Genomic DNA, 130,313 nt, shown 5'->3' with positions numbered 1-130,313 from the left:
ATGAAGGAGCCCAGATGTGGGGACACCTCCCCATCCAGATGTGCATGTAAGACATTCACATCATACTACACACATCTCAGCTTCGGTTTCTCCTTTCTGTATGTGGCTTGCTGGATGTTAAGCTCTGAACTGTAGCTCTCGTTTGACACCATCTGCACGTCCCGCGGCAGTCTTACCTCTCTCAGGTATCCAGTGATTCTAACGAAGCCCTGGGTTGTTCATGGCTCTCCTCGGCACATTCCATCAGCACCTTGCCCTTGTTGTCAGAGGTGAATGATTCCTTTTGTCCTCCTTTCCCCCAGACCTCATATCCACAGCCACCCCAGACCAGGCCTCAGCATTCCCCCCAGAAAGATCTCGGCTTGTCCTGGGAGGGATTCTGAGTTCTTGTTTTCAGAGACCATTTTTCTGCTGTCTCAATGCCTTCTGGAGGTTGTTCCTGAAAATCCTGACCTCCTTGGTATTCAGAGAACAGAGCACCATCGTAAGCATCATCGGCCCCAGGAGTTGTTGGTACAGGTCCTTACAAGTAGTGCTTTCTGTAGTTACGAGGGAATGAAGCATCTTGGGTAGCCATCAGCTCTCACAGCCGTTCCATGGCCAAGACATTGTCTCTCACATTAACTTGTCATACAACCCTTTTCATTCTAAAATTTTTTTGGCATATTTCGAGATTTGTTGAGAAATTGAGAAGTGTCTACTCTCTGTAGTTATACTGTGTACCCAGACTGAAGATGCTTTCAGACTGTTCAGTAGCTGTGCTTCCCTGTGTGGCAGCCCAAATGCAGAGCACCCAAGCTGGGGGCCCACTCCAAGCCTGCTTTGTTCCTCCTGCTGTGTCCCACAGGCCTGTCCTTGAGTGCCACACCCCCACATGCTTCTGCTGTTTTGATCCCAAGCTGTACCTCAATTCCTGAAATGTCAGGACGTCAGTGCTGGGGCTGAGAAGCAGGACCAGACTTCTCTGTACGTGCCTCACTGGTACCATGTTACTTTGTGTTGTCTTACCTGGAGTCTTGGGTCCCAGCCTCTTGCTGACTGACAGCTCAAAAATGTGTTTGTTTCTCATAGTCTGCTGATTCCTGGTTAGAATTCCATTCTGTGCATCCCTGCCTGCTGGCTAAGGACTGCTGGACCGGGACCATGGCATGTCTAGGGCTATCCGGGAGTCTGTTCATGGTGTGTGGTATGTTCTGTTCTCATCCGCATCTAAACTTCACACACTAGATAGCTCAAGTGCTTGGGATGTTTAAATACACCCAACTTTCAAACTGTGTAGGAATTAAGTAGAGGTGGCTACTACCTTCCCTTGTTTTTTTCTGTAAGTATTCAAAAACAAAATTCCTGAAAATGCTTTCAGAATTCAATCTTGCCAGCAAGGGCAGGCTCATTCCCTCCATTGGGTTCATCCTTGTGCTCAGCACTTTATCATGTGCTGTGGAATTGTGCATGGAGGCCCCAACATGCATCTGGTTTATGTGAGGTGACATCACAGCTCCCTTGTCCTCCAGCAGTGCATAATCTAGCACAAAGCAAGCCCAGGAGCATGTAAAAGCTCTACAGCCTGCTCACCAGCCAAGACCGAGAGCATTGGATACAGATGAAAATAACTAGGGAATTAGGGTTCTCTGAATTCTCCTCTGGCCTCAGAATGGCAATGATTTCTTTCCCGCGGTGCATAGAAGCCCATGGTGGCACCTACTGGATCATTTCATTACTGTAGGAAGTGGCTTTTTCCTTCCCCGTTATAGAGAAAAGAGATGTCTGTTTATGAGCCCCCTAGCAGCTTGTCTTAGGATTACTATTGCTGAGATGAAACACCATGACCAAAAGCAAGTTTGGGAGGAAAGGGTTTATTTGCTTACAGTCCTATATGTCAATTCATCAAAAGCAGTGAGGGAAGGCACTCAAGCACATGGACTATTTATGAACACCTGGGTAGAAGGCTCTAGAAAGAAAGGAAAAGAAAATGGAAGAGAAAAAGATGTGGTAGAGCCAGGTGGTGGTGGAATACACCTTTAATCCCAGCACTCAGGTGGCAGAAGCAGGCGGATCTCTGTGAGTTCGAGACCAGCCTATTCTACAAAGTGAGATCCAGGACAACCAGGGCTATACAGAGAAACACTATCTTGAAAAACCAAACCAAACAACAACAGCAAAAAACCGTGGTGGAAATGTGACAGGTATATTTTTTTTTAATTTCTAAATTTAAATATATTTTTGACCATACTCTTCCCTTCCCCCAAGTCCTTCCAGATCCATTCTCCTTCCTCCCTCCCTCCCAACTTTAAGTTTTTTTTTTCTCAATAAACAAAAACCCAATACATGGGCTGGAGAGATGGCTCAGTGGTTAAGAGCACTGGCTGTTCTTACAGAGGTCCTAAGTTCAATTCCCAGCAACCACATGGTGGCTCACAGCCATCTGTAATGAGAGCTGGCACCCTCTTCTGGCATGTAGGCAGAACACTATATACAAAATAAATAAATCTTTAAAAAAAAAAACCAAAACAATGCAACAACAACCCCCACCAACCAAGAAAACAAATAAAAAACACTCAAACAGAAAACAAAACATCAAACTGTAACCACATAAAAGCACACAAAATAACCGTGGAGACCATCATATGTTGTTCAACCACTCTTGAACATGAAGCCTCTCCTGGAGTGGTTGATATAACTACCCAGTCTCGCTCCATTGAAGAAAACTAATTTTCCATCTCCCAGTAGTATAAATGACAGTTCAGTTGTTAAACCTTTGCCCTAGTGGCTAGGTTTTAATTCATTTATTCATTTCATTCATTCGCTCATTTTTTAGATGCAACAAAATAAAAGATAAAACAAAAACTATCACATTGAAGTTAGCAACAGAAGGAAAGAGCCCAAGAGAAGGCACAAGAATCAGAGACCCACTTGTTTACACACTCAAGGAATCCCAAAACCCTCCACAAAACTGGAAGCCATAATATATATGCTGAGGACCTGGTACAGACTCATGAAAGCTCTACCATGCTCAGTCTCTGAGTTCATATGAACTTTGCTCATGTCTACGTAGAAGGCCTGGTTTTCTCAGTGTCCTCTGTCCCCTTTGACTCTTACACTCTTTCTGCCTCCTTTTCAGCAGGGCTCCCTGAGCTCCGAGGGGAGGGATTTAATGGAGACATCCCATCTAGGGCTGAGTACTCCAAAGTATCTCACTCTCTGAATAATGTCTGGCTGTGGGTCTCTGTATTTGTTCATCTGATGCAGGAGGAAGCTTTTCTGACGATGGCAGAGCAAGGCACTGATCTATAAGTATAGCAGAATATCATTAGGAGTCATTTTATTACTACATTGTTTTTTCCTTTTTTTTTTTTAAGGCCAATATTATTTGATTTTACACATGTTCCCTGGGCTGTCTAGTCTCAGGTTCTTGATCACCCGAGCAGAGTCGGGTCTGGGTTCCATCTTGTGGAGTGGGCCTCAAGTCAAATTAGTTATTGGTTGTTTCCTCTCACAGACTTTGTGCCACAATTGCCCTAGTTATCTTGCAGACAGGACACCATTGTAGATAAAGAGTTTGTGGCTGGCTTGGTGTTTGCATTTATCTTCTGTAGCACTGAGTTCCTTTTCTATACCAAAGATGCTAGAGCATTGGAGTGGAGACGCTATGCAGGCGCCAGCTGGACATCTCCATGCTCAGTGAGTTGTGCAGGTGTCTTCAGCAATGGGACCTTGCTCTCTGTTTGTGGAGAGCAACCTATAGTCTTGGCAACAGTATGGGTTGTTTGGGGAATTTCAGTGGAGCCTCTTTGGCCAACAACTCAATTAGTTGTAACCTAGTTCTGGTACTGGAAGTTTTGTTTGGTGACAAGAGATGGCCAGTTGGGACTGTCTTCCTCCATTGTTTGGTGATCTCATTTAGATGGTCTTCATATGTGTATATTTTAGGAAGCTTCTATTGTATTAGGTTTCCATACTACTCCTCAAATGCCCCCTAATTTTAGTTGTATCTCCCCATATTCCCTCCCACAGTTCCATCTCCCCCACACCACTTGATCTTCATATTGCACCTCTGCCTCATCCATATTATCTATTCCATTTTTCTTTCCTAACTGTTCCCTTTAGTCTTGTACTCTATACCTATCCTCTGTGGTACTATGAACTATAGCTTGGTTATCATTGACTTAACAGCTAATATCTGCATACAAGTGAATACTTACCAGATTTGTACTTCTGGGTCTGGGTTATCTCACTCAGGATGCTTTTTTCTAGTTCCATTCATTCGCCTGCAAATTTCTTGATGACAGTTTTTAAATGGCAGAGTAATAATCCATTGTTATAAATACTCCATTGGCATAAATGTACCACATTTTCTTTACCCAATCTTCTGTTGTTCCCAACATCTGATTATTATGAATAGAGCATCAAAGAAATGGTTGAGCAAGTGTCATTGTAGTAGGGTGAAGCATCCTTTGGGTATATGCCCAAGAGTGGAGTACTGGGTCTTGAGTTATATCAGTTCTCATCTTCCTGAGGAACTGCCACCACTGATTTCCTTCGTGGCTGTACAAGTTTGCACTCCCACCAGCAACAGGGGAGTGTTCCACTTATTCCACATTGTCAACAGCATGAGCTGTCACTTGTGTTGTTGATCTTAGCCATTCTGGCAGGTGTAAGATGAAATCTCAAAGTAGTTTATGTTTCATTTCCCTGTTGGCTAAGGATGCTGAACTTTTCTGTAAGTGTTTCTTAGCCATTTGAGTTTCCTCTCTTGAGAATTCTCTCTTTAGATCTGTATCCCAGTTTTTAACTGGGCTATTTGATTTCTTGATATGGACTTTGTTGAGTTCTTTATATATTTTGGATATTAGTTCTCTATCAGATGTGTAGTTGGTAAAAATCTTTTCCTATTCTGTAGCCTGTCACTTTGTCCAAAGGACAGTGTCCTTTTCCATGCAGAAGCGTCTCAGTTTCATGAGGTCCCACTTATTAATTGTTGGTCTTAGTGCTTATGCTAATGGTGATTTGTTCAGAAAGTTTTCTCCTGTGCTGATGAGTTCAAGGCTTTTCTTCTATCGGGTTCAGTGTATCTGGTTTTATGTTAAGGTCTTTGATCCATTTGGAATTGAATTTTGTGCAGGGGTAAATATGGATCAATTTGGATTATTATACACGCAGCCATCCAGTTTGTCTAGCACCATTTGTTGAAGATGCTGTCTTTTCTTTTTCCAGTGTGTATTTCTGGCTTCCTTGTCAAAAATCAGATGTCCATAGGTGTGTGGATTTATGTCTTGCTGTGTGATGGTCTTTCTGTATGCTATGAAAATGTATTGCTACTATTGGTTAATAAAGAAACTGTTTTGGACTATGGCAACACAGGATACAGCCAGGAGGGAAATCCAAGAGAGATACAGGGAGAAGAAAGGCAGAGTTGGGAGATACTGTGAGCTGCAAGGGGAGCAAGATGTAATAGAACACAGGTAAAGTCACAAGACATGTGGCAATACATAGATTAATAGAAATGGGTTAATTTAAGATGTAATAGCTAGCTAGCAATAAGCCTGAGCAATAGACCAAACAATTTATAATTAATATTAAGCCTCTGAGTTATTATTTTATAAAAATGGCTGCTGCTCAGGCAGGACTGGGTGTGACCAAGTGGGACCAAGAAACTTTAGTCTACAATGTCTGAGTGTTCAATTGAATTATATTGGTCAGTTTTGTGGAACATTAGTTTGAGATGTGTTACATTTGTTTATGCTATGGAATATTTGTTTAATGATGCAAAGATATGTTGCATTCTTTTATGTTGCATTTGTTTAACTCTGTGAAGCTGTATTTGCCTGCCTAAAATACCTGCTTGGTCTAATAAAGAGCTGAATGGCCAATAACTAGGCATGGGCTGCTAGGCAGAGAGAATAAATAGAAGGTGAAGAAAGAGAAGAAGGAGGAGCAAGAAAAGGAGAAAGAGAGGAGGATGCCAGAGGCCAGCCACCAGCCACACAGCTAGACATGAAGTAAGAAGGAAAGAGAGGTATATAGAATAGAGAAAGGTAAAAGCCCAGAGGCAAAAGGTAGATGGGATAATTTAATTTAAGAAAAGCTGGATAGAAATAAGCCAAGCTAAGGCCAGGAATTCATAAGTAAGAACAAGTCTCCATGTATTTATTTGGGTGTTGGGCCCCCAAAGAGTAAAAAACAACAACTACATATTTTGGTGTTTCAATGTTGGTTCAGATTTCCACATAGGGCCCGAGACAGCTTAAAAAAAAAAAAAAAAAAAAAAGACACGGCTCCTTTAAGAAATCCTGCTATACAGCAGAGCACTTAAACAGCCTTTTTCATGCTAAGTAGAAATAAAAAATTAAGTAAAAAATGCGTCCCACAGTGCAGGGTACTAGCATTTCAGAGCTGGGGGGCTGAGGGCAGTTTCTGGTCAAACACACCTCTGACGGGCCTGCAAGTGGCTTGGCTTTTGCAGATCTGAAAAGTGGGCCACCAAAGCCACAGCAGAGGTCCTAGCTTCCTAGCTGTGCTGCTTAGCAGTTTAAAGGCTCATGCAGTCAAGAAAGACTAGAGATGCACAGTATAGAGGTCCAGATGGAAAAAACCTCTAAAAAGGTTCCAGTGTGTTTAAAAATGCTTGAGGATTAAGAAAGAAAAGAAAAGGGGTATAGATAGTCATAGAAAGAAATAGATAGTTTAAAAATAATAAAGTCTTTAAAGAGAGAGTAAAAGTAATATAAAAGAAAAAACTGCATAACAATAGAAAATATACAAGGAGTCTGGATCATATGTAGTATTGTGTTGATTTTGAAGATTTTGATTGCTGGTAAGCAAATGACAGCTGCTAAGAGACATGGGATTGAAAGAGGGACTGATGAAATAAACCAGCCTAGATATTTTAAGAATGCCTTAACTTTAAAATGGAACTAAAATTGCATTGCTTTGGAGAAGAGGTTTTGCTTTTATTCCCTCAGGAAACAAGAGCCTATGGGTTCCTTCAGGGTTGCTATGGATCAGATTTGATCAGGGAGACTTCCTGAATCTTAATAGGTGATATATATATATATCAACAAAGGTTATAGCTGATCTTCACAGGACTTGGCCATTACCTCAATTTTCTCAGGGACCCCTAAGATGCCTTTGCCCATAGACAACTGGAAGCATATAGAGAAGATGATGCCCACATTCCCAAGAGATGGGGTGAGTAGTTGTTGGTTATTTGGTGGGTTATGGATATTTGTTATTGTTTAGGGAAATATTAGGATAAAAAGTTACCTATTAATCTCAGATATTTGGCATTGGCATGGATTTTTGTATATTGATACAAATTTAAAGTGATTTTTGTTACACTGTATATATGTTTCTACTCTTGTTTGGGGTATTGTGCTTATAGAGCTCATTTAAAAATGCAATATATAATTATGAAATGTGGTTAGCAGTTAATCTATAGTAATCAAACTTCCAGTCCCACTATGTTTTCAAGGCTAAAGACCGACAGAATATGGCTTTCAAGATGTCTAATAACATAAGGTTTTTCAAGACAATGAGACACATCTGCTTCTAGCAGCACCAATTTACTTCAGAGAAGATGATGAGCATTGAAGAAACTCCATATGGAGTTTGCTTTCATTGTGGCAAAAGCTAGCCATTTGGGCAAGAAACTGCCCTTGCCTTGACTGCTGACTGTGCCGTGCAGACAGTGGGCACGGAAGAAAGACTGTGGAATTTTGTCAAGGCAGGACAGTCCTTCCAGATTCTTGCTTCACAGAAGAGTCTGCCAGATATTCTATAGTACACAGAGGAAAGTGATTGATGAACTGTACCAATACAAGATGGGGCAGTCCTTCAAATTTCCCATTTTACTGAAAAGTCTGCCAGATAGTCTAGGCCTGTAGGCTGAAGATGGATGCCCAATGTTGCAGAGGAACTTTGGGTGACCGTCCAGGCAGCCAGATCTCTCTGTTGTAATATTATATCCTTCTGGGGTCTTTGATGGAGTTAGACTAAATAGTTAAGAGTTATAGTTTTCTTTAGTTATGATAGAAAGTAAATTACATATAAACCTTTGGAATCATTAAGATAAGATATATATTGGAATTTTTTCCTGAACTTTCCAAATACAAATGGACTGAATATTGTAAATGTAATTCTTATTTAATAACTATTTTTGTTGTATGTAATTTTATTATGTTAAAGTTAAAACCTTTCATTTTTATTTAGATAGAAAAGGGGAAATGCTGTGGAATATTTAATGATGCAAAGATGTGTTGCATTTGTTTAACTCTGTGAAACTGTGTTACTTTGCCTGTCTAAAACACCTGATGGTCTAATAAAGAGCTGAACAGCCAATAGCAAGTCAGGGGAGGGATAGATGGGGCTGCCAGGCAGAGAAAATAAATAGAAGGAGAAAAACATGAAGAGGGAGGAACAAGAAAGGGAGAAGGAGAGGAGGATGCTAGAGGCCAGCCACCAGCCACACAACCAGAAGGGAAGGGAGGTATATTGAATAGAGAAAGGTAAAGGCCCAGAGGCAAAAGGTAGATGGGATAATTTAAGAAAAGCTGGATAGAAATAAGCCAAGCTAAGGCCAGGTGTTCATAGTAAGAACAAGTTTCTGTGTGTTTATTTGGGAGCTGGGTGGTGGGTCCCTGAAGAGTAAAAAAACCAATAAACAATTACAGGTCAACACGTCTGTTTTTGTGCCAATACCATGCTGTTTTTATTACTTTTTAGTTCAGCTTGAATTCAAGGATGGTTCTATCTCTAGCAGTTCCTTTATTATTCGGGATTGTTTTAGCTGTCCTGGTTTTTGTTTGTTTCTATGTGAAGCTGAAAATTGTCTTTTCAAGACCAGGGAATAATTGTGTTGAAATTTTGATGGAGATTGTATTGAATCTGTATATTACTTTTGGTAGGGCGGCCATTTTTACTATGTTAATCCTACCAATCCGTAAGCATGGGAGATATTTCCATCTTCTGATATCGTCTTCAAAGACTTGATGTTTTTATCATACAAGACTTGTACTTGCTGGATTAGAGTTACCCCAAGATATATTTTATATTATTTGAGGCTATTGTGAAAGATACCATTTCCCTAATTTCTTTCTTAGTCCCTTTGTCATTTGTATATAGGAGGGCTACTGAATTTTGTGAGTTAATTTTGTATCCAGCTACTTTGTTGAAAGTGTTTATCAGCTGTAAGAGTTTCCTAGTGGAATTGTTAGGGTAAATGATGTATACTATCATATCATCTTCAAATAAACATACTTTGACTTCTTTTTCTTTTTCTAATTTCTATCTCTTTGATCTCATTCAGTTGTCTTATTACTCTAGCTAGAACTTCAAGTACTATATTGAATAGGTTTGGAGAGAGTGAACAATCTTGTCTTGTTCTGGATTTTATTGGAATTTCTTTGAGTTTCTCTGCATTTCAGTTGATAGTGGCTATGGACTTGCTGTAAATTTCCTTTAGTATGTTTGTGTATGTCCCTTGAACAGTGGTTCTCAACCTGTGGTCATGAACCCTTGAGGGGTCTCATATCAGATATCCTGCATATGGGATATTTGCATTACGATTACTAACAGTAGCAAAACTACAGTTATGAAATAGGAACGAAATTATTTTATGATTGTGGGTCAGTACAATATGAGGAAGTGTATTAAAGGGTTGCAACATTAGGAATGTTGAGAAACTACTACCCTAGAGAGATTATGTATCCCTAATATTTCCAGGACTTTTATCATGAAGGAGTGTTGACTTTTGTCAAAGGCCCTTTCAACATCTAATGAGATTATCCTGTGTTTTTTTCTTTCAGTTTGTTTATGTGGAAGATTACACTGATAGACTGGGATGATGCCTACTTGACCATGGTGGATGATCTTTTTGATGTGTTCTTGGATTTGGTTTGCAAGTATTTTATTGAGTATTTTTGCATCTGTGTTCATAAGGAAAATTAGTTTGTAATTCTCTTTCTTTTTTTGAGTCTTTATGTGGTTTGGTTATGTGGGAAACTGTGGCCTCATAAAATGAATTGAGCAATGTTCCTTCTGTTTCTATTTTGTGGAATAGTTTGAGGAGTATTGGCATTAACTCTTCTTTGAAATTCTGTGCTAAAACCATCTGTCCCTGGACTTTTTTTTGCTTGTGAGACTTTTAATGACTGCTTCTGTTTCACTAGGGATTATAGGTCTGTTTAAATTGCTTATATGATCTTGATTTAACTTTGGTATGTGGTATGTATAGAGAAAATTATCCCTTTCTTTTAGATCTTCCAATTTTGTGGAGTGCAGGTTTTGAAGTCCTTATGATTCTCTGGATTTCCTGTGTCTGTTGTTACATCCCACTTTTCATTTCTAATTTGGTCATTCTCTCTTCACCTTTTAGTTAACTTAGATAGGGTTTGTCAATTTTATTTTCTCCAAGAACCAACTCAGTGTTTCATTGATCCTTTGTATTTCTTGTTTGTTTATATTTTATTGATTTCAGCCTGAGTTTGATTATTTCTTGCTGTCTGTTCCTTTTGTGTGTGATTTCTTATGTTTGTTGTGGAACTTTTAGGTGTGCAGTCAAGTTGCTAGTATGAGATCTCTCCAGTTATTTAAAGTAGACACTTAGTGCTGTGAACTTGCTTCTCAGAACAGCCTTTACTGTGTCCCATAAGTTTGGGTATGTTGTATATTAATTTTCATTCAATTCTAGAAAGTCTTTAATTTCTGTCTTGACCCATTTTTCCATTCAGTAGAGTGTTAGTTGTTCAGGTTCCATGAGTTTGTAAGCTTTCTGTTGTTATTAGTATCCAGCTTTAATCTGTGGTGATCAGATAGGATGCAGGTGTTATTTTGATTTTCTTGTATCTGTTGAGACTTGCTTTGTGTCTGAGTATGTGGCCATTTTTGGAGAAAGTCCCATGAGGTGCTGAGGAGAAGGTGTATTGTAGCTAGAGTTTTCCTGCCTTGCCCACAGTCAGGACAAATCTTTGTCTCCCGCCAGTCCCACAGCTGCTCAGACCCAACCACGTAAACATAGAAACTTATTTTGCTTACAAACTGTATGGCCATGGCAGGCTTCTTGCTAACTGTTCTTATATCTTAAATTAATCCATTCCCACAAATCTATACCCTGCCACGCAGCTCGTGGCTTACCGGTACTTTACATCTTCCTTGTCCTGGCGGCAGCTCCAGGCAGTGACTCCTTCTGCCTTCCTGTTCTTTTATTTCTCCTCTCTGTTAGTCCCGCCTATACTTCCTGCCTAGCCACAGCCAATCAGGTTTTATTTATTGACCAATCAGAACAACTTGACATACAGACCATCCACCAGCACAGCCAAGTGCAGACCATCTCAGACACCTGCACTCAGGCCTGTGGTCCTAATCATCCTCTATGTGGACCTGCTGGGTAAAGCCACGAGGAACCCAAGAACAGGCTCCCACAGGACATACAGAACATCCCACAGCAGTATATTCTTTTGTGTTTGGGTGAAATGTTCTGTAAATATCTGTTAAGTCCATTTGGTTGATGATGTCAGTTAGCTACAGCATTTCCCTGTTTTTGTATGGATGACCTGTCTATTGGTGAGAGTAGGGTATTAAAGTGTTCCACTATCAGTGTGTGAGGGTCAACATGTCATTTAAGTTATAGTAGTGTTTCTTTTGTAAATGTGGGTGCCCTTGTGTTTGGGGCACAGACATTTAGAATTGCAATGTCCTCTTGGTGAATTTTTCCTTTGAGTATGTGGTGTCCTCTATTTCTTCTGATTAGTTTTGGTTTGATGTCTATTTGGTCAGATATTAATACAGCTACACCAGCTTGTTTCTTAGGTCCATTTGTTTGGAATATCTCTTCCCAACCCTTTACACATTGGTGATGGCTATCCTTGATGTTGAGGTGTGTTTCTTGGATGTAGCAGAATTCTGTGTTCATATTCATTCCGTTAGTCGTTTTATTAGGGAATTGAAACCTTTGATGTTGAGAGATATCAATGACCAATGTTTGTTGACTCCTGTTATTTTGTTATTGTTGTTTCTCTCTCTTGCTTTCTCACTCTCTGGTTCTCTCTCTCTCTCTCTCTCTCTCTCTCTCTCTCTCTCTCTCTCTCTGCTTTCCTTCTTTTGACTTTGCTGGTCTGGGATTATTTATTCCTTGTGTTTTCTTGGATGTCATTAACCTATTAGGTTTGGAGTTTACCTTCTAGCACCATCTGTAGGGCTGGATTTTATATAGACACTGCTTAAATTTGTTTTTTATCATTGAGTGTCTTGTTTTCTCCATCAATAGAGATTGAAAGTTTTTCTGGGTATAGTAGTCTGGGCTGGTCTCTTAGAGTCTGTGGTACATCTGTCCAGGCCCTTCTGGATCTTAGAGTCTCCACTGAGAAGTCTGGTGTAATTCTCATAGGTCCACCTTTATATGTTACTTGGTCTTTCCCCCTCAAAGCTTTTAATATTCTTTTTTTTTTTTTGTGGATTTATTGTTTTGATCATTATGTGCTGAGGGGACTTTATTTTCTGGCTTAGTCTATTTGGTATTCTGTAAGTTTCTTATATCTTGATAGGCATCTCCTTTAGGCAAGGAAATTTTCTTCTATGATTTTGTTGAAAATATTTTTTTGTGCATCTGACCTGTGTTTCTTCTCCTTCCTCTATTCCTATTATTCTTAGGTTTGGTCTTTTAATATTGTCCCAGATTTTCTAAGGACCTCTATCATATTCATAAAGGCTGATTTAAGGTCTTTTTCTTTCGCTTCAGCTATGTTGGAATATTCAGGGCCTTCTGTGGTAGGGTTGTTAGACTCTAGTGGAGACATATTGTCCTGGCTGTTATTGATTATGTTTTTATGCTGGTGCCCAGGCATCTGGGATTGAGAAGATTGTAATTCTAGGAGCTGGTATCTGGTCTTTGTTAGGTGGGTTTTTTGTTCCTTGGTTTCTGTTTCCTTTCTGGTTCTTAGGAGAGTGTGGTGGCTGTGTTGCCTGGTAGGAAAATCTTCTGTGGTCCTGATAAGTGTGCACATTGGGGATTTTAGGTAAACTGTGTTTCTGGGTATTGGGACTTGACACTTAGGACTGGAGATGTGCTGGGGTGGTGGAGTGGCTTCATAAGAGGCGGGGAATTCAGGATGTTCCACCAGGATCTGCTTAATTAGTCCCTGGGCATGGGTGCAGAGAGTGAGGAGGGGCCACCCTAGAAAGTCTGCTACAGAGCTAGGCATGAGACTGGGGGATTGGACTTGGAGGAGTGGAAGGAGAGTGTAGCATGAATCTTTTTTTTTTTTTTTGGTTTTTCGAGACAGGGTTTCTCTGTGTAGCTTTGCGCCTTTCCTGGAACTCACTTGGTAGCCCAGGCTGGCCTCGAACTCACAGAGATCCACCTGGCTCTGCCTCCCGAGTGCTGGGATTAAAGGCGTGCGCCACCACCGCCAGGCATAGCATGAATCTTAAAAGTTCTTATTAATAAAGTCAAACCTGAGGCCAGTCATTGGGGTGAACACTGGAAGATCAGAGAGACAGAACAAGCCACAGCTACCTCACCTCACCTGGTCAACTTCTCAGCTGGTCTTGTTTCCTCAGACTGGAAACTTCTGTGTCCTCATCCCAATGGCTCTCAGCTGAACTGCTGCTAGAAGCCTGAAAGCTTAACCAGCCAAATGCTTAACCAGCCAAATGCTTCTAGTTCTTGGTTCTCACGCCTTATATATCTTTCTGCTTTCTACCACCACTCCCTGGGATTAAAGGCTCACTTTCTGGGATTAAAGGCATGAGTCACCATGCCTGGCTGTTTCCAATGTGGCCTTGAACTCACAGAGATCCAGAGGGATTTCTACCTCTGGAATGCTAGGATTAAAGGTGTGTGCTATCACTGCCTAACTAGTGGCTTTTCTGTTCTCTGACCCCAGATAAGTTTATTAAGGTACACAATATTTTGGGGAACACAATACCACCACAGGAGAGGCGAAGACCTGCAGTTAGCCCACCTGCTTCCCTGGTCAGAGCGCCCTGTGGATTTCCAGAGAGTGCCTCCTGCTGGAGTTGGGTACTGGGACAAAGCAATGGGTAGGTGGAAGGAAGTTTGGAAAGGGAAGATCTGTGTGACCCCCTGGAGATGGGTGTGGGGAAGGAAGGGAGGTTGCCGCCGGTGTTCTGTTGCAGAGCTGGGCCTGAGACTGGGGGATTTGATTCGGAGGGGCAAAAGGAGAGCTTAAGGTCTAAAGTTAGTGTTCTTGCCTCCCTGCCAGGAGTGGCCTGTGTGAAGGGAGTGCCTTGACCAGTGTATGCTTTAAAAACTGTTCCTCTACCATCATAGCAGACTGAATCCCTTGTATTTATCGTGATTCTCACTCATATGTAAAGTGGCTACCGTTGAGTTGATTGTGATCTTAATTCTTCACAAGCTCTGCAAGACTGATTAATAATGGTGGTTGTTAAAACTTAAGAGGGAGTAGTAAGGAGAGAACTGAGGTGGAGCCCTGTTGCCACCACTTGCAGAGACACTGGTAACAGAATCTGATAGTAGTTTGTATCTCTAGTGACTTTCATCCATTTTTCTGGTTAACCAGTATGCACCTGGCTGTGTGAGTGGATGTAATGTAAACTTCCTTCAGCTGGGATTTCAGGGATTTTAGTGTTGAAGAAATATCTTCAACACTAAAATGGGGCTTATCTCTGACAGCCGCATTTCATCAGGCTGTGTGAGGAGTGAAATATTCACCAGCTCTCCGGGGAATTCCCAGTTGGGAAATGCCTATGGGAGGTGGAGAAGGGGCCTCAGTGAGAGAAGAGGGAGTTTGGACGTAAGCTGCAGGATGGTGGTAGGCAGAGGACTGGGCAGCTCCCTGCCCAAAATCCTCTTTTCTTTGTTTTCTTGGGGCCACTGAGTTTCCATACTTCCCATTGGCTCTTGCTTTTCCAGGATGAGTTGCAGGTCTGTTTGCCATGGGTGAGCACAAGCTCTTGTGTTTCCTCAGCTTCTGCTTATGAACTCATGTGCAATAACAGCCTGAAAACACACAGACTGGAAAAGGACAGGGAATAAAGGTAGTGAGTCCCAAGAGGCGTCAGCAGGCCTGAGGATCTTCTGAGTCTTCTCTCCCTACTGGTCCTGAGTTCCCAGGCCCTGTTTCCGTTTGTCCTAAACAACTTCTGTTGTGCCCAGATCGTGACAACCCCCCCCCCCCCCAGAGAGACCACCAAAGACGAGCATGCCGGAATGCAAAAGCAAGGTTTAATTCTGGATATCCAAAAGCAATACAAGCCTAGGCAGGGACTTCGTCCAATACATCCAATGCAGTGGAGGCTGGAGGAAGCGCCCACCTGTCTGCAAGCTCAGTTTTTAAAGGGAAAAGTCACAAGGTTACATCATTTAGGGGTGCTAGTACAGGTACAATTCTGATTGGCTCGCTTCTAGGGACTTCTAGAAATTACTTCTAAGGGAGTGGTTGCCCGCCACCATTTCTCATTGGCTGCCCTCAGGTGGGGGCATTTTTATGGTCAGTTACCCTGGAAACCAGGGAGAGGACATTCCATAGTCTGGCAGGTATTACCTCGTGACTATCTTGTGACTCTGTACTTTTACACTTCCTGGTTTCTGGAATCTGAACTGACTGGTTTTAGTAACTAATGGCCTATTCCCAAAAGGAGAAATCTTAGGCCTTAGTTTTTGGGTGAAAGCATTTTGGTCTTATTTCTAAGATGGCTCATTTTGGTCTCACACTTCCTAATGCTGTCCCCAGACTTCGGTGACCCTTGATAGCTGCTGTGGTGGTTAGGGGGGTCAATTGGCTTGCTGCTGCTCCGAATTTCATTTCCTGCCAGTACCAACTTGCCCATTGACCATACCCCTCAGAAGAAATAAGTTTCCTTCTTTGGCTTGGCTGTTCCTCTCGGTGGGCGGGTGGCCTCTGGAGACCGCCCTGTTGTGGCGCAGATATGGAGTCAGGCTTGCTTTTTTCTTGCACTTCCCCTCCGTTGTTCACTGTGTTCACGTTTGATGTCACCTGAGCCCGTCAGTGTCGCCTCGACAGGGCAGGCAGTGCCAAGGTCGTAGCCAAACTCTGACTGCTGGAGGGTAACAGAAAATAAACCAGAACCTGCAAGCCAAAACTATCAGCGGAAAATGGTGAGCCGCAATGTGTAGGAGACCACAAAGCACCTGAGAGACAGACGGAGGGACAGAAATGGCCGGATCCCTTCTCAGCCCCACCCCCACCCGCCGGGGCTGGGCACTCTCTGCTTCTCTGGAGAAAACCACCAGGAAAGCTAAAGGGCAATCTTTTTAAGACATTTCCCTATTTCCGGGCCAGTGTTTGTTGTTTTGTTGGAAACAGCAAACCCTGGCTTTTTTTTTTTAAACTAGTAAGTAGATTTCTCCTGTGTGACCGTGACCCAAACGCACTAGTGGATTTGTTTTTTTTTTTTGTTTTTTTTTTTATTAAGTTAAATAGCCACATGTAACCACAAACTTAACTGTCCTTCAGGGTACGTGGGGTAAAGATTCCATTATCTAGTTCTCACCAGTGCCGGGAATGTTGTCAGTGTTTAAACTACCCGAAAGTGCTGAAGGACCCCGGCACAGTGGAAAACATCCCAGCGAAGAAGTTAGAGCTGCTAACGAAGGCCAGGGTGGAGGTCAGATTCCCACTGTGTCTTACTCATCCCTGAACCCTTAAATACCCTTAACCCATCATCTTTAGAATAATGGGATTTGGAACAAGATACAAAAAAAGCCAGAATGGGTAATCTCATTGACTCTTGGGTTCTTTTCAGATTCCAACAGAGAGGAAAGTCAGTTTTGTCTTTGAGGAAGGAAAACTAGACCAGTTGTTCACCTTCAATTGAACACTAGAAAGAAAGAACCAAGAAATTAAGCATCAAAGTCCTGGATTTAGCTAAAAGTGAAGGAAAGCTTGTCATAATGAACTCAAGATCCAGCCTTTTCTGACACAAAGTACTTAACACACACATGCGTGTGCACATCCATCCACATGCGAAAGTCTGTGTAAGAGGAATAAGTGCAATTACCACTGAGCAGGAAGTAAGGTGCTCATATAAGAAGATGGCTGTTCGCTGTCACAGGAAGTCACTTTCCATCAATGCTGCCTTCAGGGAGGAGCCAGGAAGCGGGCTGGGGTAACTGAGGACATTCTCATTCCTAAGAACTAAACGGGGCTGGGTTGACTCAGTCAGTAAAGCGTTGCTACACAACCACCCACATAACAAGCCGAGCGAGGAGGCAGGCAGTGCAAGTGTGGAGTTTGAGAGCCCGGTGGCAAGGGTGTCAGAGTTCCAGTGCTGGGAAGATTCCTGGAGTTTTCTGGCCAGCCGGCCTAGCCAAATCAGCGACTTAGAGGTTCAGTGAGAGACCCTGTCCCAGAAAACGAGATGGAGAGTAATTACGGAATAGGCTAACCACTCTTAGAGGTCAACACACCTGATGTTGACCTCCGGCTGCCAAGCACATGTGTACTTATGTGGAACCAAAATAAGACCAAAATGCTCTCACCCCAAAACTAAAGGCCTAAGACTGCTCCTTTTAGCTACAGGCCATAAGTTACTGGAACAGGCCAGAAGTTACTGAGACCAGTCAGTTCAGATTCCAGAAACCAGGAAGTGTAAAAGTACAGAGCCACAAGATAGTCACGAGGTAATGCCTGCCAGACTATGGAATGTCCTCTCCCTGGTTTCCAGGGTAACTGACCATAAAAATGCCCCCACCTGAGGGCAGCCAATGAGAAATGGTGGCGGGCAACCACTCCCTTAGAAGTAATTTCTAGAAGTCCCTAGAAGCGAGCCAATCAGAATTGTACCTGTACTAGCCACCCCTAAATGATGTAACCTTGTGACTTTTCCCTTTAAAAACTGAGCTTGCAGACAGGTGGGCGCTTCCTCCAGCCTCCACTGCGTTGGATGCACTGGACGAAGTCCCTGCCTAGGCTTGTATTGCTTTTGGATATCCAGAATTAAACCTTGCTTTTGCATTCCGGCATGCTCGTCTTTGGTGGTCTCTCTGGGGGTCACGATCTGGGTGCAACACTTACACATAATTGCACGTGATTGCACACTCATTAATACTATTGTAGCAAAAATGTCAAATATTTATTGAAACTTTTTCTTAATTCCAAATATCAACCAACAGTCCAAGCAGAATCATATTCATAATGAGGAATGGGTGATTTACCCAGTCAGAGAAAATATTGCAGTGCAAATTGTGGGTAAGCATGGGCAGGAGCCTTAAGAGCCTGGTGTCAGAGACAATTTGATCAGTACATTGCAGCCAACAACTCGTTGTAATATGCCATTTCTGCCTCTCAACACTGGTCACTGCCAGGGCCCTGGACTCTGCAGACCAGCTGTGAACATGGAAACAGTGCTACACCTCCCCAGCCTGAGGAGTCATTCCCAATTGTTCCCACAGAAGCTCTCAGCTGGCGGAACCAAGTCATATGATGGTCCCCTCACCAGAGGATGAATAAAAGGATGGCCTAGCTCTCCTCTCACCCTGGTTCTGGGGAAACAGACTACAAAGCATTATCCTTACACCCTGGGATGATGGCATGACTGTGCTGTTGTGTTGGGTGTGAAGGACTCTGCTCTGGGTGATGTTTCCTTGACCACTTGGGGGGCTGTGTTTGCAGGGAAGGTGCATGTCCAGACGTGACACCTGGACAGAGGGCAGTCCCAGGTATGCTCACAAGGCTCTCCCAGCTCAAGCCTCTGCAGGTGTGGTGTCCACTTATTCCTCCTGCTGCTTTGGCCTACCGGGGGTGACCCAGCCCTCCTTTGCTGACCCAGGACTCTCCAAGGAAAGTAAATGGCTGGGAGTTAGCTTGCAGTGAGTGGGAGAAGAGGCCTGAGCATCCTCACTGGCAGACTGACAATACCTGCAGCACTCCAAACACCCACCAGTCCCCTGTGTCTATAAGACTGTGGGCTTGTTCTTCTAGGGTTGTCTGAACTAAGAACATGGCATGTTAAACAGCATTCATGAAATAAAGCTAGGGTCACACCTGGGAAGAGAATAGTGGGAATCTGCAAACTTCTCCTTCAGCAGCTCTGCCATCCTTCTGCCTTTAAATTTGTTGTTAACAGACATGCTGTTAGTAGAACAGAGCTGGGAAACACCAGTGAGCCATAGCTTTCTTCTTTTGTTCTGTTTGGGCTCTGAGAGCAAGGTGTGAACTGTTGTGAGCTCACCCATGGAGAAAGCCTCACCAGAGCCAGCCAGGGCTCACTCACCCCACAGGAGAAACATCTCTGACCAGCTGTCCCCTCAAGCTGTGTCTGTCAACAGCTGTGAGAATGGTCTGGCTGGAGACCACAGGGGCCACCGGCTGAGTCCAACCCAGACGGACCACAGAATTATGAGCGATAAAGCAATTGTTTTGTTTGCTTGTTTTTGCACAGTGTGTTTTGCATCAGCGTGTAACTGACACACACAGGGCTTACACATTTCAATAGGCTGAGATGAGCATTTGAGCATCTTTTTTCTTTTCTGGTCATGACAGGCCTGAGGATCCCAAGGCTTACCATAGTTTAGTTAGCTATGATTTGTTCTATTTCGAGGCACACAAAACAGACATTCTTTTCAATAAATGGTGTCCTAGGTTGAACAGACTCCTTCAGGAGTCTCCAAAGCATTTTTTTTCCCCCAGCAAGATCCTACTTCATGTTACTATTTTAAAAGTTTCCTAATGGCTCAGAAGGTAAAGGTGCTTACCACAAAGTCTATGCCCTGAATTGGATCCCCAAAATCCACTTGATTGAAGGAAAGAACCTACTCTGTGCTGTCCTCTGACCCCCCCACATGTCCCAGGACACATGAACATCCCCACACATACACCACCCCAAACATAAATAAATAAATGTAAAAGTTAAAAATCCTCATAAAGACTTTAAATGGGGATTTGAATTGTAACAAAATTTATTTTCTGTGAATGCCAAGGACATTTACATTTAAAGTGTACTGTATTTAAAATATGTATTTCTGGAATACACATGTCCTTCATGCTCAAGGACAGTACTATCTTTAGTTGTTTGCTTTGCTAGTGTTCAGACACTGTCTGTGGTAGTTAACACCCATTGTCAGCTTGATAGGCTCTAGGTTCACCTAGAAGACAAGGCTCTGGGTGTGTCTGAGGGATTCCCCAGACTGGGTTAATCGACACGCCCCCAACTACTAAACCAATAAGAAGAAGGGGAGCTGAGCAGATGGCTCATCCCTCTCTGCTTCCTGACTGGGTACAAAGTAACCAGCTGTAGAGCTGTAGCTCCTGCTCCTAGACTGCTGCAGGACCAAGCTCCTCAAACTGTGAGCCAAAATAAACCCTTCTTCCTCAAGTCTCTTTACTCACTGTGTAAGAACACGAGAAAAGTAACTAATATACCCGGTGTTGGCAGCCACGGCTCTTCCCAGGTGAAGTGGCCCCCAGCCTTTCTGCCTGACTTGGGACTGTTCTGAGGCATCTCACATTCTGCCCTGTCTGAGCTACCTTTTCTCAATTTCTGATTCTTCCCAGGAAATAATAAAAGAGGCTTGGAATACCGCCAGTGCCTTAGCCCCAGGAAATGCCAGGGAAGAATACGCAGACTGGTTAGAAGAAAAAATATTTTACACAATTAAGTAGTTGGCTGGAATTTCCGGTATCATGGATAAAACTGGTAAAGTGGGGGTCACTAGACAGACACAGTGTTTCAGGGACAACTTTTACAAGAAACAGATTTACCAGGACAGAATGAATGGTGTTCATTAGCAACTATTTAATCAGAGTTGTTACAAAAGAGCCAGACCTTCTGCTAATGCCTTGCTAGGCCTCGGGGCCCAGGGATATGTGTGTGTGTGTGTGTGTGTGTGTGTGTGTGTGTGTGTGTGTGTGTGTGTGTGTGTGTGAATGTGGGCCTCAACTGCACATAAAACACAGCAAACATTGTTATTCCTTTGGTGGATTAATGAGGTAAGATACCTGGGTCACCAGGAAGGAGCTGAGTTCTGCTGGGTGACACAGATTTCTCTTGACCACAGATTTGTCTTGACCTCATTGTTGGGATTTGTCTGTCATAGCTGACATGTGGATGGACACTAGCTAGGGTTCCATACTGGGCTGGGGCAGAATGGCACACCCAGAGCCATAGCTGTGGCTCCATGAGTCTCTTGGCTGGTTGTGGTTTGTGAGACCCAGCTCCAGAGGAGTGCCCCACGAGGATGTACAGGACCCACTGTCTGCTTCTCTGCTCCCAGTACCTGCTCATTCCCTCGGATATTACCACACACCCACGAAGAGGAGAACGGATCTGGTGGGAGGTGCCATCCCCTAGCTTATAGATTTCTGCCCCTGCAACCAATGCTAGGAGTCCTTTTGTCCCCCATCTCTGTGCTTCCTTTCTGGTATTTTTCTCTCAGATGCCAGACCTGCATTCTGAGGCCCGCAGAACAGTTTCCCTAGATATTCTGAAGACGTTTCCTAACTCAGCTTCCCCCAGAGTAACCCGCGGTCTTCTCCAGGACATGATAGGTGAACTACTGTCTACTCATGAGCCTACCCGAAAGGGAAGAGCCTCCAGACTTCTCTCATCCTTCTTCCAGTTCTGATGAAGCCCCTTCTCCACACCCACATCCATCTTCACAGACATGTCTGTGGCGGCAACAGTTTATTATTATTCACTTTTCTTAAAATCTCATAAAAGTCCAGATTCTTAGGCATGTTCATCAGGCTGCATGAGCTGATCCTGACATTATGTCTGTGGCTTCCATCTTCACAGTTTGCCTTGTATTTGTGATCCATGCACTCAACATGGAGTGTTTTTTGCACTTTTTTTTTTTTGATGAGTCTTTAGCTTCACAGACATAACCTACCCTCAAAAGGCCACAGTTCAGGTGGAACAACTGGAATTTTCTGTCACTCTCATGGGTGTTCTGCATGTGGCCAACCTGGAACGGATTCCCATGCAAGCTCTCTTTGCAGTAGCTCAGAATGTCTTTCCTGTCTCTATCATATCTCCTTCCTGCATATGGGATTGGCAATTACCATGGGCATCTGTAAAGTCTATCAGATTGTCCCATTCTGAGTTTACATTTATCATTTCCATTTGGTGCAAAGCTTCTCCTGGGAGGCTTGCCGGCCCCTGAGCTTTAAGAGGAAACCTGTTTGGATCAGAGCAAAGAAGCCCAAGAGGCAGAATGCCCTCTGGTGGAGATTTGGCTGTAACTAGATTAACTACGTGAAGCACCTGTCCTAGGGGAAGGTCAGAGCCTAGCAGTGGAGGCCCAAAGAAGTCTGCAGTGCTTTGCACTGTCTCCCTGCCTTGCACAGCCTGGTCCCTGGGGCTCGGAACCAGCAGATCCTTCAGGAGGGTTTAGCAGGCCACTGTTGCCAGTGGCCCCAGACGTCAAGCGTCGAGCACTCCCTGGCTAGTGACTCCATCTGGGTTTCAGATCTGTCAGCTACTTTTCTCATTACTTTGGCAAAATACCTGGCAAAACAAACAAACAAACAAACAAACAAACAGAGAAAAACTGAGATGATTTCTTCTGGCTCTCATTTTGAGGAAATGTGTAAGTGATGTGAGGTCGGGAGGGTGAAGAGGTCACGGCAGCAGGGTCATGAGGCAGCTGGTCACACTGTGTGCATAGTCAGGAAACAAGAGAGACAAACACTGGTCATTTTTCTTTTTATTCAGTCCAGGACCCCAGCCCACAGAGTGGTGATGCCCGCGTTTAAGGACAGGTTTCTTACTTCAGTCAACCCAATCTAGCGGCTCCCTCACAGAGATGGCCAGAGGTTTGTCTCCTAGTTGATTTGGGGTGAATCTTGTTCATTACCTACTTTGCATCAGAGGGTGAGCTGTGTGAGGGAGCATGCTGCCTGCTGTCAGCTAAAGAATCAGTGCAGTGAGTGATCAGTGTTTGGAGCTTTGATTCCCAACTTTGCTCGGAGGAGGGCACAGCCAGCTGGCAAGAGCTTTGGTATGCAGATTCCAGTTTGAAGCCCTTGGTTTGGAAGCTGGCTGAATGGTGTGTGCCCCTGTGCTTCCCTTCTGCGTCCCCTCAGGGATGTGCTGCCGGCTCGGGAACCGCTTTCAGAATTATGCCTCTTCTCAAGCCCTGGTTCTCCTGAGGCTCATACCAACATTTGCCATGTTTCCTGGGCTCCTGCATCTTTTCCTACTCCTGCTTCTAGGTCATCTACAATGCAGCAGATGCCTCTCTACCTCCGGGGTCAATTACTATCCACCAGGACTCTCTGCTGAGCCCCACTTATGAAATACTCTCAAGACCTTACTCTATAGGCAATATTCAGTATTTCCCTGACTCCCAGAAGATATTTATTACTCCTCATATTTCATAAATATTCATTAAAAATTTAAGACTTAAAACTTGCTTTCTGTTGATGGCTAAAAGAACAAATTCCCTGGATATCTTAAGAGAGAGACAAAGTTGCTTGCTTGTTAGCTTGAAATATTTTCAAAACACATACATGAAAAGAAAAATGTTTGTTGACCTAGATTCGAGGCCCTAGAATCTCCGTGCAGTTAAGCTAGCTGGCATCTTGATTGCCAGTGGAGCATGAGATGTCTGCATCTGCCCCCCTCTGTCTCATGATTTGCATTATTTATGAGCTCTCTTCCATGCTTCTTTCATGGCATTGTGTGCCTGGAAAGTCTGGAGGCCTTAATGGAGCAGTATGTTTTTGGGAAGTCTATAACCTGTTTCCACTCATTGCTGGGGAAAAGAAGGAGCTGAAAATCCCAAGAATGAAGTCTTTGGAACCACACCATCCAGATATGAGACCCAAGTGACCTCAGGAGCCAGGCTGGTACCCACACCAGCCTGCCTGTGTCATCACTATGGCGGGGGGGGGGGGGGGATGTGTCTGTGAGATCACACGGTCAAATTTCTAGCCAGTTACCCCAAACCAGCTTTCATTTTTAAAATTTTATTTATGTTACTAGTGTTTTGTCTACATATGGGCGCATAGGAACATGCCTGATGCCTGCAGAAGCCAGAAGAGGGTGTCAGATACCCTGCGATTGGAGTTCCAAATGGTTGCAAGCCACTGTGTTGGTGCTGGGAAGTAAAACTAGGTCTCTTTCTCTTTAATTGTTAGTGTTACATTCATGTATGAATGCACAAATATAGAAACACAATCTACTGAGTTCATTTAGTGTTATTGATATATGGTTTCAGGGCTAACTACGTGGAATTGGATAACCATGTAGGGGTTCATACCTGGAGATGACTAATTCTCCCTGTCTCAGAAGTCCTTAGCTGCCAATAGTTCTTTGTGTAGGGGTGGAGTTCGGTGAAATTCCTTCCTTCCATATCAGCTTGTCTGGTGGTGGTGTTATTGCTCCAGTCTTGTTAGCCATATTGCTGAGGTATCATGGGTGTGGTTTCCCTGTCATTTATAGAAGAAACAGCGTCACAGTCCGACATCTTAGTCCTCCGGCTCTCACAACCCTCCCACCACTCCTGCCTGAGATTTCTCCAGAGCCTTAGTATACATTGCTCTGTGTATTCACCCCATTTATCATGGGGTGCTGGTCATGTACCCCATCGTCAGTTGTCCTCTGCATTTTGACCAGTTGTGTTTTCTGTGTGGTCTCTGTCTGCTGCCAAGAGAAGCTCTGATGAGGCATGAGAGCTATATTTACCTGTGGATAGAAGGATACCTATTTAGAATGCAGCCAGGAATTATGTTGATTTGGTAATGTGGTGGCAGCAGGTTCTTCTTTAAGATCCATGCACTCACTATCCCTGGGTGTTTGGGTTGGCTTCCAGCACCAGGTATGATTTCCTCCCCTCCTAAGTGATCCTTAAGTCCAATTAGGGAGCTGTTGGTTACCAGGAAGATATGAGTGCCTCCTTTAGGGATATCTTGTCATGCTGGCTATGAACTGGGTTTTCTTAAATGATGCCAGAATGCCAAGAGTTGCATATACCCCCAGAATATATCATTACCACCAAAACTTCCATTGTTCAGATTCAGACCCAAGGTGGACTTCTTGTTGCAGATTTCCCTTTACCTCATGTTCTGATGATATTTTACAAACCTCCTTTCCTTGATTGACAACTTCAGAAATCACATTTTCAAATGGACTCCCACGAATGTTTCATCCTGGTCTCAGATGTCATGCCTGCATTCTTGCCGCTTAGGCTTCAGACTATGGCGGTAATAGCTTCTGTATTTCCCCTTTATAGGGTCCATTCCTTTATGTCACACATACTTGTCAAGCAGTTGTTTAAAGGTAGACACAGAGCTCAAAAGCAGGGAAGTGAAACTGACCTGAAAGTGTCTACAGGGGTGAAAGAACAGAAGTCTTGTGACCACCATGGATCTAGGCTTGGGCTTTTTAAAATGGGTCCCAGGCTGGTGAGATGGTTCAGTAGGTAAAAGCACTTGCTATGCGAGCCTGACAACCCAAATGGATCTCTGGGGTCCACATAAAGGGGCAGGGAGAGAGCTGACTCCACAAAGTTGTCCTCTGGCCTCCACATGGCATGTGTGTGCTGCTTGCATATAACACACACACACATGCACACACACACACACATGCACACACACACACACACACACACACACACACACACACACACACACGGCACAACCCCTCCTCCTCACCACCAGTAAATAATTACATTAAAAAAGAAAAGCGTCCTGGAAAAACTGACTCTTGAGCAATGTAGACTAAGTGCCCAGCTGCTGGAGGGTGGAGGGTTTCCACTTCCTTCCCCTGAGACTGAGACAATGCTATCCACAGTGTAGATGTACCCAGGGCCCAGAATCTGCCTGTCTGGTGCAGGCTTTCTCTACCTGTCTTTGACCCTTCATCATAGGTTGAGGCCTAGTGATTTCAGATCTGTTATGAGCTAGTCCTGCAGAGGTAAGATCACTGCCTGGAGACAGTCGAGACTGGGAAAGCTCCCTGCTGGCTTTCATATTGCAATAAGACTGGATTCAGAATCAATCTAGTAGAAAGCCACTAAAATACTTTTATCTTTCCTTTGAAAAGTTTCCAAGTAAACTGATAAGAAAGGATGGAGCCATGAAGCTGATGACCCAAACAAGCCCCTGACTTGTTCAGAGTACTAGAGGGGACCATCTTCTTACAAGTCATGAAAGCTGAAGCTCATCAAAGCTTTTCTATTAGTCTTCCATACAACAGAGCAAGAAAAGCTTTGGTCCTCCTGCAGCATGGACTCTTTCCAGGCTGGTCAGGCAGTGGGTCTGGGAAGCCTGGCTCTGCTGCCTGCTGGCTGTGGTTGTAAGAAAGTCCGTGAAACACTCAGGTTACTTTCTGGTGTGTGGAGTGGAAAGTGTGTGCTGGGTTCTGTCCTGAGAGGTGAGGATGTCTGCTTTTGGACATCCTGACCAGGTTCAGCACTCAACAAACACAGCTCCCTTTTTGGCACAGACTTCTTGGCATGCTCCTGATGAGACTGTATATCTTATCATAGCCAAATAAGATATGTTTCCATTCTTTCCACACCACCTGCTTCATTTCTGAAATTGCTGTGTTTCTGTTTTGGAACAGATATGTTTTCAGTGGGGAAAATGAGCACTTTTATGATGTGCTGTGTGTGTGTGTGTGGGGGGGGGGAGGGTTGGCCTACCCATGATGGTGAGAGATGCCTCGCTGGAGTGCTGCTACATCCAGACAACAGTTTTCAGGAGCAGGCCTGCCGATGACTGCGCACTCTCATTCCACTGGTGTCTCTGTGCCTCATCAAGCTTTCTGGCTTCCAAGTGGGTGTTGTTACAACTGTTTTACCCAGGAAGTGCCCTGTTCTCAGCACCGGCTTGTGGACGTGACTGTCCAGTAGCAAATGGTTTGTGGGGCTTAGACTGTTGCATGTGTGAGTCCCAGGACCCCTTATTCCTCTAGGTACATGTGGTTGTGTGATCTCACTCCTGACTTCCCTGGGTAGCCATGGCCAGGCCTTGGCCTCAGAGCTTCTTTTTCACCATGTAGGGCATGTTTGACTTTCAGAAAGATATGAGCTTGCTCCCGGTTCAGACCTCCAGAGTGCAAGAAAACCTGCTGGCAGGGAAGCCTGCTCCTGGGAGCTTGTCATTTCCTTTACCCCATCATACTTGGGGGGAAATGAACCAAGGATTGATAATTATGTTGTGTTTAGTCAGAATTTTCCAAGCTACAAGGCCCGTGATAACAAGGATGCTGTCTGAATTTCTATCTAAGCACACACCGCTGGGTGGGCAGGCACCGGTGGGTAGCAGGAAGGTTGGAAAGTGTGTTAATTAGGGTTTCTACTGCCGTGAAGAGACACCATGACCACAGCAACTCTTATGAAAGAAAACATTTAATTGGGTGGCCTACAGTTCAGAGGTTCAGTCCGTTATCATTGTGGTGGGACATGGCAGTGTGCAGGCAGACATGGTGCTGGAGAAGGAGCCAAGAACTCTACATTTGGATCAGCAGCCAGAAGGAAGAGAGAGACACTGGGGCCTGCTCGAGCACTTAAAACCTCAAAGCCCACCCCCAGTGACACAGTTCCTCCAAAAAGGCCACACCTAATTCTTGTCAAGTAGGGCCACTCCCTAATGACAAAGCATTCAAATATATGAGCTATGGGGCCATTCCTGTTCAAACCACCATGGAAATCTATTTCATAAACCATGCATGGAGAGAGTTCCTGGGACAACTGCTCCTCTGGGCTGACTACACTCAGTTTCAGAGCCTGTGCTGTCTGGCTTTGATGATCTCTTCCATGAGGGAGACTTTCTGAGTGAGGTGGCCCACAGTGAAGAGAAGCACCCCACCGACTCTGCTGGACCTTTATCTGCAGGCCCTGACTGATGGCCTTTGCCTAGCAACTTCTCTGTGTTTTTTGTTTATTTCTATTCTTTCTAAAGAGACCCTTTGTTTCCTTGCCAAGCTTTCTGATTCACCAGTGACCACAGGTGTTGATGCCTGTCCTACTAAGGTCTTGGCTGTCTCTGGATGGTCTGCTTTGATAGTGTAAATGGTGTATTGTATAAAGTGACATACTCAGAGAAGGCAACTTCTGGTTTACTTCTTACAGAAAAACTTTGTCTCGTCAACCTTGTTAAGTAATAAAGCTTCCTCTCAGGGTCAGAAAAGAGAAGCATGGAGATGGAATTCAGGTGAAGTATTCTCTTTACTTCCTGATCCTCACGAGATGCCCTCCTTTCTCCAGTAAACTGCTTGCTACACAGCACCCTTTCCTCTGCTGTACATCTTGAGCCTTAGGCGTTGGGGAGTGAGACATATATCTGATTATTTTCTTCCATTCATGGCTAAGCATAGGGCCACCATGCCTCAGCACCAATCATGTAGCCTTAGGAGCTTAACACATTGAGACTCTGCAGTACAACTCTCATTGCAAAAAGAGATTTCCTTCCACAATGCTGACACCGGCAGTAATCTATGTGCAGAAGCACCGTGTTCAGAAGGCAATTTGACAAACACATCGTGTCTATCTAACAAAACAACAGTTGTGGACTTTCCAGTGGATCCTGTGATCTCACCAGCTGTGGGCTCTTACCCTGACTTATAGTGCCAGATGTGAGTTTGTAGCTAGAGCTTTCTTTGGTCCTGCCTGGCCCACAGTTACGACAAATCTCTCTCACCCACCAGTCCCTGCAGCTGCTCAGACCCAACCAACTAAACATGCAGAGACTTATATTGCTTACAAACTGTATGGCCGTAGCAGGCTTCTTGTGATCTAGTTCTTTTATCTTAAATGAACCCATTCCTATAAAGCCACGTGGTTTGTGGCTTACCAGTACCTTACATCTCGCTTGTCATGGTGGTGGCTGGCAGTGTCTCTCTCTCAGCCTTTCACTTCCCAGAATTTTTTTTTGTTTGTCCCACCTATACTTTCTGTCCAGCTACTAGCCAATCAGTGTTTTATTAATAACCAATCAGAGCAACAAATTTGACATACAGAACATCCCACAGCACGAGTTCCTTCGTCTTGAGCCAGCCCTAAATTCGATTGGAAAGCAATTGGTTGTAGCGATTACATTCATGCCACTGTTATTCCAGTGGGCACATACCATATTAGTACTCTAGCCTTTAGGGTTCATGTCTAGCAGGACTTCCAGCAGCCCACATTGTGCCTCCCAGCACCGAAAGCCAGGAGGATACCAGGGAAAGGTCTAACAGCTGTCAACTGGGAAATAAACATGAACAACGGTATTTACAGTGAAGAAATCAACATTGTGATTTAAGATGATTTAACCATGCTCTAACGATCCTTAAATTCTCCCTCAGTGCCTCAGGAGGAAATAAGTGCTAAAATGTCACATCAGTGGGAGCTCCTGGGAGTGTTATTGAATTTGGAGAGTCACAGCCTGTGCCCCAAGCCAGGTTTCACCACTGGTCCTCAATAAAGCCAATTTTATAGTTAAGTTAATAGTGGAAAGTGGAAAAGATTTATTCAGTGTGGTCACAATGGGGAGAGGGACAAAGAGACACAATGAACCCCTCAAATCTATCTTCAGGATCTGAAGTGAGATTAAAGTTTCAATAGAGGGCCTAGAGACATGCACATCTAAGCAGTCCCAGTCAAGGTGTGGTCCCCTCCCACCACTGACCCATCATCGTCTGGGCTTCAGTCTCATCCTGCAGGTGGTCTGACAGGTTGTTAGAATTGTGTGAAATATCTTTCTGGGAGATGAGTTCATGAGGGCTTCTCTTGTCAGTGAGCTAGAGGCATCTGGAATGAGTTTGTTCACTTCCGTGCGTGTGCATCATGAAACAGGTGTCCCTGCTACCTCCCCACCATGAGCTGTGAGTGGCAGAGTCTCTGCTGTTGGTCTCCTGCTGAAACTAGCCAATCAGTTTATTTCTGGATACTGTGTGTGTGTGTGTGTGTGTGTGTGTGTGTGTGTGTTTGTGTAGACAGAATATTACTTTGTAGTCCAGGCAGGCTTGAACTCATCACAACCCTCCTGCCACAGCCTCTTGGGAGTATTCTTGCACCACACATATAAAACACATACATACACCATACATACCAAAGGCCAACCAACCAATAACAACAACCAAAAAGTGAAGACAGAAAGGGAGTTCAGCAAAGTGGGCCTCACAGAACCTTGACTAGTTCTCTGTGTTAGCAATGCAAGCAGGAATAGTGAGAAGCAGGGAAGGCTTCTGCTGGGCCATTTTCTGTTGTCGTGGTACTGGAGCGTCTGCAGAGACCCACAGCATTATGTAGTTTCCTCGAACTGCAGAGTCTGTGACTTCACTCTTGTGACATTTTAAATCTTTATCATTTCTTAAAGGTGGCATGAGGCTGGCAGAGATCTGGCACCTCACCAGTTCTCTGGCTGCTGGGGAGTCACATTAAGCAGCCTGTCCTAGACCTTCCTTGCCTCTTTCTGCCAGGCACACCAGCTGTAACCTCCTTGTCTTCCATGAATAGCAGCTTGTGCTTCTCTTCCAGATTGCATGTTTGGTATGTCTGGGAGTGAGTTCTCAGAGATCCGCCCTCCTTACTCTCAGTCCTTGGTCAATAATGGCCTTGTGGAAAGGAGACATGAATAACAGACCAGGGTCAGTGAAGCTGGCTGGCTGAATATGCTTGATTGGTGGTGGTGGTGGTGGTGGTGGTGGTGGTGGTGGTGGTGGTGTCCCTGTGTGTCTATTTCTTATCTCAAGAGGCTACAATTTATAGGGAGAGCCATAGTATCCTGAAGACTAGTACCCACTACCCTATCTGGGTACAGGTAGTCAGGACTGATACATTTACCCTCTCCCATTTTTCTTGTTTGGCCCATGACACAGCTAAAATATTATGAAGATATTTTTAAAATTTTATTTTAAATGATTTTGCATTTTTTTAAATTTTGGCACAGAGTTTCTAGTTTTCAGTCACTTCTGGTGAATGAAGAATTGACTTTCTGATTATAGATGCCTTCCATCTTTGAAGGCATTATAGATGCCTTCCATCTTTGAAAATCATGAGAACAATTTTGGCTCTATAGTGTCTGAGATGGTGCCTGGCTGCTGCCATGAGGAGAACCATGGGAACCAGGGCGAGCTGCTATGGCACCATCCTGACAGGGAGTGGGGAGACACCGGGGCTTGGGAGAGAGGAGCACATTTTACATATTTCCTTTCTCCTGAGAAGTTTCAGAAATAACTTCTTCCAGTTACTGCCTGTTAGGCTTGGGCGTCCGTCTGCAGACTGGATGATGGTGCTGGGAATCAGCAGAGACTGAACGAAGCAGGGGAACAGGTACTGTGATAAGAAGCACAGGTACGTCTTAGGCACACGTACTTCAGAGGGTGTTCGGACACCAGCCTGGAATACATCAGCATCTAAAGTGGGGAAGCCTCTGGCTTCAGAGGGATTCTCAAGTCTGCTGTGGCTTGGGTGACTACAGTGCCAGCTCAGGTACAGAGTGTCACCATCCACTCTCCCTCTCCGAATTCCTGACAACCAGCATTCTGTGAGTCTCACGGCTGCTCGATGATGAGACCTTATCATCACCCTTCCTAGAGTCAAGCTCTTTGGGACAAAGACCAGATTTCTCTAGAGCCCTGGCTATAGTGTTCTCTGAGTGTATGTTGTTGGTGAAAAGGTCATGGAAGATGTATCCCTGGGTCTCAGGGGTTACATGTGGGAAGTTACCTGCTTGGGAAGGGTTGTTGATCCTAATGCCAGGACCAGAGAGACCTATGTTTACCTAGCATGCAGCTATCAAGGGAAATTAAGACACCATGACAAATCATAGGCCACAAAGCAGATAGCTTCTGAACTTACTGATTATTCAATAAATTCTGACGTTGTCAAAAGACACACAAGTGTTCATATGTTACTGACATAAAATGCTCAGGACAACAGGGGTTCATCGACCTTCTCTTCTTACAGTCAAACCCTCCAGCTGGATCGCACACTGAACCATTTTGGTCTGGGGGTGAACTGTGATGTGCTGAAGACAAGAAGGGCTGTGGCTTCAATGGGAAAATGGCACATTTAAACTCCTTCCAGATGTGTGTGGTTGGATTTTATTACCTACTTACATTCCTTCCTGCTGTTCCCTCATGAGTTCCAAAACCCTCACGAGTCTCTATCACACAGGAAAGGTCACACACTGCTGCTCCCCACTCACTCCTCTGTGGCCAGCTGAGTGCTAGAGTGTAGGAAAACAGGACATACAACGGGGGGAAGAGTTTGGGTGGTGATGGAGTAGGTGAGAGGTCCTGGAAAGAACCAGGGTTTATATCCAAGTATGAGAAGCCAATATTTTGAAGGAGAAAAATCTAGACCAATTGCACAAAAGCAGTCTCCTCTGAGTACAGATGCCACCAGAGTATTAAAAAGATGTTTTTATAGAGACCACTTGGTCCTGCCCAACTCTGTAAGGCTACCGACTTCTCTGGGTTTGTAAGGAGCTCAAACTTCCTTCAGATAAAAATGCAAACTTGGTAGCATTGAAAATTGTCCCAACTCTTTTCTCCTTTCTCGTTTAAGAGGCTTGTTCTTTAGGAGTTGTTAACCACATAGGAACTCATTGCAATTTTGTGTAATAAGACTTTGGTGCCTATGCCTTTTGGTATAGAACACTTTGCTGCCAGGAGAGTGGGAGACTCTTTACATGGAAAGCAAAGTTTAGAGGGAGACATCTGTGTGATGGACATTGGTGCCAAATTATGTAGGTTTTTGTTGTTGCTGTTTTGTTTTGTTGAGACAGGGTCTCACTATGTAGCTTTGAAATTCAATATGTAGACCAGGATGGCCTTCAACTCATAGAGAGCCTCCTGCCTCTGCTGCCAGAGTACTGAGATTGAAGGCGTGCGCCACTGTGCTCAGCTTTTGGTAGCAAATGTGTAAAGAGAGCCCCTGACATGGGAAAGCCAAGCACACCAGTGCAGATGTGACACCAGGAGCAGAGGAAAGAGGAAGAGGGTTTGAGAGAATGGCACAGGCACAACATGAGCAAGTTCCCACAGAGGACCGGTGGGGACTGGAAAGGACTCTGGGGAAAAAACCCCATACCCTACAAAGTGAAAATTTCAGTGTTAAATTGGGAAATAACACCAGGAGACACCCTGAAGAGCAGAACTAAGGGACAAAGTTAAAAGAAATTCACAGTTCCAACACCTGGCTTTTGGGAATCATGGGAATCAAAAAGGGAAAATGGGGATGGGGAGAGTTACTGAAGAATTGTAAGAAAATTTCCAGAATTAAAGGACAGAAGTCTCCAGATTCATCATACTTACCAAATGCCCAGGAGATAAATGAAAAGGTCACAGGAAAGGGCACAGAACACCAAGGCAATGAGACAATCTTCAAGGTCTGGGGGGAGGTAAGAAGAAAATAAACAAATTATCAATTATCAAGGTTCAACTGTAGATTAAAGTTATTTTAGGGCTCAGGAGATGGCTCACTTGGTAAAGTGTTTGCCATGCAACTGTGAGGACATGAGTTGGATTCCCTGTCTCAACAAAACAAAATGGATGGTTCCTAAGGAATGAAACTCAAGGTTGACCTCTGCCTCCACATATTTATTATGTACAAAACCCCACTGGGTACCCCTTCACATGAACATGCAAACACATACACACACACACACACATACACACACATACATCTATATACACACATACATACACACATATATATGTAAAATGTTCATATGCTCAAGTCATTTTATATATTTTTAATCTCAGGTAACATTTCCTCTGAGGTACCCTGATGCTGTAGAAAAGTTGCTTGAGGAAATAGCCAAGAAAAACAAGACTGTAAATCAAAAAGAGAGAAGCATGAGTTTGGGGAATAATGTCACCCATTATTATTTCTGGACAAAGACAAGGCAATGCTCTGAGTGAGTGGCAGAGCAAACTGAGAACCCAAGTGCTCCTGGGAATATAAAAAAAGGGGCCTGTAAGGTGTCTAAAGCACGGCCGTGATAGAGTTTAATGGAAGGGTTAATATCCATACGCAATCGTGTTTTAAGGCTATTGTGGGTATGTGACAAAGGCCTGTGCATGTGGGCTGAGTCAGCAAGGTTGGTCTCTTCTGTGTATGACCCTTCCCATTGGTTGGGTGTTTTAATAAGGGACACATTTCATGCTCTGTAATGAGCATGTTCCCTTCAAGAGCCATAGACCATTTAACAAAACCCCAACATCAGGCATAAGAATACTTCTTTGGAGTTGTTGGTTAGGGTTGTCCAGGAGACTCCCAAACATTATAAGCTGTTGCCATTGCCCTTGGTTGTCTTCCAGAGTTGGAAGGTAAGTCGCTTTTGCAGAAGAATGCCATGCACTTCAAATACATGGCCCACAGCTCCCTGAGCTAGAAGTGATGCGAAAACTTCTTCCCTGAGGACTAGCTTTATTGGACCAGGTGCCTTACAAAGTACTACCCGGCTATGATACCTATGAACCACAACAATGACCAGGATGGCATGATAACCCTAAGGGTGTAGCAGGGGCACACATACTTGGTTGGTAACCAACAGCTCTCTAATTGGACTTAAGACTCACTCAACAAGAGGAAAATCATGCCTGGTGCAGGAAACCCAGCCAACCACTCAGGACTAGTGAATTTATAGATATTGGGGGAGAATCTACACTGACCATTTTAGAACCAGCACACTCCGTATATCTCTACATTCTAAATAATTGTTCTTCTAAAGCCACAGGTAAGTGTAGTTTTTGCCCCTCATCAAAGAAACTTCTCTTTGAAACAGATGGAGACTTTTTATATAAAACCATAACCAATCAAAATGCAGAATTGTGGAGCCCAGTCCAAAAAGGCACACGTACAATACAACTCTTGATCTAAAGCGCAGAGATCAGCATGGGAGAGGGAGCAGAAAGATTGTAAGAGCCAGAGGAATAAGAAGTTTGCTGTGAGATTGTGTCTCCTTGGAAAGTCAGAAGCTATACCCATAAGGTCTTTTCAACATGACTGCCTAAACATTTGGTGAACAAGGGCTACATCAATATGTATGCTAAGTTAACAGGGGAGATCCTGAGGCCTGGACTCTTACCCAAAAAACTACAGGTAACTAGGGAATGCTGGAAGAAGGAGAATAGTCTTCCTCAGGGAGGAGCACACTGATTGGTTATCTAATACCAAATGCTCAGCCAGGAAAACATATAAGTAACATTATACAGATTGAGCAGGTTGTATTTAGGTATTTAGTACACACACACACACACACACACACACACACACACACACACACTTAATGAAAAAAAGAGGCCATAAATTTTAAAGGAGACTTATATGGGAGGGTTGAAAGGGAAGGGGAACTGATATAATTATATTATAATCTCAAAAAAATATTTTTTAAAAAAACAGTGCAGAAAAACCACAGTAAAAGGGTCTCATATAGCCAATAGACAGTGATGATTACCTGGCAGGGTTGAGGCAAGCTCCTTTCTACCAAGACCATGGCATCTTGCTGTGACCTAAGTAAGTTATGGGCTCTCATCAAAGGAGAAATTGGGTCTTAGCAATGCTGTGCTTCCCAGGTTTGATGGATTCCTTATAGTTTCTCTCGGGCTTAGGCTTTTCAAGCTGATTTCTGATTTGTATAGTGAGAAACACAAAGAAATCCAAACATGAACATAAGAAATCCAAATGGGAGTGCCTGGATGGATCAAGAATGAAGCTAAAATGCCGTAGCCAAACAGCTCTCATCACTAAGAGCAGGATGCCTTGCGGAAGCCCCAAAGCCTTCATGTGTTCCCACAGACTTTGCCCTTGTAGGAAAGAGCCTGCAGAAATGGGCCGTTGAGTTTTCTTGGGCTACAAACCATGAGCTGTGAGAGCAAAGATGCAGAAAGAGGTAATTTTTGTTCTGCATGTGTCACAGTGAGGGTAGGTTTGCTTTGAGGCCACGTGGCCCATGTATAGTCATGTACTTCAAAGCCACATCCAGATGATGCTATGAAGGCATTTGTGGATGTGACATGTTCTCCTGCAGGTTGACTTTGGTGAATTATATGGTCTCAGTAAACACAGGGCCTTGATCACCCCATGGAGAGAGCCCAAAAGAGCACACTGGGATTTCCATGAAGAAATTGTTGTTGTTTGGAACATAAAGACTCCACCTACTGGTCAGTCCTAATGGCCAGCCTCAGGATGGCAACTGCAGAAGCCAGTTCATCTGAAGCCAGTCCTGAATCACCGTCTCTGTAGTTGACTGATTCACAGTGGTTATGAAAATGAATTAATATGAAATTATCTTGTAGGTAGTGAGTGAGTAACTGGGAAGGATTATGTTTGTTGGTTTGAATTCTGTGGCTGATGCTGAAGGATTACATACATCTTGTTGCTTTGCCTTGCTCTATAGAGCTAAAACTCAGAGATCTCTGTACATTTTTGAGGCCAATGGCTATGGAACAGCCGCTTCTGGGGGACCCAAAACCTGTGTTTGGGGCTAGGTTGCTCTCTGCTCAGCATTGTACCACTGACTGCCATTGCTCCAACCTTGAGCACCAACCTCCTCTGACCTGGCCCCAGTCTGGAGGTATTCTGCAGATATACCTTAGATAAACGTGATCTGTGGGAATGAGCCAGCCCCATCATGTTGCCAAACGTGTGCTCTGTAGACACAAAGGAGGCAGTTGTGGGAAGGACCACACTGCTCATTAGCTGGGCCTCTGGCATTGGCTTTGTAGAGATGTCTGTGTTGAGTGATTTTCCAGCTGTTAATACAGGCTGAGTTCCACTTTAGTAAATTATTTTATAAACAGCTTATGTATGTTCAAAAGTGATTTACAATCCTCAAAATAGGACATACTAATCCAAAAATCCACACCACAAAACTCTGGGAAAGTAGTCAAATAATATTTGAACAGAATAGAAAACATTTGTTTCTAAGACCAAGATGCCATATGACGAAAAAAGTGAGTTTTGCTAGGATGATTTGGGGCCCCTTTCCCCCTAACCCCCTATTATTATTAGCCCCCATTACATGGTTCCCAGAACATTCACTCATGGTGGTGTTTGATGTCCTTGAGCTGTTTCTGTTTGAGGTGAGCACTCAGCAGGCTGAACTTCAGCTATGGCTCATGTGTGGCCACTGAGCTTTTTGATGCGGGTGACTCTGTGTCTCAGTTTCCCCCTTGGTAAAATGAGGGTTCAGTGGATGTGCCCGAGGACCCATCTTTAAAAAAGTCAAGACCAATTCCTTTGTATTCTCAGCTCCTAGGAGGTATTGCTGATGATGATATTACAGATATATCAGAGAAAGTTGACAAACTGTTCTTGGGCTGTGAGCCTAGTGATTGAAAGTGAAGAGCTAAGCTAAGAGATTGACTGTAGATAATGGAATTAGAAGAATGTTCTCTACAGGACCTGAGGAATACTAAACTAACATTCTGCTTAGGAAATCGTATAGTGTGCTATGTGAATGGTGAGTTTGGACCTGGCAGCTGGTCCTGTAGGCCATGGCACAGCAGTCTTTGAGACTCACCCCGAAAGGCTGCTGACTGGAGCCAGGTTAACCTTCCCCTGCCTTTTTGCCTTCCTTCTACCAGCCGCAAATCTCTCAGGAAACTGCAAGATGAGCTGGGCAAGGGCGCCAGGGCTGGGCATCTGTGGCAGATGCTGCACATAGGCTGCATGATGCCTAGTGCAGTTTCTTCAGGCAAGAAGCAGAAGTCTTGTCAGGGCCTCCGGATTTCTGCTTGGCTGCAGGCCCAGGGGATCAGGGACCCCTTGGTTCAGTGGATTGGTCCAGGGAATCAATAGTTTCCTTTAGGCCAAGTTCCCTGCATTCCACTTGTGGATTCTGTTCTGGAAACAGGGCACACAGGACTTGTCCAGTGGCAACACTCTTTAGTGTTGTGGAAAATGTCGTTACCTTGTACCTCAGAGAGATCACCCCCAAGCACAGAGTAAAGAGCTGGAGCCAGGGGAGGAGCCAGGGGGTTGTTGATTCCCAGCAGAACAGATGTATGGGGAGGTTCCCATTATCTTCCTCCATATCTAACACTTTCTTTCAAAGCAGGCCACAGTTGGTTGTTATTTTCACTCTGATGTTCAGATGCCTCTTTTCCCTTCTGGGCTTCAGATCTTTAAATATATAGTTAAACAAATACGGTGTGGGGGAGGGGGGATGTTTACCATTTGCCAGGCACTCATAAAACCAGGACAACCATAGTCTAGCTCTCACAGAACTCACACAGTGGTGGGCACAGGGAAACCTGTTTTGTGTGTCAGCCTCATGTAAGATCATGAGCAGAGCTGGTTTAAAGTAAACTGGACTGTTCCTTTCTCCCTTTTTGTTCTTCTTTTGTTGACTGGTGTAAACTCTATCAACTCAGCTTTGGAGAGACTCTTCTGTTAGTCCTGTGAAGGAATCTGCACATACCACCGAACTTTATTCTCCACCCATCTGTGGTGTTTGTACCCTTTGGGAGTTTTTTTCAGAGCCTCTCATGACCATGAGGGCACAGGCTTTCTGGTGTGTGGGGTCTTAGCCCTTAAAGAATGACTTACTGCAATTCTCGTTTCTGGAACCACCCCAAGGGAGCCACATTCTGAAGATGGGCTTGTTTTGTTTGAGGAATCTTTGGGGGGCACATGGAACACCCCAAGGAGGGGAACCTGTAGTGTAGTCACCCTACAGAGTCATTGGCCAGGACTAGATTAATCTCCCTGTGCTGGCTAGAGCAGTCACATGCTGCTGTTCACAATAACTCACCCACCAGACACTTGGATCAGGCCTGAATGTTGTTCCTTTATCCCGCCCCGCTCACCCTGCTGGCCTTTGCTGTGCTTCCTTCTGCCTCCTCAGAGACATTTGGAACTGTCCCATCCCCCTACCAATGACTGCTCACTTTTCAAAGTTCTCACTGCTCTCACCTTGAGACAAAGTCCTCGGTCCTTCAGCTGTAAGAGAAGTTGGAATTTATATATTTCCAATGAAGATTAATAATTCATTAGATGCTTAAGTGGAAAAGCAAAGTACCAATTAATCAGGCCTCCACTCAGACACACTTCCCAGCCACCAGTCTGTGGGGATTGGCCATGCTTTACACTGTCATCCCAGGAAGTAGGTCAGCACTGTGGAAAAACAGCCTCTTGTGCCTTAGCATCTGTTCTCTCTAATCCACACACAGCTCTGGGTCTCACTCTAGTCTTTATTGGTTGTCGCAGCTGGGATTTATGTTGCCAGGAATAAGGAGCAAGTATGGGAGGAGTTATCCATGAAGGATCCAGGTCACGTAGTACAGGGTAGGGGTTTGGCTGACTCAGCTTCCATGCCCATACAGCCTCAGGGTTCTAGCTGAAAGTTTTCTCCTGTGTCCCGCCCGGTCTGCAGCCGCTCAGGGCCAAGTAAACACACAGAGGCTTGTGTTAATTAAAACTGCATGGCCATTAGCTCAGGCGAATGATTGACTAACTCTTACACTTAAACTCAGCTCATTTCTGTTAATCTATATGTCACCATGTGTTCCGTGGCTTTACCTATGTGCCATTACATGCTGCTCCCTGGCTGGCAGGCTGGTCTCCCCCCCGCCTTCTTCCTGTCTCTCCCTTTGCATTTCCTGCCTGCTTCTAAGCTGCCTTGCCATAGGCCAAATGGTTTTATTTATCAATCAGTCAGAGAAACACATATTCTCAGTGTACAGAAAGACATTCCCCCATCACAGAGTGCCAGATCTTAGCACTCTAGGAAGGAGTCTCAGAGGGTGCCTGTCTTAGAACTCTCTCTAGGGCTTGGTGCCTAGGAACTATACCAGGTTCATGACTCCCCCAAGGCCAGGTATAGCTCAATACTAAGAACCTGTACCAGGGGATCTCAGAGCTCAGACCAGGTCCTATGTAAACTTTGTGTTTGAGTGAGGCAGGTTTAATTCTGGGGATGGAGGGGGAGTTGTGCCAGGCAGGACTTGCCCAGGACTTGTAAGGCAAGACTCTCCCACCCAGTCATGACTTTCAACAGGTACCATTGAATGCTCACCCATTTTCTCCAAAGAGAGATTTGGTTTTAATTAGACCCACTAGGTGAAGGTGGAAACTATGAGACCTACTAAGGACATCACATTGTGATGAGTAACCACTCAGGTTACCAGCCCAGCCACAGCATCCCAACTCCTATGGCTGTTTTGAACCTTGTACTCCTGAAGCCTAAAATGGTTATTATTGCCTAGTCACACGAGTTTGCTGACCCCTGGAAAGCTGGTGCCAGTTTGTACTGATGTATCATGTGACAATGGCAGCATGTGTCTGGGAGCATGTGTCTTGTCTCAGAGGTGCCACATTCCCAAGGTACTGCAGAACGTAAGGGATTTCCTGACTTATTTCTGTTTCTGGCAGGACCTGCTGGCCACACTCCCAATGTTCTTTTTGCATCTCTCACCTGTAGCTTGGCTGGGTCCTTCACTTGCTTGTTCACGTCACTCCACTTGACTGAGTGAGAGGTCACTTTGCTCTCTCACTCAGTCCTGGAGGCTTCACTCAGGGCCTGACTTGCCCAGTGAACTCTACATAGGGCAGGGAACCTGAGCACAGGAGTCTCAACAGGCTGAGGCAAGACTGGCTGGAAACAGCCAGTATAATTGGACATTTCCTGTCCTGACTGCCTGGTCCCAAATAACTAACTCAGAGGCTGAATTGAATTATACATGGTTGGCCAATAGCTCAGGCTTGTTACTAGCTAATTCTTACACTTAAATTAACCCATATTTATATTTATGCTTTTCCACATGGCTCATGGCTTGTTACCTCTTTTTTAAAACATGTCCTGCTTGCTTGGTGGCTAACTGGCATCTCTCCTGACTCCGCCCTTCCTTCTCCCATCATTCTCTGTCAGGATGTCTCACCCAATCTGTTCTTGTCCTATTATTGGCCAATCAGTTTTTTTTTTTATTAACAATGAGCATAACCCAAAGCAAACCAATGCTTCTGCTTTAGTGATTTCATATTATTACAGATTCTCCTTTGTAGCAGGAATCTTAACAGTTCTTATTAATAAAATCAAACTGGAGGCCAGGTATTGGGGTGAACTGGAAGATCAGAGAACCAGAATAAGCCACAGCTAACCTCACCTGGCCAACTTCTCAGCTGATCTTGTTTCCTCAGACTGGAAGCCTCTGTGTCCTCATATCCGAATGGGTCTCAGCTGAATTGTGCTGCTAGAAGCCTGAAAGCTTAACCAGCCAAATGCTTAACAAGGCCAAAATGCTTCTAGTTTCTGATCCTCATGCCTTATATACTTTTGTGCTTTCTACCATCACTCCCTGGGATTAAAGGCTCGTTTTCTGGGATTAAAGGCATGTGTCACCATGCCTGGCTGTTTCCAATGTGGCCTTGAACTCACAGAGATCCAGAGGGATTTCTACCTCTGGAATGCTAGGATTAAAGTTGTGAGTGCCACCGTTTTCTAGCCTTTGTATCTTGTGGCTGTTCTGTCTCTGACCCCAGATAAGTTTATTAGGGTGCACAATTTTTTTGGGAACACAATACCACCACACTCCTTGAAAGAGTTGCTTAAAGAAACTCTAAGAGGCCTGACCAACAGCCAGGTGAGCCCTGGGATTAAAGACAGAGGCAGGTGGATCTCTGTGAGTTCAAGGCCCGCCTGGTCTACAGAGGGAGTTCCAGGACAGCCAAGGCTACACAGAGAAAAAAAACCTATGATCCAGCTATGGACTCTTCATAGGATACTTGCTTTAGATCAAGAAACACAGATGGGTCCAGAAGGAAGAGGATAGAAAAGCTGTGCTATATTAATAGGAAGCAAAGGACAGTGTGAATGAAAGATGGTAGACATTAAGTTAGAAAAAGACACAGAGACAAAGTATAAACTCATTAAAGATTCAGTATAAAAACATACAAAACAATTGCATACATTTATGACACAATGGAAATCCTTACAGAATTGAAGACACAGACAGCCATACAATAATACCTGGAGATCTCAATGCCTCACTCATATTCATTCTAAAATTTATATGGAACACCAAGGGACGCTAGTGAGACAGAGAGATCTTGAAAAAGGAGGAAGCTGAGCTTCAAACACATCTCAAGATTCAACAGCCAGCAGCACAGTTCTGACGTATGGATAGACACATTGACCAGTGCCAGAACCAAACCCTGCAGACATGGCTAGTTGTGGTCATGTGCTCCTCAGACTGGATGCCAAGACCATCCAATGAGAAAGAACAGCCTCTTCAGCTTGGTGCAGGGAAAACTGGGTGTCCATATGCAAAAGAATGATGCTGGACCATACTGAGCTTATTGTGACTCAGTGTCTTCTGTGAAATCCGTCTCTAAACACAGCCTCACTCTGCATCCTGGGGCAAAGACTTATTGTAAAATGGGTTTCTCTGTGTAGCTTTGTGCCTTTCCTGGATCTCACTCTGTAGACCAGGCTGGCCTGGAACTCACAGAGATCTGCCTGCCTCTGCCTCCTGAGTGCTGGGAATAAAGGCATGAGCCACCACTGCCCGGCTCATTGAACAAGTTCTTGATGCACAAGATGGCCAAAGCAACTATTGGCTCTTAGTTTAAATGCAGGTTCATAAAGACCTAAAATGTTTAGATATTTGTTTTCAGAAGTAAACAAAGAGCATGCCCTTTCCTAACCATTGTTCCCTCTGGTATAGTTCCCTTGATGCTAAGGAAATTCATATGTTACAATGAGGAAAGTGAGAGGTAAGACAGACCACGACCCCGATCATGTATATGTAAGTTCTGTGCGCACACACTTAGTGTTGTGCTTCTTGATGAACTGGCTGTTCATCTCTCTGGGTGGGAGAAGATGCCAAACGCAGGAAGGGGTGCCCGTGCCGGGAAGGTGTCTATATTACAAAGAGACGCTATGCTGATTGGTGGTGTGGTCTACAGGCACAAAGATGACAACCCTGTGTGTAGAATAAGCCATGCTCTCCATTTCTGCAGTTCATCTGATTAAAAGTGTCTGTCCTTCATTGCATTACGTAATATCATCACTAGGTGAGTAAGTAGATCATGTAATTTGTGTCAATTATTCATGGTTTACTTGGCAGAGTTAATTACTATGAGGAATGCAGTGGTGGAAGTCTCAGGCTTCAGGCTGAGCAAGCAGTTTCCATGCTGGTAGATGCTCTCAGGTGACACAGGACAGCAAGCTGGTACTTCTGTGTATGGATGGCTCTTCCCATGGTCCTGACCTCATTTCTGAGGGTGCAGTGGTACACATGCTGAGGGCATGTGGTTGTCAGAGGTGGCACATAGGACACAGTCCTTGGAATCACCTTCTTCACATGGGCTCCAATGCCAGGCTCTTTATTCTGTATTCTCAGTAACTATTTATTCATTCTTTAATGATTGAATATTAGATTATTTTCAGTTTTTAAATATCACTTCAATGACTATGTTTAAATTGGAGTATTAAATTAGGGAAGGTTTCCAGAAATAAAAAATTACTGGGTTAAATGTAATGTACACTTTGAAGTTTATTTTAAAAATTTAGAGTAAATAAACTTGGGAACTAATATGTTGTGAGTTACAATGGGTATTACATTATATTATGATAATTCATTGCACTAAAACCACCAAGTAGATTTTCATCATACTATGCATAGCTTGAACTTAATGTTACTGCCACTGTGTACACATCATTTTTATAGGCCATCAGAGCATCTAGGTTTAATTTTCTTTACTTATCTGGAGTGTGCATCATTTTGCTTATTCTTCCTGCCTTTTCCAGTTTTTGGTAAAATGGTTATCAACAACTCCATTCTAGGATACATGGTGGCTCTAGTTCAGTGAGGCAGGTCTTCATGGTGACCAAGTGTAGGGTGCATTTCCAAGATGCCTGGGTGAAGGTTTCTCATCTGTTCTGGAACATAAGTCACCTTTGCCTCTGTACAGGAGTTATCAGAATGAGCTCCTGTAGGGAGTCTCTGTCACTGGAGCATCTTGTGGAGTCTGCATCATCCCTGATGACCTTCATTGGCTCCAGCGACTTGGTCTAGCTGCCATACAGTCCTGAAAGTGCAGCCCTGCCTGACCCACTGTGGGCTCCCCACAATCTAGCTGCTTCCACATTCTGGTGTGGCTGTTTTGCTCCAGGGTTGTTGGCAGCCACAAGGGTCGCGTGTTGAACCTGGATGGAGCCTCTGAGAAGCCAGGGCTTATTTGGGATTGAACTCCTGACCCACCCACCACCCCATGCTTGGTGCTGCACTGTAGAGGTCCTGTTTGCTGTTTGGGACTGTGTCTACTTTCTCTTTTGCCTTTGGGCCTTTAATCCCTTGACTGCCCATATCTTGGGCTATGCCTCGCTGTTGCTTGTCTGGCAATGACTCTTAACCTTTCGGGTCACTCTCCTTATTGCCTCTTCCTCACAGCCCCACATGGACCATCAGCTCTAACCACTCAGGGTCACCAGGACTGCTGCCCTCCAGCCCTGCCCATTTCTGCTGCTCCCTCCCTGTAGGGCGCTCACTTTCACAGCGCATGCATCTCCCTGACAAAGCAGAGCTATGGAGAGAGGGAAGAGGCAGATGCAGGGGGTGAGGGCCAGGGGATAATGAACTGAAGGCTCTAGGATGAGCAGGCCTCACCGGGAGTCAGGTACATGAGTTCAGAATCCACACGTGACAACTCTCACACACTGGACCTGGATGAACCTTCAGCTCCTGTAGATGTAAGAATACTTGCTATGGTGTCACAGAAGGGCCTACTCCTGCAACAGAAAAATCAGCACATAACAAGCCGCAGCACAGGGGCTTTATCGTGCTGTGTCTTTCAAGCTGAAAGGAGGGTAATGATTTTTTATGATTAAAAAATCCACAGTTTACATATTTTACTTATAACTACATTATTTGAACCACAATAGCTAGGATTTTGAAGGGGCATTGCATGTCTGTGCCTTTTTGAGATTTTACATAAAACTCCACATGTGAGGATTATGAAAACCTTGACTTTTAAATGAAGAGCTGTCTGGCCGCTGCTTTGTAATTATCCTCCAGTGTGTTATCTTCAGCCCCCGCTGTTCAATAGAAGCAGCCTTTGAAAAGGTCCTCAACAGCCTTGGGGGGCAAGTGTCCTCCCTGCAGGGTCCCCAAGAGAGATTGTCTTGGCAGCCAGGTGACCACCTGCTGACATGGCCACTTGCTCGGCTTCCTTGTTAATTCTCCAGAGAACACAAAGGAAGGGTGTGCCTCTTTTCATCTAAAAAGAACACATTTCTATATAAAAGATGTCCCAAATCCTTTGTGTGGTCCAGAGTCCCCCGGTAGCACACTGCTGGCAGTGAGGATGACAGTGTGAAGAGCAGTGACCTCCCCGGAGCTGCCTCTCCTGTCCTTGTCCCTGTTTCCCAATAATAGAAGAGTTCATTTGTCGTTTGTAAGTAGCTGGAGTAGAGGGAGGCTGCCCGCTCATCCAGGCTAAGGTTCTACTTTAAACCAGAGTTAGAGGAGAAATCTGTAGAGATAACACTCAGTGTCTCTCTCTATTAGAGACATGGATGTTCTAGTGAACATTGTCCAAGCGGCCCTAGGAAGAAATGAAAATACCAACAGGGCTGACTTTACCAAGTTCTTAGCACCTCAAAGTGTGGCCGGGGGCAGCCTTCTGCCAACTCAGGCCCCAGGCCCCAGGCTCCAGACCTCAGGTTCCAGACCCCAGGCCTCAGGCGCCAAGCTCCAGATCCCAGGCCACAGGCCCCAAGCCCCAGGTTCCAGACCCCAGATCTCAGGCCCCAGACCCCAGGCTCCAGGCCCCAGGCTCCAGACCCCAGACCTCAGGCCCCAGACTCCAGACCCCAGATCTCAGGCCCCAGACCCCAGACCTCAGGCCCCAGACCCCAGACCTCAGGCCCCAGACTCCAGGCTCCAGGCCCCAGGCTCCAGACCTCAGGCCCCAGGCCCCAGGCCCAAGCTTGCCCAGAGATGAGTGCCCTCAATTCTGTGTTCCACCTGTAGCTCATAGTGGGCAAATACTCAGGGAAACATAAATAGTTGTTGAAATACTGTAGCTCTGAGCTGGCAGTGGAGGACACATCTCTGATCTCAGATACTCTGGAGGCTGAGGCAGGAGAATGGAGACTTGAAAACCAGCCTGGACTACATAGTGAGATTTGGCCCTGAAAAAGAAAAAAATGAAGTTTCCTATGCTCGCAAGGGAAAGACCTCCACTCTGGCTTGCCTGAACAAAGCTGGCTAAGAACCTGTATGCAGCTTGACCTACTTTCAGTGAGGAAAAAGCGGGGAGGAGAGAGGAAAGGAATTGCCTGTGTGGCACTGAAAGGCCCAGGACCAGCATCCAGTTCACAGGGGCTACCCCTGGGGTTGGGGGCCCCTCTCAGAGCATTCCATTTTCTGCATAACAGTTGCCCACCGAGCTGGAGTTTCCTATCTCTTTTGTGAAGTTCCTATGATCTGAAGCAGCTGATTGAAGACGGCTGGTATTCGGTGAGAAAGGAAAGCTCATGTTTTCTCACAGACGGGGAAGCTGTGGTTCCCAGCTGTCCCAGCGGGCTGGCTCCCTTGGGCCTATCCACAGAGCTGCCCTGCTGTGGGCACCTCATTCCGAGCATCCCTAATCAGACAGGACAACCGTGATCCTAGAGGGCCCTGCAGAGCTCTCTTCTCTCTTCCTGCTGCTTTCTCTGAGGAAATTCCCCAGAAGCTCTCTGGATCACTTCTGTGTTCATGCTCTTGAGGATTTGATGGCAGTGGAGAATGCTTGTGACTACACACTCAGCAGCATGCTGAATGTGGAGCAGAAACATTTTATCTGCCTAGGGGCTAAGGGTCAGAATACACAAGTGCCCACAGACAAGCACACACGTGCACAGACCTATACCTGAGCACGTCCACATGCACACATATGTCAACCCCATATACATTCGTGAATACCCACCTACAAATGAGCATACACACTTGCATGTACAACATGTTCTTTAGGTACACTAAGCACATATATAAATAACTGTGTGCATAGCTAACACACACACACACACACACACACACACACACACACACACACACTTCAGCCTGCTCTGTTGACAAGGCTCAGGCTCTGTAGGACTGAGGGAGGGCATTAGGGCTGCAGGGTAGGAATAGCCAGGTATGCTGGGCACATCCTCATGGCTGCCACTTATACACACACCTTGTGTACTTCAGACCCACCTTCCTACATGAGGATGTAAGGCAGGATGGTCCGGAGTCAGGGTACTCAAGAGGTGTAGCAGCACACAGCTAGGTTCTGGAGCCTCACCATCGTTCATAGCAAACTCACACGGAATGAAATTATGTTTATTGCAGTCTATATACAGCTGAGTTCCACTCTGTGGCGCAGTTTGTAGATACTCCACATACAACACGTAAGATCACATGCTGACCCTGTGGTTCGTACACATCTGCTGCGGATCAGTTCCAGCAGTGGCGAGTTTGTGACCAGCACATCTCTTCACCAGGGAGAAGACCTAGGCCCGGCTCTGTCTAGTGTTAGCACATGCTGGGCCGAGGTGATGGTGTCCCTGCACATTGGAATGCTCCATGTGTGACCAGTGACTGCCTATCGGATGATGGCTGCTTGTGTTCACGGGTCCTACGTGTCTTTTTGGGGTCATGCCAGGGTGACCATGCCTGGTTGTTGATAGGACACTTTCAGATATGAAAGAACTTTGTTTCTCCAGAACTGCTGTACTAAGCAGTGATAACTCTGGGTGAAGAAAGGCAAGGCTCGTACCAGGGCTTGTAGCACCCACCTACTGCTATGCCAGAACCTCTTTTTGGGGTGCCTGGCCTAAGCCGTTTGCTCCCCATGACCTGCTCTCTAGCCTTGCAGCCCTGGGAGGTAGCAGGTTAGTGGTGTCTTCGAGATTATCTGAGTTGTCCATCCAATCCAGTTGCTGTCAAAATGGGGGCTTGATAAGAGTTGATGAGCGAATGCCTTTAATCCCAGCACTCAGGAGGCAGACCCAGGCGAATCTTTGTGAGTTCGAGACCAGCTTGGTCTACAGAGCGAGATCCAGGACAGGCTCCAAAGCTACACAGAGAAACCCTGTCTCGAAAAACAACAACAACAACCACCACCACCACCAACAACAAAAGAGTTGATGAGATCAAAACTCCAGGGGCAGTCCTGTGGGACAGATATTCAGGCCAGAAGTCTGGCCACTGGGCTTTAGCTAGTCTCTAGATACTCACTTCTCTGCTGTCCTGAAGTCCTCATGTACTGGTTTTATTTCTAGAGAACTGGAAGTGGGGCTCTTCTGTGGTTTCATGACCCTGAGACCTCTGGCCCTGGAACAATCGTTGAGATCATAGACATTCATGATGCCTAGGATCTACATGCCACAGGAACCACAGGAAAAACACTTTGCAGCTCTTATCCTTGGCATGCTCGAGTGTGTGTGTTTGTGTGTGTATGTGTGTGTGTTTGTGTGTGTGTATGTGTGTGTATGTGTGTGTGTTTGTGTGTGTGTGTTTGTGTGTATGTGTGTGTGTTTGTGTGTATGTGTGTGTGTTTGTGTGTGTATGTGTGTGTGTTTGTGTGTGTGTGTATGTGTATGTATGTGTGTGTATGTGTGTGTGTTTGTGTGTGTTTGTGTGTGTATGTGTGTGTGTATGTGTGTGTGTGTTTGTGTGTGTATGTGTGTGTGTGTTTGTGTGTGTATGTGTGTGTGTGTGTGTGTGTATGTGTGTGTGTGTATATGTGTGTGTGGGGTGTGTGTGTGGTTACATAGACTGTGTCAGAACACCAGGTCCTTGCATGGGGCCAGGGCGGTTTCTCAGGGTCTCTGGGCACTGCAGGGCCAGGCGTTCTCACTCTCCAGCTGCCCCTTCACCATGCTGTAACTTCCCTGTCCACAGTTGAAAATAACAGGAGCAGCAAGGATTATTATTGGCAAATATTGGAAAGGAGTGCTTGATGCCATCTTATATCTTGAGACAATAATTCTCTTTTTAAACCATGTTAAGATGCTGACTTTCTTCAAAAAGAGTACAGTTTTCTGTTGCCTAGAGAACATCTCTGGGCTGTATGGACAAGTCATCAGGGCCTCCATCTTGATGGGCCAGCCTGGAATCCAGAGCTGCTCATCACCTGTAGGAAGCAGCAGATGCTAAGTGACCAGGAGGATATGAGCTCCTGGCTTGGCCACGGAACCAGGAACATCGTCCCTGGCCTATCTTTGGTCACTACCAAATGGTCCAGGGAGTAGCAGGGGTGTAGCTGTCCAGATGCAGAGGCCCATCCCACAGCACAGAACTCAAGGCCATGGGGACCAGGAAGCTTCTAGGACGAGAAGGCTGCTGTCAGCTGGTTTCCCTGGTCGGTCATAGATTGAGGAGGAATTTCATAGACATCCACAGGCATGCACTGGGTGCCACAGGGCGGTGATGGTCAGCTGGTTCTGGACCCGGTTCCCCCTGCCAGGAGGCAGGGAACCAGAAACTTCCTCCTTGTCTTCTTCAGATGTACCAGGCTCCAGTTTTGATGATCAAGGCCACTTGGCTTTCTTGCTGTCTTTGAAAGTAGACCTGCCTATGTGGCTGAGCCATGTTATGAAGAGGATGGCTTAAAAGGCCAGAGTTTGACAATAATAATTAGTGTTTCGATTGAGTTACTCATGAGGATCAGAGTGAGGACCAGGGCTGACCCAGTAAGGCATCAGGCACTGGAGCAGCAGAGGAAGCCAGCAAACACATGTGTCAAACCCAGCAGCACTGTCAGTTACATTTGAGGGACACCGCTAAATGACCGAGGTCTCTGTCTGCAGGAAGGACTGGGTGCGGGAGCCACGGTGTATCTGTAGGGCGCTTTCTGAGCCATTCCGGGACATGGACCAGCTATGCAGCCGGTAGTCCCGGCTCCCAGGTTGGGTCAGGCACAGGCCTCGCCACCTTCTTTTCAGTTCACACTGTACCTGGGGATGAGGGAATTAATGAGGGTCAGCTCGGAATGCAGGAACTCATGTATTCTCTAAGGAGACAAGCAGCATGGATTCACCCACTGGACAGCAAACAGCTGGTGTGGTTTAAACTCTTCTCTAGTAGCCACCGGATGTGTGCTCTGGCCCACCCCCATTACTGGTTCCTGGAGAGAAGTTTTATCCTCAGGAAGGTGCTGAGTGAGTGAGGAGGGGCAGGCAGAACACAGAGCTGTAGGAGATGGGCCCAGCTTTGCTGAATGTGAATGCCAGACACCAGGAGGATATACTGATGCAGCATGGGGCTGTAAGTAGCTGGGGTAAGACAGAAAAGGTATAGCCTTAGGGATACTGGGGAGTCTGAAGTAGTATGGGGCCCGTCTTGCCTCAGCACAGCCCCATGGCTCCTTTAGGACCTTCATCAACATCTTTCCCCTTTAAGGACTCTGAGTGAAGAAAGTGTTGGAAGGGGACATGGATGTTGGCTCTGTAAAAGTCTTTCTTAGTGACTAGAAGAAGGGGCTGGTCATCAGGTGAGGGTCACAGGAACAGTCAGCAAGACCTAGGGTGGGTAGATTCTGGAGACTGAAGGGTGAATGGAAGGGAGAGGTCACAGAAGGAGAACCGGGCTCTGACTTTGTCTTGGGACAAAGTGATGCATTTCTCAATGAGGCCCAGCTCTTCCCACCAACACCATAACTTCTTGGACCAAGTTGTAGGTTGTGGAAGAGTAAGATGCTGACCATGAGGGAGACATTGGTGGAGGACAGAGGTTAAATTTTGCTGGAAGGGGTGGAAGCCTTCCCAAGTGGGGATTTGGGGACAGCAACTTTGGCCTTGGTTGTGGGGGGCACAGCTGGGCAGAGGTGAGCGATGAGGCCCACTCCTGACCCCGGTGTCAGTGCTCAGTTCCAATTGACAGAGGACTTACCTCACTGTTCAGGAAGCAGTATAGCACTGCTACCACCAGGCCCTGCAAAGAGACAGAGGATCAGAGCTGCCCACAGTTTGCAGTGCCCACAGCGCCTCCCACACTTACCTGGAAGGACCCAACACATAGCTCAAACAGGATCTGGTACGTGGAGGAGATACCAATGGGGAAGGCAGCGAACACCATGTAGTGGACGCCGAACAGTGGGATTAGCAGCAGTGTGGACTTGGCCAGCCTCCTGGTAGAAGAAGAACATGAGGCTTTGAGCTGCTCGCTTCTCCCACTCTGGACCGTGGGAGCTGTCGGGGGAGGGGGACTGAAGCGGTCAGGGAACGTGCAGGTGCTTACTTTTCTTGTACTTAGTGAACCCTCCTCTTGGCACATTTGGGCAGAATTTGCAAATGTGGCTATGTGATTTTACTCACGAAGAGAAGGTTCTTACAGGGCGTGTTGTGTGGCTCACCAGCTTCAGGGGACTTATGGTCCTTTGTCACCAGTGCCGACAAGTGGGCCACACTAGTCTTGAACAGGTGCATTCTGGGAGGGCTGGGCTATTGTTCAGTGACAAAGCCTACTATGAGCCAGGACCCTGGACTCCATTCTTAGCAATGGGAGGGGCACTGCATGAGGCATCCCCCCAACACATAGAGGGGTCCTTCTTTACTGATACAGACACCAGTCAATATGGATCAGGCTTTTCCTGGCAGCTGAGTTATTTCAGCCACAGCTCCCCAGACTTACTACTGCATTGGAATCATGTGGAGGTCTTGTTGTAGCTCAAGCCTCACCAGAATTCTGGAACAGGGGACAGCGGGGCAGCAGCCCCCAAATCTGCCCAGTTCCTAGTTACTTTGAGAACCCCTGCTCTAGGCCTCTGACACGTGAGGCTTGCTGTCCTCATCATGTTCTATGAGCCCCATACTAGGGACCAGGTATTTCGCTTACCATCCTCAGGTGCCTCCAACTGCTCAGGAGTGAGTGTGCATGAGAAGCCACCTGGAGGGTATGCAGCCAAGTGGGAGCCCTCTCCTGGTTGCTGGGTATCTCTAAGCACACAGCCCCTCTCGATTCAGCTAGGGGAGGCAGGAGACTCCTCCTGCTTCCTGTCCCTCTTGCTTCTCTCATCACTTCCTAACACAGGGGGAAAAATCAGTTTTTCCTAACTTATTTTTAAAGGTCTCCTCTTCAAGTCCACACCGAAGAGGGTATTCTGACTAATCTTACACCAACTTGACACAGCTAGTTAGCTGAAAGGATCCAACCTCAACTGAGAAGAGGCCTCCATAAGGTCCGGCTGTACAACATTTTCTTAATTAGTGATTGATGGGGAAAGGCCTAGCTCATTGTATTAGCTCCTGCCTCTAGGATCCTACCCTGTTTGAGTTCCTGTCCTGACATCTTTCAGTGATGAACAGTGATGTGGAAGTGTAAGTAGAATAAACTGTTTCCTACCCAACTTGCTTTTTGGTCATGGTATTTCATCTTAGCAATAGTAAACCTAGGGCTGGAGAGGTGGCTCAGCGGTTAAGAGCATCTGGCTGCTCTTCCAGAGGTCCTGAGTTCAATTCCTAGCAACCATCTGTAATAAGATCTAGCGCCCTCTTCTGGTCTGCAGCCATACATGCAAACAGAACACTGTATACATAATAAATAGATTAAATCTTTAAAAAAAAAATAGTAAACCTAACTAAGACACAGGGTATGCAAGTTCTAGAGGTGTGTGCCTTTTTCCACATCCTGTGTCCAAGGACAGGATTTCCCCATTTCATAGCCTGCACAGAAGCCTGGTCCTTTCTGTGATGGCCATGGGTACAAGTGGAAGGTATCCCTACCAACAAGACACCAGTGCAGCTGCTACCTTGCAAATGTGCACCCTCAAGGCTCTGTGCCCAAGTCCTTCAGCATCAGCATGGTGGGTCACTAGGCTACGGAGCACCATTCCTTTAGCTGAGGTTAGAAGGAAGCTGCTGATAGGTCATTTACATGGCCTGTCTACCCATCTGTCTCCAGGGATGTGCTGCGGGAAAGGCAGGTCTTTAGTCCTTCTTTGCTACAACCCAAGGGGTGAAGCACAGCCCTCTGCCCTTCTCATCACCCTGGAAAGCACAGACTTCATTACCCCATATAATTCTGTTTCCAAAATAAAAGCATCTATCTCAAGACCTTCTTAATAAACACTCCCCAGAAACCCAGAGAAAAGGTCAGCACAGACACTAAACGAGATTTGCTGAAAGTCCAAATTCAATTGCGGGGCGACTAAGAATGCCCACCCTGCTTTTCAAGGCTGCAGGGGGGATGCACGGGGACCAGCATCTCTTTCCAAGCACCATGTGGGCACGGTTATGTGTAGATGACTTCTTCCACAGATAGGAACTTATTCCTAGTACTTTGTGCACAGCATGGCACGACTGAGACTTGAATGCCCACCCCACTCCTTCTTGACTCTGTGCCAGGCACTGAATGTCTTTCAAGGATTAATGCAATTGTCTCTCAAACCTAACAGGCAAATGTCCATCCTATTTACAGGGAGGAGACAAAATTTAGGGAAGGCCCCCTTCTGCTCACCCACTCTTCGGCTCAGCACCCACATGGATGCTGCTTTATTTTTTTGTGGATGGGAAGGAACCTGGATGTAGGTGGTAATTTCCAAGTGCCTGGGAGCTGATGACCTGGCCAGCGAGATGCAGCTCTTACCCTGTACAGCCTCGTCTAATTCGAGGCTCCTGAGCTGCATCAAATACACCAGCACTGAGCTCATTAGGTTCAGGTCACACCTGAGTTGGAGTCTATTTTTAATTTGTGAATTACAGGTAATTTATGGCTTCCTTGGATAATCATAAATTAGCTGGGTGACATTCCTGACCTCTGCCCTGTGCCCTTCACATGATACACAGCTTGTTAGATAATTACTGAGGTAGGTCCAAGCACAAGATGCCAGCCCCAGGATCTGGTAGGGATGACAGACAATATGAAGAATAATGTGTGGTTAAGGGAGATGACAAGCTGCGGTATCAGAGCAAGGACACACATGTAAGGAACTCCCTCATTCCAAGACTGCAGCATGCTCTCAAACATGAGAAAAGGTCCCCCCCCTTTTTTTAGCACCATCATCCTATCAGCACGGCTTCTTGGCCCCTCTGAGTGCTGGGCTGGCAGACTCCAATGTCAGTGCCAGCGGTACCTTAGGCCATCTAGGAACCTGGAAGACCTACTCTCTAGCACTGGGCTCTACTCTCCACATACTTCGATATATATTTTTCACACTGGGCCAGCAGATACTCACTTGTACTGTGACTGATCGTTGCCACCGACATCTGGGGAGGTTAGCTTCTGAAGTAAGATCCTTATAATGCTGATGAAGAGGGCAAAGTTGACCTGTACAGAGACAACAAAGGGCTACCTGATCTGTGGGTGCCTTCAATCTTATCCCTGACCACCCATGTACAGGATTTGGCCACCATCTACCCCAGCCAGGCACTAGGTCTGCCCACCGCACCAAAGAAGACCTCATGTGGGCATTGAGGGCACTACTGCATAAAGTCGTGGCTATCTGAGCAGCTGGAGATGTGCAACTGACTATTATCATCTCCTTCAGGCCTAGATTCTGGTCTTTACCCCTCAGAGTCCACCCTTCCCTGGGAACTGTCCTGGAGGTGATGGGGCCCTTCTTTAGGAAGGTGGTAGCCATTGGCACACAGTGACGTATGGTGGCTGCACTCTGCACAGTGCAGATACATAAAAGAAGAGCAGATCAGAGCTTCTCCATAGGCAGCTACTTACTACAATAGAAATTAGAATTGGTATCCGAATGACCCACCAGGGGATGCTGTGGTCGTTTGTGTCCCAACAACTGTTAGAGAGAAAGAAACTGGTGTCACATTGAATCAACCTACAAACCAGGCTCTGTGCAGAAATGTTCAACTGAGGACTGGCCTCTCACATGGAGCTCACAGAACCAACCTTCCCCCTTCTTGGACCTTTCATTCCATCTGTCAATCAGACCCAGATTTCCCAGTCACCTCTAACTAGATCTAACTGCTGTGCATGTAGAGTGAAGCAGCTCTCCTCAGTGAGTCATCCTGACCGTCTGCTAATGGGGGTGGGTGTGGGATGGCATGTAGCTCCAGGGTGCCTAAGTCTCAAAGCTGCGATTTAATTCAAGGCATGAGCTCTCCCTTCACCTGATGTCATGAAGGCTTTTCTTCATTCTGAAAAAAACGTATTCTCCCCAGTTGTTTGCATCTGTGTTTTAAAGGCAGAGTTAAAAATATGCCTTGAGAGTGGTTGAAGTGGGCCTGATTTTCCTTAAGGTTTATCTCCAGCAGCAGCATGATTATGTAAGGCTTCCCGCTTTGGTATCCACGGCCCACAGTGGATGCTAACTGTTCCAGCAAGGGCAGAGTTCCATGGCCTTTGGACCCCAGTTTGGCAATGTGACACAGGCGGTTGAGCCAGCCCTGAGAACTCATGTTCATCCTCTCAGGAACCCACAGAGCATGAAGAGCCTTGCAGCCTTCCAGGGTGACTGGGCCAGCTACCCCAGCTGAGGGGTTTCTTTCCACTGTCAGTGGGAAGTCAAGGCTAAAGAGGTTGGTTTAGACCATCCACTCACAGAGTGATATGCTCCTCAGCGGACAGTTGCTGCCCTGGGGTCTTTCATGGGATACATTTAGGCTAGGAGTGCATGTGCCACTACCACTAGGCTCAGAAGTTCTCGAAGGAGGAGCTGCTCACAGAGGCCATCCAGGCAGCCAGGTAGCCTGATCTCAATGTTTTCTATTGTTGTCCCCACCCCCACACCAGGAAACCTGCTTATTTCTGCTTTGCTCTTCTGGTGACACCAAAGAGTCATGCAAAATATCACTCATTCTGCCTGGTTTGTCCCAATTTTAGCTAAACCACAGGCCTGGCTTGATCTTCACCTCTCGTGTGGCCCGTCTTCCAAACACTGGAACGTGTAGTGAGTCTTGCCCGCGACCATCCACGCATCTGTCTGCTAATCACAGGGTGCTAAATACTGCCTAGAAATGTCTTGACCGGCTGCAAGTGTTTCTTGCCTCTAATCATACAAGCTTCTTTAGTTTCCAGATATTCAACCAGCACTGGAAGACCTTATTTCACAGGCATGGCTACACACACAGCACTCACCCTGTGTCTTCTAAAGAGAGGCGAGTTGCTGTCCATGCGCCTATACACACACTGGGGATGCCTGTGGAGAGACCCCATCAGATTGGCTCAGTCTCATTGATGAGGAACAGCCTCCCCACACACCTGGTACTCAAGAGCCAGAACTTCCAAAGAAGAATTTGCAGCCAAAGGACCATGTGGAAGCTCTCACTTAATGTCTTCATCAGCATGTGAACTTACACCTTATTGGGCCACAAAGATAAATATGTCTGAAAGTTGAGACTTTGAACAGGGATGAAGCCTGTCTCCTAAAGACAGGGAGGCCAGGCAAGAGAGAGCCATGCTCACAGGCTCCTAAGTGGCTGTGTGTTTGCCCCTCCAAGCCACACAAGCTTCCATCCCACCCTGCTCTGGGAAGGGCTGGACTCCTGCCAGCAGGTAGATGTGCCATTTAATCTGATCCTTCCTGATTTTTTGTTGTTGATATGAACTGACAGGGAAAAGGGGGTAGGAACAACTTTTTGCTACTTGTCAGTAGCTCAGTTTCATTTAAAGTCAAGGCGTGAATGCACTGCGGGGCGGGGGTGGGGTTTGGGGTGGGGAGTGTGAACAGAGGTAGAATGCTAAAGCAATTTAAGTCAGGTCCTTAGTTGACATCAATGGAATCCCCAGTGCACCCAAGGTGACCACTTAGTATACCCGCTGGTGTGGAGTTCTGAGCAGAAGCCTGCATACTTTGGCCAAATGAGATGGGAATCAAGATGGGGAGTATGAAGCCCTTACCCCATCCAATCAGAAGATAGGCCAGGAAGCACCTGCTGGGAGGAAGGATGGCCACCAGGAGGGTGTGCAGGTAGAGACCCTCCACCAGAAGCCAGTAGAAGTTCGCCATGATACAATACTGGAAGAACACCAGGCTGAGCTTGCAGCCGACCTGGAACCAGAGACAGTGAGAGAATGTGCCAGTTGGTAAAAATAGTTATGGTAGGCGGAGCTGTTCTCTGTTTGGATTGAGTTGTAAAGCAAAGCCAGAGTGCTGACTTGGAGGGATGTTGTTAATTTCTTGTCCTGGCAGAGGCCAGAAATGTGTTAAACTGGGGCAGAGCCCATCGTGTATACAATGCCAGGGACCATCTGGAGGGAGCCTCTGCTTCTCTGAAGAGAGAAGTACAAGCAGAGAGTTCCTGGGATCCAGTCACTGGCTGCCTTCCTGGACACCAGGTTCAGACATACCTCCTCCTACTTGGTCCTCCTTCATGCTGTGTTACTCCTGGCCCCTCAGACATGCCCTTACCTCAGTTCTTCCTTCACTGCCCATTCAAGAGGCCCACCCTCTCCAGGACATGCAGTGGAGGAGGGCACTTGCTGGATGAAGTGATGGGAGGGATGTTTGTCTTAGGGTTCCTATCGCTGTGATAAAACACCAGGACCAAAAATAGTTCAAGGAGGGAAGGGTTTATTTTATCTTATAACTCTCAAGTTGCGCTTCATTACTAAGAGAAGTCAGGGCAGGAACTCAAGGCAGGAACCTGGAGGCAGGAACTAAAGTAGAAGCCAGGAGGAGCGCTGCTTACTGGCTTGCTCCTCATGGTTTGCTCAGTCAGTGAGCTGGACTGGTTTGCATCGATCATCAATCAAGAAAATGCTCACAGGCCAATCTGGTGGAGGCAATCCACTTGCCGGATGACTCTAGTTTGTGTCAAGTTCACAACAAACTAGTCAGAACAATGCTAGGCACACTTGAGGTATGTACAGGGAGAAGGGCCAGGATACCTGGAGGCTGTCAGTGGCTGGATGCTGGGGAAAGGGGAGCCTATGGCCAGTGAACCTGCAGCTCCCTGGCCTCAGCCCCCACATCTGAACAAAGGATCAACGTTGGAAAGGGCTGACAGACTGCCGTCATTTCCTTAATAGATAATAGAAGTTTGGGAAGAGAAAACAGTGGGTCATAGCTAGGTTCCTAAAGTTAAAAAAAAAAAAAATCTGACAACCTTTAAATTAATACGTAATGCCCTTTTCCCAGTGAAGACCATTTTAAAATGCTTAGGAAAAATAATTCCTATAATTTGCTATATTTCTCCTATTTTATACTTTATTTCCAACTCTAATTAATTTCTCAAAATTTAAATACCCACTCTTTTGCAATCTTTTTCATATGTGTGTGTGTGTGTGTTGTAGCTACACACACCCCATGTACAGATACAAATTTGTGCTCACCTATATGAGTGAGCACAATATCACACACACACACACACACACACACACACACAACACATGCATTTGAATATATTTCCATTCTATACATAAAATACATCCATCCTGCATATACCTATTCATAATACAAGATTATCCACATATATGTATTTCTACTTGTGTATATTTATAGTTATACATCTTTATAGATAGAAGAGAATGGAGTTGAAAGTGATATTCTTTTCCCTATAGAAGCAGTAATTTCCCATTTGCTTATAAAGTTGAAATCCCTGGTTTATGAAATCCCTGCTTATGTGAAGGGAGAGCAAATGTTGGAATATACTGATTATATATTTTACACAGGGTAGATGTACTTACAGGAAACATGGAAGCCTTTCCAGATGTCCTCAGTGGCCATGAGGGGCTTGACCTTAACATGCTGAATTCTACCCACGCCCCAGCCTGTCCCACATTGCCCTAGTATCATGCTTTGCTGCCTCCCTTTTCTACAAATGAAATTAAGGTACAGAAAATCTTCTGTTTCTAGAAACAGTCAGACACTGTATCTTCATCAGTGAAGATTTCAGCAGTCTCTGGTCTATCATGGGATCCTGAGCACAAATGCCACAACCACCCAGGCATGAAACTGCCATAGTGGGTGAAACAAATTAAAAATCTTTGAGAGATGAGTCTTGTAAGTGATGACTTGTTTAAATGTATCTTGCTTTTTTGACATTTGATAAAGCCTATCTTACCTCAAAACACAAAATGAGTAAATTACAAGTGTGTTATAGACATAAATGAACAAAATTGAAAATAAATATCTCTTAATCAAGGTAGGAAACCTGAAAACCAAATATAAACATAATGCTAAAAGGCATGAAGACATTTTGAGCTTACAAAAATACTGAAAACTTCTAGGAAGCAAAATACCACTAAATGCAACTGACAAATGGTGAATCTGAAAATACATTTGCAACAGAAACATAAAAGGCTCATTTTAGTAAACAATGATAATAGGCAAACTTGTTGAGGAAAGATAGCATCATGTTTGGGGGTGGGGTGCTGAGAGAATCCCAGAAGGATGGCTGCTCTTGGCAATGTCTTTGAAAGGGACACTGGGCACCAAGGAGAAAGCATCATGTCATAGTTCTCCTGGTGCATTTCAAAAAGCAGTCAATTTATTTGCTTACAATTTAAAATGCATCTGCCCTTTGTAAGTGTGGTGGTTTGAAAGAAAATGGCCCTCAAAGAGAGTGGCACTATTAGGATGTTTGGCTTTGTTGGAGTACGGTGGTCTTGTTGGAGGAAGTGTGTCACTGTAGGGGTGGAGTTTGAGGTTTCATATATGCTCAAAGATACCACCCAGTGTCTCAGTCCACTTCCTGTTGCCTTCTGATGAAGACGTAGCCTGTACCATGTCTGCCTGTATGCCACCATGCTCCCCACCATGATGATAATGGACTAAACCTCTAAAACTGTAAACTGCTACCTCAAATGTTTTTCTTTTTAAGAGTTGCTATTCTTCACAGCAATAGAAACCCTAACTGAGACAGAAGTTGGTACCAGAGATAGGGGTATTGCTTTAATGGGTCTGACCATGTTTTTGTTTGGAGGAATTTGGACTTTGGTACTTTGGGTTAAAAAAGCAGTGTAATGATTTAAGTACTGCTTAATGGGACATACTAATAGGAACATGGAAGACAGTGGCGCTGATAATGATTTGAACTGTGGGGAATCAAGAGGTTTCAGAGAAGAAGAATGTTAGTACGTGGCCTAGAGACTGGTCTTGTGATATTTTGGTAAAGAAAGTGGCTGCTTCTTGCCCTTGTCTGAAAAATTTGCCTGAGGCTAAAGTCTTCACTTTTTGGATTAATTCTGTTGTCAGAGGAAATCTCAAAATAGTCTAATATAGACTCTGTCATGTGGTTATTAGTGTTAACGCTGATGAAGATTTATAATGAAAAGGAGTAAGATGAGCAAATAAAAATACAAAATGTACAGATTGAAAAAAGGGGCACTAGGAAGTGTAATAGAGCTAAATCCTGTGTTCCAGGAGATAAATGGATTAAGAAATGGAATAAAGGGAGTGGTGACCTCAGGGTAAGATCCCACTGAGCCAAGTTTAAAGAAAGTCTTAGAGCTGGGTGTGGTGGTGCACGCCTTTAATCCCAGCACTCAGAAGGCAGAGGCTGGCTGATCTCTGAGTCTGAGGCCAGCCTGAACTACAGAGCAAGTTTCAGAACAGCCAAACTCAGGCAGTGAAGAAAACCATGGAAACCAGAAAGCTGGAGCTGTAATTGAACAAGGGGGCCATGTTCTAGCCTCAGCAAGCAGCAGAGCTTGGCAGCTTCAGCCATGTGGTTCTGGAGCTGAAGACAGCAGGAAGGGGCTATGGAATTTTCCCCGAATGGAAGCCCAGAGAGGCCATTGGGTGAAACCGTGAACTTGAAGCCTGGATTAACTTGGAGACCCCAGGATAGTAGAGATATCAGAGCCATAGGATACCTGCCAAGGAAAGCTGCTAACAGGGAGAGGAGCCAGTCCAAGAGAAAAAAAGTGAGTTGCAGTCAATAAAGCTGAAAGAAGTTGGAGATCTGAAGAGTGTTTTGACATCAGATCCTGAGACACAGAATTTGGAGTTTGCACCATGGGTCCAGTATTTCCTCACTATGCTCCCTTCCCTAGGAACAGTAATGTATATCAGGTGCTGTTATCTGCTGGAAGTATGTGATCTGTTTTTTTATTTTAATTTTATAGGGGATTACATTTAAGAGGTTGCCATGAATCTCAGAAGAGAGTTTGGAATTTGGACTTTGAAAAAAGTTTGAGACAGGTATAGACTATGGGAACTTTTGAAGTTGGATTGAATGCATTTTTGCATTATGATATGGCTATAAGCCTATGGGGGCCAGGGAGTGGAATGTGGTGGTTTGAATAGGAAATGGCCCCCAAAAGAGGAGTGGCACTATTAGGAGGTGTGGCCTTGTTGGAGGAAGAGTGTCACTGTGGGAGTGGGCTTTGAGGTCTCATATTTGCTCAAGCTACTGACAGTGTTACAGTTCACTTCCTGTTGCCTTCTAATCAAGATGTAGCCATGCCTGCCTGCACGCCACCATTCTTCCAGCTGTCCTGCTCCCCGCCATGATGTTAATGGACTAAATCTCTGAAACTGTAAACCACTGCCTCAATTAAATGTTTTTCCTTTATAAGAGTTGCCATGGTCATGGTGTCTTTTATAGCAATAGAAATCTTTACTGAGACAGCAAGATACTCTAGCCCCCAGGTGATGGTATGAGGAGGTGTTTTGGTTGGTGATAAGGATTTGGTTGAAAAGTGGGTTGTTTATGGCCCTTACGAGACGCCAAATTGTCAGTGTTTCTGTGCTGGCCCTTTGGCTTCCAGAATAGGAAGAACAAGTGTCTGTGCTGTCATGACTGCCCAGGCTGCTGAGCTGCTCCGAGCCGACTTCTCCGTTCCACGTGTGAGTTGCACCTCATAGAAACACAAACACATTGATGTGTGGAAGAGCATGCCTGGAGATACGACAGAAACATGCAAAATCAAGACTGTGTCCGTGCTGGGGAAGCAGTCAGATGAGTTATGTTGCACCATGTGATGGCCATGACATGACCTAGATGGCAGAGAGCAGGGCACAGCTGACTCGAGGGCATCTATATAGGAGGAGGCACAGAAGTATGCTTATGATGATGCCATGTTCTCGCTAAATGGTGTCAGAAAAACTGTTTCTCGTCTCCTTCCCTTTGCTTACTAACCAGTGTGATCTGTGAGGACCAGAGTCCTGAGTGACATGGATCCTCTTCTGACTTCACCTTCCACGACGTTGGTCACTAAACCTCATAACACTGGCAATCCATGGGGGTCTGCTGCTGCCCTTCTAGGTCAGTGCATGGATAGCAAGGAAGAATTACAAGGTGCAGGCAAATCAGCAGCAGGCTCCTAAGAGACTAAAGCTCTGTCTGAGAGCCTCTGTTTTTTTATATACCCATGTGCATATTCTCATGTCTGGGGTGCTTGTGCGTATGTGCACACAGGTATGCTTGTGATGCATGTACACATGTGTTTGGACAATGTCCTGAACATGTGTATATCTGCACACATTTTCGTAAATGTGTTTACTCATGCACAGGTTTTTGTACACGCTCTGCACATGTATGTAGGTAATATCATCCGCTGTTTTCTTCTCATTTCCTGCCTGCTCAACCCTCTTTCATTCTGACATCAGCTATGTGGGTGAGGATCTCTAGTCAAGCTTCCAGCCTGGACCATTGGTCTGCTATCTTCTCATTGCCCCAGATACTCAGTTGTCAGAGAGAGCCTGTCTGTCCAGGTGGCTGTCTGGGACTTGCTGTAGTGTTTAGGGCTGTGGCCTAGCCACTCCCCTCATCCAGGTAGGCAGGACTCAGGTTGAGTTTAGCCTTCTTTGGATCTGCAGACCCCAAGAGAAACCTGTTCTGATCCCCAGTGATGAACTGCTCAGCCTCATGCAAGCTGCCCAGAAGTTGAGGAACCTGTGTAGCCTCCAGCCACATGGAAGAGCTGCTCTGCCAGCCTCCCCTGGCCAGGAAGAGGCCTCTTCATGCATGGACTCGTTCTGCTGCCTGGAAAAAGCAATTTGTCACATCGTGGGGAGCATTCCTGGTGGGTTGCTTGGGAGAATAATGTTGGTTTAGTGAAATACAGCCAGGAATAAAATGGAAAAAAAATGGAATTGGAAGGAAAATTGTTTCCTATTGCTCATTCTGCAATCTGACTCTCTTTTGTTAATGTGTTCAGCACTTTATCATTCTCTAGACAGCTCAGTTTTCCCCTCTGTTCTCTCCTCCATGCTGGGTTCTGCCTTCCTTCTATGGATCCCTCTTTGCTCCTTTGCCCCTCCTGTCTGCCTCCCCTTGGTAGGAATCCCAGGGCCATCGGGTATTGGGGTACAGCTCTTCCCCAGAGAATAGCCCAGGAGACAGACTGGAGGAACCTGCCCTCATTTTCAACTCTCACCCCAGGTTTCAACTCTGGCCAGTGTATGCTAGTGTCTGACCTTGGGCGAGTAGCAGGTTGGATCCTCACTACCTTGGGAAAACTGCAAGACTTCCTCAGCCCAGTGTCATCATGTGTGATGCACATAAATCCCGCTTCAGCAAGCACCCACAAACAGTGCCTGGAAACAGACGAGCGCTAGAAGAAACTCAAAATTGTTGTGGGAGGTGGAGATTGCCCTGTGGGAGCTGGCCATGTGGAGAGGGCAGAGCAGGATGGTGGCACTGTTCTACCCTTTCTACTTCAGGGGTGCCTGCCACCTTCTCCCTGCCCCTTCACATGAAGGGTTCAGATTTTTTTTTTTTTGGTCTCAGCATCAAGGTAGAGTTCAGCATAGGTGCTTCAGATGAAGGTGGGTATTGGGTTGTCTCTGAGGACCAATTTCCTTAATGAAAGTTTCACAGAGCAGCTCTGGGAAATGGAGTGAGAGGATTTGCAACATCTCCGTGTTCACCACTGGTATGTGTTTGGCAAGACTCTCATCTCAGAACAAAAGCTCCAAAGACAGCAAGATATGCCTGGGGGTGGACCTTTCCAGGTGGTGGATCCTGTTTTTGATTTGGTATTATAACAGATTCCTTTTAGAGCCCAGTTCTATATCACGATCCTGGAGAATACACTTCCCTCCAGGAAGATGGTGATGGCTAGACACAGCTGACATGCTATGCAGCTACAAGGCACTTTGCTGTGTCAAAACTAAACTAATTAATATCTGTTCAGGAGCCAAAGGGTGTTAACAGGTGTGTCTACTTACATGCAGTGGTGGGAGGCAGTTCAGTGTCTTGGCTCTTTAAGCCACTGAGACCATAGATAAGGACCAACACATTAAATTCCTAAATGTGGAACATTACATGCTAGCAGAGAAAAACTTGGGAATATTTGCATATAGGAAGCTCTCAAATACTTGCCTAATTGACTTGAGCAGGTAGCAAGTTACCACCACTCACCCCACAAGCAGAGCCAAGGCAGATGGCCCAGCGTGTGAAAGAACCCCTGTTGTATTGCAGATAATATCATCAACATTGTCTGTTCTTGTATCAGAAATGTAGACCGAGTGTGTCTCCCACTGGCACTGTCCAGGGTTTATATACCATGGAAGGTGATTTCATCTAGAAAATGGGTAAAAGCTTTCATCTCTTGGAATCTGGGTGATTTGGACAAGTGTATGTTCATCAACAAAACGACTTGTCACCTGCTGCTGCTGCTGCATTCATCTCAGGGTTGGTCACCAGGGACTGATGACTTTTAATTTCCCAGACCCAACAGTAGCTAGACTCCACCCAGCCTTCTTCTGGACCCTCCTGGTCATAGCTGCGGACACAGGTCTGAAGTCATCCCTTTCTCCATTGCTCAGGCTTAAGAGGGACTATGCCACTGCTGTCTCTTCGAGAGGAAAGAAGTTGGTAGACACACATGGATTCTTGCCCTTGGGAAAGCCTTACCCAGGAGGCCGGCTGGTCATGGCAGCGCAGTGTACCTGAGCTGGAGTAGAGAACGCTGTCCTTGACCAGCACTGAGATGGCTCTCAGCATGAAGGAGAGGAACAGATTCAGGTGGATGTAGTTCCTGGTGCAGTGCAGCTTCCTGAAGAGGAAGAAGACAGAAACCGATATTTACTTATTATCTAAGGTCTTTCTTCTCGTGAAGTTAACCATTTACTTAACTTCAGTTATCACAGTATATATTTTCGTTTCCAGTTTTGCATCGTGACAAGTATTTTTGCACATGAATGCTCTCTTTATTTCAGATTATTTCCTTAGCATAGAGTTCAGTATGAATATATAATGCAAAAGCCACACAGGAGCTGCCTTGAGCCTGCAGCCAAGTGTACTCTGTCCCCTGTATGGTTCTGGGTCGCAGGCTGGGTAGCTAAGTGTGGCTGTCTCATTATCTCTCTTCTTGTGTTGTAGCTTGTGCTTTTCGTGTCTGATGCTCCAACTTTGAGACAGAGCCGCAGTCATGACTTTACTCATTCATCAGCTGATACTTGGCTTTCAAGGCTTCAACTCTCATGCATAACTTTCTGTATTAGGTGGGAAACTGCTTTCCATAAAAATGGACTTTCTCCTCTTTATATTGACACCAAAGATGCACAGGGAGTTCCATGCATGGGGAGTTCCATCTTGGGTTAGGATCTGAAGTTGGTCTCCTTGTTATACAACGACCTGCCTCATCCCCTTCCTGACTGTCTTTGGTCAGAAGCTCACTGTCAGCTGAAGGTATAGGTAGATGCCTTCCCATTGACCCCCTTTCCTGGTCACACAGGCTTTGACTTACCATTTGTCTCTCTCATGGCCCTGGACATGTTCTGACCAATCGGCCATGAACTACCAGGACGAATGAGACTGAAATATGGCCAATGGGGGCTGATTTCAAATTTTATGTAATTTTAATTAATCTAGAGTTAAAAGCAAAAGTATCATTACCTGCCTTTTCTTTGCATACCATGTCCTTGTCATGGCAGAGCTGTACTTCAGTTTAATAGATATATCATGTATGTATCTACTGGTGTGTGTGTGTGTGTGTGTGTGTGTGTGTGTGTGTGTGTGTGCACGCGCGCTCACACACGCATGTACACAAATACTCACACACTATGGCAATGTCATGTGTATGTATCTACCTTCTAGTATTACATATAAATGAGACACTGATGTAGCAGAGGTTAATAGATTAATTCAGTTGGAGTTATTTTCTTTTCTATGAACAAATGGAACATTGGGATGTGTGAATTTTGGGGGGAGGCAGAATCAGTTTTAGTAATAATTTTGAAAAATCTTATTCAATTATTTGTGGAAACATGTTATTATAGTTGTAGGTTTTTTTTTTTTACTTTATAAAATCAATATAGGCAAACCTTAGAATTTAAAGTGAAGGCATGCTACTGACATACGAGCACATGAAGACCATAACAATTGGATGAGGATATGCCACAGGTTTTATGAACAGCAGATGCTCCTTTCTGTGGTAGGAAGATGAAAAAACTTTCATTGGGCTAAAAATGTTGAGTTAATAAAGCAGAGAAATTTTTTAAAAAAAATCATTGAATTTAACAAGAACTTTCCAAAGGCTAGTCACCTGAAATCAGAATTAAAATTCCAACAAAGGAGGCCAGTGAAAACAGTGGAATGGGGACCTCTGTCCAACCCTTCCAAGAAACCCTGAAAACCTGGCAAAACTACTCAAATTAATCTTGTTGGAACTCTGGAAAATACTCAGAGTTGGTAGCTAGATGTCCCCCACTCCAGGTGAACACACAGCCTCGCCTTGTCCTATGGCACATGCACACCTTAGTGCTATCCCAAAGACCATAGCCAATGGCTTCTGTGTGGTCTCGGGAATTACATACAAATATAAGATGCTGCTTTTTTATTTTTTGACTTCTAAGTTCGTTGAACAACTGGTGCAACCTTCCAGAACCCATCCCGACAGAGCAGCAGCTATAATGAAAACCAAATAGATTCTGGCAGCTGCCAGAGGCCAACACTAACAGTTGAGGTAAATGACAGACATTCTGGAGCCTGAGAAGAAAGGCTGGGCAGGGAGGTTCTTGGGGAAACCAGGATTTTGAAAAGCTTTCATATATACAGAGGAATTTAAAGAACCTTCATACATGCTCTGGACAGGTCATATGCTCCCAAAGAGCTTTCATCTCAGCCGATCTTTAGACTTAGCTTAAGCAAAACGTGAAGTCAAGGCAGAGTTGTAAACAGCCTGGCCAAGCATTAAAGGAGCGCTTCCAACACAGCCAACCCCCCCAGATGGGAGTTCCTTTTCTTCCTAGTTCCCCCTTTGACTGGGGATGTCTGAGGAAACCTCTATCAGTAAATAATTGACTGATAGTGAGCAGTATATAGGGACAATACAAACTCTGCAAAATAGAAAAGTTTAGAAAAGTCACTAAGTAAATAATTACAAGCTGGGCCTGGTGGCACAGAGCTGTAGCACCAGCTACTCAGAGGCATGAGACATGAAGGATGCAAATTCAAGACTTGCCTGGGACCAAGAGGGATTTCAAGGACTACCTGAATATTTCACAGAGACTCTGTCTCAAAATAAAAAAAAAAAAATGAAAGAGTTGGGCTGTACCCTTATGGTAGACTGCTTGTTTGGCATTTGAAAGGCTCTGAGTTCAATCTCAAGGACCACAAAAATAATAATAGAAAAAAATAGAAACACCTATAACTCCTAACAAAGGACAACAAAAATGAGAGACAAAATTTGATTTCCAGAGTTATCCCATCATTTTATTAAAAATGTCCAATTTCAACAAAAAGATTATAAAGCATTAAAAGAAGCAAGAAGGCTGGATTACTAATAGGAAAAAGAAAATAAATAAAACCTTCCCTTTAAAAATCACAAGAAGTAGCCTTACTAGACAGAAACTTAAAGCCAAATGCTTGGATATGTTCAAAGAACAGAATGAAATAAAGAGAACAATCTTTCAACAAACACAGAATTTCAATAAAGAAATGAAATTTGAAGAGGTAACTAAATAAAAATTTTGGATTTGAAATGCAACTGGCATTAGAAAGTCCCTAGAGATGGCCAATGAAAATCTAGGCAGGCAAAAGAGAGATTCAGTAAATTTAAAGATCAAAGAAAATTACCCAGTCTTAGAAGTTGTTGTATAGCAACTTGTTCAAAATGGAATCATTTCATCTTGGAGGAGGCTCTTTAAAACTATGCAAGTAAACAAAACTTGAAAATAAACACCTCACAAGTCTTACGAAGTTCCTGAAACTTATGTTCACAAGGACTCTCCTCAAGCAATTACAACTTCTGTGTAAAGGAGACGCCCCAAACTATTTAGCAGCCTGCAAATTGAGAAAAGGAACTCCAGGGATTCAGATTTTGTGAATTATCACCTGTGCTTGAGGGGGCTTTTCAGTGATGCAGTAGCTTTTGAATCATTCACGTTTCTGGAGTAACCTGTTGTCCATACTGCTGTAATTAGTCCCAGGAAACTCACTGGTTCACTAATCTAGACTTGGGTGGAATCATTACTTTACTTTGGTCAATTGTAGGTTCTTATATGTGGTAAATAGGTGTTTGTTCATGTCTTCACAGAAAAAGTCAGACACCAGAAGCAGAATAGATGAAGAAAGACAAAGGAAGCCCCAAAGACATGGAATGCTACCCATTGCTTACCCCTTATCTAAAAGTAACATGGTATTGTAAAGGACCTCAAATGGCCAGAACAACCCTAAAAAGAATAAAGTGGAATGACTCACTTCTGGATTCCAAACTTTCTGGACACTGTGTGGCTCTGCAAATGGCCCAGTGCATCAGGCTGAGAGACTTAAAACATCACTCTGTGGTTGGTTGGCTTCTGACGAAGCCAAGAACATTTAATAGTCTTTTAAACTTGGTGTTGAACTGCTAGGTAGGACTTGTGAGAGAATAAAGCTAGACTCCCATTTCATAGAATATCAAAAACTAACAGAAAATTAATCAACCACCAAAAGATACAAGAGATAGAAATATGAAACTATTTTGGGTTGGAAAAACTTGATATTGGATATGACAAAGGTCTCTTAAATAGTGTGCCAAAAGCACAAAAGATAGACAAAGTGGGCTTCATCAAAATTTAAAACTTTAACATATTAAGTACATATTATCAAGCTTAAAGAAAACCTAAATAAAGGTAGAAAACATTTGTAGACTAGATTTAAAATAAAAGCTAGTGTCTATAATATATAAAAATGCTTAAAATGTAATAAGAAACCAAACAGTTGAATTAGAGACTGGGCAAACATGGGACTAGAGAAGATATGGTTAAAAAGCACATGAGGAGGCTGGAACAGTAGCTTAGCTGGTGAAGTATTTGTTGCACTCTGTGTTAGGACCCAAGTTAGATCTTCTAGACCCATGTGAAAAAGTAAGGTGTAGTATCAGGGAGATAGACACTAAAGAATCCTTGACACTTGGGGCTTTCTGGCTAGCCAGTCTAGCCAAATCAGCAAGCTCCAGGTTCAGTAAGAGACTGTCTCAAAAACAGAGTGGAGAGTGATTGAGGAAAACACCAGACATTGACTTCTGGCTTTCACATGCACATACATGCATGAGCTCTTACACACTTGTGCACACATAAATAGGTACACATACCATGCACACAAAGTGCATGAGACCATCAGGCACCACTTCACACTCAGTCTGCAGTCATTTATTCTCTGCACCCTGAACCGTTCTGAGTATCTGTATTAACCAACATCTTATGATTATCTTATCTTATCTTGTGATAAGAAGCTTCTCTGGCAAGGACTGAGAACTGTACTGATCTGTGTGTAAAAAGAAAGTATTCAGAAGGGATCTTGGTAAGTGTCCATTTAGCAAAATAATAAGTAGTAGGTTCATCCTTAGGGCATGTTAGCTCTGCAACCATTAAGTTCTTGGCTAGGTTTACAATACCAGGCATGAGTTTCATCTTGTGTAACAGATCTTAAATTCAATCAGAAGGCAACAGGTTACCCCCTGGTCTAGTATGCTTTATGTTGCTGTGATAAAATACCATGACCAAAAGCCAAGTAGGGAGGAAAGGGCTTATTTAATCTTACACTTCTAGGTAATAATCTGTCACTGAGGGAGTTCAGGGCAGGAACTCAAGGCAGGAACCTGGAGCAGAAACCATGGAGGAGGGCTGGTTAGTAACTCACTTTCTCTAGCTTGTTCACTTAGCCTTCTTACATAGCCCAAGCTCACCTTCCTAGAGATGGTGCCACCGACAATTGGCTAGGCCCTCCCACATCAATCAACAGTCAAGACGATTCCCCACAGATATGGCCATGGGTCAGTCTGATCTGAACTCTCACATCTTCCTCTGCATAAGTGACTCTTGATAGTGTTAAGTTGACAGTAAGCACTAGCTAGGGATCCATTGTAAAAAAAAAATGTGTAATAGTGAGTCTGAGAGGAGGTGGAGGTGGGGAGGGTATTGGATATAATCAAAATGCATTTTATCTATGCATGAAGTTCTCATAGAATATACTAAGACCATCTTTAAAAAAAAAAAAACCCTGAAATACCTGCTCCCACAAATCCCTCTGATCTTAAGAATGAAAGAGATCCAAAAGTAGATCAAACTTGGCAAATGAAAGTGCTATATGAACTGGATCTGTAGAACATGTCTAGATTAAAGCGGAGAGACATGACCTAATGGAAAAGGTAGGAGAATGCTAAGAAAATATGTGAGAACAGGTCAAAACGCCAAATACGAGTGAGGATGGTGTTCCAGGAGAAGAGAATGATGTGGAAGCATTTTTTTCTGGAGGTACTATCCAAGAAGTTCTGAAACTGATCAAAGAGAGTAAAAAATCAGACACCTCACAACCATGAGAAAGAAGGACACAAAAGTGAAGACACTAAGTCAATGAGTGTCACCTGCAGAAAGCAGGTGACACAGGGAGAGATGTTGGAGAGAAAAAGACCATGCTTTTGGGAACAAGGTTGAGCCATAGGCAACTTCTCAAAAGACCCAACCTTATCCTCAGTATTCAGAAATATCCTTTTTAAAAAGCAAAGCATAATTATCGTTCTAGGCAAGCAAAAGGCTTGAGAATTCACTACCATGGGAATGTGACCAGAGGCAGCTAGAGAGACTCATGAGAAACAGGAGGATGACCCCAGCAGGAAAGAAAGTGCAGGGGAAAATGGAGAGCAATATGTAGGCAAGCTAAATAAATACCAACCCAAAATAATAATGTCTGTGGGCTCTCGATATAGAATTAAAATTTACAAAACCAAATAAAAGGCATGAATGGAGCTAAAATGTGATGTTCTTGAATTGACTGATAAGTGGAAAAAAGCAGTTTAGAGGTTAACTGCTATGAATAAGAGAATGTGTTGTGTGTTGTAGCCTGGAAGTTGAGGGAGAAAAAGAGAGAAAGAGAGGGGTGGGTGTGGGAGAATGTGTTGTAAATGTCATATTATAACTTGAATGAAAATAGAATCTATAACTAAAAGTATAGAAGAAAGGAACTGGAATAAAGACATTGTGACAGACAGGCAGAAAAAAGAGAAAGATTAGAACTCAAAGTTGGTGATAAATATGCTAAGTGTGAGCTTAACAAGGCTGCCTGTTAGTGCACTGTGAGAAATGTCAATCTAGTCTCAGTCATCTACATGTTGGTAGCGAGTGTTCTCAGCACCCTTGGTTGGGGAAGCTGTCTCTGGTCCAATGCATGCTTCGATAACTTTGTCAAAAATTAGGCAGTATAGCTTTGTGGATTTATTTCTGGATCTACTGTTCTATTCACTTCAACTATGTATCTGTTTTTGTGCCAATGCCATGCTGTTTTTGAATTACTACTACTGCCACTATTATTATTATGGTGTTTATATGTGCAGGGAGTTGGTAGGTAGTGAGTTAGTGTAGCTACTTTGGAAATCAGTGTGGGGCTTTCTTGAAAACTAAAATTAGCATAACTATATAATCCAGCAATACCATTACTAAGTATACGCCTCTCTTGGTTAGCTTTAGTTGTCAACTTGGCACAACAAGAGTCATCTTAAGGAGAAACCTCAACTGAGGAGTTACCTAGATCAGACTGGCATGTGGGCATGGTTGTGAAGGAGTGCTTTGATTGATGATTGATGTGGAAAGGCCCAGCCCACGGTTATTTAAGAGAATGATCCAGCGAGCAAGGTTGTCCTATTTGTAAAGTACTCTCTTTGTTGATTCTAGCACACAACGAGGCCCCTGAGTGCTCTAGGAGGTCTGGACTGCAATTTGGGGCTTGATCTAGGAATGAGCTGCTCCATTTCTCTGTGTCAGTTAAGAATTTGGTTACCCAATGTTTTTGTTTTGCTTTTCTAAAGGCATGTTAGGGAGAGTAAATGTTTGGCAATTACAAATAATCTCATTTCCCTTCCAGATAAATTAGGACAGTGAAACATGTTGTTTTCATATTAACAATTTTAGAATCGCCTTACCCTCCGTTTTCTGTGGAAGTGTACCAAGCATCACTTCTGACAGACAAGAGGTGGCGTGAGCCAGAGGCTCTGGGATGTGGGATAAAAATCCCCCAAAGTGCCTGGGCTCCAGGTTCTGTGCCTGGCACATAGCACGAAAGCCACCAGCAAGATGACTGACACCCAGGGCATGTCATCTTGAAAATGGTTCTTTTCAACCAAAAAGTTCTGAAACATGCAGGGATTGTGTTCACATCTAAAAGATCAGGTATGGCCACCCATGAAGCAAACTCTTCCAGATTCTCTGGAAGGTCAAAATCCCCCATGTAAAGTTCCAAAGGCCTTTGGCTTCGCTGACATTTTACAGTTGCCACACAGTAAAGTGCGAAGGGGCCGAAGTTTGAGAGTGGCTTGTTCAATGTGGGAAAATAAATAGATGCTTTCCAGTCTGCTCCACAGCGGCTGATTTCTCTTGGTTTCCTTTCTTTACATTTTTCTCTTTTGAGATGTAAGAACACAAAGATAACTTAATGAACAGTAATAGGCCAGTCATGCTAACATCCCCGGAACAAGAAAAGTGTTCAGCTATGGTTGCTGGGCTTCTAAGCTATATCCTCCAGCATGCTCAACTCCTTCACTGGCTATTGTTAGGATTTTCCCCTTTGCTGTCAATGACTTTATTTCACATAGTGGCAACACTTGAGCTGGTCCCCAGCAGAGAGAAGACAGAGGTGACAGGAGTCCTGTGATTTGCTCACATCAAATGCTCAGTGTGATTACCCATAGGGTTATATGCTTTTCTATAGAGGGATTCTCCTGTGGACCAAGGTTCTCAGATCCCATCCTGAATAACCACTGGTCACAGCAGAGTCCCGGGAAGAGCCCAGGTGGTGATGGGGCACCATCCAACCTCACTCCCAGAAGAAGAGCAGGCAAATAGAATTGCAGGGCTCCTGTCTTAGGTTTGTGCTACCCAAGCCCTTCCAGTCTACAGCACTCCAACTTCAAGGACTCCTCTGGAGTGCCCTAATTAGTATCCACATATTATAGATGTACATAGGGGTTGTACAATTTGTCCAAGGTCACACAGCTACAAAGAGGCTAAGCAAGATTTGAACTCATTCAGTGATTCCTGCCTTCAAGTTCTTCGATACAATCCATCTCCATAGAGCACCCAGAAGCTTCCGAGTGACAAGGACAAAAACATCCAGTATTCATAGCTCCATGTTTTTGCATATCACCTAATTGTTTAATAAGTGATAGCTGAGCTAAAGGACAACATTACCTGTTACATCAGATATGCAAAGTGTTTACATAAAAACTAAGTGCCAGCAATGTATTCCTTGCTAGCTTTCTCCAAGGGTACTATATTTACTTATTTATTTATTTTTGTGCATATGTGTAACTGAGTGAGTTTATGTGTACTATGTGTGTAGGGGATCCAACAGAGGCCAGAAGAAGGCAAAGATTCCTTGTAACTGGAGTTACAGGTGGTTGTGTGCTGCTATATGGATGCTGGGAATTGAACCCTAGCCCTCTGCAAGAGCAAAGTGCTTTTGAACTGCTGATCCATCTCTCTAGCCTGAGGGTGCTCTATCACTTGGCACATGGCTTCATGTCAGGAGTCTAACCCTCCAACGTACTAAAACTTATAGGTAAGCTTGCTGGTCTCTTATTGTTTGCAGAATTGCTCAGTTTTGCTCCTTACCTGAAGAGGCAGATAATTATGCTTCCTGTTGTAAGAGACATCAGAGAAACACTGTAGCCCAAGGTATAAATGGCCTTCACCAGAATATAAAACGTGATCTACAAAGAAATAAAAAAACACATCTGTAAGCTGCTGGCCAAATTCACAGTGCAATAGGGCATTCTGAGTTCCTTCCTATTTGTAAAGTACTCTCTCACACAAGCTGGAAGTGCTGGATGATAGGAGGCACAGCCATTTTTATAATTCTACCTCCATCTTGAGTCCAGAAGGACCTTCTCTTTTTGAACACCTATCTTTTCTTACAAATCATTATAAACATGATTTTTGCAATGAAATATTTCAAAGGGAACTCTATTGGCTACCATCAGGGCCAAGAAAAAGGAAGGCCAATATGAGTGGAACTTGTGGGGTCCCTTCAGTGGAGTAGGAATGTGACAGTCTTCTGGGAGTGCATTTCCAAACAAGATCAAGTGGACACACACATACTAACTCATGGAAAATAACATGGCATCAAAAGTACATGACCAGTTACACAGAGGATCTCTCCTTACAGAGTGGCTGCATCTTGCAGTTTTTATTTCTGACACTTAGGTTAGTAGGCTTCATGGTTGAAATCTAACATCCATGCAATCATCAGATATGGGACAGGAGGCCCATAGTTACTGCTGTAGAACCACTGGTGACACTACAAAAACAGGGGCTGTGTGTGTGTGTGTGTGTGTGTGTGTGTGTGTGTGTGTGTGTGTGCAGTCATCAAAGAGAAAACCAGGCACTCACAGGACACGCAGATAGGCTGCACCACCCTACATGCCCCAAAGCCATGCCTGCTCTGCACTCTCTGGTAAAACTAATCCTTGTATGAAGATGGAGAATATGCCTGTTCATATAGGGTGAATTTTATATAATAGACATGACTACTGCTACTAAACCTCATAGTTATGGTACAATGAAGGCTTCTCTCAGGCATGGTGGCACATGCCTGCGATCTTAGGACTTAGGAGGTAGAGACTGGAAGATCAGGAGTTCAAGACAGCCTTCACAGCATAGAGATTCTGAAGCAAGCTTGGACTACATGTGGCCCTGAGTAAAGGTGTTTATAGTAAAATATAGAAAGTTTGCAACTTGCTACAATATCAATCTGCTAGGCAAGTTGTATTCACTGGTGCAATAGTTGTATGATCATTATGGGGGAACTAACTACTTTCTTATTGGATTTGAAGTCTTCTCCACAGGAGGTACTGTGCACCTTGTCAAGAGTGTATGACTTGGGAGACCATAAGCCATAGTGAGGAACCCCCTGGTGTTTCACTAAAGTGGTCTTGTTGCCAAATTGCCTACTAAGTATGCTTATTGCCATAGATTCGTGTTGCTCTCAAGATTTTCAGAGAAGCTTCTTTTTGCAATGGGTAGTGTGGTTAATGCAGAAACTCCTAAGTGGTCAGAGTACTGAGAACAAGTAAAAATGAGTTTTCAGCTGTAGATGGGTCATCTCCATCTATTTCCATCCATCTAAGGGAACGTTGAAAAAGAGAGGTCAGAAAAAATGTAATAGCCAGAGAGTGAGTAGGAGAGTTGTGAAATACTGACTTCTGGAAATTACATAGTTGTTGAACACATCAACTCAAAGCAGATGTGGTTGCTTGCACAAGCCTTGCAAAAATTCAAGCCAGCCAAAATTCCAGCATGGATTGGAGAGGGCCCCTAGGCCACACCCTAGTGGAGCAGCTATTGGTAGTTGATGGCTGTGGACAGAGGGAGTCACTTTTCTTTGGGGGTGTGGATGCTGGTAAGCTAGCTGCTCGTGCCCAGTGCATGGTAACATACCGATGCACATGTGGTCAGCATTAATTTGGCTCAGGGGCTGCTGCTGCTGGTGATGATGATGATGATGAAAAACAGAAAACACAAATTTGGAGGGGAAACATTTCAGAGTATACTGGAAAAGTTGGGTAGAGGTTAGTAGGGATGGATATGATCAAAATATATTTTATAATGTACGAAACTCTTAAAGAATAAAAACATAGTATAAAAAGCTATGCAGGGGTCTGTTAGGTTTGCTCATAGTAATGTTATAGTTTAATCATGTTTGAAAGCATCACCCTATTAAGATTGAATTGCAGGAATTCTCCTTGTTGGTACTAGGTCATAACATGAAGTTCAGGTCACAGAAGAGCAGAGAACAGAGGAGTCCATACAACCTCCTCCATCTACAGGGTGGTCATCATTGCCTCACTTCTTCCTTCTCTCTCCTTGCAACCCTCTCAAACTTCATTTTCCCATTTCCCACCTCATCTTCACCCTTATCTTCCTATCCATTTACATTCACAGAGATCTCACTTTATTCTCCCCTTCTCTCCCCCATTTCCCTGTCTGTGCCCTCATGCCCCATAATCTTCATCTCATCCCCTTTCTACTTGCATCTCCTCTAGTCTCATTTCACCGTTATCCCCCCTCCATGTCCCCCGATTCCCATCTCTTTTATCTTCTGTCTTAGTTACTTTTCTATTGCTGTGAAGAGACAGTGACCAAAACAATTTATAAAGGAAAGCATTTAATTGGGAGCTTGCCTACAATTTTAGAAAGTGAATTATAACCAATGTGGTTGATATATTGTACACCTCAATAAACTTATCTGGGGGTCAGAGACAGAACAGCCACTATATTAAACATAGAGGTTAGGCAGTGGTAGCACATGCCTTTAATCCTTGCATTCCAGAGGCAGAGATCTGTCTGGATCTCTGTGAGTTCAAAGCCACACTGGAAACAGCCAGGCATGGTGACACACGCCTTTAATCCCAGGAAGTAATGGCAGGAAGCAGAAAGGTATATAAGGAGGACTAGGAACTAGAGACTTTTTAGCTTTTAGGCTTTCAGCAGCAGTTCAGCTGAGATCCATTTGGATGAAGACACAGAGGCTTCCAGTTTGAGGAAACAGGATCAGCTGAGGAACTGGCAAGGTGAGATTGGCTGTGGCTTGTTCTGTTTCTCTGATCTTTCAGCGTTCACACCAATAACTGGCTCTGGGTTTGTTTTTATTAATAAGACCGTTTAAGATCCATGCTACAGACCACTGTGGTGGGGAGCATGGCATCAGGCAGGCATCAGGCAGGCATCAGGCAGGCATGGTGTTGGAGCAGTGGATGGGAGCTTACATTTTATCCACAAGCAGTAGGCAGAGAGAGGGTGAGACTGGCCCTGGCATGGGCTTTTGAAATCTCAAAGTCCACACCCAGTGGCCTACCTCCTCCAACAAGTCTACACTTCTAAATATTCAATCAGCTGGGAGCCAAGCATTCAAATATGTGATCCTATGGGGGCCATTCTAATTCAAACCACCACACCTTCACAATCATTTCCCTGGATTGGCTACTTTTCTATTGTTGGGATGAAACATCATGACCAAGCAGTTTCTAGAAGGAAGGGTTTATTTGGGCTTCTGGTTTCATAGGGATAAGAGTTCATGAGTGATGGAGAAGTATGGAAGCGGGCAGCAGACATGACAGATGGAGCAGAAGCTGAGGGTTCACATCTTTAATGGCGAGCACGAGGCAGAGAGGGCAAGGTGGGAATGGCACATGGCTTTCGGAACCTCAAAGACTGCTCCCAGTAACATTCTTCTTCCAGTAAGGCCACACCTACTCAACCCACCCAAATAGTGCCACCAACTGGGGACAATAGGACCATCTCATTCAAAGCGCCAGTCAGGTTCCTTTCTCTGAATTCTTTTGGTGCAAACATACTTAATAAGTTTACACTTGATTATATTTGGCCTTATGTAGTGCTTCTAGAAAACCTGCTATGATTAAGCAGCCCTTACCTCAGCTTTACCTCCTTACCCTCATCTGGCCCATGGTAGTTGGCAAAGCAGAATGCTGGTACTAGTATGGCCTCTTAGCCCCTCATGGTGTCCTGTCTGGAGAGGCCAACCGATCAGCTAAATCAGGGCTTGGGAGGGTTGAGCTTGGACCCTTGTCATCATGTAAACACTCTGACACTGGTATTGTTCAGCCTCCCACAGCAGCTACCCGGGACACACCAGTCTTCCCTATTGGTGTGGGAATGCGCACATGTCATACTGACTGAAGGGGCTGATGTGGAAGCGAGGCCTCCATCTGGAGAAGCAGGATGATGGCAAGGAAAACAAATGTGCAAGTTTCTTCTACCTAGCCAATCAAAATAACGGATTTTGGTGACAAGGGCATTTCAGCATAGCTGCCTTCAGCACAAATATCACAAACTATCAGCAAGCCAGAAACCTGTGAAAGTCATCATCCCTTCTGTACACAAGGTTCCAAGGCTCCACTCCAAGATAACAAATGAATACTATCTCAAAAAATCATGCCATTCATTCATGATGTGAAAATGGAACAACACACACACCTGACTAATCAACCATGACTTTGAAACCAATATATCCATTCCTTTTATTCACCCAAGACACATCACCAAGTGCCTGCTGGAGCCAGGGATGTCAGTGATGCAAGCAGACAGGAATCAGCAGCGTTCAAGGGACCTATGCTTGGGAAAGAGACCAAATCCAACATCCAGAATGGCTAGTGGAGCTGCATGGTAAGTTACAGGCTATTATGGAAAGTAGGAATGTAGAACAAGGTTCATACCAGCTGCACTGGCTGAGGCCAGTTACAACCATGACATCATGGTTAGGGTTGGGGAAGGGGAGGAATCTGGTAGAAGGAATGGCCAGTGCAAAGGCACTCTGGCAGAAAGGGATGGCAGGAAGGTGCAGGTCACGCAGGCTGTGAGGACATGAGGCTGCAGGAACAATAAAATCTCACTGCATCTCAGAGGAGTGGGACAGACATGGAGCATAGACATGTGAAGCTCTTTCCAGTGGGGAGTGCATGTTCCAGTGAAACACCGTGGACAGTTTGAATAGTGATGAAAAGTATTCAGAGGCCAACAGATGGTAATATGAAGGCAAAGCCAACAAGATTTCCCAACAGAATAGATAGAATGAGAGACAGGGGAATCCAAGGGACTTGGTGGGGCGGTTGGACCACAAATGGCGTGGACCACGAAGCGGGGGCAGGAAGAGCCATGGCTATGTCTTCTCCCCTCATGTAGTCAGAAGGACTCCTCCTCAGCATCTGCAGAGGCAGCTGGAGTCAGAGAGAGGCCTGGATCAGAGTCCTCAACAGGAGATGGAACAAAAGGTCTAAGCCTGGGTGTTTATTTACTAAGAAATTTAATGAGAAATAGCAGTGCTTTTGAGGAGATGGCAGGGTGGAGAATGAGTGAGCCCATCACCTAGTGAGTGAGGTTGTGAACAGACAGACTTGAGGATCCTGCAGAGGGTGGGAGACCACCTTGAGCCTGACTTGGGGAAAAGGTGGCTTCTATCTCAGTGGTATGTACCACCTCTGTGGATGTAGCTCTGGGCCCCTGGCTAGGCTGAGCGTTCATTCTGACCTTACATCACGAGTCCATGGAGAGTTTGAGCCAGAACAGGAAAAGATTCAGGTTACTGGGGGCCGAGGGTCAGGACCCTGCTCTGTCCCCACAGTGGGATGGATATGGGAGATGGAGGCTGCAGAGCTCTCTCCAGTGCCTTATTTACCCTTTCCCAGCTTTGTCTCTGCCCACTTGAGTTCACCCTGTGTGCACAGGGATGGCCAGCAGTCCTCGGGCATACGACAGAATTTCTGATGAACCGAAGTCCATACAGAAAGAACATCAAGTGAGGCACTTTGGTGGCCAGGAGAAACGTTAACAGTAGAGCACTTGCTCAGTATGAATAAGTCCCTACGTTCCATACTCAGCACTGCGCGTGCGCGCGCACACACACACCAAACCAACCAACCAACCAACCAACCAACCAACCAACCAACAAACAAACGAACAAACAAAACAAGTAAAATATCTCCACCTCAACACTGATCAGAAGACCCAGGACAGCACAGAAAGAAGCTCTGACTACTTGGACCATTCTGCACCCCCTGGGTCTAGAAGCTCTCCCTTCTACCAAGGCCCCCAAGGCCCTTTGCTGAAGTCCCAGTTGCCCTACTGGTCCACTGGAACTTTGGGCTCTGGACACCTGGGTTTCTCTGGTGCCTCAGGCCACCTGTCCTTCTCATTACAGCCACATTGTCCCTACAGAGTTCCTAAGGCCCTGGGTGCCCAGTGGGCACCAGTACATGGTGTTTAGCCAGTGAATGAAACACGACCCACAGATTTGGGAGCCGTGAGGTTTGGACAATTAGTGCAGCAATCATTTGGCTCAAGGATCTGAGATGAAACAGCTGTTGAGGGTGAGCAGGCCTTGGCTCTTTACTGGACCCAGGGCTCTGGAGGCCATGGGAATAGACAGCCTTGCCTGATGGTGTCATGGACCATGCTGGTGTTTTGTCTACCTCACATCTCTCTCTAAAACCTGACTGAGAACTTGATATCCAAAGGAAGTTCCTCATATACACTTGGAAGGACTCATGTCAGCACTGGGAGGATCATTCTGGTTAACGCTTTGTAAGAAAATTAAGTAGGCTAGCCTAACTCTGACTTAGCTCAGGTGGTCAAGGTGAGCATACATTTCAGTGTGGCAAATTAAGGCATCAGGTAAGATATTTGGATTTTCATTTCTGCCTTATTAAATCTTAGCAGTAAACCATGATTCCATGGTAAGGAACATTCAATGCTTCCAACCCACCTCTTGCTGGGTGAGGCCATTAACATTAAATTAACTAAAGTTAAATAAGGTTTAAACTTCAGTTACTTGGTTACACTGGCCACATTTCAGAGCTCCAAGCTCCAGATGCCAGTGGCCCAAACCCTGGACAGACTGAGGAAGAGTTTTTCTATTGTGGCAGAAGGCCTGAGGCACAGCATCCAGGACAGTGCATGCTAGACACCCATCCTAAGTTGTTATCTGGTTCTCATGAAGTGCCACACCTCCAACCCGCCTGATTAGACTACCTGTGGTTACTGCCTCTGTCTTGTGTGCCTTCACATCCCCTCCTGACCTGGACTCTCAGAAGTCACACTGGTTGCAGAGCCATCTCTTATCAGATACAGTCCCGATGCCACTGTGGTGGTATTGTGTTCCCCAAAATATTGTGCACCCTAATAAACTTATCTGGGGTCAGAAACAGAACAGCCACAAGATACAAAGGCTAGAAGATGGTGGCGTTCACACCTTTAATCCTAGCATTCCAGAGACAGAAATCCCTCTGGATCTCTGTGAGTTCAAGGCCACACTGGAAACGGCCAGGCATGGTGACTCATGCCTTTAATCCCAGAAAGTGAGCCTTTAATCCCAGGGAGTGGTGGTAGAAAGCAAAATGGTTTATAAGGCATGAGGACCAGAAACTAGAGGCATTTGGCCTGGTTAAACATTTGGCTGGTTAAGTTTTTAGGTTTTGAGCAGCACAGTTCGGCTGAGAACCATTCTGGATGAGGACTCAGAGGCTTTCAGTCTGAGGAAACAATACCAGTTGAAGATCCAGTGAAGTGCGGTAGCTGTGGCTTGTTCTGTCTCTCTGATCTTCCAGTTTACCCCAATACCTGGATCAGGTTTGATTTTATTAATAAGAACTTTTAAGATTCCTGCTACATGCCACAAGACACTGGTCTCAGGACCTCAACCTCTTCCTCCACAGCACTTTCAGCAAGGAAGCGTGATCTCAGTGTGAGTATCTACATTGCCAAAGACAATAACTCTGGAAGGGCTGGCCGTTTGCGGGAAGTATGGGAAAGGGCCACACCAGTTGCTCACAAATGTACAAGCGAGAGCAGTGATGGGAATTAAAAAGATGGTTAAAGGTTAACACATCAAGACCTGGACCACAGAGCAAAGTAAATAAGAGGGCTTGTACTCAGGCGTGAGATAACCAAGCTAGACAGATGTGAGGATGGCAGGGCTCTGGGCCAGTGCAGGCAGGCTACTCCCCCTCCCCCCCCCCCCCCCCCCCCCCCCCCCCCCCCCCCCCCCCCGCCCCCAAGCTCTTCAGGGACATATGAAAGGCACATTGTTCCTTCTTATATCCTGGTTTATATCTGATATCTTACTCATTGTTCCTTCTTACATCCTGGTTTCTGGCGCAGCTAATCATAACAGACTAAAATGTAAGTAAGGTTAGCTTCTAATAAGAAGCCTCCAGCTAGTTTAGGAAAGATAACCCAGACCATCCCACAGACAAAAAGTTTAAACAAATGCAGCCACTTCTCAGTGGCTGTGAGAACAGAGAGGTTTAATTCAATTAGTAAGATTTTAGACATCTGCCAGGTTGCCGGTACCAACACCAGTTAGTGACTAACAGTTAGCAAACAGTCAAGGTCAACAGTTAACAAAGCACAAATCAGAGATGGACAAAGCGGGTATCCATGCCCCTTAGCTGGGTGGGAGTACATGAACAGAGCATGGCCATCTCCTGGCTGGGTCAAGAGGACATTCGTAGAGTGTGGGTCCTCCATTGGCTGAGCCATGATAACTTAGGTAATTAATCAATAGATTTGCCCAGTTTCTGCCCTGGCCCCATAAAAACTCCATACATAAAGAAGTTCCAAACTTTTCCTTTTCTTGGAAACCCCTCCCAAACTTGGGAGTGTCTCTCAATTGTTCTTAATTTATCATTTCTCTGTAATCTTTATTGATAAAGCTTGCTTCAGCCTTGCATACTCCCAGCAGAGCCCACATTTTAAAATTTCATTAGTGTGAGTCCATAAACTCAGAACCATGTATTGGGTTGACCTTTGGTGATTGTTGGATGTCTGGTACCTTAGAACCCTGGATCAGGCACAACAAACCGGGCTGGGAAAGTCCCATTGTACTAAGAAACCCTTGTGGTCACTGACACATAGGTCTAAAAATGTGTGATTTCCTGTTAGAACCCCGCAGGAGAAGTGCAAACGGCAAGAAAGGCTAAGAAGGCGCACAGGCAGCCGCTACGGCTCTGGGGCCAATTCTGCCCTGGACTTTGGAAGAGAACGTTTTCAAAGCCCCGAAGTTAGGTCTTTCCGTAGCTCTGCAGTCCTGCTGCAGCAAACAGCAGCCAGAGATGGCCCTGTGAGTTCAACACCGCAAGTGTCCTCTAAAAGGGGGCAGCTGTGACGGTGCCGTGAAGCAGCGGCTTTGGGCCGAGTAGAGTGGTACCAGACACGGAGTAAGGAAGTGGCTTCCTCTTTCAGAGCCTTGACCCAGGGGGCCCAGGGTGACACTTCACACAGGAGAGGTGGTTATCCATGGGTTCACAAGCAAAGACCTCTGTGAGAGACCAAGTATGTCTGCATCCGACTAGAGGAAGCGTTACTGTCCCCTCCACGGTTACAGTCGGTACTCAGTATCCCACAGTGACGGAAGTGAGTGCTGAACCCAGGCTCGGGGGTGGGGGGACAGCCACTGTCTTTTCATATGATTTGTTTTTCCTGATTAAAAATTTTCAGGTCTGTGTTGACAGAGCCGTCAGCCTGAGTACAAAATTCTTTCTTTGGGATCTCCAGCCATTCCAAATGGTGGACTTCTGATCAGTGTAAGACATGCTCTTGCAGCAAAAGAGACTTCCTGTGGTATCTACAACTGGGTCTGTGTCCAGCAGCTAGTGTCCAGGAATGACAAGACATTGGTTAACAGCCAGAAGAAGGAAACACTGATTAAAAACACAGAAATGGGAGGACCAGAAAGTCAGCTCTTTCCTGACAGCAACATTCAGCAGGCTTTTCTTTTTCATTTATCAATATGTGGAAACATCTAGAACAGAGCCGGTGCCCTGCAATACTCGACAGATGTTCCTAAAATGCCAGAAAGCAGTTGCCTTTGTAAGCAGTCTACAGCAGCACTGTTTGGGTACAGGGCAACACAGTGGAAGTATTCATGAAATACTAAGACACGAAAACAACGAGAAATGAATACCCGATGTAGTTTGCACATAGTCACACATTCTAATTAAAGCACATGTCATGTATAGCTCTGTGTTAACAACGCCAACACCTCCAAGAACTGGGTAACATTCTGTGCCACAGACAATTCCCAGGTCAGGCTTGAATTAAGCTCCAAATACCAACAACCACAGCTTAATTGAAAGCTGGTGAAGCAATCTGTAAAAATATGATCGAGTCTGATGGGTTCCACAGATGACTCCTTTACTATCTGACGGAGCATATTGCTCCTGGTGTGAAGTCCCTCTAGCACATGCCAGCTCGTACAGGCAACACATGGCATTTCATTCACGAGCTAGCAAAGTCTGACCTAAAAAACACTGAGCACACAGAAACAGACAAGAAGGGCAAAACAAGCATATCCAAAACCAAGGCTAATTTGTTAAGTACAGAAGGACAAAACTCTCAAGATGCCTAGTCAGATGTTTAAACAAGTAAAATCATAGACACATACGACTCAGTCAACCACGTTTCCCCAGCACACAGAGCACAGAGGATCATGGCACACACAGCATGCTATGCTACATGGAAAGAAAACAGTACTGGCTCTAGAAGCTACCATGCTACCCTTGCTAGTCTAGCTGAACAAAGACCTGATTGCTTAGAGCCCCACAGTCAAGGAAATGAATTCTAGGCACAGGCAGTAAGGACTATTGAATGACTAGAACAGTGCTCAGAGTCTTTTAAGTCATGGGGCTATTTGACTGTCTTAGGAAAACATTTCCCACAAGCCCCTCTGTGTAAACTGGCCACCCTGGTCCGGGACCTCTTCTGGAATTCCTCCATCTGAGTCAGGGATGTGCCCTGCTGCTTCTAAGAAAATGTTTTCCAGTTTTTACCCATACAATAAGGTATAAAGGACAGCAGCACTTTACTTGTTGGAAAGAGAGATGCTCAGCTGCTGCTTGGGGTGGGCAAGAACACACCCAGGAAGCCACGAAGCAACAGCAGAAATAATAAAACCATCAGCTATTCATGTGGCAAAATGTCTATAAATAAACTTTTTAAAATGCCCCAAAGTAAGGAACTGACCGAGTACATGACATATACCACGTCAGTGTGAGGACTTCGCTGGAGGACAAAGACACCACTCTTCATCCCAGCTAAGATTCATATCACAACCAATGAGTCCCTCTTGGGCAGGTAATCCTGGGTGTCTAGGAAATGGAATACCAAGATGTGGAGAAAGTCCTGTTGAGAGCGGGACTCAGCTCTGATGGCTTAGAGTGAGGAAGAGTTTCTAGACTCCAGGGTGGGCTTCTAAGGGGATGGGAAGAGCAGGGAAATGGATATAATTCTGGGAGGATGATGAATTTCTCAGTGAGAAATTATATCTGAATTTTCAGAGTTCCTGCAAATACATTCCAAGTATATTAGCTAGCTGTAGTGAAACATCTCTAAGAGGAAATGCAAGGTGATGGGGCATCTTCTTGCAGTATGTGGATGGCCAAAGGATAGAGGGAAGAAAGAACCCATAAAGGAAAGAAGATTTTTAGCACAAACTTATACAGACTACAGAGACCAGCATGGGGGAAAATAAGGCAAGGTTCTTAGTGGATGAAGTGCTGAGTGAGCAGGGAGTAAACAAATACCCACAGGAAAACTGGCAAAGGAAAGAAACTAACACTAAACAAGAAATAGAGTGAGCAATAACTGAGGGACATCTATCTCCCAGCTCCGTCAGTGATCAGCAAATGCAATCAGACTTGGTAGCAAAATATAATCAGACTGGGTATCTTTTTTTCTCGTAAATGAAAATAAATGGAATTCTGTGTTGGTGGGTACTGCAGCCTCAGTGTCTGTGTGCCCCTCCTCCCAAATCCAGGAATGAATCTTTAACAATCAGGAGACAGAGCCTTGCTGGGTGACTGGGTCCTGAGGGATACGCACATGAGGGAGGGATGATGGGTCCTTTCTCAGAGCAACCCCAAAGGAATCCACCTACTTATCATACAGTGCAAAGGTAGCTGGGGGGGGGGTGTATCAGACCTAGCATCTGCCAGTGCCCTGTGACCTGGGACTTAAGCTTCTAGAACAGTGAGAAACCAGAAACAAGACACTCCAGCTGCAATGTTTTGTTGTAGTAGCCTGGACCAAAACAAAGTCCTCGTAGGTCATTCTGATGGTCAGAACCATACAGGAACTTGTCTTATTCGAACCAACAAAAGGAGATCAAAAGATAAAGGGAAAAATGCTGCTCGAAATTCTGCCCATTTTAAACAGCATTTATGGAGACTTGTGGCTGAGGTACCGGAAGGCAGGTGATGGCAGAGGACTCGGCACAAAGCAAACTCCAGGGATGCATTAATCATCCGCTCCCTAGCCTAGTAGCTTGGATTTTGGAGCAAGATGGGATACAATCCAACCTGGGCCGCACTAACAAATGGCTTATTTCATGTTAGCCTGATTTCTGGTTTCCACACATGGCCTCTGCAGATCCTTATTAGAGTCTAGGAACTACCGTTAGCCTGTTAAACAGCGGTCCACACCAACAGCCCAACAGAAGTGTATCTAATTCCCTACACTTTTGATTAGGGTCTGGGCTAGGGTATCTCAGAGGTTTAAGGCAATGATGGTTCTCTTTTGGCCCTGAGCCTAAAATACACCAGAATTTTGTGCCTTCTTGGAAAAATGGATGAATTCTGAAGAGATAACCTGGACCCGTCATGGCTCCGAGGAACTGTCAGCTTAAGGCTGCTACTGGGAAGGCTTGAAAGAGGGTCTGAGTCTCTTGGGGACAGAGCTCCTAAATATCAGGTCACTCTGAAGGGATCCCTATGATGCAGAAATGAAAAATCCATGGTGAAGAGTGTTGGGCATCTGAAGATTAGGCTATTTCAGCTTTCAGAAGCAGAGCCTGGACCTAGCTACTCTGGATGAATCCCTGTATTCTTTGTTATAGTACTGACACATGCCTGATATTTCAAATGGAAAGCTGGGAGGTCTCTGTTTCTGTCTATTTATAAGGTATTTTTTACCCTTAGACAACAGGGGCAAAATTAATTTTCAAAAGAGTTCTATTCATTTAGCTTAAAGAAAATATATAAGTATTTTAAAATGTAGAAATTAGAAATGAAAATTACAAATTCGCTCAGAAGTCTTTAAGTTTCTATGATTTGGATAATCTTGAGTAAATAAGAATACTGTTTTTAGTTTAAAAAGAATTATTCAGAATAATCAGTGTCACATGTTGCAGATACATAACTTTTTTTAATGAGTCAAACCATGCTTGTGTTACGAAATTTCTCAGCAAAAAAAGTGAAAAAAAAAAACACACACACCAAAAACAAATGGATTAAATTAGTGTAATTCCAAATAAGAAATTCGGATACATCAGTTGTCAAGCTTATGTTTACCTACTTTTGAATTGGATTGTTAGTCAACAGTCCTATGCCACCCCTTCCCCCACCAAAACAAACAAACAAACAAACAAACAAACAGCCCGTGTTCACAGGCCAGAGGACCCTAAGAGTGCTTGTGTGACAATTAATCAGCTCATATGACAACGGGAGGAATGGTCAGAGGAGCAGAGACAGAGAAAGGGAGGGAAGACCTTCTGTGGTAAGGCTACAATCGAACCATTATTTTAAAAATGAGCATTAGTATAAAAATACAATCATGTAAAATCCAGAATTTGTTCTTTGAAAAGGTATAATACTGGTCAAACCCTCCCTCTCTTCCTGTTCTTGAGTTTCTTGAGACAGTGACAACCTACGTAGCCCAAGGTGGCCTTGAACTCAGGGTCCTCCTGCCTGTCTAGTCCTGGCATTACCATCGTGTGCCACCATTTCTGGATCTTATTTATTTTTGTGTTCAAGTGTTGATGGCATCCATGATCTTGAGTACATAGGTGTGTGCAGGCAGTACTCTACCAGGGAAGTACATCCCCGGGGGAGATGATCAACTCTTGAGGGGAGATTCCGAAGTCTTTTCTTTACCTTTTGAATATTCTGATAAGGGAAGATTCTTTCTTGTTAAAATAAATTCCTATGGTTCACTACTTAAAAAGTTACATTTTTCTTTGTCTTTTAAATAACTATGTAATCTGTCACTGTCTTAGCAGACAACTGCCTTTGATCCTATTTAAACAATGCTTTTACTTTTTTTTTTTTTTTTGACATTTTTGACTATCTTCTCCAAATTGAATCTTAAATAAGGCCTTTTGATTTCAAACTAACTTGGGTTTTCCCAGAGGGCTTCTAGCAAGCTCAAAAGAATTTGTTCTTTCTGTTTATAAACAGAGAGAGATTGAAATAATTAGGCTTTTTGCTTGGGAAGTAGATGATAGTTAACTTTCTTTACCGTATATCTGTGTGGATGGATGTCCAGTGTGTCCTGAGACCATGCTGTCAGGCCAGTTCTAGTTACACACTGTTTATACTGAGTCCCTGTCAGTCTTTATCACAGCCCTATGACAGCTCTTCTCTTAATCTGATGCTTTTCCAAAAGGTTCTGCAAGGAGCTATCACACGCATTGCAAGAGGATCCATGGGAGACAGGGAAGCACACCATTTGGACAGCTTCAAGGTCATGAATTCAGTTGGATGGGAATTTTTCAGAATAATGAAACAGACCAATTCAGGAAATAACTTTTAGGACTTTTTGTCTGAAACTGATTCTTTGATGTCCTGTTTCCTCGATTCAAACAACCCAGTGTTCTTTTCACTGGAGCTCTCTGAAACTTTGGCGAAGTATGCTTTTGTAAACAAAATGAACCGAGAAGCTTTTACTGCATATTCTAACTTTTGTGGAATGTTGTGATCTGTGTTAAGTTGATGGTGGTTCTGTTCTCCGCTAACAGGACACATCGGGTGGGTCCTTGGCTCAGAGGAGCTTTTAAAGGTCTAATCTGAGATTCCTGTTTCCAGCCAGTTCTAATAGGCTACAGCTGACCTTACAGAGCCAGTAAGCCTCCTTGGATATCACTGATGCTGACTTGAAGGTCCTTTGTGGAAATGGGCAAAGGCTTTGGCTGTGTGAACCATGAGTCCAAGTTCAATGAGACTAGATTTACTCTGCAAACTACTTAGTCATCCATGATTGTCTCTGGCAGATTTCAGGTGATTTCAGAAAGAAAACTGCTTTTAGAGAGCTCCAGTGATCCCAACAGCGACTCCAGCCCTTTCCAACGTCTTCAACTTTCATTTTACTTCCAAACCATTTTTCTTTCAACACCTTCCTATGAATTTTCATGTTTCCATTTTTATTCCCTCTTCTTATTTGCAATCACCAAAAAGTGAGGCTGCCCCTTTCTTTGAGGCCTTCAAGTTGGATCTGGAAAAGCTTAGACAAGCTTTTGAGAAACCACCTCTCCTACATTTGCTGACAATTGTCACACTGCACTGCATAGCCACTGTCCCGGGACACTTGAAGATACCACCAAGGATACTCTAGCTGAAGCTTCCAGAGGTATAGACTGATACTGCCTCACAATGTAGAGGTGGTGAGAGCCAGAAGCCTTTTCTGTGATTTTTCCCAGTAAGCCATTTATTCTGACTGTTGACCTTTGTTTTTCTTTTGTTTCCATAGAAACATTTGTTAAGCCTCTGTCTGCACTATACAGAGGTCTAACTTGGGTGGGAACCCTGTTGTGTCACTTCTTGAAGTGGCACCTGTGTCATCAAGTGAATGTGGCATCCTCAACCAAGGCAACGTTCACCGACTGTTTCTACCAATGTCAATATTTTCTGGAAGAAAGCAGCATTGCCCAAATAACAGAACTTGTTGGAGAAGAGAGCAACAAAGTAATGCACTCGTGCCTCGTCGGAAGAGGCCTTATCTGCTGCAGCCTTTGTAAGCGACAGCAGCTATGGGTTCTTTAGCTAGATTTGTACGACACAGTCATAGGGCCACAGGCTGATTACTGGATAAATGAGCGGTAATGTATTCCACTACCCCACACCTCTGCAGTCTGGGGAAAATCTGAAACCCAACAACACTTTAGGAAGATGAAGACTGGCTGGAAAAGCATGTCCTGACCCATTGGTCTTTCTTTTAATTAAATTTAGGCAATGAGCACTCAGAACTGGGCTGCGATTCTGTGATGGTGCCTTCCTAATCCCTTAATTGTTGGAGTCACCAGAGTACTCACTGATCTTGAGAACCAGACAGCCAACCCACATGACCACAGTCACTCTAAGCATCTACTGTGATTCTAGTTTTTAACATCCCGTGTACATAGGAAAGGAATATGATGTGACCATCAGTAATACCTAACAGCTGGAGACATCTCAACCCACAGAGAGAATGGCCAGAAGAGAGCGATGATTATTAGATGAAAATAAAATTAAACAGGGAGGCTGGGACTGACCTATGCCTGAGTTGGCAGCCGCCTGGGCTGAGACACTCACAGAGGCTGTTTTCTCAGCAGCTGTGGCAGCTCTAGCCCTAAGCCATGGACGACAGCTTGGTATACCGAGGCCACTCGGCACAGTCCTTCCCAAGCAGTGAGAAGAGCATCTCTGTCGATGTGCCCAGCACTGCGGAAGCCTGCCAGCCACTCTTGTGAGAGGGCGTTTAGTCTTGTCCCCTCGTTCAGCAACAGATGGTCTTCCACTTAACAAAATTTTCACATCAAGATTATCTCTCTGGATTTCTTTTGACATTGCTGGCCTATTTCCTGCGTGTGCTGTTATTAGTTACTGTCATGGGTTAGTTCTGCTTTCTCCTGAAGCCTGTGTGATTTGTCTATTGTTCTTGACAGACAGCTGTCATTCACACGTCTATATCCGCCATGCCCGAGTGCTTGTTTGTTCCTTTGTCAGTGTGACACAAACTTGAGTCATCTAAGAAAAGAGAATCAACTGAGGAGTTACCTCTACCAGACTGACCTTTGGGCGTACCTGTGGGGGTATTTTGATTAATGATCAGTGTAGAAGGCCTAGCCCACCGTCAGCAGTACCACCTCAGTTGTATAAGAAAGCAAAATGAGCAAGCCAGCAAGCTGCATCCCTCCATGGTTTCTGCTTCAGTCCCTGCCCCTAGCATCCTGCCCTGAGCTCCTGCCCTGGCCTCCCTTGATGACTAAGCCTATAAGATGTATTAACCCTTTCCTCCTTAAGTAGCCGTTGGTCACATTTTATCGCAGCAACAAAAGCAAAGTAGAACAAAAGTTGGGAGCGGAGAGTGTCCACGAACATGGCTCAACAACTGCCTATGTTTGGGGAACGACTGTAGGAGTGTTTGGAAATCTGGGCTGGAAAAGCCACAGAGTTTTTGGAGCTTAACAGGCTATTGTGAAAACTTAGAAGATGATGCTTCTAAGAGAGAAATGAAGATAGTAGAGGCCTGTCTTGTGAAATCTCAGAGGGTAACAAGGATTCCCTTGGGGCCCTTCAGTAATCTTTAAATTTAAAAAAAAACCAATTTATTCTCTTATACAATATATCCTGACCACAGATTCCCCTCCCGCCATTTCTCCCAGTTCCCCCATCTCTGTTCTCTCCCAGATACACCACCATGTCTTCCCCATTCCCCCCAAAAAGCAGGTCTCCCAGGGACATCAACATGGTACAACAAGATACAATAAGACCAGGCGCAAACCCTCACATCAAGGCTGGATGAGGCAACCCAGTAGGAGGAAAAGGGTCCAAAGAGCAGACGAGAGTCAGAGACATTCCCACTCCCACTTTTCGGAGTCCCCTCAAAGAAATGAAACCTTTGCTTTACTGGGACAATCACTGCTGCTTAGCTGGGGCTGAAGATTCAGCTATGATTAACAAGAGACCAGCTTCATTTGGGTGAAATACCCTGGGAGGTATTTCCTCAGGGTCAGCACACTGAAACTGTGGTCAGAGGGAGCCAAAGCTACATCTTAAGCTGGTAGCTGAAGTCGGGAGTATGCAAGTGTCTCTCTCCCATGTGGTACTGGTTTGGGTGGTATGAAAGCAGCAGGATTGAAGAGGTCATTGAAAGAAGCTGAGGCTCTGCACTTGAGAGGTCAGGAGAGGTCATTGGTGCAGCAGAAATACCAGGATTGAATGGGTTCTGGTGAGAAGCCGAGGCATGGCCCTGTGTGGCAGGACAGGAATCTCTGAAGAGGCTAGAAGAAGCCGTTATTGAAGATGCTGCCTCAGTTGAAGTCAAGGCTCCAGCATATTTGAGGTGCCAGGACTGTCAGGACTTGGTGGTCAGGAATGACCGCCAAGGAAAGCAGCAGGTGTACGGTGGAGCTGGCCTGAGCCTAGTGGACAAGCTGTGTGTGCTGTGTGTGGCAGGACTGGGGAAGAGGATCTGCTAAACTCTCTGGAGCCCAGGAGATTGTGTGTTCTAGATTTTGGACTGAAGTATTTGCATTGTTGGAGTCTGAGTTTGCTTAAGCGTTATTATTCTTATGTCCTGGGTATCCTCTTCTGGAGTAAGAAATTATTTAACTTTTTTTTTTTTTAAATTTCATAGGAACCTACAGTTGGACTTTTGGTATTTTTTAAAAAGAAGTTTTGAACTTTTAAAATATTTCAGATTTTTAAAGACAATGGGGCTTTAAAAATAGTACTATGCTTTATATCGTGATAGCAACATGATATTGTGGGGGATAAACAAAAAAGGGAAAGGCTATGGTTTAATAGTGATATAGTTGTATGTCACGTTGATAATGGGTCAGTTATGCTGGTTAGGTTTTGTTGACACAAACTAGAGTCATTTAGAAAAATGGAACTTCGGTTGAAGAACTGACTCCATTAGGTTGGGTTTTGGCCATGTCTATGGGGCATTTTCTTGCATAATTATAGATGTGGGGGGGCATTCCACTATGATTGGTAACATCCCTGGCTAGTGTGCCCAGGTTGTATAAAAAAGGAAGCTGATCATCTAGATTAACTCACTCAATATAATCCGTCTAGTTCCATCTATTTACTAGCAAATTACATTTTTTATTTATAGCTAAATAGTATTCCATAGCGTATATATACACATTTTCATTATCCATTCATCAGTTGAAGGACATTTAGACGGTTTATGTTTCCTGGCTATTGTGAATAGAGTAGCAATGAACATGATTGAATAGCTACCTGTGGAGTAGTTTGAGTCCTTTGAGCATACTGAGAAATGATGTATCTGGGTCATATGCAAGATTTATTTTTATTTTTCATTTTTTTTTTTGAGAATTCTCCATACTGATTTCAGAGTGGCTGCACCAATTTGCATTCCCACCAACAGTGAATGAGTATTCCCCGTTCTCTACAACCTCACCAGCATTTGTTGTCAGTTATCTTGTTATTCTTAGTCATTTTTAGTGGGGTGAGATGAGATCTCAAAGTTATTTTAATTTGTATTTCCCTAATTTGAAGGATGATGAACAACTTGGATATAATTATTAGCCATTTTTATTTATTTTATTGGGAACTCTTTGGGTCCGGAGTCCATTTTTAATTGGGTTATTTTGTTTCCTTGACTCTTTGTTTTTTTGATTTTTTTTGTATATTCTGGATATTAATTATTTGTGCCAGATATGTACTGGCAAAGATTCTCTTCTGTTCTGTGGGTTCTTCTCCACTCAACTGATTGTTTCCTTAGCTGAACAGAAGTTTTTTGGTTTCATGAGGTTCCGACTGTCAACTGCTGGTCTTAGTTCCTTGGCAAATGGAGCCCTGTTCAGAAAGTCCCCTCCTATACCTATATATTATAGAGTACTGCCATTGTGTTCCAGCAGATTTAGTGGTTCAGGTTTCAGGGTGAGATCTTCGATTCACTTAGATCTAATTTTTGTGCGGGGTGATAGGTAGGGTCTAATTTCATTCTTCTGCATGTGGAAATGCAGTTTTCCTGCCGCCATTTGTTGAAGTATTCTTTTCTTCAGTGCACTTTTTTTTTTTTTGCCTCTTTGTCACCTGTCAGGTAGCTGTCATTATGAGTACTCATGCTTGCGTCTTATGTTTATTCCATCGGTCTACATATCTGTTTTTGTGTTGATTTCATATTGTCGATATTATTGTAGCTCTATAATGTATCTTGTAGTCTAAAATGGCAGTTCCTCCAGTGTTCTTATTTTTTGCTAAGATTGATTTGGCTATCCAAGTCTTTTCTGGTTCCATATGAATTTTTGATTTTCTTGTTTTTGTGAAGAATGTTGAGGATGTTTTGGTTTGGATTGTGTTGAATCTGTACATTGCTTTTGGTAGGATGGTCACGTGTCCTGTGTTTGTGTTTGTCTTTCAAGGGTTGAGGCTCGGCCCCAATTGCTGGAGACACCACACACTTAGGACACATGCCTTGGGTGACTGGATCTGACCTGAAAGCCTCTTTCCCGTAGTCTGGCTTCCAGTTTCAGAAAACACCATGCAAACTTCCACGGGAGGGAAACAATCAAACTGTCCTACTCAGCTGCAACATCTATGAACCAAAACAATTACCAGCATGATGAGATATGAATAAAGGTGCAAAAAGTGGCAGCAACCAAAAGCTGTCTAATTGGACTTGCAGCCTCTCAACCATAGGGAAATCATGCCTGGCACTGGAATTCTAGCCAGCTTCCCAGGGTCAGTGAGGTCATGGACCTTAGAAAGGAGTCCACTACCATCACTTTGCCAAATCAGTACAATGCCTTATACCCATAGATAAGTGTAGCAACTACCCCTCATTAAAGAGCTTCTCTTTATGGCAAACAGAGATCATCACAACTGGACACAATGCAGAGATGAGAAGATACTGGGGGATCCTAGTCCCACTGGATATATCTACATTATAGCTCCCGTGTCTATGGCTCAGGAAACACCTTAGAAGAAGGGATAGGAAGATTGTAAGAGCTCCTAATGGCTGCACAAACAAGGGCACAATAGCAATATCAGTGGATATGTTATTGGAAAATTTTGTGGGTTTCCACCCCTTAACAAAGAACTAAAGTAAACTATTCACTGCTTGGAGAAGGAGAATTAGTCTTTTTTAGGGATGAAACCTCTTATCGGTCATTCAATGCAGAGTGGATCAGTCTTGAAACCATATATACGCACACAGCAAAACAGACTCAGCAGGTTGTATTTATTTCTGTTTGTGCACACACAAATATGTAACAAATATAAGCAAAGAAAAGGAGACTGAAGCATCATTACCTGACCTGGTCACCCATCTCCTTTGAACTTCAAATAAAAGCAGGCTGTGTTAAACACAGAACTGGCAGGCAAATAGACATGTTGACAGGCAGATAGGTAGAAAGATAAGCAGACAGATGGAAGGGCATGCAGGCTTATAGACAAAACACTGCCATTAGTGTGGGCCAGGCAGACCCAGTGTGGCTTTAGGGGTCATAGACTGAGATGGGAGATGACTAAGTGCTTGATAAGGCCAACCATCAGCCTTCAGGGCCTTGTGGTGCTACACACTGTGCTCTTCTTTGTCTATTTTAAAATGTAGATGGTTTAGAACAGAGAAGAGGCAGTGTCCCAGTGTTGAAAGGCTCGACCCTGGTTGTCATTCCACCAGCTCTCCTGTCCCATTGCCACATACCTATATATTCCTGCTTCTCCCTGTCTTCTCCCACCTGCCCATCAAACACTCATGCATTATCTACCCTGGATGGGCTCTGCCTCTCTCTTATTGTGTCTCAAATCTCTCCACTTTGGCTAAGTCCCTGCTCCTCTCTGGTTCTGAGTAAAGAGTCTCTCTTCTCTCTAAGCATGTTAGGAAATGCCCCCTTTTTGTCCCACTTGGAGAAGGTCTTTCTCCTCTACTGGTCTTCTTGCCTGCTGGTCTGACATCTTCCCTGGTCCAATGCCTATTCTCCTAGGACCATCCTTTCTCAAGCTGCACTGAGGCCTGGGAATATTCGCCAAGGACCCTGCTGCTATCTTCCTTCTGCCCTGCCTTGGATACATCATTCAATGTCTTCACATGGTACCTCCCCTCATGCACTGCCCCTTAGAGTGAATGTTTCACCAAGGGCATCCCATCTTTCAGCCATGGACCAGCCCCTTCCTGTCCCCCAGGCATCAGAGGTCCCACACTGGTGTCAGCACCATCTCAGTGTCAAATGAAGCATGTGAGCCACTTGGGAATGCAAGTAGCAGGAAGAATGGGAAGAGAGAGGCAGTGCATGAAAAATCCACAAATTTTGTGCTCTATAGTTTTGTAAATATAAAACTCCTTTCAAAATTAACCTACCAACTTGAGAAAATACAGGAGTCAATGTTAGTTTTGCGGGTGTTGGGGGAGGGATACCAAGGTGTTAGAGTCTGTATAACTTGTGTCTGTGTGTGGATTCTAAGTGATATCCTTACTGTGCAAAGCTGTGAAAAAGCACTGTGCCATGGTCAGATAGCAGGATGTAGTTCTCAGCACTTGAAGCATCCTGGCCCTCCAAGTCCAGCCCACAATGTTGGTTTTGCTCACACAGCCCCACGATTTCTGGTAAGGCTCAGAAACCAAGAGAAGCCCAGCACTGCTGTGCACCATGATGCAAAGCTCATTTGCAGAGGTTCCATCCCTCTTTCAAATGGCCATCTAGATATGGCCCCCATCTCTCTGCTAATAACAGTAGGCCCCTGTAGGCTATAGACTCTAGCCTTGTCCTCCCAGCAAGGCTGAGACCTCTGAATGGGTGCCTCCTCTCTGGCTTCTTCATATCTCTATCCATGACCTGCTACAATGTTAGGCAGAGTACAGACACATGATTAAATATTGATAAAGTTTAGATTATCATAACAAGTGCAAAAATGATCAATTTGTCTTAAATGATAAGGAAGTTTGGGAATTAGTTATAATCCAGAAGTTTGTCCTCAGATTTCATCTTAGATGGTCCTAAGAACATGCTCATGTCTCCTTAGAGGGAATAAACAACCATATCACAAGGCACATTGCAAGGGCATGGATTCTAAAACAAACAAAAAGAAACATACCTAAACCTAGTCACTGTCTCCTTTCTGCTGTGCCATAGTCCAGGCTGCCAGAAGCCACAGAGGAGCATTGGGTTGGGCTCAGAGGCATCAGGAGCAGCGTGGCAGCCTCTGCTGCAAACGGGATGCCTGGGGGGTGCATTTTCAGAGACAAGGAGCCTCGAATTTTCCCATGAGCCACGTGGCTCTTGCTCTGTGTGTTATTGGTTGTTATCCTTCTGTTCGGGACTGTGGCTCTGTCCCACCAGCTACAGAGGAGAGCTGAACAACAACAGCAGCACTCATGGTCTCGGTCCCTTTTTATGTCCCTCTCCATGTAATCCCTTGCCCCCAACAATCCCTTGCTCTCCATGTAATCCCTTATCCCAACCGATACGCCACAACATCTACCTGTGGCAGATGCTATACTCTTAGGAATACACCCCTCTGACATAGCACAGAATTCAGCCTGCCAGCAGTAAACCAGAAGTGAGTTCTAGGGTCCTAATTACACTTTGAAGGAGTACATTTGTTGACTTCATTTTATAGATGGAGAAACAAACGGTTGCCTACCTGCCTCAGATTCTGCACTGACAAACTTAGGGTACCCTAGCCACCACCAGTCAGGGTAGCAACCATTCTCAGAGCTTATTCTGGTGGTTGATATCATATGTTAGTGACCCAAATTCTCAGTAATTGAGGTGTTTGTGGCTCATGCAACTATTTTCCACTGTTTTGCCCATGATAAAATGGGGGCGGGGGTGAGAGCATGTTATCTCCTGGGTTGAGGCTTAAAGGAGGTAAGCCACAGGCAGAACTGGCCATGGTGCTGATGCTTGGTGTGTGAGGAGGATGAGGTCCACCACTGGATCCATAGCCACTGTTTGACGGTTAACGAAGCTCCTGAGCGGCTGATGATTCTCTTCCCCACTGTTTCTGGGGACTGTAGGAAGAGGTGATCAGCCAGGCAGGCACAAGCACTGACCTGGAGAAACAGGCTCTATAGCATCCCTTGGCACCCGTGGGGACTGCTTCCAGGATCCCAGGACCCAAAAATTAACAGATGCTCAAGTCCTTTATGTAAGAGTTGTAGTATTGTCATGCAACCTATGCACATCCTTTCACATGCTCACATCATCTCCAGGTGGCTATGCTAACCAGGACAAGGAAAGCTCCATGTAACAGCTGTTATGCCGCATTGTTTAGGGGAAATGACCAAAACCATCTGTCCATGTTCAGTACATGTGTAGCACAACAGCCACAGGACACCGTTTTCCACCAAGTCTAGCTGAATGCTAGGGTGAGGGACCTGTGGATATGAGGACAGGATGAGTAAATCATCCACAAATTAAGGACTCCTGTTACCTTACTCAGGAAACACTTTCCACAGAATGACCACCTCTCCCAGCTGCAGGCTCAGCCAACAGGTTTTCTGGTTCTGAGTGGCTCCAGACACAGAATCCTGAGGCTGCAATGAAGTTCTGCTCCTCCCACAGATTGCAGGAGACAGATGTCTGATGACTGGACCCCAAGCAGTTCCTTCCGGGAGGGTGGAGGGTACGTCTGCGTGTTTATTAGCTTCCTGCAGTGGAGGCCTATCTCCACTCTGTAGCTCCTCTTTCAGAGGTCTTGGTTAAATCTGGTTGGGTACCTTAGGGTCAGAGGGGGGACCCAGAGCTTGGGCTTCTACCTGTCAATGAAAGACAGCTCCAAAATCTTGGGAGAAGATTTCTCTGTCATTCAAGGGGCCATGAGAGGTAAGAGGCAGAACATGTGTTTGAATATAATTGGCCTCCATAATCCCAAAGGATGTGGCCTTGTTGAAGTAGGTGTGGCTTTGTTGGAGGAAGTGTGTCACTGCGGAGGTGGGATTTGAGGTCTCTTTTGCTTAAGATTCACTCAGAGAGACACAGACTCCTTCCTGTTGTCTTCTGATCAAGACGTAGCCAGCAGCATGTCTGCCTGCAGACCACCATGCTCCCTGCCATGAGGATAATAAACAGACCGAACCTCTGAAATTGTAAGCGAGCCACCCCAAATTAAATATTTTCCTTATAAGAGTTATGGTGTCTCTTCACAGCAATAGGAACCCTAACTAAGACACCATGTATCCCTGTTCTTTCTTGGAGGAGCCACCTCCCTGGGTGGTGGCTTCAGATCAGGGCTGAATTCATTTCTCTTGTTCCCAAAGTATCAGTGGCTTCTCCTTTAGTCTCAGCACAAGAATGAATACTTATATTGGTTGTTTCCCTCTAACCATTTACCTATTCATCAGAGGAAGTGGAGCTGCTGGACCTGTGTGGGATAGGCTCCAGGCTACATTCAGTTGATGAAGTTCAGAAGTCAGATATACAGAAGCAGACATGTGATTGTTGGCTGCTACTCATCAGAGGTTACAAGGCAAATCCCAGCTCAGCTGCTATAGGAGCCACACCTCTCAAAGGGAGTCTAACCTCTCATGGGAATATGGTGTCTTCTGGTGATTCATTTTCTCATGGGGTCATAGTCTTTCCCAAGGACTAAGTGTTTCTTGACACCATGTCCTCTCCTGAGGACACAGACCTTCCTGGAGATATACATCCTTCTGAGGATATAACTTTTCTTGAGGGTGGCAGAGATGCCCTGGGAAAGGAAGAAACAATTGTACCCACCTTAGGGGAAAGCTGATTTCTAGCAGTAAGGTCTGTGTTGTCACTGTTGCCATGGAGATTACGAGCTCAGATCAAGGCAGAATGAACTTCAGCCTGTGCAGACCTTGAGGCTGATGTTGGGCACACTCAGGAGATATTGGGAGCAGCCCACAGTCGTTGTGACATCCTTCTCCTAACTTGTTCACCTTATTTTAAAAAGAAAAGCTAACCATTTCTTTCTGATGGTGGAATGAGCATGGTGAGAATTTTATTTTAAAACATAGAATTTCTGGGATAAGGAAATAATCAGAGATATAATTAATAATAATCATATTATCTCACTGAGCATTCTATTCATGGGCAGAGTTTATGATTTCTAACCAAAAAGGCAACTCCCTCAGAACTGGCATTTTTTGCTTTATTATAAAATGTTCTGACCTTTGATTTTAAACTCATGCCTGGCAGACCACCCAGATATAATTGCTAGGAGACCCTATCAAGTCCAGCAGAAACCAGTCCATGCAGGGGGCATCTGGTGTCTCCAGACATTGGTGTCCTGACAGGAAAACAGATGGTTTTCCAGGATTAGAGTTTGAAGGGCTGCTTGACCTGCATGACCTAGGGTCTCCTGAGTAGATGTCTTCAGAACTCTGGGGAGATGGAGAAGAGCTAAGAACTTAGCTCACTGGAAATGCTGGAGTTTCTATCTGTTCTCATGAACCTGGAGGGTTTGCAGTCTTCCTGTGGAGGCTCTGCACCCACCACAGAGAGCCGCTGCAGGTAGGAGAGGACCGAAGAGTTCAGCAAATGCTGACATCTAGAGGATTGTGTCTAATCTGTGTGGGGCTCTTGTCCTATCTTGGCAAGTAATTTATCATAAGATAGAATTTTATTTTTAAAGAAAAATTTATTTTTGACTTAAGGTTCCAGAAGGATAAAGATAGGTTCTTAAAAAGGAAAGAGGGGACCCTAGAGGCTGCGGCAGAAAGATAAAGAGTCTAGGGCCCTGGCTGCTGTCTCAAACAAACACAAACAAACAAGATGATGGGGACCCAGGGTTTCCATCATTTCCCCTCTGTCCCAACATAGTACAAGGTTAAAAGACAAATGGTACAAATCTAAGTCTTATTTTCTAAGGACCTAAAGTTTGATTTTGTTTAGGCACAAAAATAATTCTTGCTACTTGTTTGCCTGGAACCTATCCTAAGGACACTGGAGTCCCTCACCACAGACAGTGATGGGTTGGGGTTACTCTTGAGAGCAGCCTTTTGTTTTCTACCTTTAATAAGAACCCTGTTCTCATGAGAAACCCATTTGTAGACTTGCTTAGTTCCTTCTTAGTATCTTGAGTTGCTAGTCCTGAAATCTGTACTGTGCATCCCTGAGAAGTGAGATGGACCAGTGGTTCTCAGAGTGTCCTGGCAAGGAATGGTCATGATGAGTTTTGACCTTCTCCAGGGCTGCTGCTTTCTGCCTGGTGGTTCACAGCCCCCATCCTGAGCCCATCTTCACCTGCTGTCCCCCGAGCCAGAGTTCTGGTTCCATTACTCCCATACAGGGCTGCTCATGCACAACCCAAAGAAAGGAGGCTTGAGGACAGGCACCCCAGCACAGTTCCCAGATAGGACACCCACACAAGGAATTTTGTCACCTGCTGGGCCACACAGGCTGATCCAGGCCCTACTATCATCCCAAGGAATTTCCACATTTTAATGGTGAATGTCTTAACTCTAAGAAGTGTGTGTGTGTGTGTGCGTGTGTGCGTGCGTGTGTCAGGCCTTTTGATCCATGGCTGGTTAGCTTGTGCTTTTTCTGGGTGGCCATCTTCATGGACTTTTCCTCCGTCCTTTCATTTTCTGGAGAAACATAGCCTACTCCTGGGCAGCCTTTTCTTGTTGTTTTTCCTTTGACCTTGAAGAGAATTAATGGTTGACTTCAAGGCATCAAGCCCATGTGTGAAACTTCTGCTGAAACGGGAATAAGCATGACTGATGACTGAGTCTGTCTTCACAAGGCAACTTCATCCATTGGCCCCTGTGGGCAGTTCCGGGTGTCACACCATTGGTGGGGTAGCCCCTCACCTAGCCTTTTCAGGCTGCCAACCCCATCTTGTCCACAGCTAACTTTGCCCCACCTTCCCTAAACATTTTCTCCTCACTACTGGCTGGCATTAAGCTTGTCACACAATGTGCCATAAACACTACGAAGCACAATGCAAGCCTTTTGATGGGAGGTGAAACAAAGACACTTTGACTTGAGTGAGTATAACCTATAATGAAATGGGAAAATGCCTCTGCCTGCGTGAGCTCCTGCTGGAATCCATCACTGGGTGAGCACTGGTGTCCAGGGACTCCCAACCTGATACATGCCTGTGGGTGGCAATCCCGGGCAGCTGTCATAGATGGTCTCTGTAGGATCCCTCCTCCCACTCCCAGGACAACAGTGAGATACCATTAGGCTGTTATGGGTCAAGTGCGCTCATGGTGCCTGAGGGTTGGTGGTGTGGTCTGTGCCATCAGGCACAAGTATGAGGAACCCTATTGGGAAGAGTGGCTACTGGATGCTGGGAGGAGAGGGTATTAATGTTTTTAGGAATATCAAATGGTATGGAAGAAATGTGTCTACTTGATACAAGTGCCAAAAGCTCTCTTCTAAATTTAGCCAAAGTGTTCCTTTATTTGAGAGCCAGGTGGGAAAGGAATAACAGGGACGGCTCCTTGTTCTCAAGTGAGCTATGACCATATAGACAGCTCTGGGCGCTCTGCCCAAGTCCCGAGGGCCTCAACATCTCCCCTCAAAGAGATTCCCAGCACTGTCAATTCATCTTTTTATTCTTCCATATGCAGCCAAGCCCATGGTTTTTGTGAACTCTCTTTATTTTTCTTGAACTTAATATGTTTTGAAACCAATGATGATTACCCACATAGTCCCCATGGGAGAGTCTGACTACCTGTGATTGGGGTACCCCCGAAACACAAATCTGCGGAGAAAGTGAGATGCTGAGGCAAAGCTCAAGCTGTTGCAGGCAAAAGAGCTTTTCCCAGGCCGTGGCTTGTCTAGTCTCAGGTTCTTGGCCACCCAAGCAGTGTCAGGCATGGGTTCCATCTTATGGAGTGGGCTCTAAATCCAATTAGATTGTGATAAACTCAGTGGTGGTTTTGTAGATTTTTTTTTTGTCTCATATTGCTTTGTTGGGGCATTTTCTACCTTACTAGTCTTTTGCATGTATATTGTAGCTTCTAACTTAGTGTTTTTGTAGGTTCTCTCTGTCTGTCTGTCTATTTCTCTGTATATGTTTCCTGTGCTTTTCCACTGTTTTTTTTTTTTAATTCTGGTTTGTTTGCTTTTTAAATTTTGCCTGTCTGTTTTCTAAAAAGAGAGGGAAAGAAGCCATGGAATTGGATGAATGGTGGTGTGGAGAGGATCTGGGAGGAGATGCGGATGGAAACCACTATTAGAATATGTTGTATGAATTTTCAGTTAAAAAAAAGACAAAAATAAAGAGCTAGTCTTGACAAGGCCCAGTTCGGGCAGTGTGTGGGTGCAGCTTGGGCAGTGTGTGCCCAGAGCCCAGCTGGAGTCTGTCCCAGTGCTCAGGGCATCTCTGATGGCACAGAATTTGCCATAGTTTCATATTTCAATGAGTCTGTGAAACAGCCCAGTATCTAAAGTATTTAAAGTGTGGAAACTGTAATTTGGAAGAATTACTCATTTTGACTTTGGTCCATCATTTCCATTGCCTTTTGCATTAAAATATTTTGACTTTTTAATCCATTATTATAAATTTATGATATTTGAAGAATCTCTGAAATGTTTAATTAAGAACAAAAATAGTTCTTCAAAATAGACAGAATGCACGAGGTATCAGAAGCTGTGCCGCACACAGGCAAGATTTAATTATAGCCCCCTCAGAGGCACCAAATGGGGCTGAGGAGTTTTCCAAGGTCTCTGGAAACACCTCCTGAGTGTGACCTAGGAGCTATGAAGGAAAAGAGAGGTCTTGTTCTGCAAGGACACCCTGGAGCCTCTTGCACCCCCATCAATCCTCATAGCTGGGGAGAGCTCAGAATGCTGCTCCCAGAGATCTCTGCACACAGGAGTTTGTGCACATGAGAACGAAGGCTTGAGTGAGTATCTGGCCCACGCCTCCCCCAGGGACCTGCGCAGGGCCTAGGAAGGTAGTGCTGATGCAGCTTTAGGACACTGCTCAGTGCCTGCACATCTAGCCGTGTTCAGATATGAAGCAAAGCTCATATGCAGGCTCACAGGGCGGATGATCTCACCTAGATGTGGGAATCCTCCCAACTCTACACCTTCACAGAAGCCCCAAGACTCATGGCTGTTTGATCTGTCCACATAGCCCCTGAGCAGATAGATGATGTGTGTCAGCTGACCAGCTTCAGAGGGACAAGTCAAAGCCCCCGCTCCATGACCAGCGTCCCTGCTCTGGATCAGAGCTCAGGATACTCAGGAGGGGACTAACGAAACCATCCCTGCAGAACCAGTGCTTGGGCCGAGAAGACACCTTACTCCCAAAAGGCCACAGGGCAGCTTCCTAAAGACAGCCCACCAAACTGCTTCAGAGCAGTTTGGGATTATCTCAGGAGCCCAAAATGCACTCAAGTCTTCTGTAAAAACATGCTTCAGATCTGATTCCACATGAACAGAGTTCTCAGATGGGGTTTTTGCTCTTCTCCATATCCAGATGAGAAAGGGGATACTAAAAAGGCAGACCTCAGAGGTGCAGGCCAGGCTGCCCAGAACTTTGTCTTTTGTGCTCCTGCCAAAGGCCCTGTGGGATTTGGGGGCCATATTTGTGGGGTTCAATATATAAAAGGGTGAAACATGAAGCGTCACTTGGTATCAAGGTGACAGGACGGTGCCATTAACAAACAGGGCAGAAACAGCCATTTCAGGAATTCGGTAAACGAGGAGGAAGCAGGGAAGTCTGAAAATTTGGGCCTCTAGTCACACTCACAGGATGCAGGTGACCTAGGTGAGGACACATCTGCTTTAGTAGTCTCTCTGCACCTTGGCTTCAACTGCATCCAAAGTAGCTACCATTTGTCTGCATTCTCTCGGCTCAGGAGCCTGACTCAGGTTAGCGAACCTCCTCTTGAGGTTGGTCTTCAGGATATATGGGTGGGGTTCAGTGACATGAGATTCAGAACACTCTGTAATCACCAAGTCCAGATCACACAGTTGTCCTGTGTGCTCGGCAGCATGCTGTAGTTCTAGGGCGGTGGGTACCACCCACGGCTTCATCAATAATCATAGCCACAGAGTACATGGTATACACTTGTCACAGAGAAGCTAAAGGCAGTGATTATGCCTAACAGAGCAGGCAGGCAGCACCACAGTGTCACTGTCCAGGAAAGAAACCTGCTTTCTTAGGGAGAGGCGCCAAGTGATGCCACACAGCAGAACCAGACCATCAGCTGTGTGTAGCATGGGGGAGAGGAAGGACATAGGTCCCCTCTTCCTACATCTGACCAGGGGTTTGTGCATGGGCTCCTGGGTGGGGTAGTAGGTTAGAAATGAGCGGGCATCTGTTCAAATGTGGGGAATCCTGGTCTCCAGCACTCTACCGGTTCTTCTCTCAACTTTGTTTCACTACGCGGGATGCAATGCAGGGCCCTCTCCATTGTGTTCTGAGTGTTCTTAAAGGGTGGCGTCCCAGCCAGCATCCCAGCCCAGAGCTGAGACTTCCAATAACACAGCTGAAGAGGGTAGGAGCCCAGTGGTTGCCATGTCTAGTGGAAATGTCAAAGCAAGTGTGGGGGCAATAGGAGGCTGGAAAGTCAGACAGATCAGTAAAAAGCCAGTAAATCACAGCATTTCTCCAAGCTTGAGTACCCATCCGTGGAATCGGTGTCATCAAGCCTGACTGAGAAGCATGGTGTCTTGCCTGGCTCATAGTACACATACGACTCTGAGGCTGCTATGTAGCTGGAGAGCTTCTCTCCAGGTCCCACCAAGCCCCCACAGTCCCATACCCATGTATAAAATAATCACTCAGATTCTTATATTACTTATAAACTGTATGGCCATGGCAGGCTTCTTGTTATCTATTTCTTTTATCTTAAATAAATCCATTTCTATTAATCTATAAGTTGCCACGTGGCTCATGGCTTACCGGTACCTTACATCTCGCTTGTCATGGTGCTGGCTGGCAGGTCTCTCCCTCTGCCTTCCTGTTCCAATTCTCCTCTCTGATTGTCCTGCCTATACTTCCTGCCTGGCTACTGGCCAATCAGTGTTTTACTTATTAGACAATCAGAGCAACACATTTGCCATACAGAACATCCCACAGCACTGCTATGCTACTAACTACTGGCCAGTGTGTAGGAATGCTGCCTTCAACTAGTGGAGCATTCACAAAGACATGACATTTTCTCTCCTAGAGTTTCAAAATCTTTTGGCTTTGAATTACAAATCTTAATGAAGAAAAGAAAACAATGAGTCTGAGGAAAGATCACATGGGCCAGCTCCCCAAAGCAGCATTGCTAACACAGATGGCAGGAGGGCCCTTGTGACAGGCAGGAGGCGGCATGAGGCATGAGTGGCTGTGTTGTGCCTGGCTCTTTACTGAGTCTCTGTAGCATCTCTCCCGTAGTCAGTTCCTTACTGAGCAGTCAGTATGTCAGTACATATCTGACTGTGGGTTTGCGAGGAGCTCAAGTCTTCCTTGCAGTGAGAAGATGACCCAGGCTGAAGAGGAGGAGACAATGGTAAAACATAATGGAAGGTGATGCAGAGGTACCCTAGGCTGCCAGAGTTGAGATGGAGCCAGGCAGAGGTTCAGGGCTGAGCATGGGTGCACTCCCATGAGGAATGTCCATACCACCAATTACATTCTTTTTTTTTTTTTTTTTTAAAAAAAAAGATTTAATATATTATATATACAGTGTTCTCCCTGTATGTATGCCTGCACACCAGAAAAGGGCCCCAGATCTCATTACAGATGGTTGTAAGCCACCATGTGGTTGCTGGGAATTGAACTCAAGACTTCTGGAAGAACAGCCAGTGCTCTTAGCCGCTGAGCCATCTCTCCAGCCCCAACGATTACATTCTTACAGAAAGAGCTACTTGTGAGTGTGGTTCTCTTAATCTTAGACTGGAGAGACTCTTCTCACTTGGCATGAGTGGCCTGAGACATGACATCAGCAGCTACAAACAGACACTGCCTCTGAGCTTCCGAAGGTGTTTGGCATGGATCAGACTAAGAACGAGTGAACCAGCTTCCCAGGAACCCAGACAGTGGCGAAACTGTAAATGGGATGAAGGGATCCAGAAAGCAAGGAGGATGAGTTGCTCAGGAGGCCCCAGAAGAGCTGGTCTGTGGCAGGTGTAACTCACTTACAGGAGTCTTTGCCATCCAGACATGCAGACAAGTAAGAAAAGCCTGCCTTCCTGGGCCTCTGAAATTATGCAGAGTCGGCAAATCCCCAAAGTCACAGCAGATCAGAAGCCAAGCAGGGATTGAGAAGCCACACTACTACAGAAGGAAGGAGACCCATGGACAATGTGGTCTGTTTGCGGTGTCAGTGAGTGGAGCTCGTGTGGCCGGCCGGCCCGCCGGGCACCTACCTTACTCTCATCCTCGGGGTCGCTGTAGCCACATGCATCTATGAAATCTGGAAATGTCTCCGACCACCCATCATGAGTGCAGTTTTTGCTTATGTTTCCTGGAAAGTAAATTTCAGATGTTTGGTCCTTGAACAGCGGCCTCACATTGAAGGATGATACGACAAGCTGATGCTGAAGCCCTAACCAGCAAGTGACTGAGACCACCCAGAAGTCCTTCCTCCTAGCGTATGCTCTGAGACTTGTCCGCCAGGGCCCTGGAGACACAAGTGGATACACTGTATCACAAAACCGTAAAAGCAGAAGCAAGCACTAATTACTTTGTTGAAACTGAGCATCTCCATTCTGAAGCCCAAGGAAGACCCTTAGCAGATTCTGACATCTGTGTCTATTAGAGAGGAGGTGGCCAGGCCCAGGCGCTCTGGAGCTAGTTCTCTTCTTTAGCTTTCAATCCTTGCTCCCCTTTTCATTTGGCCTGCCCCTCACCCTCCAATGCCTAAGAAGCAGTGCAGGGCAGTTTTCACATGGCTGTCAGCTGGAGGAAAATATGTGATTGGCATTTAAACAGCAAGAATAATCTCAAATTTATGGTAAATTCAGAAATGAAGCATTCACTCTATTTACAAAGAACATGGCAGGTTCTGGACAGACCTGGTGGGAAAGGGACAGACAAGGACATCAGTGATTTGAACTGACCAGGTCAGATTCTTATTCCAGGCCCCCAGGGTAGGACACATGTCCTCCTCCTCTGTGGAGCTTCTGTCCCCTGCCTAGGCCACTCATGGGGCCCTCAGGGTCTAGGACATTTCAGTTTAACAAGGGTCTTCCTTTACAAACCTGTTTATCTTCGGAGTGGGCCTGAGAGGCAAGTGCTGTTCTCATTCTACAGATAGGACGCTAAGCTCCCGGAGGCTGGGTAACATTTGAGCCTGAGCTGGAGGTAGGGTTTCCGACTTAAAGGCCTTACAGTTTTGTTGTTTGTTTGTTTTCTACATGTCAATGGTTACCTGTTCACCGGTACCGAGCAGTCAGCAGGGCTGAGTGCTTATCTGGCAATGTGCATTAGCAGTTCCTTCCAGGCTGTGGTTCTGAAAGCGGCACTGCTGGGCAGACTCAATTCCATAGTGTCCAGAGGACTCTAGGTCCCCCATCACCTTCCCTGGGGACCCACTGGTATTCTTCCTGAGGACTCTGACTCTGGCCACACCTGACCTATCCACACTCAGGGTGTGTCTCTTGGCACTCATGGCCAAGCCCCTCAGGGAGATGTTGATGTCTGGACTGGACGGGAGCTCCTAGAGGACAGACTCTTGGGAATGGCTGAGCTCCTCTAACACGGCCATGAATGACCGAGGAGGTGGGTTAGAGACCCAGATTCCCCTCCCCTCACTGCTTTTCTCCACGTCTGTGTTATCATTCCTCAAAGTTTTTTGCCCCTTAGTATCTGACCAGAGGAAACAAAGTTTCCAGTTTTCGGAAGCATTGTACTTTCCTTGTTCTAGTCGTGTCTTCTAATCTGTTTTTCTAGACAGATTCCTCCATGTTGTGAAAACCTGGATCCTGAGACATGCGTAAAGAACAATACAGCACAGAGGGGCTGAGGTGGCTCCAGATTCTTCAAACTCCAGTAAACAGCAATCTGTTCAGCACGAACATCTTTGTGCAGTGGCCCAAATTCTCTACCTAAACTTACAGCCTTGTGGGACTCTCCCTCGGGCTAACTGTAACCTTCCTTCCCTCTTCCCCTAATCTCCGTTATCATGCACGCACATTTCCCCTGCTTTGCCTCCTGAGAGCTGTCACCCGGACTTTCCCTCCACATCTGCCCTGCTTGCCCATCTAGGTTCCAGTGGATGAGCTACTGCTGCTTCCATAAGAGAACTCACCCAGCATGGGCCAGATGTTCGCGGTTCCCTTAGGACCAGGGAGCACACAGCTACCCTAAGCAGCAGGGTCCAGCTTCTTGTTACTGTAATGGAAAAGCTGACCCTCAGACACAAACATCTTCGAGCCCAGGAGTCAATGCAAACACCGTACCTGGTCTGCTGTAGAAGTTGCTGAACACCGTGGGGCAGGGCACCGTGACAGTCTCCCCAATGTCTGCAGGGCGCCAGCATGTGATGTTGTCCCAGACACCACTGCAGCCTGGAAGGAGAAGCAAAGAATTAGGTGTAAACCATGGACCATGAGAACACAGTGCTTAGAAGGGCGGCCAGAGAATGAGTGTGACTTTAAACATCCTCCAGGAAGAAAACTGCTCATTAGATAGTTGTCAAAGCATTTTTCTATGAGATACTCACACGACGCTGTTGAGATAGGAGCAGCTTGTGTGTTCATTTTAATACCTTGGAAGAAAGCAACAGGCCTGTGGTAGAAAGTGTGTGAATTCAGTGCCTGCTGTGCAGTTTTAAAATTTTTATTTCTTCTTAAACTGACAACTAATAATTGTATATACTTATGGGGTAGATGAGATGTTTTGATACAATGTATATATTGAAGGATGAGTGAATTAGAGTATCTATCACCTCAAATGTAGTTTCTTTGTTTTAATTATCTCAGCATTTTGGTTTATATTAACTATACTCACCCCTCTATGCAATAGGTCACTAGAACATTTTTTTTTTCATTCAACTGAAACTTCATGCCCTCTAACCAGCACCCAAAGTCAGCCTTTGGTAACGCCACTCTACATTTTGCTCTGTGAGACAGACTTAGATGCCACACAAGTGAGTTGTCGTTCCGTGCCTGGCTTATTCTACTGTGCATTAAGTCCTTGGGCTCATCATATTTTTGCAAATGATGTAAGTTTCCTCTTTTATAATGCTGAACAAGATTCCATTGTATTTCTATAACACATTTTAAAATAGAGAGTGGTTACATTTTTTCTTGCTGATTTGTACCTTCAGTGTGGTAAACTGGGCTCCTCATGGTATTAAGTTTGTGGAGACCTAAGTCTGGGACTACTCCAGGAAGGATAGCATCAGTGGTCTGGTGAGTGGAGCCTAGTTAGAGCAGGGATCGTCATTTACACACTTTAAATATTTTTCAGACACCTAGGGTATTGAATGATGCTTTCCTTCAGGCATGAGCTGGCTGCTGGGTTTGGTGATTTGGTTCTCCCTATGGGATCTTCCTAGACATCCGCTTGGGAGTTCTACTGCCCCTGCATTTGAGGGGGCCTGCAAAGCTGGGGTATTAAGTCACTAGGTCTTCTGCCATTCTCTCAGCCCCCTTTATATCTTCCCAAAGGCCTTTTTATCAGGTTTTTTTTTTTTGTTTTTTGTTTTTTGGTTTTTTGAGACAGGGTTTCCTCTGTGTAGCTTTGTGCCTTTCCTGGATCTTGCTCTGTAGACCAGGCTGGCCTCCAACTCACAGAGATCCTCTTGTCTCTGCCTCCCCAGTGCTAGGAATAAAGGCGAGTGCCACCACCGCCCGGCTTTTTATCCCGCCCGGCTTTTTATCAGTTTTATAGAGGCCCGAGCTTCAGTTTCACTGCCTTAAGCCTATTTTCCTGCTCAGTGAGGTTAGGGCAGGCCCTGCAAACTCAGCAGGTTGCTGTGGGCCGCCCACGGTGACCTGGGTTTGTCCACACCATGCTGGGCGGTGGGCATGGCCTGGTGTGCCTAGGCACTACTCCCTCTCGAGTGGATTGCTCTGGAAGGGCCGACCGCACGAGCATGAAGGAACCCAGGGAGTCATGCGAGAGCCGTATGGCTGAGAGAGGCTCCTTGGACCTCTCCTCCTTGTTGTGTCCACTGTGTGCCCAGTGTGGGCAGTGCCACCGATAGGTCAGCAACACCGAGGGACAGCTTCCATTCCACATTCGAAGAAACGTAAGTTTAAAAACCACAGAAGCAAAACTTCTTGCAGAAATGAGGCAGAGGAGGCTGGCCCAGACAGTGCTCATGGCGAACTCAAGTTGTACAGCCTTGTCACTCTCTCTCCATCTACAACAGATGCTGGGGCCGAGGAGTGAACGGTCCCATTCCGACAATATCCGAAGACCTCCTGACTTGTCGCTGGGGTGGGATACTTAGATACCTTCCACTCCTGTGTCCCTGAGTCTTCAGGGGGCCGTTCTTTGCAGTCCCCACGTAGCTGTCCATACAATCAGCCAGAAGTCCTCCTGAAGGTGATATCCAAAGGATTCTCTACTGCATAGCATCAACAGAAGCACCCCTGGATGTCATTTTCCTGCTTTGGGAGGCTAATGTGAAGCTGAGCACCCTGCCGCAAACGTCTTGGAAATCAAGTTAGGCAACATGCTGATGTAGCAGACCGAGGGGCCCTGAGCACCTTACCTCAGCATTCCCCTTTGGGCATGCGTCCCATCTGAGCAGTGGGTTTGTGAGTGCAGGAGTGCTTTCATGTGAGAAGATGAGAAGGGCGCAGAGAAGAGAGAGCGCGAAAGGTCATTGCAGCTTACTAATAGGCAGGAAAGCAGCGAGGGCCTCAGTCGTGACAGCTCAGCTCAGCTGGCTCTTGATGGGGACACAAGATAAGGTCAAATTTTTATTATAGAAAGTGTTTTCTTTCTTCTTACCTCAGGAGGAACCAGACAAAGTACTTCTTGTACCCTGGCCATTCCTTGCATAGAATTTGCTGTGGCCAGAACAGCCATCTGGCAGGACACAGAATTAAGAGTTCCTCTTGGATTCTATGGATGTGCCAGGCTTCCTAGGTCATGGTCCAAGGAAGAAAGCCAGGAGCAGAGCAGATCCTCTTGAGAGAACCCTCTACGTCCTTCAGACTCATGCCTCCAGGAAAAGCATCAAAGGGACCCCACATTTTACATATGATATGGCTGCACCGTGGCTGAGCAAACACCTGGGTGTCTACTCTACGCTGTAGTCCAGCATTATCTGCTCAGAAGTTCCCTCCACAGAGCTGCCTCGGTGCTGTCCGTGGACTGAATGCTGCAATGGCCCTGCTTAACCTTGAGGAACGCAGAAAAAAGCTCCCAGATAGCTTTCTCTACTCAACAAGTATCCAAGGTCCAGCTGTCATCTCCAACCCTCCCTTTCTTCCCATGCAGCTTCCCTGCACCGTATGATCCAGCTGAGGGAGAAGGACATAGCATTCCACAGACACTACCTAGTCATAAGCCGCAGAAGCAGGTACAGGGGGAAATCTCAGACCACCTCTAAGTCCTGCTCAGGGATCTGTCACTTAGGGTCTTTACTCTGGCTCCTCAACGGGTCCACCCAACACCCAATTCCACAATCTCATACACATGTACATGGAGAGGAGTCATAGGACTTCTTTTTACAAGGAAGAATATCACTTATTATCTTCCCATGTAACCAGGTTCTCACATTTATCATGTTATGTGTGTAGAGTATGATTCTTTTTATTGGCAGCATGATAGTCCATAGTCAGAGTTTAACAGTTAAGTCCCCATTTTTCAAGTCCTCAGCATCCATTATGTTTATGAAATAATTGATAGGAAATATAGTAATTAAATACAGAAGAGGAAGGGATAAAACAATTGCACGGGCTTGCCTTTTAAAAGGAATTGCAGTTATTTCCCAATTGAAGAATGTTTTTGAGAACAATAGTTGATGAATATGTAAAGAATGGTTGGAGTTAGAGAATCAACATGTTTCTCCTACAAATAGCAAATTCAGGTACAAATCATTAGCAGATACTAAAACAGGTGGCGCTGACTGCTTCTGAGGCCCGTCATTAAGACAACCCAGGATCATAGCCCACACTAACACATCCACCAATCTTCAGGCTTGCTCACCTGTGCAGGGCCTATCTTCTTAGCGCTCACTTATGCAAGGCATACCTATTCTATGGTTCACCTTCCCAGAGCTCAGTTGTATGTAGTGTACTGATTTAGGGCTCTTCTGTGGAGGGTGCACCTATTCAGAGTGATCCTGTGCAGGGCACACCTGCCCTGGACACACCTGCCCAGGGGCTCACCTTCTTGGGAGTTCACTTGTACAGGATGTTTACGGGGGTCTCTTGTGCAGGCACACCTGTTCAAGGTTCACCTGTGTTAGGCATTTCTGTGCAAGGGACACCTTCCTGGAGCTCTCATGTGCAGGGTACACTTGTGAAGCCCTTTGCCTTTTCTCTGGTAAAGTACCTATTGAACAAAGAGGTTCTTGTGACTCCCCTAAGGGCTACAATTTTAAAGCAGCAGAGTTTTAGAAAAACTAATCATCATTTTGCCATCAAATCTACCGATCCTCTATGCCTGTCATCAACTTAAGAGACACAGAGCTGGATGGAACTGGAAATTGAATTGGGAAAGATGATTTTTACAAGTGTTTTGTCCTCCTCTGAACTATGCCAATTTATTCTGACCTGAATTGTCTCAGACTCCTGCTTGCTGGCCTCACAAAGACACTACATTGTCTTGATAGAGGAGGGTGCTGGCTTCTCTGCATTGTGCTCACAAAAAGTAAGTACTCCGTGGTCTTCTGAAGGAGCCCTGGTGAAGAGGATGCAATGCAGGGTTAGAATAGCTGCTTCCTCACCTGATTGCCCAGACCCAAGGTCCATAGAGCTGGCCTAGGCTAGCCTTGCCCTCAGGCTGCTCACAGTCCAGAGGCCAAATCCTAACTGTGTGGAATGTTTACCCTCAGCCTAGTTACATCTCCTGGAGCCTTGCAGGGGCAACTGAGGTGTGACCCACAGTCATTTAGCAATGTTTCATCAACACTTCACTTAGGCTTGCAGCTCAGAAATCTCAAATAATACCATTTTTGGGTACCTAGTGTTAGCGGGGCACTTGCACCCTCCATCTGAGCTGACCACGCAGAGCAAATGCATTAATTTCTGCATAAATGCCATGGGTACAGATGTGGATGTTCTCTTAACAGCTCCATGAGCTGCCCAATTGCTGTGCAGTCATTTTCTCCAAGTTTGGACACTCTTTCCTGTGTGAAGGAGAGACTTATGGGGTCCCTCCCGCTAGTGATATAAACAGGAAACGGTTTCTGTTGCAGGGGGTTTGTAGCGGGTGAGAAGACTCTTCATTGTCGCTACCTGAAAACTGTGCCGGGAATTCCAGTGTTGCTGCTTCACCCAGGTTCCCATAATTAATCCTAATAAACTTACTGGTTCATCCAGCTAGACTTCGGTGGATTGGTTTCATTTGTCTGTAGTTGTTGTTGCCCTATCCAGGGTGAATATGTTTGTTCATGTCTCCCCTAGTAAAAGTCACAAGACCCATACGGACAGTTTGCCACCAAGGCTCTCTGTCTTGGTGTTCACTGCACACAAGGCTCCAGAGCAATAGACAAATCTACACAGGAAGCAGGATGTGGACCACCTGGGGCCAGATTTCACAGCTCCTAGGAATGTGAATGTAATGTGGATGCCTGTGGAAGCCTGTGGATGGCTGTGGATGCCTGTGGATGCCTGTGGATGCTGGCTGCTCAAGTGGCTAATAACTCTTGCTATTCTGAGTGCTCTAGAGTCCCAGTTAGTTACTCTGATGGTAGAGCGTGGTTATAGGAGTTCTGCAAGTGAGAAGCTCCACCCCTTTCTTTTGTTCTAAGGGTGCTTCATTTGTTCTTAAAATATTGCCAGTGAGATCAGAACTCCATCCATGCATTAGCTCATCTAAGTATGTTGCCAAATGCCATTTTAGGAAAGCCGCAATTAGGAATAATGACAGTAACTGAACTGGGAGAAGCAGAGCAAAGTAACCTTTTGAGGGAAATACCCAAAGCAATAGCCTGTCAAGTCTAATGAATGAAGCACTCTTTAGAACTCACGAAGCACCCAAGCAAAGCATGGTCCTCTCAGGAGACAGTTAATGTGAGTATAGATGATCGCACATTGGGGCCTATAAGACCTTCAAAAGATTAATGAGACAGGCTTAGGGTCTCTACAGAGACAGATGCTAGTCAGCATACCACTCCTTCCTATTGACTGTGCAGCTTTTAAATGAGTTGTGGCCATGCTGCTTATATATTGGGAACTACAAAAGACAGTCTCTAAACATCTACTGTACTTGGTGCCACACTGTGAACGGAGTAACACTGTCTCCCAGGAGCTTCTCGACAAAGTTTTTCCTGTAAGAAAGGGTAGCAGAGGCTTAACCTGGGGTGTGCTGGTAAGTGAGTCTACGCTTGGTATAAGAGAAATGCTGAATCAGGTCAGGATTGAAGGCTCTACAAGCCAGGACTCCATGTGTTTGGAGTTCCATATAGGTATTGTGCAGGAACCAGGTAAAATGCTCATATCCTAACTAGGGTGCATCTAGAATTTCATCCCCAGTCTCTAGGGTGGAGGATTAGCTACCAACCAAGGCCTGGAAACATCATTTCCAGGACGCTGCTGCTGGATGGCATTGGGGAGTCAGCTGACATCAGGTTTCTGAATCTAAATCAGCAGCTTTATTCTGTGGTTCAGATGGGTCCCAAAGGTGGGAACCAGGTTCTGGAAATTGAACTAAGTTCATACCATGATTCAGACCTGGAAGAAACCAAGCTCCTAAGTGAACACAAGGATTTTGCAAAGTAATATATGGATCTGGACAGAACCTACACATTTTTTGGGGGGAGAGGACTCTGCCAAATCCAATAAAACTCCAGTATCAGTACATGCCAACCGGAGTCGTATAATCCATGTGGGGAGACCTGCTTAGCCACTGCCACCTAACAACTGAGTGCAGAATCTGGTCCTTAAGGTAGGACACTGTTTTCTACCCGAAGGGACCAGGACCCTCGTGTGGTGCCATATGGACAGTGGGACTAAGGTGACACAATGTGGGCACCTGTTTGGCAAACCAGTTATACTGAATATTTGCAAAATGTTGATCCTCGGACTCATTAGGATGCTCACCATGCTTGTGCTGATGGCATAATCTCCTCCCACATAAAATACACCAGAAGCTTTTCTCCATGGTCTGCTGGGGCCCAGGGCCTGCTGTTACCTCCGGAAGCTCAAGGCTGGGCAGAATTCGGTGATGTTTTGCATAGCAGCAGATCCCATCTGGAGACTACATCAATGGCAATGGAAATCCTGCCGGTGGATCTCAAGACAATCTCTTTCACATTTATGATCAGGACTTACTTAGATGGCTTCCCACGACCATCTCAGTATATCTCCTAGTAGGGTCTGACTCACAGCTGGAACTGACCCAGGCAAGGAGACCACAGTTCTGGATACTCCAGGCAGTTGTGAGCCCAACCCTTCATGGAAGATACTGTCAAGTTACCATTCATCTGTAGCCAGGACAGAGTTGTCCCAGTGCAGAACCAGAGGACTGTGTTTTTCCAGGGTGCCTAGGCCCTGGAAAGTTGGCAGTCGGTGCCTTGGACTAAGATCCAGTGACCCCATCCCACCTGCTTGGGAGCAGACACCACCCTTTAACCCCTAAAGGTCAGTTCTGGGACTTAAGTAGTCCTGCTCTGGCCTCTGTCATGAAGGACTGGCATGCCCCGGAGATGACCGGGGCCCTGCGGCTAGAACACTTCCTTTCCAGCTAACTCTGACCCCTCTTTCCATGCAGAGTCTGAGCACTGTCTGTCACCTCCTGCCACCTCCTGCTGGACGTGGCCCCTGCGGATCTCCTCCATCTCTTCCTTCAGCAGTTCTCCCGCATAAGAACAGACTTAGACATCCCCACAAAAGGCAATTTCCCCTGAGCCTGTGTGTGTGTGTGTGTGTGTGTGTGTGTGTGCACTGTTTTAGTCAGTAAACAAAACAACCACACAAACATAAAAGTACTGTGTTCAAATACCCAGTGTGATGGCTATTCTTGGTTGAAATATTGAGTACATCTGGAATTAACTAAAACACAAAATGGAGGGCACATATCTGTGAGGGATTTTTGCTTAATTTGAAGTGGGAAGATCAACTTTTGCTCTGGATCTTTGAGGTAGAAAGACAGGCCTTTAATCCAGATCTTTTGAGCTGGGAAAACTCATCTCTAATCTGGGCCTTGCCTTCTGCTGGGAGTGTACACAAAGTCACAGAAGGAAGGAAGGAAGCTTTTGCTCTTTGCCTGCTTGCCCTCACCTTGCTAGCACACACATTTGTTCACTGGCATTGGAGCCTACTTCTTTAGGATCCCAGTACATATTGACAACCAGTTGAGACATCCAGCCTTGTGGTCTGAATAACTTCTGGATTCTTGGACTTCCTGTTCATAGCCAGCCATGTTGGATTAGCTGGATCACAGCCTATAAGCCATTCTAAAAAGTTCTCTTTGTCTCTCTCTATAGAGATGCATCCTATAAGTTCTGTCACTCTTGAGACCCTTGGATAAAACAGCCCTGTGTAGGGTTCCTGGGCCTTCTCATGTCTTGTGACTTCTCATAGTCATTATACTCATTTTTCATAGAACTCTGTATTTAGGCCTGGCTTGCTAATCTTCCATCTTCTGTGTCACATGCACTTTGTTTCAACTTTGTTGAACTAGATAGTGTGATATGAAATGTCCACCACCTCTAAAAAACTATAAAAGTCAGACTGTTTCTTTCCTTTGTTCTTGAGTTGGCCTAAGATTCCTCAGGGAGATTTGCTGGGAGAGTTACCCCGAAGGCTGCACTCTGGAAAGGCTTCTCTGGCCTCCTCCTGCTCCCTTTCTCTCTCTCCCTCTCTCTCCCCTTCTTTCCCCTCCGCCCCCTCCCCCCCCTCCTCTCCCCTGCCCTCACCAGGAAACTCCTCTTCAGGTTTAAAAGGAAGCCTTGCTTTCCTGTTAAGGCCCTATCATATTTAGATCTCTCTGCATCTTCTGTTGCTTCTGTCTCATGCTCTTCCTCCCCACTCAAGGCCTGCTCATGGCCTTGAGGCCCCCTCATTATAATAACCCCCACCAAAGGGGATTATGTACCAGCTTCTTCTGCATACTGACCCCTGCAGCCGCCTTCTGCTTCTTCCTACTTTATTTACAACCTGCTCTTATTGATCATTCAAAATTAATATATAAAGAGATATTGCCATCTCACTACCATTGCACCATTATTCACAATAGCCAGGTGGAAACACTGTAGATGTGGATTAATAGAAGATGGTGCATTGCACAATGCAGTATTGCTCAACCTTATAAAAAGAAAAGTTGCAATATGCAACAAAGTGTTTGAACTTTGCAGACATTGTGATGGGTGCCTTCTTCCATGGAACATCTGTAGGATGGTGCTGCACGTTCCACCCACCAGGCCTTTCTGTTCTTGTCTCCTTGCAGCTTGGCCTCTTGCTTCCTGATATGTAGAAATGGCTTCTGGGAGTTGCTTATCCCCACCAGTTTCCACAAGGAACATTTTCAGCTCTCCCCTGAAATGCTATTTGCTTGTCATGTTTCTTCATTTCCAAGGATGCCCTGACCTTCCTAAGACACAGCTCATACTGAGATGCTACCTCCCCAAAGCCCTCAGTGTATCTCCACCCTCAGGGCTACACATAACCATTCTGCTCTCTTCCCCCATCTGTGCTCATGCTCCTAGCCTGCCACTGCTTCCAGCTCCTCTTACTCCCAACCTCTGAGGTCAGCCTGGCACATGTCTCTCATGCCAGTACCTGAGCCCCAGGTAGAAAGTCCCTCTCTCCTTCCTTGGAACTCGTGGTACGCTTTGGTGCCAGGAAACCATGTGCGCATACTTTTGTGTTCCCAGAGTGTTTAAATTACAGATTAACCTCTTGGAGGGTGCCCATGTGGTATAGTACAACTTCATGGTAGGCATGTACCTCATTCTTATCCACGATGTGTGGCCTTCTGTTGTTACTCTCAGGTCTTATCCCAGCAGCTTTTATCCTCCAGGAAACGGGGCACTCAGGTAAGGTTGGGCAACACACCATTCCACATCTGAGTGGCGCAGACCTTAGGGGCTATCTGTACCACTTCACGTGGTGTCCCTCCAGTGAGTTGTCTCATCTGGAAAAGTCACAGCTGCTCCCTGCTCCCAGGAGCATTAATGTATACCCAGAGAAGATGGAGAGAGGTTTATGTCAGGGTTGTAATGTGAGAAGCAAAATGGAAGAGCAAGCCAGATCAAGACCTCAGAGAGAAGAGCACAGGGCACTCACTGCCTGGAACCTCAGAAGCCAACACAGGTCCAAGAAAAGAAAACTCTAACTTCACCAGGCAGGTAGTGACCTGGAAGAAATCCTTATCTGAGAGGCAGCTTTGGCTGAATACACAGATGAAGGAACCAAACAACAGGACTTGGAATCTGTGAGTGGACTCAGCACTCAAGTCCTATCTTTGAGCAGACACTGAAGAATGAGGCAGTGTCCTTCTAGAAAATGCTGCTTTGTCTCTAACAACCAATGGGTGCAGAACCAGCAGATGTAGAGGGTCTAGGGCCTAGAAAGCCTTCCTACCTGGACTCAGTATCTTTACCCAGAGGTCCTAGGTTTCTGGTAGCAAGACCAGGATCTTTCCACTGTGGCCAAGGAGTGAAAGTCTCAGGTACCACAGGAGCGGGCACCCCTCCTTGTTTTGAACAACAGCATTGCCACCCTGTAGTGCCTATTCACTGTGACAGACCTGTGACACACCCTTCCTGGACATCAGCACCTGGTGGAACCTCACAGGTCGGTTTTCCTCTTGGTTCAAGCTTTCTCCTCCTGGTTCAATCCTCACCAAACAAGAAGAGCTGCACCACACAGGCCTTGCTATTTACTGGGTCATGAGAACTGTCTTAATTTATGATTAGTGACTTGAGGTTAGTCAAATGCTGGTGAGCTACTTTATTCCTAAGAACATTAGGATACCATTTTTAATAGAAAAACATTGTTACCCATTGAAAAGTTCAATAGATATAAGGGACCAAAGGAATGTACTAGATATTATATAAACTTTAAGGAGAATGTAGAGCTAACACAGTCTCCAGACTAAAAGAGAGAAAGAATATCAAGACACGACCAGAGCAAATCACACACATAGTTGGCTTTGGAGACTGTGCACGGGCACTGTGAGTCTCTCAGGGCAAGGGAGGGCAAGCATGGACACGCTTCTCATACTTTAACAGTATTACTCTGTGTACACAATCATTAATTGCTAACACTCATTTCTAATGTAAAAATGTTCACTGATTCCTTTAGCAAAAGCTAGTTGAAATATTTTCAAAGGCCTGATGTAAGATTTGGGAGTAACAGGACACAGAATGTTCCCCTCCCCCCACCTCTCTCTCAAGAACAACAGGGTAGAAGGACTAATGATCACTGTGCCATGGTCACTGGTGACCACACACCATGCCTGGATAATAAAATGAAGTCTCAATTTGCTGAGTTCTCCAGTGTGGGCTGCTTAGCCCCTCCATGGGCATCTTCTGAGAGATGCTGCCTGTTCACATCCACTTCTTTCCCGAGGATGTCAGATACAAACAGCATTGGGTACCAGAGATTGTGTTCCTCTAGGCAGTCTGGCAATTAAAGCACCCTCTGTTTGGGTCCTCAACTGGCTGTCAGGATCCTAAGGACCCACTGTAGATGCTGGAGATTCCTAGGGTGGGGCTATGACCCAGATGCATAGGCCTTGGCTGGGAGAGGCTTCAGAGGCATATAGGAACCCTTGTGAAAGTGAAGCCGTGCACTGCGTGAGAAGCAGGGATGTCTGTCTCTGGCCCAGCATTTCCCATTTCCTGCCATTATCATGAAGTTCTGACTGGCTACTGTCAGTCAGCTTGCTTGCAGGGAAAAACCTCAAGGCCTCCCAGTTCCTCCCATAAGTCCAATACTCTTAGTTTAAAACAAACTAAGGCCCACTGTTGAGTACCTTCCTTCACCTGGTTCTAAGCTGACTGTAACTATCACAATTCCTTTGGCAAACACTACCTAATTTTGCAGGAAGGGGCTTACCAAGGCATGCCAGCCTAACTTTTGTTCTGCCAAGCTCTGGAGTGACCACAGATGCGGACATGAGATGATAACGAGCCACAGGAAGGTTCCTATACTGACTTCCTGGAGGACATTCCTCCACCCTCAACCATCTGTGGCCTTAGGCTCCATATCCACATACTGTCAAGATTAAATGTGTCTTAGCAATTGATCAGAATTAAATTACAGAACTCCAAATACCTGCACAGCTTTCTGAGTCCCTATTATAATCCTTTTTAGAACTGACATTGGTTTTATAGGGATTTATCACATCTTTTTGTTTTGTTTTCTTGATTCATCATATGGAAAAGTGCAAGAGTTTCATGTCAGGGCTGTGGAAATTACTTTGCTAGCACTGGAGCTACTTTATTTCTAATTTCTGATGTTCTGTTACACCAATTCCACACCGCTACGGGATAGGAAGGCAGCTCTCACAGATGCTAGGAGCTCAGCGGTATCACTTCTGAGTTCATGAGGACATGTCCTGTGGCCTTGTCCCCCCAGAAGTGCCCCCACAGCTCTGGCTCTGAGCAGCCTCTGGCTCCCATTGCCTGCAGCATCTTCATCCTGGTAACCTACTGCTATTTATATTCTTGGCACTGGAGCCCTGCATATTTCAGAGAGCAGACACAGAGCTGGGGACACAGGCTGTCTCTTCTGAGAGCTGCACAGTGGCTGGTCTGATGGTCAACCCTGCTCTCCTGAGGGTGGCTGGCCAGTGACCAAGGAAGGTCGACGAATCAGATATACACTTACTTCTTCTGTAAGCTAATGCTGAAAACAGAAGCCCTCAACGTAAAATGTCCAAGTAGGCATCCGTCCTTGCAAGAAAACCAGCGAGGTTTCTCTGTACACCAAACACGGGAGAAATCCTACAGACTTGATCTACATGGCTATGCCAGCCAAGCACTAAGGACAGCCGAGCAGTTCTCACAGACTCTACCTAGGCTGTTCATGCAGGCTGCCCTCTGGGAACAACCCAGGAAGCTTGTCTCAGGTGCTGTCTTTGAGTCACCCAGCTGGGGTCTCCAGCCTAGGAGCTCAGCTACGGCAGTTCTGGTCATCACTGGCCACAGAGGTCTGCCCAGCTCCTGTAAAAGTCTTACTTTAATTTTATTCTTTAAAAAAAGATTTGTTTCTATTTTATGTATATGAGTGTTTGCCAGCATGTATATATGTATATTACATGTATGCAGGAGCTTATGGAGTCTGAAGAAGGGACTGGATCCCTTGGGACTGTAGTTACCAATGTTTGTGGTGTCATTTGTGCTGGGAACCCAGAAAATGCTCTTAACTACTAGGCTATCTCACCAGCTGTAGTGGGGCAGCCATTCCAGCTTTGACCTGGAAGTTCCAACCCCCAATGAGACTTTGGTAACGGTCACGCCTACAAGGCAGGGCTAAGAGAGGATGCTGAAGGCCGAGATCCACCTCAGATCTAATTTTATTTCCTTCTCCTCTTCTTCCTCCTCTTCTCCTTGTTATTATTAACATTGTTGTCATTGTGTGTGTGTGTGTGTGTGTGTGTGTAGGCCTTTGACACAGGATTGCTTTCCTGAACTCTGAATTTTTACTGAACAGAGCCAGCCTCGGTGGCCACAAAGCTGACACTTTTGTCTCATCTGAAGTCAGTTTTCAGCTGAAGTCAGTTCTTCAATGCTAGCTAGCCCTTTCTGGGGCAGGGCAACTGATTGACTCTATTTGCCTCTATGGACTGAGGTCATTAGACAATTTGGGGCATGTGACCTTCAGGATGACATGTGTGTTGTAAAATCACAAGTCTTTAAAGGAGGCCTGGAGTCAGAGCCTTCACTGTCAAGGAAACAGGGGTCTAAGGCAGGCAGGGACAAGATGACTCCTTATAGCCTTTCTGACTAGTGTGGGAGCCACGGCCCAACCTGGGATTCTGGAGGGTTGAAAAGTGTCCCAAAAAGTGAGGTGCCAATAACATTAAAAAAAAGTACTATGTTGTGAGGCTTACTACAAAGAAAGAATGTAGAAATAATAATTTTTTATTGTTGATAATTAGATACATTTAGATTAACATAAAATACATTATTAAATTAATCCTTTTCTTTTTGCTTGTTTTAATGTGGCTACTAGAAATTTCACATTAGTGACGTAGCTGTAACTGGGTTGTTAGGTAAAAGGGTTCAGAGTGGCGTCTAGGGACTGAGGCCTGCTACCAAACATCAGACTGTTGTAACAAGCTCATCTTGATTTTAATTTCTTTCTTGAAGAAGTTGTACACATGACTATAGAGCAGAGAGATCCAGGACAAAAGGCTGTACTGTTGATACCTGAGCTGGTACCCAGGATCATTTGGGCCTGTGAACATGGAGGAGGCATACATCAAAGGCCTGGTGTTCCATTTCTGTTCCATTCAGAGGACAAGCTTGACAAATACACCGTGTTTACAGTAAGTATGTCTTTAGAAAACTGACATTCCCTTGTCCTGTTTGCTTCTGACAAGTTTCCATCATTCTTACATGAACCAACATTAAGGATAGCTAGTATTTTAAAACCGAGAATTCAGGCATGTGCTGTGAGTCCCTGGAAGCCAGATCTGCCTTTGCAGAGCATGGCAGAGCCATAACATTACGTTAGTAACAGCTGCCTCCTCAAGCCATGGAAACTGCTGGTGTTAAGAATTGAGATTTTTTTTTTTTACAAGGTTTGGTGACATCTCCACTTACACAATGCTACAGGAGCTTTGCTAGTGGCTCACTAGGGCAGTGGCAAGTGGACCTGTCTTTAAGGTGCAGGTAACCTCCAACCTCCCAGTTAGGGAGGATGCTGAGAAGTGCAGACAGCTAGACCTTCCACCTGCGGCCCAGACTTATTCCCCAGACCCACCTCTGTGCTCTTCTGTTTGTCTGCTCAGAAGGTCTGCACATTTCGTCTCTTCTTTCTGTATTTCCAGATGAAAGCGACATTCTGGATGGATGCTGCTCACCTGTTCAAGTTAAAGAAATAGAATAACTAAAAACTACACAAGAGGAGCTAAGCAAAAATCTACAAGAAGATACAAAGCCTTACAGTTCAACGTTTCTTTCAAGCTGACATTCATTTTAAAGGAGCCATTTTCATTTTCCTGGTGTGGTTATTTTAAAAAAGAAAAACTTTACTATTTTGTGAAACATAAACATAAAATCCAGCAGAATACTTTTCCTGAGTAGGAAAGTAAACGGGCATTCTATATTGTATGTTGTAATTGCTAACTTAAGAGCAATTTAGAAATTCCTACTTTCTCAGGATTGAAGAGCTCCCATTTCACAGCCTGTGGTTTGCTGAAGTACAGCAAGTTAACTCTTAGTGGCTGTGGGCTGTGCACAGTTGCTCTGTGCACCGAGGACCCCCTGTGTGATCACCCCAGAGTCAGAATAGCCCAAGTGAATTTTCACAAGCTTCAGGACACCTTAAAAACACAACCCATGAGTACAGATGACATTGCTGTCATTGTGAAGTTTGGTGCGAAGCACCTTCTTTAAAAAAAAACGAGAGGGATTAAAAGGAAGAGGTGGAGCTGAGAGAAACACATTGATCCCAAGGAGTCATGGGAAGTTTCTGTAAAGCTTTCTTAGGGTCCTTAGACACTGTAGAAGCAGACATCAAGGCTGTACCCCAACAAGAGAGGAAAGAGAATCATGAGCTCTCAGCACAGAAGACAGTCTTCTCCAATCTGTGTCCTCCTAAGCTGGGCTGCCTGTGGAAGCACTTGTCTCTTAGTTTTTCTCTCTCTATGTCTCAGTTCCTCCCTGTCTTCACAAAAACTTGCTTTAATAAGACAGTAATGAAAAGGAACTATGCTCAGTTAGGTATGGCTATCTGTGTTTGGTTATCCTACTGTTGATATAGGTCAGCTAGCATTCCAACAAGGAATACCATTTCCTGACAGAATCAAAGGAAGAAACCCAATGTCAGATTTCCCTGCCACATTCGCTTCATTTAAAGACCACCTGAGAGGCCTTAGACCTCCAAAATGTAGAGATCCCTGATGCCAAGCAACAGCAACTCATTGATATCAATTTCAGGACTGACAAAATGATAACTTAAGGCGCTACAAGGCAGCGCGATCTCTGACACTTCCTGGAACAGAGGGAACAATAAGGAATGTGGGACATCTGAGAGGTTAAGGTGGATGGAGCCCGAGGCGTCCCTGCCACCCTTGTGGAGCTCCCCTCAGCTGCCCGTGGGGGCGGAGAAGATGCGCTCCAGAAAACCGAAAATTCATCAACAATGACGGATGGATTTCCTTGAAGAATCCCTCCCCTCTTCGCAGCACAGGTTTAGCTTAGTTGGCTCCCTCAGCCTGGAGGCCTAAGCGTGGAAACCTTGCACAGGGACACAGTTCTCAGAAAAAGCAAGAAATAAGGCTCACGTCTTTCTTTTCTTTCTTAAGAAAGGTTTTCAAATAAAGGATAGAGTTCCAGAGAACTAAATAAAACCCATGCAAACCATGTAGTGAACCTTATTTCAGGGGTTCCTTTGGATCGCTTAGGAAAAAAAAAAGAGTATTTCCAAAAGGAAACTTTCTTAGTCACACCACGTTCCCTCTGTCACATACTAAACAAACACAAGGACCAGGAGGTGGAAAGAGAAATATTTAACCACAGAGCAACTGCAGTTTCTCTCGGAAGCGAAGCCAGAGCAGGTGGCCTGGGCAGCGGCCACTCTGCTTGCAGGGTGCTAGGGGTATCCCCAACTCCTGGCGCACTGTCAGACCAGGTCCCAGATCGTCTCCGGGGAGTCAAGGAGAACCTGGGCCCCACTTCTGGCTAACCCGCGACTGGGGTAAGAATAGGAAAAGTGCCAATGAGTCTAGCAAGCCAAGGATTAGGTAAGGCTACGGTAGGACGCCTGGGGTCCCGTGCATTCTGCTCTGGTCATCCCCGCGGGCTCCACGCTCCACCCGCTCGTGCTTGGGACTCGGGAGGTGAGTGCAGCGGTCCACTGCAGGACGCACCTCTTCGGGAAGGGGGCGCGGGTTCACTCACCGGCATCAGCAGCCAGCAGTAGCAGGTCAGCAGTACGGACGCCCTCATCTTGGGCTCAGTGCGCCGCCTTGGTCCTAAGCGTCCACAGCAGCCTCGGCCCCAGCTTGGGGCCTCCCAGGGCTGATTTCCTCAGTCCCGCGCCTAACTCCCTCTCCGCCTTCCAGGCTGCGAGTCTCGGCCCCGCCCCTCAGCCCAGTCCCCGCCTCGCGCCCCTTCTCCTTTCCGCAGAACCTCTCCCTGGCACTTTGGTCCACCGGGTCTCAGTCCAAGCTTTCCTCCCTCCACCTCCGCTCACTGCCAGCGGTGCTGAGCCCCGAGCCTCACCCCAAGCCCCTGCTGGCCCGGGTCCTTCCCTCGTCAACCCTGCTCTCTCTCGTGCGCCCCTTCCTGCTGGGCTCCCCTTGCTAGCCCTGCTGCACTGCGACCCCAATGAGGGCAGGCTGCCTTGCCCTCATTGCTTTGGAGGGTTGGAGGCTCAGGTAAGCAGATGCTCACGACTAAGGGCAGCGCCCAGCCTCAGGTAAAGGAACTTGAGCGCTGCTGAGGCGGCACTGACTTCCTGTGAATGAGAAGTCTGCATGCAGCTCGAGGAAGAACCCCAGAAAGCAGGCTGGACGCCCACGGTAGGGGCTGCAGTGGTGTGAGCCAAGAGAAAGAAGGAAACTCTCCTATGGTTTTCCCTGGAGAGCTCAACGGGCCGGTTAAATGGAAAGCAGGAACTTCACCAAGGCAAAAGTGGGTCCTGCCCATGGGCGCCGGAAGTGTCTCTGCAGACCCTGGGGTGTCACATGTGGGACCCACTGGACACCAGGCCCGTGGGGACACAGCCACTGCTCAGCTGCGGCTCAGCTCTCCACAGCCAGGCTAGGGACGAGTAGAAAGTTACCAGCAGACAATAGCACCAGATAAACTAAAGCAGGCGAGTTTTAAACTTCCTATTCAGATGTAACTTTAAACCCGAAGTCAGAAGACTAGAAGTAGTAGAAAATGCACCCTCCACACTTTCAGGTGCCTGTCTGGCCACTGGCTTTCTTCTCATTAAGTTTATCGCGTGCTCCATGACACTAGGGCCCCATGTACCCGAGGATCTAGGTTTCTATCTGCTGTGTGCCATCCCTTCATCGTCTGTGTATCTGTCCGTGTCTGTCCATGGGGGAATCGTAAAGGAGGAGAAGGTCTGGACACTAGGTCTGCAGGCTGAGGTCTGGAAGCCTGGGCTCTGGCTGGGTCCACAAACACTCACTGTTATTCCAGCCAGAGAACCTGATCCACCTGCACACTTGTAAGTCACAACCATGACCCCTGTCCTTCCACCCCGCGGGTCACAGTAAGAACTAGGAAAGCTGATACATATGAATAGTTGTGAGGGCCTGCCCTCTAAAACCACGGCTGGATATCCTGGGTCAGAAGACGGGTGAGATGCCAGGGTTCTTCCCCGCAGTGCTCCACCCACAGCCATGGAGTATGTGATGATGTGAAGTGATAGCTCTGACAATGAGGAGATACAGGCAGGGGGAACAAGAGGACCTTGACCTTCCTGGGGGTCCCAAAGAGACTGGTCGCCAGTGCAGCTGAAGGTTCCTCAGATAGAACTTTAGAAAGGAGTGTCCTGCACAACATGCCATCCCATGGTCAGTGCGTCTCTTTATTCTTCTTTTCAAGCCACCCCCGTTGGGGTAAGCAGAGAGAGAGAGAGAGAGAGAGAGAGAGAGAGAGAGAGAGAGAGAGAGAGAGAGAGAGAGAGAGAGAGAGAAGGAGAGAACAAGGGAGACACCCAGAGCAAGAAGCCAGGCAGACATAGAGAAGCAGAAGTAAGAAAGGTAATACACAACAAGGCAAAAGGTAGATAAAGAGAAACAGGTTAATTTAAAGAACTTGCCAGAAACGTGCCTAAGCATCCAGAACTAATAATATGTCTCTGGTCATGATTTGGGAGCAGTTGGTGGCTCCAAAGAAAAAGCCTGGTACAGAGCCCCCCTTGTACCTATGGGTGAGTCTGCTTGGGTCTATATGGGACCTCACACTATTCAGAGCTGGGATCTAAACCTGAGTCTCAGTCTTGAGCTGTGCCCTCTGCATCCCTCCGACTGCTCTGACCACTCCCCCTCATCATCTCCACCTACTGATGTCTGGGCACCTTATCCCTTCCACACTGACATCCTCTTGAATCTTAGGCAGTTTCCCGGTACCTTCTGGTACCTCAGTGGCTGCTCTGGTTTCCAGACTAAGAAGCCACGGGCTTTCAGTCTTTGTTATCACAGAGGCTTTTATATCCCAAAGCAGCATTTGGGGCAATGCTTTCCATATACCATTTTAATGAACCCTCTTGGTCTCTTAGGATGTGGTCACTGATTTCTTTTCCTTTTGTGCCAGTGAAGTTAGTCTCAGCTGTCATGGCCAACACTGAGAGCTTAGATCCTTCGTGATCAGCCAGCCCTCTCCAAGTGCTTCCCTACATGGAGCTGATTCGGTGAAACTTATCAGAAACATTAGAAGTGTATATGCACACATACAAAGAGGATCCTCAGGAAATGACAGATGACACCCACTAACATCCGCTGACTCTTGCTCTGTTTTCTTATCTTCGAGGGCTCTGTTGTGTTCAACTAAAATCTTCAACAACAAGAAAGAATGAAAGTGATTGTTTCAACGCTATTTGTCTTACTTTTACAAAATGAAATTCTTTCTCAGTGCTTCTTTCTGACACCACCCCGTAATGAGGGGAGCAATTTCAGGGGAGAACATAAACTGAATCTATTTGCTGTGCCTAGATGGGATGGTTATGAAAGACACATGACCTATTAGGAGGTACAACTACAGCCATCTCCAGGGTTCCACGCCTCTCATGTGCAGAGAAGGAAAACAACACTACTCATTTGTAAAGCACAAACCTCCTCCTTTGCAAAATGTATTAGGTGATGGGTTGGTGGCTCATCCTGGCTCCGTTAAAATCCTGAAAAGCAAACTAAATTCTTGTTTCATATTGGTTATGGGTCTTGAAAATGTAAAATGAAAACGTAAGAGAGTTTTACCTACTATTCTGTCAGAGCTGGGGGGAAACAGCCTTATAATTCATTTTACTGCACAAATTTGAAAGGCAACACTTCGTGCCTGTTTTTACAGTGAAAGTTGGTGAATGGAGCCTGTCTCCAGGGCTATCTCTCCTCACTTGAGGCTTGACCCTAATATCAACCTATTAATACTAATGTGTGTTGAGCACACATACCTTTCCAGATTCTGAGCCCAATCCTCCCTTCATGGTCAGAGTTCTTGGGAAGGGGGGCAGAACCAAAAAGAGAGAAAAAGAAATCCTCTAGGGCGCTGCCTCACCTGAGTATGGCGGCTGCGAAGCCCACAACCAAGCTGTCTACAATCTAGAGGGGCAGGAAAGCTGGTGTCATGGCTCTGTACAGGTCTGAAGGCCTCAGATCCAGTAAAGCATTTGGTGCAGTTCTTAGATCGGGCAAAGCACTAAGAGCTGGTGGGTCCTAGAGTCCAAATCCTCAAGAACCTGGAGTTCTGATGCCCAAGACAGGGGATGCTGCTCCTGAAGAGAAAGCAATAATTCATCTTTCCTTTGGAGTTTTGGTTCATTTGGGCTCCAGCTAACCAGTGGTACCACACACACAGACAGTGGGTCTTCCCACTTAGCCCCAGGCTCAAACTCTTATCCAAAACACCCAATGACAAATCCAGGCGTGATGCTCGCCAGCTGTCTGTGTTTTCCTCAATCCATCTACATTGACTACTGACAATCGCCCTCACACATGTCCCATGTTGAATTAGAATGGGAGAAATTTTTGTTCTCCATATTTTTACAGGTGTTTTTACTAAGGCTCGGGGCCATTCTGTTTTCAATGACATGGAGCACTTCTTGTATACAGAACTCGGAACTCGGAGTACTTCCTGAACATGGAACAAGGAACTTGGATGCCTATGTGGGAAATGGGTTAAAATGAGAGTGAGAGAATGCTGGAAGGAAAAACTCAAATTTTAAGTTCATGTAATCCACTAGTGAGGAGTTTTTATTGAAAAAATAGCAGATGGTAATTTCTCTTCTCAAATCATTAGAGGAGAAGACAGCTTGAACTCCAGGAATCAGGGGTAGGGTGGAGGTGTGCTATGGTTGCAGTCCTCTACAGCCGCCTCTTGTCGCCAGATCTGAGCTCATGTACTCTGGTTCAGGTTCAACTCAATTGTGTAATTGTCTGTACTAAAAAATAGCGTTGCTCTTCAAATTTTGAAGTTGAAGCATAGGTTACGCAGAATAAATAGCACAGTTCTTAGCTAAGTTTTTCCTACACATACGCCAGAGGAGGCACATTCTACGTGAAGATTCAGTGCGTTCCAGAATCCGGGGGCTCCTCCTATCTCCAAGGCATTGCATGGTCCCTTCCATACACCTGTGGGTTATTTTGTTATTGTTAGAGTTGTTTGTGTTTGTATTTTTTTTTTTTTAAAAGGCAGTCTCATATTGACCTCAAACTCCATCCTACATTAAGCTAAGACTGACTATGAATTTTTCATCTGTCTTCCTCCATCTCCTCAGCGCTGGGGTTACAAATGTGTGCCACTATGCCTAACCATACAGTTATGCTTTACACTTGAAAATCACTGCACCTGAGCCTGCCAAGAAGCCAGCAGAGGACTGTGGCGTTTCTGCTTCTGCCATTTGACGTGCTGATTTGCACAGAGCTCTTGTACTGTTTCAGGTTCACAGGCCACCATGAGTTTGCAAACTTGCTGAGAGCCTGTGACCTGCATTTATTTCCTTGTCCCCAAGGTGCCTGAGTAGAGCTTGGGTATGGTGATAGTGGCTGGAGTGTTAACTAGCAGCATGGTCTTTACTCCCTGGCCTATTCCTAGATGCTCGTTGAGAAGGCCAGAATGTCCT

General features: G+C 45.4%; 1 protein-coding gene across 1 annotated transcript; it reads right to left on the bottom strand.

Moving 5' to 3' along the window:
- Positions 1 to 48,543: 48,543 nt before the first annotated feature.
- Positions 48,544 to 125,598, bottom strand: Vipr2 (vasoactive intestinal peptide receptor 2). Its single transcript, XM_028880916.2, has 13 exons — positions 125,420 to 125,598; positions 123,279 to 123,378; positions 108,675 to 108,782; positions 106,641 to 106,738; positions 73,730 to 73,827; positions 64,557 to 64,698; positions 56,650 to 56,800; positions 55,888 to 55,948; positions 54,520 to 54,589; positions 54,023 to 54,114; positions 50,848 to 50,977; positions 50,740 to 50,781; positions 48,544 to 49,805 (listed from the first exon to the last, which is right to left on the bottom strand). The coding sequence occupies exons 1-13, from the start codon at positions 125,465 to 125,467 to the stop codon at positions 49,632 to 49,634; spliced, it is 1,314 nt and encodes a 437-aa protein (XP_028736749.1). The 5' UTR covers positions 125,468 to 125,598; the 3' UTR covers positions 48,544 to 49,631.
- Positions 125,599 to 130,313: the final 4,715 nt, after the last annotated feature.

The sequence above is a fragment of the Peromyscus leucopus genome, chromosome 14 (assembly GCF_004664715.2).
Source record: "Peromyscus leucopus breed LL Stock chromosome 14, UCI_PerLeu_2.1, whole genome shotgun sequence".
NCBI classification, from domain to species: domain Eukaryota; kingdom Metazoa; phylum Chordata; class Mammalia; order Rodentia; family Cricetidae; genus Peromyscus; species Peromyscus leucopus.
Note: the sequence above shows the minus strand (reverse complement) of the source record. Positions and strands in the feature narration are given on the sequence as shown.

Bases quoted from the DNA above. Each gene is read 5' to 3' on its own strand.
- Vipr2 (XM_028880916.2), bottom strand. From the start codon at position 125,467: ATGAGGGCGTCCGTACTGCTGACCTGCTACTGCTGGCTGCTGATGCCG. The intron at 73,828-106,640 runs GTAGGTGCCCGG...ATTTCTTTGTAG, and splicing joins ACCCCGAGGATGAGAGTAAG to ATCACGTTTTATATTCTGGT. The intron at 55,949-56,649 runs GTAAGGGCTTCA...GTCTCTCCACAG, and splicing joins CTATCTTCTGATTGGATGGG to GCATCCCCAGTGTGTGTATA.